This window comes from Scyliorhinus canicula, chromosome 26, assembly GCF_902713615.1.
Source record: "Scyliorhinus canicula chromosome 26, sScyCan1.1, whole genome shotgun sequence".
Lineage (NCBI taxonomy): Eukaryota > Metazoa > Chordata > Chondrichthyes > Carcharhiniformes > Scyliorhinidae > Scyliorhinus > Scyliorhinus canicula.
Window position 1 is genome coordinate 11,585,913 of NC_052171.1, and position 144,179 is coordinate 11,730,091.

Below are 144,179 nucleotides of genomic sequence, written 5' to 3' on the forward strand. Positions count from 1 at the left end.
TGCTCCTCGCTCAGTTTCAGCTTGGCAGCTTGCAAAGACTCAAACATTTTCCTCATGAAAATGAAATGAAAATCGCTTATTGCCACGAGTAGGCTTCAATGAAGTTACTGTGAAAAGCCCCTAGTCGCCACATTCCGGCGCCTGTTCGGGGAGGCTGGTACGAGAATCGAACCGTGCTGCTGGCCTGCCTTGGTCTGCTTTAAAAGCCAGCGATTTAGCCCAGTGAGCTAAACCAGCCCCTACCTTTGCTGGCCTCACCTTTACTGAGAATTTAATACCGGTCTTGGCCAATAGTTGGGCAGCACTGTAGCACAGGGGTTAGCATTGTAGCTTCACAGCGCCAGGGACCCGGGTTCAATTCCCGGCTTGGGTCACTGTCTGTGCGGAGTCTGCACTTTCTCCCCGTGTCTGTGTGGGTTTGCTCCAGTTTCCTCCCACAAGTGTCCCACAGGGGGCAGCACAGTAGCATTGTGGATAGCACAATCGCTTCACAGCTCCAGGGTCCCAGGTTCGATTCCCGGCTTGGGTCACTGTCTGTGCGGAGTCTGCACGTTCCCCCCGTGTGTGCGTGGGTTTGCTCCGGGTGCTCCGGTTTCCTCCCACAGTCCAAAGATGTGCGGGTTAGGTGGATTGGCCGTGATAAATTGCCCTTAGTGTCCAAAATTGCCCTTAGTGTTGGATGGGGTTGCTGGGTTATGGGGATAGGGTGGAGGTGTTGACCTTGGGTAGGATGCTCTTTCCAGGAGCCGGTGCAGACTCGATGGGCCGAATGGCCTCCTTCTGCACTGTAAATTCTATGAAATCTAAGTCCCGAAAGACGTGCTTGTTAGGGACATTCTGAATTCTCCCTCTGTGTACCCGAACAGGCGCCGGAATGTGGCGACGAGGGGCTTTTCACAGTAACTTCATTGCAGTGTTAATGTAAGCCTACTTGTGACAATAAAGATTATATGGGTTATGGGGATAGGGTGGAGGTGTTGACCTTGGGTAGGGTGCTCTTTCCAAGAGCCAGTGCAGACTCGATGGGCCGAATGGCCTCCTTCTGCACTGTAAATTCTATGATTCAAATTCTCTGATTCTTATTTGCAAAATGCTTTGAGGCATTTTGGAGAATCACAATTTTACAAAGAGGTGCAACAGTTGGTTTTGTAATTTCTACAGCAAGCTGAGCCCTTGTGTGTTTTGACATCATTACTTAAATGGGTATCTTGTCCATTAATGACAATGATGTTCACACGAATGACTAAATTCCACCTTCATATAATGAATATGTTCTTGAAAACTTGGGTGTTCGACGACTGCCATACTTCGCAGCTCACAGTAATGATGAGATCTATCTTTGATCTATGATGTCTACCTACAGGCTTTGAAGGAACAGATTGTGACGGGGTAGCTGCATTTCTCTGTTTTCGATCTCTGTGCATGTAGCAAATGTAGGGCAGCACGGTAGCATTGTGGGTAGCACAATGGCTTCACAGCTCCAGGGTCCCAGGTTCGCTTCCCCGCTGGGTCACTGTCTGTGCGGAGCCTGCACATTCTCCCCCGTGTGTGCGTGGGTTTCCTCCGGGTGCTCCGGTTTCCTCCCACAGTCCAAAGATGCGCGGGTTAGGTGGATTGGCCATGATAAATTGCCCTTAGTGTCCAAAATTGCCCTTAGTGTTGGGTGGGGTTACTGGGTTATGGGGATAGGGTGGAGGTGTTGACCTTGGGTGGGGTGCTCTTTCCAAGAGCCGGTGCAGACTCGATGGGCCAAATGGCCTCCTTCTGCACTGTCAATTCTATGATAATTCTATGATAAATAAAGCTTTAAAGCGGTACAGTTTATGCTTGGCAACCTGACGGATCTGGAGTTCCTTCTGCTGTCAGTCCGGGCTGGTTTAGCTCACTGGGCTAAATCGCTGGCTTTTAAAGCAGACCAAGCAGGCCAGCAGCACGGTTCGATTCCCGTACCAGCCCCCCCGGACAGGCGCCGGAATGTGGCGACTAGGGGCTTTTCACAGTAACTTCTTTGAAGCCTACTTGTGGCAATAAGTGATTTTCATTTCATTTCATTAGCAAAAGAAAAAGTCCAGGGAGAGGGTAACGCCAGGTAGACAGCAATGAATTGCTTGCAATGGTTTATCAGGCTGCGAAATTCATTTCTGGGGTTAGCGATTGATGGAACCATCAATTCACTAGACACGTGCTTTAAGAAATGAACAGTGGTTTTAATCTACTTACAACAGAGCCAGCCTGCTCCACGTTGAACTCTCGATGAACTGAACGACTGGCTCTGAGCATTGGTATTTGTACAGCAGTCCAGGGGGAGGAGTCGTGGGCGGAGCCAAGGGTGGAGCCCTGTACAAACTCCTAAGCATTCCCAGCGCTACTCCCCCTAGTGGCCGGACAACGCAACTGCGCTTATCAATGCATGCTCTCATGTATATACAATACAGTGTGAATTACGGAGTTACATTCACCACAGCGATCAAGGATTGAGGCAAAGCTTATGTCAATATTCAAGGTTAGGTGGACAGGGAAAGGTAGGGAAGGGATTAGACTGGTAAATGTGATTAAATGACGAAAGAAAGCCTGGCATTAAAATGGGCCTTTCACAATCTCAGGCGCCACAGTCATTGGAAATGTCGCCCAGGCAGGTCTGGTGGAGACGAGTACCAAACGGCTCGTAGGAATTCTCTGAAGCAAAGAGGAAGAATCCCAGTCTCAGGAACCTCAGGAAGTTAGACAACAACCTCACTTTAATATTCCGACTTGCCAAAAAGTGAGTCCGCCCACGATGAGTGAGATTTGCATCACAACGCGATCGCGTGAGGTGATGCGGGCCGGGTAGATCCGGGGAGCAGGGTTTCCCAGCTTTTAGCGGCCACGCTGCAAACTGCTTTGCCAGCGTAGTGTAGCCATCGGATCGTGCCCTTTGTTCATCAAATAACCCAGCCCTAGTGGGGTTGGCGACACGCCAACCGGGGCCAAAGGGCCTCCGCCAGCCGGTGCGAGTTGGCGCATGCGCGGGAGTGCCAGCGTGTGCCGGCGTCATCCCAGCGCATACCCAGGGGGGTTCTTCTCCACTCCGGCCATAGCGGAGGTCCACAGCAGCCGGTGCGGAGGGAAAGAGTGCCCCACCGCGGCAAAGGCCCGCCTGCAGATCAGTGGGCCCCGATCGCAGGCCAGGCCACCGTGGGGGAACCCCCTGGGGCCAGATCCCCCCTCGGCCCCCACCCCCAAGGACCCCGGAGGCCGCCCACAGAGCCAGGTCCCGCTGGTAAGTACCAGGTCTAATTCTGGGGGGTGGGGGGGGGGGGGGGGGGGGGGTGGGGTGGGGGGACTTGAGAGCGTGGATGCTGAGAGGTTGAAAATAGGAGTCTCCCATTTGGGATGGAGATGAGAATTGCTTCCGCTCAGCGGGCCGTAAGTATGTGGAATTCTATTCCCAAGAAGGAATAGATATTCAAGGCTGTGTTAGATATTCAAGGCTGTGTTAGATAGATATTCAAGGCTGTGTTAGATAGATATTCAAGGCTGTGTTAGATAGATATTCAAGGCTGTGTTAGATATTCAAGGCTGTGTTAGATAGATATTCAAGGCTGTGTTAGATATTCAAGGCTGTGTTAGATAGATATTCAAGGCTGTGTTAGATAGATATTCAAGGCTGTGTTAGATATTCAAGGCTGTGTTAGATAGATATTCAAGGCTGTGTTAGATATTCAAGGCTGTGTTAGATAGATATTCAAGGCTGTGTTAGAGAGATATTTAAGGCTGTGTTAGATATTCAAGGCTGTGTTAGATATTCAAGGCTGAGTTAGATAGATATTCAAGGCTGTGTTAGATAGATATTCAAGGCTGTGTTAGATAGATATTCAAGGCTGTGTTAGTAAGATATTCAAGGCTGTGTTAGATAGATATTCAAGGCTGTGTTAGATAGATATTCGAGGCTGTGTTAGATAGATATTCAAGACTGTGTTGGATAGATATTCAAGGCTGAGTTAGATAGATATTCGAGGCTGTGTTAGATAGATATTCAAGGCTGTGTTAGATAGATATTCAAGGCTGTGTTAGATAGATATTCAAGGCTGTGTTAGATAGATATTCGAGGCTGTGTTAGATAGATATTCAAGGCTGTGTTAGATAGATATTCAAGGCTGTGGTAGATATTCAAGGCTGAGTTAGGTAAGTATTCAAGGCTGAGTTAGATAGATATTCAAGGCTGTGTTAGATAGATATTCAAGGCTGAGTTAGATAGATATTCAAGGCTGTGTTAGATAGATATTCAAGGCTGTGTTAGATAGATATTCAAGGCTGTGTTAGATATTCAAGGCTGAGTTAGGTAAGTATTCAAGGCTGAGTTAGATAGATATTCAAGGCTGTGTTAGATAGATATTCAAGGCTGAGTTAGATAGATATTCAAGGCTGAGTTAGATAGATATTCAAGGCTGAGTTAGATAGATATTCAAGGCTGTGTTAGATATTCAAGGCTGTGTTAGATAGATATTCAAGGCTGTGTTAGATATTCAAGGCTGTGTTAGATAGATATTCAAGGCTGTGTTAGATAGATATTCAAGGCTGAGTTAGATAGATATTCAAGGCTGAGTTAGATAGATATTCAAGGCTGTGTTAGATAGATATTCAAGGCTGTGTTAGATAGATATTCAAGGCTGTGTTAGATATTCAAGGCTGAGTTAGGTAAGTATTCAAGGCTGAGTTAGATAGATATTCAAGGCTGTGTTAGATAGATATTCAAGGCTGAGTTAGATAGATATTCAAGGCTGAGTTAGATAGATATTCAAGGCTGAGTTAGATAGATATTCAAGGCTGTGTTAGATATTCAAGGCTGAGTTAGATAGATATTCAAGGCTGAGTTAGATAGATATTCAAGGCTGTGTTAGATATTCAAGGCTGTGTTAGATAGATATTCAAGGCTGTGTTAGATATTCAAGGCTGTGTTAGATAGATATTCAAGGCTGTGTTAGATAGATATTCAAGGCTGAGTTAGATAGATATTCAAGGCTGAGTTAGATAGATATTCAAGGCTGTGTTAGATATTCAAGGCTGAGTTAGGTAAGTATTCAAGGCTGAGTTAAATAGATATTCAAGGCTGAGTTAGATAGATATTCAAGGCTGTGGTAGATATTCAAGGCTGAGTTAGGTAAGTATTCAAGGCTGAGTTAGATAGATATTCAAGGCTGAGTTAGATAGATATTCAAGGCTGAGTTAGATAGATATTCAAGGCTGAGTTAGATAGATATTCAAGGCTGAGTTAGATAGATATTCAAGGCTGTGTTAGATAGATATTCAAGGCTGTGTTAGATAGATATTCAAGGCTGTGTTAGATAGATATTCAAGGCTGTGTTAGATATTCAAGGCTGAGTTAGGTAAGTATTCAAGGCTGAGTTAGATAGATATTCAAGGCTGTGTTAGATAGATATTCAAGGCTGAGTTAGATAGATATTCAAGGCTGAGTTAGATAGATATTCAAGGCTGAGTTAGATAGATATTCAAGGCTGAGTTAGATAGATAGTCAAGGCTGTGTTAGATAGATAGTCAAGGCTGTGTTAGATATTCAAGGCTGAGTTACATAGATATTCAAGGCTGAGTTAGGTCAGTATTCAAGGCTGAGTTTAGTCAAGGCTGTGTTAGATATTCAAGGCTGAGTTAGATAGATTTTTGATTGGCCAGAGTCACAGGTTATGGGGGCAGTCTGGAAAGTGGAATTGCAGTCACAATCAGATCAGGCATGCGTTATTGGACACCGCAGAAAGCTCAAGGGGCCGAATGGCTTATTCCTGCCCCTAATTCTTATGTACCTCTGATGAATCTCCCAGCCTTGGAGCAAGAGCTTGTCTGAGCTGGAGTCAGCCGTGTACTTGTATAAGTGCTACTTTGTCCATCCGAGTGTTTTCACAGTGCGGCCAGACAGTCGGACATAGAAGCCTGCTGAAAATACTGCTCTGCATTCTCAATGGCTTTTGAGTGAGTGTTCACCAGAGTCACCTCATCATTACGCTGTGCACTGATGAAGAACGTGCTGACGAAACTTTTTAATCCCTTCTTTTTAAGGGTTTCCTGCAGTCTCTTTCTGAGTGTCTTTAAAGCTAATCTTTGAATAAGAGAGAGTGAAGTGGAGCCTGGAGTGGATCTCCTGCCGAGTTAATAGGGTGCTAATGAAGTTCGGGCTCCACTGTTTGTTTACCTAATGCATCTAACTGAGGAACAAAAGTTACAATGAAGCATCCTTTAGAATGCAGTGCTGGAGTAAGGCCCCCCTACAGTGGCTGCATTTTGCACTGCTTTGCTTGATGGTTTTACATCGCTGACTATAAAAGATGTTTTGCTTTCGCATCTTCAGTGAAATGATCTTTAAACTATTTGCTCACTTCCCTATTAAAATGTGTTGTGTGCAAGAGACTTTAATGATGTTTCATTCGAGCAGCCTTTTGAAACGCTAGATTGGCATCTCTAACTCATTACTCCCTGGCGTACTCTAGCTTGCGTTTGCTACAGGGCCCTGTGGCGTCCTGCACTCTATTTTCATTAAAAAGCTCCCTAACCTTTTTTTTTAAAAATGTATTTTATTCCAAATGTATATAAAAGGTTACAAAACATAAGCAATTCAGGGAACAAACTCCCCAACACACAACTCTGCAGTTTGTAAGTATTTTCCTCCCCCCCCCCCACCTCCCGTCGCCCCTGGCAACGAAGGGCTCCTCAAACACGGCCATGAACACCCGCCCCCCCCCTCCCCAAACCTGGCTAGGCCCCAGCATTTGTTGCCCATCCCTAATTGCCCCTCGAGAAGGTGGTGGGTGAGCCGCCTTCTTGAGCCGCTGCGGGCCGTGGGGTGTAGGTACACCCACAGTGCTGTTAGAGAGGGAGTTCCAGGATTTTGACCCAGCGACAGTGAAGGTGTGGCCGATATATTTCCAAGGGCTGGCACAGTGGTTAGCACAGCTGTGTCACATCTCCAGGGTCCCAGGTTCGATTCCCGGCTTGGGTCGCTGTCTGTGCGGAGTCTGCACGTTCTCCCCCCGTGTCTGCGTGGGTTTCCTCCGGGTGCTCCGGTTTCCTCCCACAGTCCAAAGATGTGCGGGTTAGGTGGATTGGCCGTGCTAAATTGCCCAAAACGGTTAAGTGAGGTTATTGGGTTAGGGTGGAGGCGTGGGCTTCAATCGGGTGCTCTTTCCAAGGGCCGGTGCAGACTCGATGAGCCGAATGGCCTCCTTCTGCGCTGTAAATTCTATAAGTCGGGGCGGTGAGTGACTTGGAGGGGAACCTCCAGGTGGTGGGGTTCCCAGGTATCTGCTGCCCTTGTCCTTCTAGATGGTAGAGGCCGTGGGTTTGGAAGGTGCTGTCGAAGGAGCCTTGGTGAGTTGCTGCAGTGCATCTTGTAGATGGTACACACGGCTGCCACTGTGCGTCGGTGGGGGGGGAGTGAATGTTTGTGGATGGGGTGCCGATCAAGCGGGGCTGCTTTGTCCTGGATGGTGTGGAGCTTCTTGAGTGTTGTTGGGAGCTGCACTCATCCAGGCAAGTGGAGAGTATTCCCTCACACTGCTGACTTCTAGATTGGCGACCAGGCCTGCTGGGCCCGAACCTCTAGATTTCCCTCCTGACCCCACTCCTCCCTTCTTTAATTACCCTCTTTATCCATGCTTCTATTCATTGCACCTAATACCCGCTTTTGTGGCCCCGTGCCATACTTTGTCTTATAATGTGTTTATGAATGTGCCTTAGGGACCTTTCATTATTTTAAGAAGCTATACAAATAGAAAATGCTGTCGATGTATGTTCCCTGTTTGGGATTACAATGGAACCTTGCACCACCGGCTGTGCATGTCCATTCCCGAAATTCCATCCTGCCTGCGGATCGTTTCCCCAGAGACAGGATGGGGGCAGACAGAGCTACCTAGCCACAGGCAGTGGATGGCCAATTGAGGTAGAATATAGAACATACAGTGCAGAAGGAGGCCATTCGGCCCATCGAGTCTGCACCGACCCACTTAAGCCCTCACTTCCACCCTATCCCCGTAACCCAATAACCCCTCCTGGCCTCTTGGTCACTAAGGGCAATTTATCGCGGCCAATCCACCTAACCTGCACGTCTTTGGACTGCGGGAGGAAACCGGAGCACCCGGAGGAAACCCACGCAGACACGGGGAGGATGTGCAGACTCCGCACAGACAGTGACACAAGCCGGGAATCGAACCCGGGGCCCTGGCGCCTGTGAAGCCACAGTGCTACCCACTTGGGCTACCGTGCTGCCCTCGAGGGCGGTTCAGGGCCTACTGAAGGAGCCTGACTTGGATTTTCCCGCAGGTGGTGGGGGGGACTGTTTAGCAGTGTGGTCACAGCCTCATGGAGGAAGGCTGAGGGATCCAGGTATAGGCCGCTCTGTGATGTCCACTCCCCCTTGCCAGCAAAGAGCTGTTTCTTCACTTAAAAGTCCAAATAGGCGGGGAACAGGTGCCTCCATTTTGTGTGTGTGTGTGGGGGGGGGGGGGGGGGGGGGGGGGGCGGCGTTGTGGGGATCTGGAGCACCCTCACTTGTTGCCATGGCAACCTGCTGATACCTCAGGCTGAAAGGCCTCCCATTGGCCCTCCAGTTTCGAGAGCACACGTGCTGCCCCTCTGGGCAATAATGGCCCAATTCAGGAAACATCGCAGGGAAGTGAGTGACTCTTTGCCACAGAATACGGGGCTCTAGCTCCAGTTTGAGCCTCACTACAGGGTCCTGGAGCCCACAGGGAAAACCCTGCTTCATTCTGACTCTAGTACGACTATCCGGTACTCACGGCACAGTGGTTAGCACTGTTGCTTCACAGCGCCAGGGTTCCGGGTTCGATTCCCGGCTCGGGTCACTGTCTGCACGTCCTCCTCCGTGTCGGCGTGGGTTTCCTCCGGGTGCTCCGCTTTCCTCCCACAAGTCCCCGAAAGACGTGCTTGTTAGGGTGAATTGGACATTCTGAATTCTCCCTCTGTGTACCCGAACAGGCACCGGAGTGTGGCAACTAGGGGCTTTTCACAGTAACTTCATTGCGGCGTTAATGTAAAGATTATTATTAACACAGGCTTTTCAGAACTCCAAACACACCAATTGAATACCTTTCTGGATCAGTCCTGTCATTTCAACGGAATTCAATAAGGTTTTGTCAGGTATGAAATGAAATGAAATGAAAATTGCTTATTGTCACAAGTAGGCTTCAATTAAGTTACTGTGAAAAGCTCCAAGTATGGCCTCCTTTTTGGATTCTGAGCAGGGTCCTCTTTCCTAAATATTCAGGTTTTAGAACAGCATCATAGCGTCATTTTGATATCACAATGTGATTCAGCAACTAATAATCGCTTATTGTCACGAGTAGGCTTCAATGAAGTTACTGTGAAAAGCCCCTAGTCGCCACATTCCGGCGCCTGTTCGGGGAGGCCGGTACGGGAATTGAACCCGCGCTGCTGGCCTTGTTCTGCATGTCAAGCATGTTTAGCCCACTGCGCTAAGCCAGTGTTAGGGCCGGCGCAGATCTGGACGGAAACCGGAGGGCAAAATTGAGATTTGCGTCAGGCCCGAGCTATTTTGGGATTCATCAAAACGGTTGCACAAATCGGGCGAGTTAACATTAACCCTAGTTTGCATTCATTTCATTCTCATTAACAGCATTGAAGTCGAACGCAGCGCTCTCCCAGGACTCCCCAATCAGGCGTGGGCGTCCTTTTCAACAACGTGTGAAGTTGGCCACTGAGGGGACGTGAGGAGTCGCCATTTCCATTTTTCAGGCAGCGCAAGGGCACCCATGCTCGAGGCGGGGTTGTGGGGGGTGGGGAAGGGTGGGGACCTCAGGGGGCTCGGGCTGGGTCGGAGGGGGGGAGGGTGAAGCGTTCCAGGTTGGGTTCGCTGCGGGGGCTGAGGGGGGGCTTTGCACGCCTTCACATCTTTAACTATTGCGGGGACCCATACCAGGGGCAACCATGACAACAGCCTTGACCTCTCAAACTCTCCCAGGGCACAGTTGCTTCTCTCCGGAAATTCAGATTGACTCCCTTTGACTGTGAGCAGCCTCTAGCTTCACAGCTGAAGGCTATTTCAAATGAGGAATTAGCCTCGTTAGTTGCGCTATCGCTCCACGTTCCTCAACTCTCCGCGAGGGAACAGGTCCTGTGACCCGGAGGTGGTTAGTGCATTGCCTGTCCAGCAAACGTTGATGCCTGAACTCCAGGAGCGGCAGTACCATGGAGGCAGTTGCCATCGCACACCCTGAAGTCCTAGCTGCTCATCAGCCAGGTACCCCGAAGGGGAGGCGAGCCGTGGCCCAAGGTGTCCAGGCATCGTTGTTCATTCAATGAGCTGACAGGCACCATGTGCCGCAGAAGACCCCGTCTCAGCAGGCAGACGGTGGGGCACCTATGCCACGTCCTCACAGATATGGACCCTGTGGAGGAGGAGACATACGCTCCCGGTGGTCCTGAAGGTCACTGCAGCCCTGAACCTTTATGCCGCCTGGTCAGTCCAGCGGGATCTGTGCGGTTTATCACAATCTTCCACCCACAGGTGAATCCGTGAGGATATGGATGCCCTATATGCCCGGGCATCAGACCAGCCCCGCAAAGATGCCCGGACTGCAGGATTTGCTCCCATCGCTGGGCCTAGGGCTGCAATGGATGGCATGCATGCATCAAGGCATCAGAGGGAGCCCTAAATTAACAGGACGAGCTTCAACTTCCTGAATGTTCAGATCGCCTGCCACCACCGACTCCGACTTCCCTGGGAGCGTGCACGACAGCTACATCCCGGGGCACTCTGCTCCCAAGAGGTCAGGTTGACTCGTTGGGGGGGGGGGGGGGGGGGGGGGGAGTCATTCCCGCTGAGGTTATGGCTGATGACCTCGCTGCGGAGGCCTGAGATTGAGTAATAAGGTCCACGCTGTCACCAGTGCTGTCATTGGTCAGCGGAGAACGAGGTCCCGATGCCTTGACTCCTGTCCTGTCTGCCGAAGAGCAACTTCAAATGGAAATAATCCTATCAGGCGTGGCTGCCATAAACGTCATTCAAAGCAGAACTATTTCCAGATCATTCGAACCTTGAAATTAGCGGCATTGCTAACGTCACTCTGCCCCTCGCCTCTCGTCAACCCTGTGACCAATCACCGACCTTGCTGTATTTTTAGATCCCATCAAACAGGAAGAGAGAAATTGTGATCTTCAATGAAACTGGAGGTGAGAAGAATGACGGGGGGGGGGGGGATTTCATAGACTCGTGAACCTCGAACAGGATTGGACAGGGTAGATGTAGGAAGGATGTTCCTGACGTTGGGTGTGTCCAGAACCAAGGGTCACACAGTCTGAGGATACAGGACCGTTTCGGACAGAGATGAGGAGAAATTTCTTCACCCAGAGAATGGTCGGCCTGTGGATTTCATTACCCCAGGAAGCAGAATAAAACATTGTGTGGTGATATGATCTGCATACTCGTCTGCCATTGGGCCAGAACGTCGGCTTACCATTGGCCCTGGTCGGTCATGTGCCTCTCGACTGATTGGCCGAGAGGCTGAGTTAACCACGCCTCTATTAACGAGATATAAATGGTCAGACGCCTGACGATCGTCCCTTTCCACTGTAGACAACCGCAGAGCTGTGTTCTAGTCAATTAAAGCCAGACTTTGGTAAATCACTCGCCTCACGTACAATCGATGGTACATCACATTGCGGACATGTTGCTCGTTATGCTCTCTTGTTAATTGGCTCTGTTTATGGCGGTTAATATGGTCGCCTCCCTTAATTCTAATTACGTTTGCTCAAGATACCGCCACAAGGTTCAGAGCCGAATACTGATCAAAGACTCGATACACCAGTTAGTAAGTTCAAAATCAATGCTCATTTATTTACACACACAGTCAAATATACCCATGCACCAACTATACCAACTAAACTACCACTACTACTAAAGCCTATACTTATCTTCGAGCGCCCACTCAGTCAGAGGAACAATGGCCGTTGTCCGGTTCGGAGGCTGCTGGGGTTGAGCTGGTACGGAATAGCAGATAAGAGCGTCTGTCTCGTAGCGTGCATTGACTTTGGACTTACTTGTTCTGGTGCAGCTGCTGGGCAGGTCTCTCCTCGCTGAGAGCCAAGGCCAAGAGAGCGATTCTCTCTTGGGGGCTTCTTCTTACACCCAAAGGGGGCTTCGCGTGCTCTTGGGCGGTCCTTGAACTTGGTCCCAATTAATTGGACCGTAGCTTGATCATCGGTATTGATTCCCTCCAATACAGGGGTGGCTGCCCTGATTGTTGGCCTGCTTTGTTCCAATCTCCTCTGGCGCCGGGGTGGCTGCTTTGGTATCGTTTACCAAAAGGTTTCTCTTTTGTCCCCGGAGGTGGCTCATTAGTCTGCTAATGGTTTGGCAGTATCCGTCTTGTCTGGGAGCTGCAAACTCCAATCAACAGACATACCTTGCACCTGCTTGCTTTCTCAGCATTGTCCATTTTTCCCTGCATTCTTTGCAAAGTGTCCATTTTGCAATCGGGACGTGGCCACCTCAGGTGGCTACAGACAGGATACCCCATCCTTCCAGCCCCCGTTCCCACCGCCGGCCAATGGGATTTCCCATTGTGGCCACCCCACGCCGTTAGGAAACCCGGCAAAGGGAAGGATCCGGCAGAGAACCCTACTGTGTACGTTTTCAAGAACCGATTTCGCTCTTGGGGGCGAAGGATATGGGGCGGGGTGGAAAGTGGGAACAGGTTACTGGATTGGATGATCAGCAATGATCAGACTGAATGGTGGGCCAGGCTCGAAGGGCTGAGTGGCTTCCTCCTCCTCCTATTTTCTATATTTCTATGGAACATTAATAAGTAACCCACCCTGTCTCAAGCTGCAGAAGGCTAAGACAGAAAGTCAGGCTTCTGTTAACTGAACAATAGGATGCGAAAATGAACGCAAACAGGTTTCTAATCTACCTGCTGTCAGATTTCAGTTATAATGTAGGAAATACAGCAGCCAATCTGCACTCAGTAAATCTCCGCCAACTGCAGCGTGATAGCGATGACCAGGTAACCTGATTTTGTGATGTTAATATTGGTCAGGGCGCCCAGGGATAACTCCTCGCTCTCCTTCAAAATAGGGCCATTGGGCCTTTTCAATCCACCTGGGTCGCTCTATGCCTTGGTTAATGTCCCATCTGAAAGAGGCAACTCTGACCGCGCACCTCTCCTTCAGTACGGCCCTGATGCATCAGCCTTGGCTTTCCTGCTCAAACCTTGGAGGGCGGCATGGCGGCACAGCGGTTAGCACTGCTGCCTCATGGCGCCAAGTTCGACCCCGGCCCCCGGGTCACTGTCCGTGTGGAGTTTGCACACTCATCCTGTGTCTGCGTGGGTCTTGTTGTGTTATGTACTCCGGGATAACACAGGCTGCAACTCGATGTAGCTTTGACCAAAAGATACTCCAGACTTTGAAGTGAGTTCAGTGTGATTTATTGAACCGTTAGCACAGTTCGCTATGAGTTCGACTCTCCTGCTAACCTTACTATAGTAACTCAGTCTAACTAACCAGTCTGCTCTATGCCACGTGGTGGGTGTGATGCTTCTGATCTGCCCCTGTCCTACACTCTAAGTGTCGCCTGTGGAAAGAGACAGAGCATGTCTGCCCTGTCCTTATATATGGGTTGTGCAATACCCCCTTGTGGTAGTGTCACCTCTGGCTGTCTTGACTGCCCATTGGTCGTGTCCTATTCTACATGTTCATTGGCTGTATGTCTGCATGTCATGACGTCTCCAGTGCTCCCTCTAGTGGTTACTTAGTTGTCGTGTATTTACATTAACCCCTTGTGTATTTACAGTGATGCATATCACCACAGGTCTCACCCCCACAACACAAAGCTGTGCAGGGTAGGTGGAGTGGCTGTGCTAAAATGTGCCCTTAACTGGAAAAAGAAATTAATTGGATGCTTTAAACTTATTTTTAAAACACTTAATAAAAATAGGAGCGGGATTTGAACCTAGAATCTTCTGAAGCAGAGGCAAAAGTGCTGAGAGCTTTGAAAGCAGCCAAAACAATGTCTGCCGGTTCAAAGAACAAAGAACGATACAGCACAGGAACGGGCCCTTCGGCCCTCCAAGCCTGTGCCGATCACGTGTCCTATCTAGACCAGCGGCCTGTATCCTTCTACACCCCGTCTGTTCATGTGCCGATCCAGATACGTCTGAAAGGTCGCTAACGAATCTGCCTCAACCGCCTCACTTGGCAGCGCATTCCAGGCCACCACCACCCTCTGTGTAAATAAAACATCCCCCGCACATCTCCACTGAACCTACCCCCCCCTCGACATGAAACTGTGCCCCACCCCAAACACTGGCTGTAGAACGTGTGTGCTGATCGAAAGAGGAATGGGCGTCAGCGGAGAACAAAACGTACGCCAAACTTCTCATGAGAAAGCAGAGAACAAACGTACAAAACATGTCAATTTATTCAACAGCTGTATTCTACAAACAGGAGAAATTCTTGCGTGGAAATGTCGTTCAAGAACTCCTGCTCCCGTAACGTAACACCATACGGTACTAATTTTGCAAACAAGTCCATTTTTACGAAAATAGCAGACTTCATTCAACAGTAAAATAAATCTTTTTAGACTGATTCAACATTTTGGCTACAGTATTGTCTGTTTAATTGCCTATACAATACCATATATTCAGAATCCCAAAACCTGAGGTGTGCACGTGTGCCACTAAAGAGGGAAATGTTGAAAATACACGGCAGGTATTGAGAGAACTAAAAAATAAATTTAGAGGACCCAATTATTTTTTTCCAATCAAGGGGCAATTTAGCGCGGCCAATCCACCTCCCCTGAGCATCTTTGGGTTGTGGGGGCGACACCCACGCAGACACGGGGGGGGGGGGGGGGGGGGGGGAGAATGTGCAAACGCCACGCGGACAGTGACCCTGGGCCGGGATCGAACCCGGGCCCTCGGCGCCGTGAGGCAGCAGTGCTAACCACTGCGCCGCCCAGGTATGGCGAGAATTGACGGGTTAACATTTAAGGTGGACTTTTCCTCATGCCTCCAATTCGGATGAAGGCCCTCACCTATTTTCTGGCTGATTTCCAGCTGATCTGTTCCTATTTCAGATCTCCAGTTTTCCTCTTCTAAAGGTTGCTCGCTTCCCGATCGGGTGCGAAGGCAGAAGCTGCCCCCTGGTGGCTCCTTTCGGTAAGGACCTTTGTTTTCAAAAAAAAATCCCTCAAGTCTGTGGAAACATCTGCATGATCGGCAATTTTTAAAGGAATTTTCCCGCCAGCTGAGAGCTTCGAAAGCAGCCGAAAGTGTCATCAGCGGTTCAAAGAACGACACAGCACAGGAACAGGCCCTTCGGCCCTCCAGGCCTGCGCCGATCACGTGTCCTATCTAGGCCAACCGCCTGTATCCTTCTATACCCCGTCTGTTCACGTGTCTATCCAGATAAAGGTGAAAAATAGACAGGGCCCAGTCCCACAGAAATATAATAAGTGCTAAGCAATATCCGCTCTTTCACAAGCAGTAATTTCTGAGTTCTGAGGAAACATGGGGGTGTTTTGGCCACAGGTTGAACTCAATATAGGACGGCATGGTAGCACAGTGGTTAGCACTGTTGCTTCACAGCTCCAGGGTCCCCGGTTTCGATTCCCCGGCTTGGGTCGCTGCCTGTGCGGAGTCTGCACGTTCTCCCCCGTTGTCTGCGTGGGTTTCCCCCGGGTGCTCCGGTTTCACCCTATGACGTTACTGTGAAAAGCCCCTAGTCGCCACATTCCGGCGCCTGTTCGGGGAGGCTGGTACGGGAATCGAACCGTGCTGCTGGCCTGCTGGGTCTGCTTTAAAAGCCAGCGATTTAGCCCAGTGTGCTAAACAGCCCCTTAATGAAATGAAAATGGCTTATTGTCACGAGTAGCCATCAAATGAAGTTACTGTGAAAAGCCCCTAGTCGCCACATTCCGGCGCCTGTTCGGGGAGGCTGGTACGGGAATGACAGTTATTATTTGCCGACTGTATTTTTCTGTCATATTCACCTCCCTTGCTCTTACATTTTGAGCATTGGTAATTTTGTCACGGGCAACCACTTGTACTTCTACAGCACTTCTAATGGGGTAAAACAATCCCAAGGCGCTTCACGTGAGCGATATGAAATTAAATCTGACACCGAACCACGATCATGGTCGGGGGCTAAAACTGGGACCAGATGAATAGGACAAGAAGTGTTTTAAAGGAGGAAATAGAGGTATCGAAGGCGGAGAGGTGTAGCAGAGAATACCAGAGCTTGTGTGTGTCGGTGGGGGGGGGGAGGCAGCTGAGGGCACGGCTGCCAATGGTGGAGCAATTAAAATGGAGGACGCGCAATGGGCAAGACTTGGAGGACTGCAGAGATCTCGGAGGGTTTGTGGGGGCTGGAGGTAAAATTGAGTAATTACATGGAGCTGGCACCAGGGGGTGTACCAATTGAAACTGAAGCAGGAAATACTGATGCCGGGTTGGGGAATATCTGAGGGTCAACAAAAGGCACATCACTATTTTGGGCAACACCCCTCATCGGAATTGAGCCGATCCATTCTTTTCGGGAGTTTCCGCCACCTGACAGTTTGATGTGGAGATGCCGGCATTGGACTGGGGTGGGCACAGTAAGAAGTCTGACAACACCAGGTTAAAGTCCAACAGGTTTGTTTCAAATCACTAGCTTTCGGAGCACTGCTCCTTCCTCAGGTGAATGAAGAGGTAGGTTCCAAAGATCTCTCTGGATCTGTAAAGACTTAATTACCTGCAAATGCTCGCATTCTAAGTATCGTCTTGCATCTTTGACTCTGTCTATATATTTATTTCTGGAACCCACCTCTCCATTCACCTCAGGAAGGAGCAGTGCTGCGCAAGCTTGTGTTTGAAACAAACCTGTTGGACTTTAATCCGGAGTTGTCAGACTTCTCCCTGACCTGACGTTTTGGTCTGCTTTCTGTCTTCGCTTGCAAAACACCTGCCGTGCATTCCGGCGCTCCCGGGATTTTTCTCTACCCCCCACGGGAAATGCAAATCCCGTTTCTAGACTCTCCTAGAATTGTGTTTGCCGCTGATTTCGAATTCGATCCAGGATTAGTATCCTGCGCGTAAATTGGGTCCGTACCTGAGATTCGATCCCGTTGGAATTTCATCCAAACCGTTCCACCGACAAAATAAAAAGACGCAGGCCTGAAGGCTGAAGAAAAACATCTGGAAAAAGTGCAAACGGAGCAGTAAACTGAGGAAAAGCATATGCCGAGCATCTGTCAGCCCGTCTGGGATCTATATAAAAGCAGCAGTATGAATCATTTGACTCGCAGCATCCTGAACTCAGCAAGCTCCCTCCATTGGCAGCATTTCAGGGAGGGAACCTTTTGTGCCATCTCTGTGTGGGTGGCACGAGTGGCTGGCAGACTCCAGTCCATGGGGCAGGGCAGCCTCAATAAGCAGTTGATCAGACACTGGCAGTTCTGGAGCAATCTGTAGAGGTGTGCGAGGTTGACCTGTCGGTGCCAAAAGTTCCTGTGAGAGCTTTTTTCTTTTTTAACAGTTCTGCAGTGAAAATGACTTATCGCTAATTCGATTTGCTTGGGGCACTAACGCTCTGAGGCACAGATAAGGCTCCAGCTCCAGTCCACGCCTCTCGCTTGATTCGGGCTTTGCCGCGCTGGGGCATGAGGCACTAACCCTCACAGATCCTAGTTAGCCTGGGAGATACCCAGCACCCCAGCTCGAGTGGATCTGGGACGCAAGTCATCTTTGCTAACGCTTGACCTCTTATTCAGGGTAAAAGCAGATTTTGGCTGCAATGCGGAAGGTGCTGAGATCTATTGAGAGAGCGAGGCAATGTCACCATTATCAATCAGCGCAGTAGAATTGAAGTCAGCCGCAGAAAGGTCCCTCAGTCGACTCGTGTGGACGTTGAAACATTGATCCGAATGCTATCACGGGTTGAGAAACTGATCAACCCTCTTTGATACCCACACGCTGTGGAGGTTAATGATTAATGCTCCCCATCGCTTGTTGTCTGTGTGTATTTTACCATTTTAAGAAAGAAACACACACACACACACACACACACATCCCCTGGTTGGTCCAGTCAGTAATGGAGTCATATGGACCACAATGCTCCCTGCCACTGGTCCCTATCGGGAAACCAATGCCTTCAAAAGGGAAGAACAGAGAGGACAGAAATATAGACCATACGACCAGAAGACAGAGGAGCAGAATTAGGCCACTCGGCCCATCGAGTCTGCTCCGTCATTCCATCATGGCTGATATTTTTCTCATCCCCATTCTCCTTCCTTCTCCCCATAACCCCTGACCCCCTTATTAATCAAGAACCTATCTATCTCTGTCTTAAAGACACTCAGTGATTTAGCCTCCACAGCCTTCTGCGGCAAAGAGTTCCACAGATTCACCACCCTCTGGCTGAAGAAATTCCTCCTCATCTCTGTTTTAAAGGATCGTCCCTTCAGTCTGAGGCTGTGTCCTCTGGTTCTAGTTTTTACTACAAGTGGAAACATCCTCTCCACGTCCACTCTACCCAGGCCTCGCAGTATCCTGTAAGTTTCAATAAGATCCCCCCCCCTCATCCTTCTAAACTCCAACGAGTACAGACCCAGAGTCCTCAAATGTTCCTCATACAACAAGCTCTTCAATCCAGGGATCATTCTTGTGAACCTCCTCTGGACCCTTTCCAAGGCCAGCACAGCATTCCTTAGATACAGGGCCCAAAACTGCTCACAATATTCCAAATGGGGTCTGACCAGAGCCTTATACAGCCTCAGAAGTACATCCCCGCTCATGTATTCCAGCCCTCTCGCCATGAATGTTAACATTGCATTTGCCTTCTTAACTGCCGACTGAACCTGCACATTAACCTTCAGAGAATCGTGAACAAGGACTCCCAAGTCCCTTTGTGCTTCTGATTTCCGAAGCATTTCCCCATTTAGAAAATATTCTGTGCCTAGATTCCTCCTTCCAAAGTGCATAACCTCACACTTTTCCACATTGTATTCCATCTGCCATTTCATTGCCCACTCTCCTAGCCTGTCCAAATCCTTCTGCAGCCCCCCGTGCTTCCTCAATACTACCCGTCCCTCTACAGATCTTTGTATCATCTGCAAACTTAGCAACAGTGCCTTCAGTTCCTCCTCCCCGATTGTTAATGTATATTGGGAAAAGTTGTGGTCCCAGACGTACACCATTTACTGGGGGGGGGGGGGGGGGGGGGGGGGCATTTTGACTTTGTGCAAATTAAAGCCATTCCCCCCCCTCTTCTGCCTTCTTATTTCCATCGGAGTCGAAAAAATGGAAAGCAGGCTGCGGATTGACAATTACCTGAGCTGTGATATCTGCATTGCCCAGCTGCTGTCAAAAGGCAAGTGTCTCAAAGCGGAACCAATAAATTACTGAAAGCTGCACCAGGCTCCAAGTTAACAGCCTCTACGCGTTGCTTAGTAACATGCTCACAGCTCGGGGTTCCTTTTCCATTCTACTATTGCTAGAGAGCTGTCAGTTATCTAATTGGGGTGGAGTAACGAACTGGAGTTGTTCAGTTTTTAAAAATAAATATATGTTAATACTTTTGGCTGTATGGCACTCTACAGAATTCCTTGTACTGCAACTTCTGTTCAGCTCTTCTGGGCATTTCTATATTTCGCATCCATTTTTTCTTCCATTTTCTGTCCTTTGTACCTGAAGGCATTGGTTTCTCAGTTGACTACAATACAGCATTAGCTCTCCTTTTTAAAAAAAATATCTTTGGAGTACCCAATTCTTTTTTTCCAATTAAGGGACAATTTAGCGCGGCCAATCCACCTACCCTGGACAGCTTTGCGTTGTGGGGGTGAAACCCACGCAGACACGGGGAGAAGGTGCAAGCTCCACACGGACAGTGACCCGGGGCCGGGATCGAAGCCGGGTCCTTGGCGCCGTGCTAACCACTGTGCCAACGTGCTGCCCACATTACTAATCCTTATGGATACGCCTGGAGCATCTAACTTGGCGAACACCATGCTCAAACCTTAGCCAATGTCTCCAAGTCCAATTAATGGGACTGACAGCCAATATTTACGCTCCACGCCGACCACCACGCACCCTACCCCAACTGGCCTGGCACAGATCGGGAAGCAGTCCTTTGTGCGACAGTTCGCTTGGGAACCTTGGCAGTCCTCCGGCAGGAAAGAACATTTCACACTGACCGGCGACGGAGCTAGGAGACCACATACTTAAAAAAGCTGGAGGGACTTCAATAAACGCTATAAGTTACAAAAAAAAACAAATTCAAAGTTCACGTTGAAAATACAAAAATAAAGGACTTGCCCTCCCAAATTGTTCCCTGATATCTTGACGAATTTCTTTTCCAGAATATTTCCCTTTTTTAGGATTTCCTTCATATTCAGTTGTGAGGCACGTTTTCACAGACCCACTCAGTTTCTTTAACATCAAATATTTGACCTTTCAATGTCGCTTTCCAATTCTTTTCATACTAATTTTCGATGTCTGCTTGGAATGATTTTCCTGTAGGTTCTCCGTTCCGACACATTCCTCTTCACCTTCACCACCGGGGCCTGTTCCAGGTTGAGGGAAGGGCTGGAGTGAGATTTCTTTAAGGTGCAGCTTTCATCTTCGATGATACCGTACAGGTGGGCCTCCAACTTGTCCAGGTCGTCAGTGCCTTCGTTCAGCTTCACTTTCAACAGGTTGACGTACGTTTCAATTCGACACTTCTGCAAAGGGTAAAGAGACAAAAAGTAAAGCTGAGTTGCTTAACTGGGACACCCAGGTGGAAAGGCTCGAGGTGCAGCATGCCCCCTAGGCCGGCGAGAAACTAGGTGTAGCCATCTGGAATGGCCACTTACAATAAGAAACATGGACGGTCGCAAAGCATCGTGGGAAAAGCGGACAATGCGAGGTTCAGACAGGCTCAGGGCCTGAATGGATATTTGCGAGTGAGGAATCCAGACGGTATTGAAACCCCCAACCGATTAGCATCTTGATGGCCCATCTCCGCCAAAGGACTGATACTCGGGTAACCGGTACAGTCCCAGACATTTTGGCGCCACTCCCTGTACCCAGGATGCATCAACAACAGGGTCAATGACCGCTTAGGACACACCCAGCCATCCAGGCCCCTTTATTGGCTCAAATCGAACACAGTGATCAATAATTACCCAATTAGTGGGGCCCAAACTGAAGGACCGCCCAAAAGAGGGTGAGACCCCCCCAAGGATAAAGAGAGAGAGAGACCACCATGTGTTCGGCCTCTCTTGGACCTGGAGCTCCGGCAGCGTCTCCCTCCAATCGCTGCCCCACCAGAAGCAAGGTCAAGTTCAACTCCCGCTACCAGGCGGATGGGCCCAGCTGGGCAGCAGTTACTCCTACAGACCCGATAGATCCAGAACCGAACAGCGGCCACTGTTCCTCTGACCTAAGCCGGGTGCCTGAAGTTAAGTACAGGTTGTCATAGTCGATAGGTGTAGTTTAATTAGTAGTGTTTACGTTGCATGATTAATTGTGTGTGTAAATAAATTCCCCTTGATCTTGAACTAACTAACTGGTGTTTGGCTTTTTGATCGATCGCCGGTTGAACCTTGTGGTGGTATCATTTGATTCCTGGCGACGCTGAGCAATATAATATCGATACCTAAAGAAAGGAGGGCAAACTCATTGGCTGCCATATTTACAGTAGGTAAAAGAGGCAACGTACCCAGTTATTTTTTTCCAATGAAGGGACAATTTAGCGCGGCCAATCCACCTACCCTGCACATCTTTGGGTTGTGGGGGCGAGACCCACGCAGACACGGGGAAGAATGTGCAAACTCCACACGGACAGTGACCCGGGGCTGGGATTCGAACCCGGGTCCTCGGCGCCGTGAAGCAAAAGGTTTACAAGGTTTCCCCCCCCCCTTTCCACACCCCCGTGGAGTATATTTCAGCGGACAGCTATTGACCGGCAGCAGGTCCTGTTGATGCCCGTCTATGATGTTTTGCGTGTCCCGCACCCTTGGAGAACGCACCGGGGGGAGGGGGGTGGGGGGAGCTGGTTTAGCTCACTCGGCTAAATCGCTGGCTTATAAAGCAGACCAAGCAGGCTAGCAGCACGGTTCGATTCCAGTACCAGCCTCCCCGGACAGGCGCCGGATAGTGGCGACTAGGGGCTTTTCGCATTTGAAGCCTACTCGTGACAATAAGCCATTTTCTTTTCGTTTCAAGTGGGGGTTACCATTCGTGGGACCCGACGAACTCCATCGGCAGGATGGGCCGAATCTTTCAGTCACTGTCTCTCTCTCTCTCTCTCTCTCACAATGAGGCCACAGGAATGAAAATGGCGCAGTGGAGGTTGCTTTACTGATGTCAGGTAATATGAAGTGAGCTTTATTCCGTTACCTCTCCAGAAGGTCTGGACACCGGGGCCAAAAGTGGAGCCTGCGGCCTAGCTCGCCTTCTGTCACCTTGACAACCACAGAACCCGGCAAATGAAAAAAAAAAACGAGAAGCCAGATTTGGAAGCCTCACCTCATATTCAAAGTATTCCTGCTTCTGTTTGTACTCCTCAAACTCCTTCGCCTTCCCTTTCTTTTCCGGAAAGGTCATCTGAAGGTCGTCAAGGTCGTCCAATATGGTTTGCAACATCGAGTCGTGTGATTCAAGCTGAACGTCCTGAAACAAAACAAAAAGGTTTAGCTTTAAGGGGCCTTTTTTCTTTCGGTCAATAGGCCTTGGAATACGGGCGCCGGAGATCAGTGCCTTGGCTTTGTTCAAACCCACCCAGAAGCAATCTCACGTAGAATGGCAAAAAAGGAGGCCGTTCTGCCCATCGGGCGTGTGCTGGGATCTGAGGCAAATCCAGGATAAAACATCACTTCCTGCGTCGGGTCAGTGACAATCGAGCACAACCTTGCACTTGAACTTGCCCTGATCAATAGTAGAGGTACCATCGTAGATCATAGAATTTACAGTGCAGAAGGAGGCCATTCGGCCCATCGAGTCTGCACCGGCTCCTGGAAAGAGCACCCAACCCAAGGTCAACAACTCCACCCTATCCCCATAACCCAGTAACCCCACCCAACACTAAGGGCAATTTTGGACGCTAAGGGCAATTGATCACGGCCAATCCACCTCACCTGCACATCTTTGGACTGTGGGAGGAAACCGGAGCACCCGGAGGAAACCCACGCACACACACGAGGAGGATGTGCAGACTCCGCACAGACAGTGACCCAAGCCGGAATCGAACCTGGGACCCTGGAGCTGTGAAGCGATTGTGCTATCCACAATGCTACCGTGCTGCGAACAAATAATTCTTCGAAGACCCCAAAGTCTTTGCCGCTTGACTAACGAATAACTACAGTCACTAGGTTTGTAAATTCACAATTAATTTCTAATGATAAAAAAACTATAATTAACCATGCAGAAAATACAACAGGTTAACTATTATCGAATTACTAACCATTGCTCTCATTAACTTGCCCCCACTCTCTCCACACACACACACACACACACACACACGACAGACAAACAAACACAGAGGGGAAAGAAGGGGTGTAAAAATAACGATGAAAGGAGAAGTATGAGTCCTTGTTTAGATGGTTGTTTTCCATCCACCTTTCCTCAGTCTAAGCTTTCAGTTCGAGGTTTTTGCTTCCAGTCGGTAATGGTTTTCACAGTAGATTCATCCAGGCCTCAAGGACGGCCAGTCAGCGCCAATATAGGTACGGCTGATCATGGCCTTCAACTGCGTTTTCCCGCCCTTGCCCCCCATTATGTCTTGAATCCCTCAGACACCAAATTCACCCATCCTGAAAGCGATAGCATTATTTTTATTGTGACTACTAAAGAAAGATTAATGTGATACAGAACCCACGAAAGCAGCAAAAACTAGTCTGTAAGCCTCACAGATGGGTAGCGTGAAGAGCGATAGAAAAAGAGGGAGGTAAAGATATCGAAGAAAAGGAGACACTTGGTGAAGTGAGGGACGGTCATAGGCAGGGAGCGTCACTTCTTTGTGTCTCTGGGCAGTGTTACTGATGGATCAGTTGTTTATTCATAGAATTCCTCCTGTGCAGAAGGAGGCCATTCGGCCCTTTGAGGCCTGCCCTGGCTCGCTGAAAGAGCATCGCAACCAGGCTCCCACCTAACCCTTTTGGATGCCAAAGGGCCACGGTAGCACGGCCAATCCACCTAACCTGCGCACCTTTGGGCTGTGGGAGGTAACCGGAGCACCCGGAGGAAACCCGCGCGGACACGGGGCGAAGGTGCAAACTTCACGAGGCCGGGAGCAAACACAGATCCCTGACGCCGTGAGGCAGCAGTGCTAACCACTGTGTGGCCTTGGTCACAGGATCTCTGGAGGGGGGGTTGCCTGATTTCGGCCATTTTGGATACGTCAAGCTGCCGATGTGAAGTTCCTGTTGTGGAAGGCGAAAGATGGACAGCAATAATTTCGGCCACACAAATGTCTGTCCAGCAGTTCAGACTGCGCAGCGCTGTTACCTGTGACTGCTTCGAGGTGGCAGAAGGCAGGATGGGGCGGCTAAACTTCCTCTTCGAGCCGACAGCTGCCGGGAAAGGCGGTGACGAAAACATGGCGGCCACGAGATTGATCCGCGTGATCCAGGAGTTCATCTGATCAGCGCTCCTAAAGAAATATCACGAATGAAGAATTATTGAAGAACTTTGTATTGTTGAACTTTGTATGTTTGTTTTTAACATTGTTTTTTTTTTTCTTTTGTGATTGGTTTGGGAGGGGCAGCTTGTCGGGTGGCTTCTGTGAAGAATTGTGGACAATTTGTGTGTGATTTGTTTTTTTTAAATTCCCACTCTAAATTGCCCCTTAGTGTCCGAAAAATCTTAGGTGGGGTTACTAGGTTATGGGGATAGGGTGGAGGTGAAGGCTCAAGTAGGGGGCTCTTTCCAAGGGCCGGTGCAGACTCGATGGGCCAAATGGCCTCCTTCTGCTCTGTAAATTCAATGATATTCCATATCATTGGCCTCCACCGGCCGGCGTGAGTTGGCGCATGTGCGGGAGCGCCAGCGTGTGCTGGCGTCATCCCAGCGCATGCGCAGAGGGCTTCGTTCCTGTACCGTCCATGGCGAACCGGCACAGCCGCCCCGGCGCGGAGGAATAGAGTGCCCCCACGGCACAGGCCCGCCCGCGGATCGGTGGGCCCCGATCGCGGGCCAGGCCACCGTGGGGGGGCACCTCCCGGGGCCAGATACCCCCACGCCACCCCCCCCCCCCCCCCACCGAGAACCCCGGAGGCCGCCCGCGCCGCCAGGTCCCACCGATAAGGGCCTACTCCAATTTACGCCGGAGGGACAGCCAATCGGCCCATCGCGGGCTGGAGTATTGCCCGGGGGGGGGGGGGGGGGGGGGGGGGGAGGGGGGCGCTGCCAGTGGCCGCCAACCGGCGCGGCACGATTCCGGCCCCCGGCGATCCTCCGGCCCGGAGGGGGGGTCGGAGAATCCCGCCCCAATGTGTCGACAGGCAGCCCTTTGCAACGTTTGTAGTATCGCTTGCCTTCGTTCTCCCTTACTGCTGGATTTGCCAACATCTACGGGGCATTGAAGCCAAGATTAGGAGACAACAAGGCTGGGAAAATTGACCGAGTTCTCCAGCATTCTATATTCATCCTCTAGTGTGAGCCCATGTCTTGAATATTCCATCTCTGCCATTCACAATTCACATTGACATGAACGGGGCAATGCAGTCGATCGGAAAATGAGTTCTTCGCCCGGTTCCTCGGAGATTTCAGATCATCAGCTCCCTCTTTGTGGGCCCTCTTAAAGATCAGGCCCCATTTGACCCCGTCGGTGGTGGTGTGGGTGACCTAACCTGAGGGTGGGGCTTTAACCGGGGTTCCTGTTCTACTTACTGTGCCTGGAACAGGAAGATTCGCCAGTCGGCAGTCTTCAGGCGAAAAACATGCGGCCGTTTATTGTACTCAGCGGCCTTGGTCGCCAGGGAGTGGTGAATACTGATTGCTTCCTCCGATGACTGTTTGTTCGGCCTATACTCATCCTGCAGAAAAAAAACATTTCATGTGAGTCACAGAGTCGTACAGCGCAGAAAAGGTCCTTCAGCCCATCCAGTCCGCACTGAAAATAACTACTCCTAATCTCATGCTTGTCCCATTTACCAGAACTTTTCCCGTTTCCTGGAATGTGACGGTGTTTCAAGAACTCAACCACGCGCTTTTTCAAAGGTTGTGAGGTTTCTGGCCTCCACGACTTCCCAGGCTGCGCATTCCAGGGCCGGGATTCTCCCCTACCCGGCGGGGTGTCACCAACGGCCTTTGGCGCCCGCCGTCCGGCGTCGGGGCTGGCCGAAACGCCTTCGCCAGTCCGCGCATGCGCCGGTGCGTCAGCGGCCGCTGACGTCACCACCGGTGCAAGCGCGGGAGGGGGTTCTCTTCCGCCTCTGCCATGGTGGAGGGTCCAATCGTCCCCCCAGGATCCCGGGGGCCCGCTCGCGCCGCCAGTCCCGCCACCACCAGAGGTGGTTGAAACCACGTCGGCGGGATTGGCCTGTACGCGGCTGGACTTAGGCCCGTCGCGGGCCGGAGAATCGCCGCGGGAGGGCCCGCCGATTGACGGGGCGTGATTCCCGCCCCCGCCGATTCTCGGGTGGCGGAGAATTCCGGCCACGGCGGGGGAGGGATTTACACCGGCCCCGGGCGATTCCCCGACCCTGCGGGGGGGTGTCGGAGAATTCCGCCCCAGATTCTCTGAGGAAAACAAAATCCTCAAATCCCCTCGGAATCTCCTTCCCCTCTCCCTAAAGCAATGTGATTGACTCCCCCCCACCCCCCCCAAACCTTCTCTGCTCTGAAGGAAATAATACAATTTTCTCCTTATAGCTCAGATGTTCCAGCACGGTATTGCAGTGTTGCTTCATAGCTCCAGGGTCCCAGGTTCGGTTCCCGGCTGGGTCACTGTCTGTGCGGAGTCTGCACATCCTCCCCGTGTGTGCGTGGGTTTCCTCCGGGTGCTCCGGTTTCCTCCCACAGTCCAAAGATTTTTTTTTTTTAAATTTAGAGTACCCAATTCATTTTTTCCAATTAAGGGGCAATTTAGCCTGGCCAATCCACCTAGCCTGCACATTTTTGGGTTGTGGGGGCGAAACCCACGCAGACATGGGGAGAATGTGCAAACTCCGCACGAACAGTGACCCAGAGCCGGGATCGAACCTGGGACCTCGGCGCCGTGAGGCTGCAGGGCTAACCCACTGCGTCACCGTGCTGTCCCACAGTCCAAAGATGTGCAGGTTAGGTGGATTGGCCATGATCAATTGCCCTTCGTGTGAAGTGGGGTTACTGGGTTACGCCGATAGGGTGGAGGTGTGGCCTGAGGTAGGGTGATCTTTCCATGGGCAGATTTGATGGGCCGAATGGCCTCTCTCTGCACTGTAAATTCTATGTCTATCCAGCGCAACATCCTCCCTCCAGTGCAATCACCTCCTTCCCAGCGTGAGGCGACCAGAACTGCACGCAGTGCTCCAGTTGTGGCCTAACCAACGTTCTGACCAGCTCCAAGATAACCTCAAAGAACAAAGAAAAGTACAGCACAGGAACAGGCCCTTCGGCCCTCCAAGCCTGTGCCGACCATGCTGCCCGTCTAAACTAAAATCTACACTTCCGGGGTCCGTATCCCTCTATTCCCATCCTATTCATGTATTTGTCAAGATGCCCCTGAAACGTCACTATCGTCCCTGCTTCCACCACGTCCTCCGGCAGCGAGTTCCAGGCACCCACTACCCTCTGTGTAAAAAAACTTCCCTCGTACATCTCCTCTAAACCTTGCCCCTCGCACCTTAAACCTCTGTCCCCGAGTAATTGACCCCTCAAGGCTTTGACAAAGAGTCATCGGACTCGAAACGCTGGCTCTTTTCTCTCCCTACAGATGCTGCCAGGCTTGCTGAGATTTTCCAGCATTTTCCCTTTCATTCCAGATTCCAGCCTCCGCAGTAATTTGCTTCTATCGTAATCTTTAATAATCTTTATTAGTGTCACAAGTAGGCTTACATTAACTCTGCAATGAAGTTACTGTGTAAATCCCCTCATCGCCACATTCCGGCCGCTGTTCGGGTGCACAGAGGGAGAATTCAGAATGTCCGATTCACCCTAACAAGCACGTCTTTCGGGGACTTGTGGGAGGAAACCGGAGCACCCGGAGGAAACCCACGCAGACACGGGGGAGAACGTGCAGACTCCGCACAGACAGCGACCCAAGACGGGAATCGAACCCGGGATCCCTGGCGTTGTGAGGCAACAATTCCATCCACCGTTTGTCCGCTCCGTTCCTCCAACCTGTCCATGTCCATTATCAATCTCCTCCTCACGGTTCACAGGACTGAGATCAATAAAACAGGGGGCGGGGGTGGGGGGGGGGGGGGGGGGCGGGGTAAGGGTTAGGGCTGGGTGAAGAGGCGTTACCTTCAAAAGATAGATGACTGTCCCCTTTAAGACGGCATAGAAGGTTTTCCAACTTCTCTTTCCCCAAGGTGCTGTGTGAAGCAAAAGAAAACAATAATGAGGAATGGCCGGTCCAGATTGGACCGTTTCTTCAGCTCTCTCTTTCTGAAGGTTGTCAGCTCCCCATGTTGTCCTGGAGTCTTCAAGAATTAAAGATTAATCTGGAGGTAGCAGAGCCACGTGGATTCATCTGAGCGTACATTTTATTTTCACTAGTTTTTTATAAAAATTTAGAGTCCGCAATTTTTTTTTCCCAATTAAGGGGCAATTTAGAGAGTTCTCCCCCCCCCCCCCCCCCCCCCCCCCCCCCCCGGTGTGTGACCCTCTCCCCTGAAAATGGCGTCACTCCCGGTTCATTCCCATCGATGTCACGTCCAGTCCCTGAAAGAAAGAGGCAGGGGGTTAGTGAGGAATTCCCAGGAGTTGCCCCCCCCCGAGCAGGGGGATAGTGAGGAATTCCCAGGAGTTGCCCCCCCCTCCCCCCGAGCAGGGGGATAGTGAGGAATTCCCAGGAGTTGCCCCCCCCCCCTCGAGCAGGGGGTTAGTGAGGAATTCCCAGGAGTTTCCCCCCCCGAGCAGGGGGATAGTGAGGAATTTCCAGGAGTTGCCCCCCCCCCCCCCCCCCCCCCCCCCCCCCGAGCAGGGGACCCAAGGGGCCCGTTTGCACCCAGTACAATTTAGCACCCCGGACCAGTTCAATTTCTCAAGGGGCGGGGGGACAGCGTCATAGTTTCTTCGCGGGTTATGGTTTGGAAGACCCTCTGTCCTAACCGCTGTCTTCGGGCACCTCTGCCACCATCCTGGGCCTGTTTGGGGAGTTATTTTCGGTGACCAGGCGGCGGGGGGGGAGGGGGCGGAGCAGGCATCTGCACCCCTGCCTCCCGCTGGCCCAGGAGATCCTGCCTGTCGATGATCCCGGTGACAGGCCCTGGGTTGGTTGGTAGGCCCGTGCCGCCCGCCGAACCCAGTGGGGTGGATTTGGGCCCGGAGGGCGACTGTCCGAAGGCTGTCAGCCCGGTATCGGGAGCGGAGGGTGCACGTGAGGCTCTCTGTAACGGGGTGCAGGCCTCACTCGGGCCTAACACTGTGTCGCCCCTCACCCCGGGCCCCCGGAATCTGGCACTTCATAATTTTGTTTTTCCACCTCCGTAGATAGTTGAGGCAGTGCCTGATTCTCCCCACCACCCTCCCCTCCCTCCCCACCACCCTCCCTTCCCATCGCTCCCCACCACCCCCCTTCCTTTGCCTTCTGTTGGTACAGTAGCGAGGGTATCTTTCCAGCGTAACGTTTAGTGCTTGTACCATTTGTTTTTAGTACAAAACCAGAGGTGGTTTTTTTACGCAAAGAGTGGTGAGGCCGTGGAATGCCCTACCTGCAACAGTAGTGAACTCGCCAACATTGAGGGCATTTAAAAGTTTATTGGATAAGCATATGGATGATAAGGGCATAGTGTAGGTTAGATGGCCTTTAGTTTTTTTCCATGTCGGTGCAACATCGAGGGCCGAAGGGCCTGTACTGCGCTGTATCGTTCTATGTTCTATGTTCTAACTGTGTTGTGAACAGTTTTAATAATCAGAGTATGCACCCCCCCTCATCGTACATTGGTACTGAGGGCAGGATATCCTGTTTCTCCAACACAAAATTAGTGTTTGTACCGTTTGGCCTTCTATATATATTTTACTGTTTTAATAAAAAGATATGGCCAATCCACCTAACTGGCACATCTTTGGGTTGTGGGGGGTGGAACCTGATGTGTTATGTACTCTGGGATAACACAGGCTGCAACTCGATGCAGCTTTGACCAAAAGATACTCCAGGCTTTGAAGTAAGTTCAATGTGATTTATTGAACCATTAGCACAGTTCTCTATGAGTTTGACTCTCCTGCTAATCTTGCTGTAGTAACGCAGTCTAACTAACCAGTCGGCTCTAAGCCACGTGGTGGGTGTGATGCTTCTGATCTGCCCCTGTCCGACTCTCTAAGTGTCGCCTGTGGAAAGAGACAGAGCATGTGTGTCCTTGGGTTGTGTAATGCCCCCTTGTGGTCGTGTCACCTCTGGGTCTCTTGACTGCCCATTGGTCGTGTCCTATTCTATGTGTTCATTAGCTGTATGTCTGCATGTCATGGCGTCTCTGGTGCTCCCTCTAGTGGTTACTTAGTCGTAGTGTATTTACATTGACCCCTTGTGTATTTACAGTGATGCATATCACCACAAAACCCACACAGACACGGGGAGAATGTGCAAACTCCACACGGACAGAGATCGAACCCGGGCCCTCGGCGCCATTTTCACGATCTTTGACCACTTGTGTTTGTAAATTTGTCAGCGATGGAAGAAAAAAACAGTTGGTTGACTGGGCCGGCAGGGTCAGAGGTCATGTGACAACAACTCCCGGAGTCCGTCCAGCCAGAGTTGGCGACTGTACTCCAACCCCTTTGTACGCCGCAAATCTGCATACCACACACCAATGCAGCGACCTGATTCAATTGCGTTCCTCCCGCTCCCCTTGAGAGTTGGACAGAATGCCAGAAGCATTCAGGCAGAAAGTTGTTTGTGAAGCCTTCCCGACACATTCTTTCTTCTCCTGGCCTCCTCCCCGAGCTGTGTCGAGCGCAGTTTCTTGCCAACACTGCCCAAGGGGAATCTTTCTCGAATCGCTAGCTCACCAACAGCTGATGTAAAACGGTGTGTGCAACCACCCATGTCAACCCACATCCTCCCAATGCAAGGTGTAACACATCGATACGTGCCGGTGGGCTCAACAACCTTCACAACAAGGAGGATTCTGAGGTAAATTAGCTTGGCCGCCTGCAACATGTAGATATCAAATTGGCGCGAATCGTCATTGGCGATTTGCTGAGGAAAGGCGGGGGTGGGGGGGGGGGTGAATGAATTATTGAGGAAGTGGTCGATACAACAGGGATTGTCTCTTTATGTATCGGTTGCGACGAGTAACAAAACACATCAGCGCTGTCTCATAACCAACCTACAGAATGAAGCTGAAGGCTGGAATTTGGTCACAGTTATGGGAAAGCACCTACTGTTCGTATGGCCCCCATCCATTGTCCCGCTTTGGGCGCTGTCGGCTTTCGAAAACCTTCCCTGCCTCCCCCCGCCAGGTGTCAGCTGCGGCACCCGAAGCCTCTGAGTCAGGAGGCCGTGGTTTCGAGAGCCGATTCAGAGACGTAGCCAGCCTAATGCTTCAGGGTAGTAGGTGTAGTGTCGGTGTCATCTTTCCATTGGGGGGTGAAACCAAAGTCTTCTCAGCTGAATGTACAATGTACCGTGGTACTATTCGAAGAGGAAGCAGAGAAGCTACAGTGCAGAAGGAGGCCATTCAGCCCATCGAGGCTGCACCGACCCGCTCAAGCACAAACCTCCTCCACCCATATCCCAGTAACCCCAATTAACCTTTTTTTTTGGACACTAAGGACAATTGATCATGGCCAATCCAACTAACCCGCACATCTTTGTACTGTGAGAGGAAACTGGAGCGCCCGGTGGGCAGAACGGTAGCATTGTGGATAGCACAATCGCTTCACAGCTCCAGGGTCCCAGGTTCGATTCCAGCTTGGGTCACTGTCTGTGTGGAGTCTGCACATCCTCCCCGCGTGTGTGCGTGGGTTTCCTCCGGGTGCTCCGGTTTCCTCCCACAGTCCAAAGATGTGCAGGTTAGGTGGATTGGCCATGATAAATTGCCCTTAGTGTCAAAATTGCCCTTAGTGTTGGGTGGGGTTACTGGGTTGTGGGGATAGGGTGGAGCTGTTGACCTTGGGTAGGGTGCTCTTTCCAAGATTCGGTGCAGACTCGATGGGCCGAATGGCCTCCTTCTGCACTGTAAATTCTATGAGGACACGGGGGAGAACGTGCAGACTCCGCACAGACAGTGACCCGAGGCCAGGAATCGAACCTGGGACCCTGGAGCTGTGAAGCAATTGTGCTAACCACCGTGCTACCGTGCCGCCCCGCAGAGTTCCCACTGGTGTGCTGGCTAATCTTCGCCAATGAGGCTAAAAAATAAGATGACCTCATGCTACTTTTTGGAAACTTGCTATGAGCCAGTTGTCTGCATTCCTTGATTAGAAAACACTTCAAAAATACTGCATTGTCTATGAAGTGCTTTGGGATGTACTGAGATTCCCCTGAAGGAGCGAAGCAGCTAGCTATACTGTTCTGGGATCCTGTCCACTGGAAATATAAATGGGGGGGGGGGAAAAAATACCACCAACTTTTTTTGCCATCAATGTCTGCGTGGACTTTGCGACTGAGGAAGCCTTGCTTGTAGGTGGGAGCTTTGTTATCCTGTGGGACCTCCAGGAAGGGGCTGCCTTTATCTGTCACCCGTGTCGTGTTCGCAGACTCGTCCCCCTTTGGCATGATCGCTTTCTGCAGCTCATCTTCGTCTCTGGAAAAGCAAAAGTAGATAAGGGTGAATGGAAAGCCATCCGCCTCTCTGAGAATTGGCCGAATTCTCTACCGTTGACGAAAAGGTTTTTTTTCCCCGACTTTTTATCGCTTCAGGGATTTGCCATGCAAAATTATAATTTTTAAGCACACGCAAGGGTAGGAACCTGCCAGACGTGTCATGCCGGCTGTACGCTTTGCCTATTAATGATGCGTCGATGTTTCCAGCCTTAACATTGTCCAACAGTGTTGCCATGGCAATGTAACAGGCGCAAGCATATCCATTTGTTAAACTTAACCAGTTCAGGACCATTTAATAGGTGCATCTGGAAGTTTCAAAAATGTAGCCTGCACCACATAGCTTGGGTTTGATTCAAATATAGTGGTAGACACTGTGCTCTGTATATATCTGGGATGTCACTGGGCTCTGTATATATCTGGGGTGTCACTGGGCCCTGTATATATCTGGGATGTCACTGGGCTCTGTATATATCTGGGGTGTCACTGGGCCCTGTATATATCTGGGATGTCACTGGGCTCTGTATATATCTGGGATGTCCCTCACTGGGCTCTGTATATATCTGGGATGTCACTGGGCTCTGTATATATCTGGGATGTCACTGGGCTCTGTATATATCTCGGATGTCCCTCACTGGGCTCTGTATATATCTGGGATGTCACTGGGCTCTGTATATATCTGGGATGTCACTGGGCCCTGTATATATCTGGGATGTCCCACACTGGGCCCTGTATATATCTGGGATGTCACTGGGCTCTGTATATATCTGGGATGTCACTGGGCCCTGTATATATCTGGGATGTCACTGGGCTCTGTATATATCTGGGATGTCACTGGGCTCTGTATATATCTGGGATGTCACTGGGCCCTGTATATATCTGGGATGTCCCACACTGGGCCCTGTATATATCTGGGATGTCACTGGGCTCTGTATATATCTGGGATGTCACTGGGCCCTGTATATATCTGGGATGTCACTGGGCTCTGTATATATCTGGGATGTCACTGGGCTCTGTATATATCTGGGATGTCCCTCACTGGGCTCTGTATATATCTGGGATGTCCCACACTGGGCTCTGTATATATCTGGGATGTCACTGGGCCCTGTATATATCTGGGATGTCACTGGGCTCTGTATATATCTGGGATGTCACTGGGCCCTGTATATATCTGGGATGTCACTGGGCCCTGTATATATCTGGGATGTCACTGGGCTCTGTATATATCTGGGATGTCCCTCACTGGGCTCTGTATATATCTGGGATGTCACTGGGCCCTGTATATATCTGGGATGTCACTGGGCTCTGTATATATCTGGGATGTCCCACACTGGGCCCTGTATATATCTGGGATGTCACTGGGCTCTGTATATATCTGGGATGTCACTGGGCCCTGTATATATCTGGGATGTCACTGGGCTCTGTATATATCTGGGATGTCACTGGGCTCTGTATATATCTGGGATGTCACTGGGCCCTGTATATATCTGGGATGTCCCACACTGGGCCCTGTATATATCTGGGATGTCACTGGGCTCTGTATATATCTGGGATGTCACTGGGCCCTGTATATATCTGGGATGTCACTGGGCTCTGTATATATCTGGGATGTCACTGGGCTCTGTATATATCTGGGATGTCACTGGGTTCTGTATATATCTGGGATGTCACTGGGCTCTGTATATATCTGGGATGTCACTGGGCCCTGTATATATCTGGGATGTCACTGGGCTCTGTATATATCTGGGATGTCACTGGGCCCTGTATATATCTGGGATGTCACTGGGTTCTGTATATATCTGGGATGTCACTGGGTTCTGTATATATCTGGGATGTCACTGGGCTCTGTATATATCTGGGATGTCACTGGGCTCTGTATATATCTGGGATGTCACTGGGTTCTGTATATATCTGGGATGTCACTGGGCTCTGTATATATCTGGGATGTCACTGGGCTCTGTATATATCTGGGATGTCACTGGGCTCTGTATATATCTGGAAAATTTATAAAAATCTACTTACATTGCCCACTCCATCTTTTTGCTTTTGATTGCATGGTATAGTGCCTAAAACCAGAAGCAGAGAAAGATGCTGAACAGGAAATTCATTTTGGAGCAAACATGTAATTGTCAAATATCAGCAAGTTACTGCGGAAGCTGGAATCTCAATCTAAATCGGAAAACACTGCACAATCTTCGCAGCATCTGAGGAGAGAGAAGGGAGCTGACGTTCGAGACTGGATGTCTCTTTTGCAGAGCTAGGGAGGGCTGGGAATATCACCGGCCCTCTCTCCGACCTTGCCCCGCCCCACAACTGTCTGAATCTGACCCTGTTTCCTGTGCACTGAGGTTGACCAGGCTGATTCCTGGGATGGCGGGACTGTCATATGTGGAGAGACTCAGTCGGTGCCGATTCTGTTCATTGGAGTTTAGAAGAGTGAGAGGGGATCTTATAGAAACTTACTAAATTCTAAACAGAATTGGACAGGGTAGATTCAGAAAGAATGTTCCCGATGGTGGGGGGAGTCCAGAACGAGGGGTCAGAGTTTGAGGATAAGGGGTAAACCTTTTAGGACTGAGGTGAGGAGAAATTCCTTCACCCAGAGAGCGGGGAATCTGTGGACTGTGGACTGCGACTGTACTCGTTGGAATTTAGAAGGATGCGGGGTGGATCTTATAGAAACATATAGGGCAGCACGGTATTATGGTGGTTAGCATAAATGCTTCACAGCTCCAGGGTCCCAGGTTCGATTCCCGGCTGGGTCACTGTCTGTGCGGAGTCTGCACGTCCTCCCCGTGTGTGCGTGGGTTTCCTCCGGGTGCTCCGGTTTCCTCCCACAGTCCAAAGATGTGCGGGTTAGGTGGATTGGCCATGCTAAATTGCCCGTAGTGTCCTAATAAAAGTAAGGTTAAGGGGGGGGTTGTTGGGTTACGGGTATAGGGTGGATACGTGGTTTGAGTAGGGTGATCATGGCTCGGCACAACATCGAGGGCTGAAGGGCCTGTTCTGGGCTGTACTGTTCTATATCTATATCTATATAAAATTATTATTATTTTTTTTTTTTAAATTTAGATTACCCAATTATTTTTTCTATTAGGGGGCAATTTAGCGTGGCCAATCCACCTACTCTGCAAATTTTTGGGTTGTGGGGGCGAAACCCACGCAGACACGGGGAGAATGTGCAAACTCCACACGGACAGTGACCCAGAGCCGGGATCGAACCTGGGACCTCAGCGCCGTGAGGCGGTTGTGCTAACCACTAGGCCACCGTGCTGCCCTCTATATAAAATTATGAAGGGAATAGATAGGATAGATGCGGGCAGGTTGTTTCCACTGGCGGGTGAAAGCAGGACTAGGGGGCATAGCCTCAAAATAAGGGGAAGTAGATTTAGGACTGAGTTTAGGAGGAACTTATTCACCCAAAGGGTTGTGAATCTATGGAATTCCTTGCCCAGTGAAGCAGTTGAGACTCCTTCATTAAATGTTTTTAAGGTAACGATAGATAGTTTTTTGAAGATTAAAGGGATTAAGGTGTTCGGGCGGGAAAGTGGAGCTGAGTCCACAAAAGATCAGCCATGATCTCATTGGATGGCGGAGCAGGATCGAGGGGCCAGATGGCCGACTCCTGCTCCTGGTTCTTATGAATTCGCTATGACAGGAAGTAGTTGAGGCCAAAACGTTGTGTGATTTCAAGAAGGGATTAGATGTTGCTCTTGGATGTTGCTAAAGGAATCAATGGATATGGGGGGGAAGGGGGGATCAGGGTATTGAACTTGATGATCAGCTGTGATCATAATGAATGGGGGAGCAGGCTCGGAGGGCCGAATGGCCTCCTCCTGCTTCTATTCTTTGCGCATGTTTCTATGAGGGAGAAGGGAGGGTTACGATGGGAGTTTAGAAGAGGAAATAGGGGAAGAGACTCAAGTGGAACAAGATTACCAGCATGGACTTGAATGGTCAAATGGCCTGTTCCTGCATTATATTGCCTATATAATCAGATATAGCCAAATCTCTGCTCCTTTGAGTTCACGCATGAAGGGGCCAGTTGACACCAGGAGGTAACTGGTATTCCTGAAGAATCGCGGTCATGAAGTGAGAGTGGAGCGAATTATCTGAGAGAGAATCTAAATTGTCACCTTCAACATTTCTTTTGGAAAGTCCCTCCCATCATTCAACCCTTCCAAGTTAGCGACGAAGTCGTGGCTCGACATGCTTTTCCCGAGATTCTGAAACGGCGATGGAAAACAGGAAGAAAGTACAAGAATAAGTGACGACATACCAGAGAGAGTTTTCTCTCTCCACCCCTCCCTCCCCCCCCCCCCCCCACCCCCCCCGGGGACTCAGGGTGAACCAGGCAAGGGGGGGGGGCGAGAACGAGCTGAGTCTGGAGCTGAGGCAACGGGAGCAGCCATTTCAAAGGGGAAGGCATCCCAAAACATCGTGGGCCGGATCTCGAATAACGACGAGTCCGAGTACAGGAGGGAGATAGAGAACCTGGTGGAGTGGTGTAACGACAACAATCTCTCCCTCAATGCCAGCAAAACTAAAGAGCTGGTCATCGACTTCAGGAAGCAAAGTACTGTACACACCCCTGTCAGCATCAACGGGGCCGAGGTGGAGATGGTTAGCAGTTTCAAATTCCTAGGGGTGCACATCTCCAAAAATCTGTCCTGGTCCACTCACGTCGACGCTATCACCAAGAAAGCACAACAGCGCCTGTACTTCCTCAGGAAACTAAGAAAATTCGGCATGTCCACATTAACCCTTACCAACTTTTACGGATGCACTATAGAAAGCATCCTATCTGGCTGCATCACAGCCTGGTATGGCAACTGCTCGGCCCAGGACCGCAAGGAACTTCAGAGAGTCGTGAACACCGCCCAGTCCATCACACGAACCTGCCTCCCATCCATGGACTCCATCTACACCTCCCGCTGCCGGGGGAAAGCGGGCAGCATAATCAAGGATCCCTCCCACCCGGCTTACTCACTCTTCCAACTTCTTCCATCGGGCAGGAGATACAGAAGTCTGAGAACACGCACGAACAGTCTCAAAAACAGCTTCTTCCCTGCTGTCACCAGACTCCTAAATGACCCTCTTATGGACTGACCTCATTAACACTACACCCTGTATGCTTCATCCGATGCCAATGCTTATGTAGTTACATAAGAGATGGGTGTAGGCACTGTTCCAGCCCTTTGGGCTGTAAAATGTGGCCAATGGGGCTGGTTTAGCTCACCAGGCTAAATCGCTGGCTTTTAAAGCAGACCAAGCAGGCCAGCAGCACGGTTCGATTCCCGTACCAGCCTCCCCGGACAGGCGCCGGAATGTGGCGACTAGGGGCTTTTCACAGTAACTTCATTGAAGCCTACTCGTGACAATAAGCGATTTTCATTTCATTTCATTGTATATCTTGTGTTGCCCAATTATGTATTCTCATGTATTTTTTTGAATTTTGTTTAATTCCCTTTTCTTCCCATGGACTGAATGATCTGTTGAGCTGCTCGCAGAAAAATACTTTTCACTGTACCTCGGTACACGTGACAATAAACAAATCCAATCCAACATTGGTGTACAGGGTTTGGCCACGCGGTATCTGGGTGAGTGAGAGGTACTGTGTGGAGGATGTTGTATTCATGTTGGGTGAGTGGTCAACACTTACACAACGTTAAGAGTATTATAATAGAGTCTGTTTTGTGACCAGTGATCTCCTTTCCATAAACAAGGAGCTGCCTCAACTCGGGAACGATTATACTCCGTTGTTACCAGAACAAAGATGGCTGGGCATTACAAAGTTTGTTTCAGACGGCTGACTGTTGAGTGGAGGTTTCTCACGGAATGTCATGGCCACATTTTACAGCCCAAAGGGCTGGAACAGTGCCTACACCCATCTCTTAAAATGGGCGGGTGACCTGGCGACCATAGCCCACAAGCAGTAAATAAGACTCAGCACTTCCCACAAGGAACAGGAAGAGACATGCCCACCTTTATCAATGGGGAAGATGAGAAAGACCCTGCAAGGTTCTCTAATGTTTGTACCATCTCCAAGGACTCTGTTACATTCGGAGTTTGGGTGATGCTGTGGTGTTTTGTGCATCGTGTTCAAAGAATGGCCCTCATCGAATTCACCCTGAGGTACAACCTTAACCCAGACTGTGGAAAGCTTACCTGTCCATGAAGATCCGTATTTAGAAGCATAAGTGCGCAAATTATGGTGTGGACAGCATCTACAAAGGATAAGGGATAGATGAGGTCAGACGGATGTTTTGTTATACTGTCATTGTTATCCATAGTGAGTCGGACGCCCTGCCAATCGGTCAATCGATTGTTTAACCTGCTGGCACTGCCTCTGGGATATGGGCATAGCGTAGGATGGGACAATGGGCGAGACTTTTGCCCACTGGAATAATTTGAGGCGTGGAAATTGGTCTCTAACCCCAAGACCAGTCGGAGCTAGGAGTGCGGAACAATCCCTCCACGGGAAGAGATAAGCACGAGGCCTGGTTGCTTTGAGGCCTCAAGCCTTCCAACCGTAAGGCCGCAGACTCGTGCAAATGTACAAAATGGAAGCGACAGGAGACCGTTCGGGCCTTCAAGCTTGTTCTGTCCTTCAATAAGCTCTTGGAAGAGCTGTTTGTGTTCCGAATACCACATCCCCCACCCCCACCCCGTTGCCCAACAAGAATTGATGAACCTCCGCCTTAAAAATAGTCAGTGACCTCGTTTCCACCGCCTTCGGAGGCCGAGTTCCAAAATCGCACAGCGCTCTGAGAAAACACGTCTTCCCTGTTCTCTGCCCTTTGAAGGCGACTCTAATTTTCTAACAGTCCCCTCGGTCCTGGACTCACCCACCAGTTTTTGTTTTGTTCGTTCAGGGGATGTGGGCATGAGAGGCTGTGCCCGCATTTATTGCCCATTATCGAGGGGCAGTTAAGAGTCGACCACATTGCTGTGGGGGTCTGGAGTCACATGTAGGCCAGGCTGGGTAAGGACGGCAGATTTCCTTCCCTCAAAGACATTCGTGAATCAGATGGGTTTTTACGACAATCGGCAATGGTCATCATTAGACTTTTAATTCCACATTTTATTTATTAAATTCAAATTTCACCATGTGCGGGATTTGAACTAGTTTACTAGTCCACTGCGTCACAGTCTCCCCTAAGTGGAGACATCATTCCCACGTCCACCTTGACTCAGACAGCACAGCAGGGTGAGGATAGATCCTGAGTTGAAAAGCCAAAAGCAAAAGATGTTCTTGGGGCAAGTCGATCTGGAGGGGTCCCATGTGGACAGAAGTTGCACATTTTGCACCCTCCCCCCCACGTCAGCCTGCCCTCAATTTTGTGGAGTTCATAGAATCCCGAAGGAGAATCAGACTATTCAAAGAACAAAGAACAAAGAAAAGCACAGCACAGGAACAGGCCCTTCGGCCCTCCAAGCCCGTGCCGACCATGCTGCTCGTCTAAACTAAAATCTTCTACACTTCCTGGGTCCGTATCCCTCTATTCCCATCCTATTCATGTATTTGCCAAGATGCCCCTTAAATGTCACTATCGTCCCTGCTTCCACCACCCCCTCCGGCAGCGAGTTCCAGGCACCCAATACACTCTGTGTAAAAAAACTTGCCTCGTACATCTCCTCTAAACCTTGCCCCTCGCACCTTAATCCTATGCCCCCTAGTAATTGACCGCTCTACCCTGGGGAAAAGCCTCTGACTATCCACTCTATCTATGCCCCTCAATTTTGTAGACCTCTATCAGGTTGCCCCTCAACCTCCGTCGTTCCAGTGAGAACAAACCGAGTTTATTCAACCTCTCCTCATAGCTAACACCCTCCATACCAGGCAACATCCTGGTAAATCTCTTCTGCACCCTCTCTAAAGCCTCCACATCCTTCTGGTAGTGTGGCGACCAGAATTGAACACTATACTCCAAGTGTGGCCTAACTAAAGTTCTATACAGCTGCAACATGACTTGCCAATTTCTATACTCAATGCCCCGGCCAATGAAGGCAAGCATGCCGTATGCCTTCTTGACTACCTTCTCCACCTGTGTTGCCCCTTTCAGTGACGTTTAGCCCATAGAGTCTGCACGACTCTCTGAGAAAGCACCCGATCTCGGCTCACTCCCTCATCCCAGCCCCGTAACCCCACGTAGGCTACACATCTTTGCACTAAGACTAGGAGGCAAACTTATCTTGGCCAATCCACCTAACCTGCACAGCTTTGGATACTAAGGGGCAATTTAGTGCGCCCAATCCACCTAACCTGCACAGCTTTGGACACTAAGGGGCAATTTAGTGCGCCCAATCCACCTAACCTGTACATCTTTGGACAGTGGGAGGAAACCGGAGCACTCGGAGGAGACAGGGAGAATGTGCAAACTCCGCACAGACAGTCATCCGAGGCTGGAATTGAACCCGCGACCCTGGCGCTGTGAGTCAGCAGTGCCGGCCCCTGAAGTTTAAAAAGGGGGCTGCGATTTTTGCCAGGTGCAAGATAGCAGACCAGAATCTACTGTTCATGAATGTAGCTAAACACGAATTTCCTTCGCTGACTGGCAATCTATTGAAAATATCAACGGAAGGGACGTTTATTGGACAGATTTCTCATTTGTACTTGCGGATGATGCTAAAAGAGAAGCGACGACACTGAAGGGACTCTGGTTCAGAGCGAGAATCCCGCTTCTCTTGCCATACCTCTGCTGTGAAGGGTATCAGGATTGCACTGTTGATATCGAGTGGAGAAGTTGAACAACACTCGTTCCCTTTCCTGAGTCTCTCCAGTCAGCACAAAAGCCTTCAGGAACTTCCTACGGTCATAAAAGTCAGAATTTCAGCATCAACATCTCGTTTTATTCCCCACAAAGTGCTGCATCAACAGTAAAAAGCTCGGAATCAGACCCTCCCTACCTGAGAGCCTGGTCCAATGCCATCTCGCTGAAGTCAAATAATTGCAGGTACTCCTCAGCCACCATCTGACTGAATTCGTTACTGAAATAGGAACAACGAAGAAATAAAAGTCAGATTTATCCAGCTTCTTTCGGGCAACATGGTCGCCTTGAGATATTAAAAATAATTTGGCCAAGTTATTGCCAGGGAAATTGCAGTTTGCAATATTGGCGCAACATGATGTACGCCCTTGCTAATTCCTCCGTCTGATATGTTAATGGAGGGCGGCACGGTAGCGCAGTGGTTAGCACTGCTGCCTCACGGCACCGAGGATCCGGGTTCGATCCCGGCTCCGGGTCGCTGTCCGTGTGGAGTTTGCACATTCTCCCCGTGTTTATGTGGGTCTCACCCCCCACACAACCCAAAGATGTGCAGGGTAGGTGGATTGGCCATGCTAAATTGCCCCTTAGTGTCCAGGGATGCGCAGATAGGGTGACGGGGAAAGGGCGGGGTGGATGGGGGAGTGGACCCGGGTAGAGTACTCTTTCGGAGGGTCGATTGAGGTTTGTTGGGTCGAATGGCCTCCTTCTGCACTGTAGGGATTCTATGGGATGCCATTACCATCCCAGAATCCCCCACTATCAGCATCCTGGGGGTTACCATTGATCAGAAACTGAACTGGACCCAGTCATATAAATACTGTGGCTACCAGAGCAGGTCAGAGGCTGGGAATCCTGCGGAGAGTAACTCGCCTCCTGACTCCCCCCAAAGCCTGTCCACCATCTACAAGGCACAAGTCAGGAGTGTGAGGGAATACTCTCCACTTGCCTGGATGAGTGCAGCTCCCAAGAACTCTCAAGAAGCTCCACACCATCCAGGACAAAGCAGCCCCGCTTGATCGGCACCCCATCCACAAACATTCACTCCCTCCACCACCGACGCACAGTGGCAGCCGTGTGTACCATCTACAAGATGCACTGCAGCAACTCACCAAGGCTCCTTAGGCAGCACCTTCCAAACCGACTACCGCCCAGCATAAGGGCAGAAAAAACATGGGAACGCAAGTTACTTTTTAAGCTGCACACACCATCCTAACTCGAACTGTATCATCACTTCCTTTGGATGAAGATAGTATAACCTCCTCCCTAACAGCACTGTGGGTGTACCTACACCCCATGGACTGCAGCGGCTCGAGAATGTCGCTCACCGCCACCCTCTTCAAGGTGACTAAGGCTCAGTAATAAATGTTCATCTTTTAACAAGGATATGGGAATTCATTCACATTGTACACCATTTAAGATTAGTTCCAAAATGCAATGGAAACCCTTGTCATTTTTTATCATAGAATTTACAGTACAGAAGGAGGCCATTCGGCCCATCGAGTCTGCACCGGCTCCTGGAAAGAGCACCCTACCCAAGCCTACACCCCCACACTATCCCCATAACCCAGTAACCCCACCCAACACTAAGGGCAATTTTGGACGCTAAGGGCAATTTATCATGGCCAATCCACCTAACCTGCACATCTTTGGACTGTGGGAGGAAACCGGAGCACCCGGAGGAAACCCACGCACACACGGGGAGGACATGGACACTCCACACAGACAGTCCCACCGAGGCCGGACTTTAACCCGGACCCCTGGTGCTGTGAGGCAGCAGTGCTAACCACTGATGGATCACTTATGATGGATGTGTATTTTGTAATATTTTAAGTGACATAGGCAGGAGCGTTATCGTCATTATACATTTGACTCCCTGTGACTTATTCATGCAACAGTGCCCTGACCACATTACTGAACACAAGAATGTACAGAATTTCATAGAATTTACAGTGCAGAAGGAGGCCATTCGGCCCATCGAGTCTGCACCGGCTCCTGGAAAGAGCACCCTACCCAAGGTCAACACCTCCACCCTATCCCCATAACCCAGTAACCCCACCCAGCACTAAGGGCAATTTTGGACACTAAGGGCAATTTAGCATGGCCAATCCACCTAACCTGCACATCTTTGGACTGTGGGAGGAAACCGGAGCACCCGGAAGAAACCCACGCAGACACGGGGAGGATGTGCAGACTCCGCACAGACAGTGACCCAAGCCGGAATCGAACCGGGCACCCTGGAGCTGTGAAGCCATTGTGCTATCCACAATGCTACCGTGCTGCCCAAAACCAGAAGCTGCTGAGAAAGGCAGCACGTTGGCTGTAAGGTTAATTACCCGTGATGAGGAGGCTCAGTCAGTTCTATACCTGCACCAGAATATTTGACGAATGAGCCTGAATATCTGGCAGTCTGTCCATTTATCAGTCCTTCCATTGGCTGAATGACGCCGCATTCCTGACCAGACAGGATAACAATATATTCTGCGGAATTCCCCGTCGATGCGATCCTCCGCTCCGTAGCCAGCACACCCATTCCCGCAGGATTCCCGATAGCGTGTGGTGGCCACAATTGGAAACCCCATTGTCAGGCCCCAGGAACGGAGGATCACGCTGCCGGCTGGGGCAAATAGGGCTGATGGGACAGAAAATATTTAAATAGCACCTTTAACAGAATAAAACATTCCAAGATGCTTCACAGAATCAATTAGGGAACAAACCAGATGACAGCTGAGGGGCGCGATTCTCCGGCCTGGTTATGGTGATCGGGCCGGAAAGTGGAGCTGAGTCCACAAAAGATCAGCCATGATCTCACTGAATGGTGGAGCAGGATCGAGGGGCCAGATGGCCGACTCCTGTTCCTAGTTCTTATGTTCTTATAACCCCTGATCCCCTTATTAATCAAGAACCTATCTATCTCTGTCTTAAAGACACTCAGTGATTTGGCCCCCACAGCCTCCTGCGGCAAAGAGTTCCACAGATTCACCACCCTCTGGCTGAAGAAATTCCTCCTCTTCTCTGTTTTAAAGGATCGTCCCTTCAGTCTGAGATGGTGTCCTCTGATTCTAGTTTTTACTACAAGTGGAAACATCCTCTCCTCGTCCACTCTATCCAGGCCTCGCAGTATCCTGTAAGTTTCAATAAGATCCCCCCTCATCCTTCTAAACTCCATCGAGTACAGACCCGGAGTCCTCAACTGTTCCTCATATGACAAGCTCTTCATTCCAGGGATCATTCTTGTGAACCTCCTCTGGACCCTTTCCAAGGCCAGCACATCCTTCCATAGATCCTTCCTTCCTTGGGCAGCACAGTGGTTAGCACTGGGGCTTCACAGCTCCAGGGTCCCAGGTTCGATTCCCGGCTCGGGTCACTGTCTGTCTGCACGTTCTCCCCGTGTCTGCGTGGGTTTCCTCCGGGTGCTCCGGTTTCCTCCCACAGTCCAAAGATGTGCAGGTTAGGTGGATTGGCCATGATAAATTGCCCTGAGTGTTCAAAAAGGTTAGGAGGGGTTACTGGGTTATGGGGATGGGGTCGAAGTGAAGGCTTAAGTGGGTCGGTGCAGACTCAATGGGCTAAATGGCCTCCTTCTGTACTGTATATTCTATGTTCTTAGATACGGGGCCCAAAAGTCATGATCTTATTAAATGATGGAAGTGGCTCAACTACGTCCTGTGGTAATGAATTCCACTGGCTCACCACTCTTTGTGTGAAGAAATGTCTCCTTATCTCTGTCCGAAATGGTTTACCCTGAATCCTCAGGCTGTGACCCCTGGTTCTGGACACACCCATCATTGGTAACATCTTCCCTGCATCTACCCTGTCTAGTCCTGTTAGAATTTTATAAGTTTCTATGAGATCCCTCCCTCATTCTACTGAACTCCAGCGAGAACAATCCTAACCTCGGCAATCTGTCCTCATATGACAGTCCCACCATCCCTGGAATCAGTCTGGTAAACCTTCGCTGCCTTCCCTCGAGAGCAAGAACATCCTTCCTCAGAGAAGGAGACCGAAACTGCACCCAGTACTCCAGGTGTGGCCTCACCAAGGCCCTGTACAATTGCAGCAACACATCCCTGCTTCTGTACTCGAAACCTCTCACAATGAAGGCCAACATCCCATTAGCCTTCTTTACCGCCTGCTGCGCCTGCATGCTGACCTTCAGCGACTGGTGCACAAGGACACCCAGGTCCCGCTGCACACTCCCCTCTCCCAATTTACAACCATTCAGGTAGTAATCTGCCTTCCTGTTTCTGCTTCCAAAGCGAATAACCTCACACTTATCCAAATTATACTGCATCCGCCATTGGTTTGCCCAACCTGTCCAGATCTTGCTGTAGGATCCCTGCATCCTCGTCACAATTTACCCTCCCACCTAATTCGGTATCATCTGCAAACTTTGAGATGTTACATTTTGACTCGTGTCGGTACAGACTCGATGGGCCGAAGGGGTTCTTCTGCACTGGATTTTTCTGAGATTCTGTCATTTCTGGGTGATTCACCCAGACTAATCCCAGAGGAGAGAGATGGAGTTGGTCGCTAGGGAACGGAGTCTGGATTGGGGGACAACAACTTCAATGTTCTCAAAGTTCAAGGGACATAAATCAAATGAGGAACGAACAGGCCTTCATCAGAATTGATGCCACATCTGATCCTGCGTCAGTCAGACATCACCCCCACGGTGAGAGCCAACAGACTGTTCGACTACACAGTGCGTCACAGCTAGCTAACCCCCACCCCCAAAAGTATGGCCCGTTCGACAAAAATAGAAATGCTCATGATACTGAGGACAATTGTTGCATCTCTAGTGGTCACCTGGGTGAGACCAGACACTTCATTACCAACGGGGGCTGGAAACATTCAGCTATTGACTGAGAGTTGAGCAGAGAAATGGTAGATGGAGTTCAATCCAGGCAAAGGCCAGGTGATGCATTTTGGAAGATCTAGTTCAAGAGCAGACTATATGGTCAATGGAAGAGTCCTGGGGAAAATTGATGTACAGAGAGATCTGGGAGTTCAGGTCTATTGTACCCTGAAGGTGGCAACGCAGGTCGATAGAGTGGTCAAGAAGGCATACAGCATGCTTGCCTTCATCGGACAGAGTATTGAGTACAAGAGTCGGCAGGTCATGTTATAGTTGTATAGGACTTTGGTTAGGCCACATTTGGAATACTGAGTGCAGTTCTGGTCGCCACATTACCAAAAGGATGTGGATGCTTTAGAGAGGGTGCAGAGGAGGTTCACCAGGATGTTGCCTGGTATGGAGGGCGCTAGCTATGAAGAAAGGTTGAGTAGATTAGCTTTAGTTGGAAAGACGGAGGTTGAGGGGGGACCTGCTTGAGGTATACAAAATTATGAGAGGTATGGACAGGGTAGATAGCAACAAGCTTTTTCCAAGAGTGGGGGTGTCAATTACAAGGGGTCACGATTTCAAGGTGAGAGGGGGAAAGTTTTTTTTTTTTAAATTTAGATTACCCAATTATTTTTTCCAATTAAGGGGCAATTTAGCGTGGCCAATCCACCTACTCTGCACATTTTTGGGTTGTGGGGGCGAAACCCACGCAGACACGGGGAGAATGTGCGAACTCCACACGGACAGTGACCCAGAGCCGGGATCGAACCTGGGACCTCTGCGCCGTGAGGCGGTTGTGCTAACCACTAGGCCACTAGAGGGGGAAAGTTTAAGGGAGATGTGCGTGGAAAGTTTTTTACGCAGAGGGTGGTGGGTGCCTGGAACGCTTTGCCAGCGGAGGTGGTAGAGGCGGGCACGAAAGCATCATTTAAGAGGCATCTGGACAGATATATGAACGGGAGGGGGAACAGAGGGAAGTAGACCTTGGAAAATAGGGGACAGGTTTAGATAAAGGATCTGGATCGGCGCAGGCTGGGAGGGCCGAAGGGCCTGTTCCTGTGCTGTAATTTTTCTTTGTTCTTTGTTTCAATCACATTTCACAGTTCACCAACCCTGGCCACAGACCTTCGAATGAGAGGAGAATGCTTCAAGGTTTGGGACATGAGTTTGATCGCTCAGACGAACAGCGTAGAATGGGTAATCAATCCCCTGACCATGATCTCATCATTTAACTGTTCCTCTAAACTGACCATGCATTGTTTTTTTAATAAGACTCAATTACATGGGGATTAATGCTACGTGTTTGAGTATTTCTTTCTGTCTGTTTCTTAGTTTACTGATCTTGTGTGTCCTCTTTTCCTCTAACTTTATCGGTAACAAAATACAGAGAGGAACATTACTGTTCAATAGGCATACTTCTTCTCCAGGTAGGGCGCAACATCTGTCCTCTTAAACCCATCCAGATCGAAAAGTTTGGAAGCCAAACTCTTGGCGATGTCTCGCTCAGGTTTGTTGCCGTTGGCCAGGAGGACCTTAAGGTCGGCCATCTCCTCAGCGTTGCCTGTTTCTTCACAAGTTCCAGGTTGGGCTCCCATCTGAAGACCGACACTATATAAGGCAAACGGAACAGCAATTTTGTTAAGAAAAAGTTAAGGACAGTTCTTCATAGAACTCAGTGGGATCTCTTCCCAGTGTCAGCACATAATTCTAGCGGGGGGGGGGGGGGGGGGGGGGGGATGAGGAATTCCGGAGGCTTGGGAATGCTTCAGCCCCAGTTGACCACCATTTCTCCAGCCTCTGACTCTTTTCTCCCCAGTAACACATCAATTCGGAGCCACGAGGTCATGCTGCAGCTGAACATAACTCTGGTGCGGCCGCACCTGGAGTACTGCGTGCAGTTCTGGTCACCACATTATGGGAAGGATGCGGAAGCTTTGGAAAGGGTTCAGAGGAGATTTACTAGGATGTTGCCTGGGATGGAGGGAAGGTCTTACGAGGAAAGGCTCAGGGACTTGAGGTTGTTTTCGTTAGAGAGGAGAAGGCTGAGAGGTGACTTAACGGAGACATATAAGATAGTCAGAGGGTTAGATAGGGTGGACAGTGAGAGTCTCTTTCCTCGGATGGTGATGACCAACACGAGGGGACATAGCTTTAAATTGAGGGGTGGTAGATATAGGACAAATATCAGAGGCAGTTTCTTTACTCAGAGAGTAGTAGGGGTGTGGAACGCCCTGCCTGCAACAGTAGTAGACTCGCCAACTTTAAGGGCATTTAAGTGGTCACTGGATAGACATATGGATGAAAATGGAATAGTGTAGGTCAGATAGGCTTCAGATGGTTTCACAGATCGGCGTAACATCGAGGGCCGAAGGGCCCGTACTCCGCTGTAATGTTCTATGTAGTGGATTGGCCACGCTAAATTGCCCCTTAATTGGAAAAAACAGAATTGGGTACTCTAAATTTATTTTAAGGCTGAATTATAAAGATAATAAATGATGGGCTTTCTGCCCATAAGTTAAATGAACTCAGTCATTATCGTTAATCAAAGGTTTAAGAAGGAAGGAGACACCCTCGAGGCATGGGACCGGATTAGTTAAGGTCACTGTGGGAATAGAATGGCAATATCAATGCCTGACATTTTAGCTCGTCGCCAAGTCGAGTTTCACTTTCAGTGGAGTTGCCACCCCCAGTGATGAAAGAAAGTTGTGCCGGTGGGCGGGAGGGATCTGAAACCAGTGACGGGCGGCACGGTGGCATAGTGGTTAGCACTGCTGACTCACAGCGCCAGGGTCCCAGGTTCAATTCCAGCCTCGGGTGACTGTGCGGAGTCTGCACGTTCTCCCCGTGTCTGCGTGGGTTGCCTCCGGGTGCTCCGGTTTCCTCCCACAGTCCAAAGGTGTGCAGGTTAGGTGGATTGGCCGTGCTACATTTCCCCTTAGGGTTATAGGAATAGCGAGGGTGATTGGGCCTAGGTAGGGTGGTCTTTCGAAGGGTCAGTGCAGACCTGAAGGGCCGAATGGCCTTATTCTGCACTGCAGGGATTGTATGATCTGAAAATGGGATGCAACAATATACAAATAAGAACACATGTAAAGCAGCCAGTGTACGTAGATCCAAGATATAATTAGAACATAGAACACTACAGCGCAGTACGGGCCCTTCGGCCCTCGATGTTGCGCCGACCTGTGAAACCATCTGAAGCCTATCTGACCTACACTATTCCATTTTCATCCATATGTCTATCCAGTGACCACTTAAATGCCCTTAAAGTTGGCGAGTCTACTACTGTTGCAGGCAGGGCGTTCCACACCCCTACTACTCTCTGAGTAAAGAAACTGCCTCTGACATCTGTCCTATATCTACCACCCCTCAATGTAAAGCTATGTCCCCTCGTGTTGGTCATCACCATCCGAGGAAAAAGACTCTCACTGTCCACCCTATCTAACCCTCTGACTATCTTATATGTCTCTATTAAGTCACCTCTCAGCCTTCTCCTCTCTAACGAAAATAACCTCAAGTCCCTGAGCCTTTCCTCGTAAGACCTTCCCTCCATACCAGGCAACATCCTAGTAAATCTCCTCTGAACCCTTTCCGAAGTTTCCACATCCTTCCTATAATGTGGTGACCAGAACTGCACGCAGAACTCCAGGTGCAGCCGCACCAGAGTTATGTACAGCTGCAGCATGACCTCGTGGCTCCGAAACTCAATCCCCCTACTGATAAAGGCTAGCACACCATATGCCTTCTTAACAACCCTATTAACCCTGCACATCTTTGGGTTGTGGGGCAAAACCCACGCAAACATGGGGAGAATGACAGTGACCCAGAGCCGGGATCGAACCTGGGACCTCTGCGCCTTGAGGCAGCAGCGCTAACCCACTGCGCCACCGTGCTGCCCACCCTTAAACATTTTAAGGGCAGCGCCCCTGTTGTATACGAGCAGAGTAACCGCCCCAGAGGGGTAAACAAAGATTTTCTGAACACGCAATTACTCCACTCCACTCCCCGAGCAGTTTTCCCGCCCCCGCCTTTGGTCCAGACGGGGTTTTTATACTGGATAAGCTCTCCATGTTCAGGGGAAATCCTGCTCCATTAAAAGGGACGTTCATCTTTTGCTGAAGTTCCGGGGAACCAGATTGCCCATACCCCGTGACCACCCCAGGGGTTGTAACAGTACCCTTCCACGGACAAATCACCCAGAGCACAGACTTAACACAAGATACAGTCATTCCCTGTGTTGCACTGTCACATGCAAATACTGCTACTTAGGTTCTCGGACTATTAGCTGAGCTGATATTTATGGAGGATATATGTTTTGTTTGTGCCCTGCTGTTCCACATCAGCAGCTTTTTACTGGTGGAGTTTGCACTCGAACATTGTTTCAAGAGGAAGTGGTTCTGTTTCAGCAGAGGTTGTTCATACATGGTAACGCACCCTGTCTATCCCTGCGCTGAATGAGCAAGCTGCAGTTGTGAAGGGTAGACTGTCTAAGTGCCTTGGTTTCATTTTTAGTGGCCTGTCGATCACAGAAGCCTTCAAGTCAAACATTCGATTCATTTTGGAAGGTCTAACGCAGGTAGGGAATATACAGTGAATCGTAGAGCCCTCAAGAGTTTTGGCAGTCAGAGAGATCTAGGTGTACAGGTCCACAGGTCACTGAAAGGGGCAACACAGGTGGAGAAGGTGGTCAAGAAGGCATACGGCATGCTTGTCTTCATTGGCCGGGGCATTGAGTATAAGAATTGGCAAGTCAGGTTGCAGCTGTATAGAACCTTAGTTAGGCCACACTTGGAGTATAGTGTTCAATTCTGGTCGCCACACTACCAGAAGGATGTGGAGGCTTTAGAGAGGGTGCAGAAGAGATTTACCAGGATGTTTCCTGGTATGGAGGGCATTAGCTATGAGGAGAGGTTGAATAAACACGGTTTGTTCTCACTGGAACGACGGAGGTTGAGGGGCGACCTGATAGAGGTCTACAAAATTATGAGGGGCATAGACAGAGTGGATAGTCAGAGGCTTTTCCCAGGGTAGAGGGGTCAATTACTAGGGGGCATAGATTTAAGGTGCGAGGGGCAAGGTTGAGAGGAGATGTACGAGGCAAGTTTTTTACACAGAGGGTAGTGGGTGCCTGGAACTCGCTGCCGGAGGAGGTGGTGGAAGCAGGGACGATAGTGACGTTTAAGGGGCATCTTGACAAATACAGGAATAGGATGGGAATAGAGGGAATAGAGGGATAAGGTTCTTATCCAGGGAACCTTATTGCTGGCCTGTGCTCACAGATTCAGCATCCAAGCCATTGACAGCAAGACAAATGGAACGGAGGTAAAAAGGAAAAGGCTTCGGAAATCAGAAGCACAAAGGGACTTGGGAGTCCTTGTTCACGATTCTCTTAAAGTTAACGTGCAAGTTCAGTCGGCAGTTAGGAAGGCAAATGCAATGTTAGCATTCATGTCAAGAGGGCTAGAATACAAGAGCAGGGATGTACTTCTGAGGCTGTATAAGGCTCTGGTCAGACCCCATTTGGAGTATTGTGAGCAGTTTTGGGCCCCGTATCTAAGGAAGGATGTGCTGGCCTTGGAAAGGGTCCAGAGGAGGTTCACAAGAATGATCCCTGGAATGAAGCGCTTGTCGTATGAGGAGCGGTTGTGGAGTCTGGGTCTGTACTCGTTGGAGTTTAGATGGATAAGAGGGGGTCTTATTGAAACTTACAGTATACTGCGAGGGCTGGGTAGAGTGGACATGGAGAGGATGTTTCCACTTGTTGGAAAAACTAGAACCAGAGGACACCATCTCAGACTAAAGGGACGATCCTTTAAAACAGAGAAGAGCAGGAATTTCTTCAGCCAGAGGGTGGTGAATCTGTGGAACTCTTTGCCGCAGAAGGCTGTGGAGGCCAAATCACTGAGTGTCTTTAAGACAGAGATGGATAGGTTCTTGATTAATAAGGGGATCAGAGGTTACAGAGAGAAGGCAGGAGAATGGGGATAAGAAAAATATCACTCCAGATTCAGTGCAGTGGTATTTTCTTAGTAATACAGAAACCCAGAGTCATGCTCCAGATGGTGAAATTTGAATTTTTATTTTCAAACTCAGGAATTAAAAATCTAATTATGGTCATGAAACCATTGTCGATCGTTGCAAAAAACCCATCTGGTTCATTAATGCCCTTCAGGGAAGGAAATCTGCCGTCCTTACCCGGTCTGGTCCGACATGTGACTCCAGACCCACACAGCCGTATGATTGGCTCTTAACTTGCTCTCTGAAATGGCCTCGCAAGCCACTCAGTTCAAGGGCAATTAGGAGTGGGTAATAAATGCTGGCCCAGCCCAGCGACGCCCACGTCCATGAATGAATAAGAAAAAAAATATACTGCTTGTGGATATACAGCAACGGAACAAGCCACTAGGCCCAACCCGGTCTCCCATCTTTCCTCTCCCCCCTAAATCTACCGTCGAAAACCGCTTTTCCCTTCTCCCTCAACTCGCTGTCGAGCAGGAGTTCAAGAAGGTCACCTCCTCTTGGGCAATGAGGAAACAAAATGGTGGCCGTTGCCGTGACGTTCAAATCCCTGAAAAGGATTTCCTTTTAAAATGAAACGTGTAATTTTCCTAAAGGTTTGACCTGTACGTAAGTCTCGGAAAGCACTTTAGGGAGATCGAACGGAACGGATAGAAGTACCCAGGGTCTCCATCAGATCCATAAACAGGAGGGATGGGTTAATGTGCAGACTCGTGTCAGATTGCTCTTCGGTTCTCATACGGTGTGTTAGCTTTTATTGGTAGAGGAATTAAGTTTCGGAGCCATGAGGTCATGTTTTAGTTGTACAAAGCTCTGGTGCGGCCGCATTTGGAGTATTGCGTGCAGTTCTGGTTGCCGCATTATAGGAAGGATGTGGAAGCATTGGAAAGGGTACAGAGGAGATTTACCAGGATGTTGCCTGGTATGGAGGGAAGATCTTATGAGGAAAGGCTGAAGGACTTGAGGCTGTTTTCGTTAGAGAGAAGAAGGTTAAGAGGGGACATAATTGAGGCATACAAGATGATCAGAGGATTAGATAGGGTGGACAGTGAGAGCCTTTTTCCTCGGATGGTGACGTCCAGCACGAGGGGACGTAGCTTTAGGGGAGATAAATATAGGACAGATGTCAGAGGTAGGTTCTTTACTCAGAGAGTAGTAAGGGCGTGGAATGCCCTGCCTGCAACAGTAGTGGACTCGCCAACACTAAACGCATTCAAATGGTCATTGGATAGACATATGGACGATAAGGGAATAGTGTAGATGGGCTTTAGAGGGGTTTCACAGGTCGGCACAACATCGAGGGCCGAAGGGCCTGTACTGCGCTGTAATGTTCTATGTTCTATATGGAGAACTGCCACCCCATAAAATATTTACACCCGAACCATTAGCTTGTGGTCTCTTTTAACAGGTTGTCATCGACCTATATTTCCTGCTTTCTCTACATTAGGGAGAAGGCAAAAATAAATCATTGCTGCTTCATTGGGAAGGTATGACGGGCTGGACTGTCCTCTGGGACAACTTCATTGGGGTGAATTCTCCTCCTCCCTGTCTGCCTCTTTCTCCATGGCGCACCATCGCAGGCAGTGGGGCTCTCTGTTTCCCTCACTGCTCAATGGGATTCCCATCGGAATCACCCCACACCGCCAGGAAATCCGTGGGCCCCACCGCTGGCAGGCCGGAGAATCCTGCCGGCGGGGAATTCACCCGGTTGTTGCAAAGTCGGAAACGCCAATTTGTCCACAGCAAGCTCCAGCAAACAGGGATGTGATGATGACCGGATTAACTTGTTTTAACGATGCTGGCTATAAACCAGGGGCGCAATTCTCCGACGCCCACGCCGGGTGGGAGAATCGCGGGAGTGCCGGGCGATTGCCGCGTGCCGCGTTTCACGACAGGCCGCTCGGAGAATCGCCGTTTCTAACAGGCAAGCGGCGATACTCCAGCCCGGATGGGCCGAGCGGCCAGCCCAATCCGACCGGTTCACGCCGGCGCCAACCACACCTGGTCGCTGCCGGTGTGAACATCGCGCGACCGCTGCGTGTGCGGCCTGTGGGGGGGAGGGAGAGGGAGGATCAAGCACCAGGGGGGCGCTCAGTAGGGGTCTGGCCCGCGATCGGTGCCCACCGATCGGCAAGCAGGCGTCTCTAAAGGACGCACTCTTTTCCCTCTGCAAGATCAATCCGCCATGTCTTGCGGGGCGCCCGCGGGGAGGACGGCAACCGCACATGCGCGGGTGAAATCATTTACACGGCTCCGGCCGTGTAATTTACGTGGCGCCAAGGCCCGGCGTGCATAATTGACGCGGCGCCGCTGCTAGCCCCTCCCCGGGGGGGGGGGAATAGGGGGCGAGGAGCGGCCTCCGATGCCGGAGTGACACACTTCGGTTTTCACTCCGGCGTCGGCACTTAGTCTCCCGTCGGGAGAATTTCGCCCCCGGTCCCCAGGCAGAACCGGCGGCTCCCGCTATTATCGATGCGGGAGATAGATTTGGCATTTTCTCCGGTTACAAGATTAACTGAAGCAATTCTGAGGGTGGGTGGACTGAGAGTCGGACCACCCTGCTCCCCACTCTTGCTAACTTACCATTCAGGTGGTCCCCTTTAGGGTCTATCCATCTAGGGTTGTAATTACCCCTTTCCTTCAGGAACTGCAAGGGGCCAATTCTCCTTAGTTGAGTGCGTCACCAGGTGAAACTCGATCATTGATCTTTGCTACCGATAGCTGGGTAGGATTGCATTGATTAAGATGCACGTGTTGCCTAGATTGCTTGTCCCTCACAGATGTTGCAAATCTTATTGTCTGCTGAAGTCTTAAAGGAGCGATCAGCTCGATCTAATGGAAAAAACGCACTTTGCTTGGTTGGCCAAGTTCTCAGGTTGGAAGGGAATCTACCAATTATCTTCTCGCCTTCAGTTCAGAAGGGACTGGGTTAGAGAGGGCCCCCACCTCCAATTGGCTCGATATTAAAGATGTCCAGTGGGTGGATCGTTTATAGGTCCCATTATTTTATGGGGACTTTAGATCAAACTCTGCCCGCTGTGAGAATCATACAATCTTCGAGCATGGCAGACGGTGGGTCAATTAGAAGGCAGATCTAAACTGACTTCCGCTCTCTCTCTCCCATTCAGGGCTTCCCAGCCGATCCCAGGGCCCATGGCTTTTCTATTTAGAGAGATAGAGGCATTTGGAGGCTGGGATGTACGTTCAGCTTGTTGTCCTTTGAGCAGCCCTGCCAACAATTCCGAGACACTCCTTTTTTTAAGTATCTCTGAAGACAACTATGCATCGTGACACCTCTATTTCCCCTGTGGAAGAATCCCTGATGTCTGCGGAGTCTAAACAATTAATTGACAAGTTTTATGTACCTTGGGCGAAATTCTCCGACCCCCAGGAGGGTCGGAGAATCGCCTGGGGGCGGCCGAAAATCCCGCCCCGGCCGTGGCAGAGATTCTCCGCCACCCGGGAAGTGGCGGGGGCGGGAATCTCGCCACTCCGATCGGAGAGGCCCCTGCGGCGATTCTCCGGCCCGGATGGGCCGAAGTCCCGCCGCTGGGAGGCCTCTCCCGCCGCCGAGATTTGAACCACCTCTGGAACGGCGGGATCAGTGGCGCGAGCGGGCCCCCGGGGTCCTGGGGGGGGCGGGGGGCGATCGAACCCAGGGGGGTGCCCCCCACGGTGGCCTGGCCCGCGATCGGGGCCCCACGCTCAGACTCCGGGCCAGTGCCCTGTGTGCACTATTTTCCTCTGCGTCTGCCACGGCCTCCGCCATGGCGGAAGTGGAAGAGAACCCCACATCGCGCATGCTGCCGCTGACGTCACTGGCGGCGCATGCGCCGACCGGCGAAAGCCTTTCGGCCAGCCCCGTTGCCGGGGGCGCCGGTTTTTTGCGCCAGTCTTCTGGTGCCAACCGCTCTGGCGCGGGGCTGGACCCCAAAGGTGGGGAGAATTCTCCACCTTTGGGGAGGCACGACCCCTGAGTGGTTGGCGCCACTCCCCTACTCCGGAACCCTCCGTCACGCCGGGTAGGGGAGAATGCCGCCCCTTGTGTTCAATAGTCTATACGAATATATTGGGTACCTTGCAATCTTGGGAAAGAGACTTTGCAACCAACATTGATGAGGAGACATGGGGCAGTATATGGGATTAAGCCAAAATAATTTTGGTACGTAACAGACTGTTCAAGATGCGGCAACGTTGTCACACTACGTTGAGTGTGAGACTTCGGTTTGACTCCCCGACGTGCCTAAAGTGCCTGGTAGTTGAGGGTGATGACATACACTGCATTTAGACCCGTGTCAATATTCAATCTTGTGGGGCGAAGTGGCAGCGCAGTTGTTAGCACTGCTGCCTCACCGCGCCGAGGACCCGGGGTCGGTCCCGGCCTTGGGTCACTGTCCGTGTGGAGTTTGCACGTTCTCCCCCGTGTCTGCGTGGGTTTTGCCCCCACAACCCAAAGATGTGCAGGGTAGGTGGATTGGCCACGCTAAATTGCCCCTTAATTGGATTTTTTTAAAAAAGATTCAATCCTATTGGTCTGTTGGAATTAAGGAGTTTAAGAGGATATTTGGCACAGCTTTGGAATTTGATCCTTTATCCCTATTTCTTGTTAGAGAATTATGTACAACATTGTGTAAATCGTGGGTTTTTACGTAGAATTTACATAGAATTTACAGTGAAGAAGGAGGCCACTCGGCCCATCGAGTCCGCACCGGCTCTTGGAAAGAGCACCCTACCCAAGGTCAACACCTCCACCCTATCCCCATAACCCAGTAACCCCACTCAACACTAAGGGCAATTTTGGACACTAAGGGCAATTCATCATGGCCAATCCACCTAACCCGCACATCCTTGTGACTGTGGGAGGAAACCGGAGCACCCGGAGGAAACTCACGCGCACATGGGGAGGACGTGCAGACTCCACACAGACAGTGACCCAAGCCGGGAATCGAACCTGGAACCCTGGAGCTGTGAAGCCATTGTGCTATCCACAATGCTAGGAGGAGAGGGTATTTTTTCAAGCTGCAAACGGTAAGCACGGTAGCATTGTGTCACTGTCCGTGTGGAGTTTGCACATTCTCCCCGTGTCTGCGTGGGTTTCACCCCCACAACCCAAAGATTTGCAGGTTAGGTGGATTGGCCGTGCTAAATTGCCCCTTAATTGGAAAAAAAGAATTGGGTACTCTAAATTTATTAAAAAAAGAGTTGAAAGCAGTGTTATTCGAATTTTAAAGAATAAAAAGAACAGATATTCTACACATTTAGTCACATAGGAGCAAATTTGCAGTGGATTTTATAATTGCAACAGACTCCAGTCATCCAATGTTCTCCTGTGAGTCCCTACTGTTTGTTGAAGAAACTCGGCCAACCTAATAACTGAGGCTGATGGGATATATGCTAAACGGGGAGCAATTTCCTTCCATGTTGTGACGCCCCTATCCAGTATTGCTGAGTGACATCACGGGCAGAACGGTCTAATAAAGTTTAAATCAATACCGGCAAACACGTCAGCTATGTTCAAAGTTTCCTTACTTTTCATCAAGTATTTCTGTGGCTTCTTCATTTCCTTCCTCTTCCTGAGACGACTCGCTCACTTCCTGTTCTATGATTTTGACGTCGTTGCCCCAGGTATAGTCAGCGGCCATTTTGTTTCCTGTCAGGACGCATTCTGCTGAATCGTGTCCCTCAGCCGATTGTGGGGTCGTTTCTCCGCTCCACGTTTCCGGGTTGGGCGCAGTAGAGGTGTGGTGTGTTTGGGAGTCGCATCGCGGAGGTCCTCCTGAACGTTCGGAGTCCCGTATCTGCTGCTGTGTCTCGACAGAGCCGCTTTGGGCACAATCGCCAAGAATCTCCCTCGCCGACGGATGCTGATTGCCGGAGGCCAGAATGGCTTCAGGTGTTGCTTCGTCGAGACCGCTCTCGGCGGTGGCTTCTGTACGGGGAGAGGAAAAGAGAAAATGAGGCAGCGTGTTGTGTGTGGGAGGCGGGGGGGGGGGGGGGGGGGGGGGGGGGCGTAGATAACGGGCCACAAAGAGAGAGATAGACACTTACCTGCTGCTAATGCACGACCCGGACTGCAAAACCCGGAGGCGGATTCCTCGCTGCTCGAGACTTCCGGTTCACTGGAAGGCTGACTTCCGAAGGAAAAAGACGGACCGTCCTGCGGGAGGGGAAGAGGGTCATCAGTCACATGTAAACAGCTTTCATTTGCGACTTTACTGCAGCTTGAGATCCGCTCGTTCAGTGCAGCCTGATCCTTTGGTGCACGGTTTCCGAGTGAAAGTACTATTTCTGGTACCGATCTACGCAGAGAGGATGTACAATTACGCTCCCGGATATGTGGTACGGCAGCACAGTGGTTAGCACAGTTGTTTCCACGGCTCCGCCGACCGGAGGATCGGAGGGCTGCGCCGGCGATTCTCCCTGCCCGATGGGCCGCGTGCCGAGCTCGGCTGAGTCACGCCGGCGTCGCTCTCGCGTGCTCCTACCTGGTAGGACCTCGGAGTTCATGCTGCAGGCGGCGGCCTGGTGGGGGGGGGGGCATCCGACTCCGGGGGGGGGGGGGGCATCCGACTCCGGGGGGGGGGGGGGTATCCGACTCCGGGGGGGGCGGTGTGGTGAATGTAACTTAGTAATTCACACTGTATTTACCAATACCATTGTAAGCGCAGTAGCGTTATCCCGCCACTAGGGGGAGTAGCTCTGGGAATGCTCAGGAGTTTGTACAGGGCTCCACCCTTGGCTCCGCCCACGACTCCTCCCCCTGCACTTGCTGTATAAATAACCGTGTCCAGAGCCAGCCTGCAGTTCATCGAGAGTTCAACGGGTAACAGGCTGGCTCTGTAGTAAGTAAATTAAAACCACTGTTCATATCTTAAAGCACGTGTCTCGTGAATTGATGGTTCCATCAGGGGGGCCTCTCCACGGTGGCCTGGCCCAGGATCGGGGCCTACCGATCGGCGGGCGTGCTTATCCCGGTGGGGGGCTTATGTTCATCCACGCCGGGACCCTGTAGGTCTCCGCCATGTTGTGTCGGGGCCGGCGCGGAGACGGCAACCCATGCGCGTGCGCGAACTCGCGCCGGCCGTGGCGCGCATGCGCGGACCCGAGCTGCCCGTGCTGGCGCCCGTGTCGGCAGCTGGAGCAGCGTGAGGCTCTCCGGAGCCGTGCTGGCTCCCCTGTGCGACGCAGGATCTCTGATCCTCGGGGCCAGCTGACGCCGTCGGAAAACGCTCCGACCTTTACGAACGCGTCAACACTTAGCCCCAGGATCAGAGAATCCCGCCCAGGGTTATTGCACTCCCACCAAATCTCCGTTCCCCTCCGCTCACCACGATTCCCATTGCCGGCAGGAGCAGAATATTGGCCCATGAGGTCATGTCCCGCAGCAGCTTTTAAGGTGCGTCCGAAGGGAGGAAAACGAGCGGCAGGCGTAGGGACGGAATTAGACCCCATTTGGAGTATTGTGAGCAGGTTTGGGCCCTGTATCTAAGGAAGGATGTGCTGGGGCCTTGGAAAGGGTCCAGAGGTGGTTCACAAGAATGATCCCTGGAATGAAGAACCTGTCGTATGAGGAACGGTTGAGGACTCTGGGTCTGTACTCGTTGGAGTTTAGAAAGATGAGGGGGGATCTTATTGAAGCTTACAGGATACTGCGAGGCCTGGATAGAGTGGACGTGGAGAGAATGTTTCCACTTGTAGGAAAAACTAGAACCAGAGGGCACCATCTCAGACTGAAGGGAACAGAGATGAGGAGGAATATCTTCAGCCAGAGGGTGGTGAATCTGTGGAACTCTTTGCCGCAGAAGGCTGTGGAGGCCAAATCACTGAGTGTCTTTAAGACCGAGATAGATAGGTTCTTGGTTAATAAGGGGATTAGGGGTTATGGGTAGAAGGCAGGAGAATGGGGATGAGAAACAGATCAGCCGGTGGTGGTAGCCGTGATTGGGAATGCACAAGAGGTGAAAAATAGAGAGGGGCAGGTACCTCTGAGGGCCGCAGGGTTGGAGGAGAATACAGTGATAGTGAGGGGGTGAGGGATTGGAAAGCGAGGATGGCAGTTTCAAACTCAATACGCTTTCTTGCGTTCGCCGTTCCCATTAAAGCACGATGGGAATTAAAAATATAACACTGCGGGTCCTGGAAGTTTGAAATGAAACCTGAAAGTGGTGGATAAACCCAGCTGGTCTGACAGCACCTGTGGAGAGCGAAGCAGAGTCTCTGGGCGGGATACTCCGTCCCCCTGCCGGGTCGGAGAATCGGCAGCGGGCCGGCCTGAATCCCGCCCCTCCGCTCCGAATGCCGGCTGCCGAATTCTCCCGCGCGGTTTTCGGACGGGGGCAGGGTTCACGCCGCGCCGGTCGGGGGCCGTTGGCAGCCGCCCCCCCACCCACCCACCCACCGGCAATTCCCCGGGCCCCAATGGGCCGTGCGGCCGCCCGTTTCCGGACAGGAGTAGACTCGTGGGACAGAAGCACTGGCAATGGGCCGAAGGGCCAGATTCTGTGTTGTGAATTCTACCCAAACGTCCAGCAGTACCTACGCTACCCCCAACAATGTCTTTCAGCATCAGAAATTCCCGGATGGATGACAGTGACCTATTACCCCAGCCCTTACTGCCACACCACAGCCATCCTCGGATCTCTCTGTGACTGGAATTTTACTAACAGTTTTAGTTGAAATATTGTCCGTTGAACCCTTAATCGGACCTGAACAGACATTGTCCAAGTTTATCATAGAATTTACAGTGCAGAAGGAGGCCATTCGGCCCATCGAGTCTGCACTGGCCCTTGGAAAGAGCACCCTACTTAAGCCCAAACCTGCGCCCTATCCCGGTAACCCCACCTAACCTTTTTGGACACTAAGGGCAATTTATCACGCCAATCCACCTCACCTGCACATCTTTGGACTGTGGGAGGAAACCGGAGCACCCGGAGGAAACCCACGCAGACACGGGGAGAACGTGCAGACTCCGCACAGGCAGTGACCCAAGCCGGGAACCGAACCTGGGACCCTGGAGCTGTGAAGCAACAGTGCTATCCACAATGCTACCGTGCTGCCCTTGTGCATCTACAGCTTAGCCACCTATCTTCAATCCGGACTTTTAAAGATTATTTTGTAAGAATGTGAAAACTGCAAGCTTGAACTAATGCACATTGCAAAGCCTATTTACGTGTAATAGGCTTGATCCATGCTGTGTCCAATCCTTACGCACAGCTCTGAATGAGCCATGGTGCATGTTGTCCTTTAACAGCGTGCTGTTTAAACTAGACAAGCAACACTGACTTACATTGATGTACTCTGCTGGATACTCCGGTTCTGAGACTGTGTTAACGCCGGGACAGGATTCGTGGCATTCCATCCCAGTAAAACTGGCGCTGATCCTGGATCGATTCAGCGACTGTGGAGGGGCTAGAACCGGGGCCACATGGAACACACTCGATTCCGACGGGAAACGGTGCAGGATTCGGCGGGCCCGTGATTGACACTCGGGAGGCTGACAAGCTGCAGCCGCACAAACACATTACCCTCCCCCACCCACACTCATCCCAGCCCCACACACACATTACACTCCCCACACACACTCATCCCAGCCGCACACACACATTACACTCCCCACCCACACTCATCCCAGCCACACACACACATTACCCTCCCCACACACACTCATCCCAGCCCCACACACACATTACACTCCCCGCACACACTCATCCCAGCCACACACACACATTACCCTCCCCACCCACTCATCCCAGCCGCACACACACATTACACTCCCCACACACACTCATCCCAGCCCCACACACACACATTACACTCCCCACACACACTCATCCCAGCCGCACACACACATTACACTCCCCACACACACTCATCCCAGCCGCACACACACATTACACTCCCCACACACACTCATCCCAGCCGCACACACACATTACACTCCCCACACACACTCATCCCAGCCACACACACATTACACTCCCCACACACACTCATCCCAGCCGCACACACACATTACACTCCCCCCACACACTCATCCCAGCCACACACACACATTACACTCCCCACACACACTCATCCCAGCCGCACAAACACATTACACTCCCCACACACACTCATCCCAGCCCCACACACACATTACACTCCCCACACACACGCATCCCAGCCGCACACACACATTACACTCCCCACCCACACTCATCCCAGACCCACACACACACATTACACTCCCCACACACACTCATCCCAGCCTCTCACACACATTACACTCCCCATACACACTCATCCCAGCCGCACACACACATTACACTCCCCCACACACACTCATCCCAGCCAACAAGATGGCACTGGTTATGCTGGAGCGCGCCCATACAGCTGATAGGCCTGCTGGGGTCAGAGGGCACCAAAGTGGGGGGATGGGGTGATACCTACACGACTGGTGTCCCTCGGTTCACAGTGGGCTGTCAGCGGCGTGCGCAGCTGCACGGCTGCCTTGCCGGCTGCGGCAATGGTGTTCCGTGCCCGTCCACCCCAACCCCACAGCCCACCTCCTGGCCAACACTCCCCCCCCCCCCCCCCCGCTACTCCCCCCGGTGCTAGCAGAAGCCCCCCCCCCCGGACAGCGGCACAACCGGCAGCAGACCATGGTGACATTGGACACTTTCCGTTCCCCCCCCCCCCCCCCCCCCCCCCCCAGCAGCCACGGAGCCGGATTCACCATTTTTAAAAGCACAGGTGAACCTCGCCGTCGGGAATTTTGACCGGAGGCCCCGGAGGCTACACGGTCAGGCCCGCGAATGATTTGCCGGTGACATTTACCATACGGGCCTGGAATGCACCGACGCTGTCGTCGTGGCGATGGAGAATTGCGATTCACCGTGAAATCGGTGCCCGCCATGATTTTGGCATCGGAACCGATTCTCCGCCCAATCTCCTTCCCCGATCCGGCGTTGGCCAACGGAAAATCCTGCCCAATGTCTTTAATGTAAAGAAATATTGCCGGGCACTTCACAGGAGCATTGGTACGTCATCGAACCATAATATTAGCTCAGATGGTCAAAAAGCTTAGTCCATAGAATCCGATCGTGCAGAAGGCGGCTATTTGGCCCACTGAGTCTGCTCCGTAGGAGCACTCGATCTAGGCCCATTCACCCAACCTATTCCCCTAACCCCGCACACTGACCATGGACAATCCACCTAACCTGCACATCTTTGAACACCAAGGACAATTTAGCATGGCCAATCCACCCAACCTGCACATCTTTGGACACTAAGGGGCAATTTAGCACGGCCAATCCACCTAACCTGCACATCTTTGGACACTAAGGGACAATTTAGCACGGCCAATCCACCTAACCTGCACATCTTTGGACACTAAGGGACAATTTAGCATGGCCAATCCACCTAACCTGCACATCTTTGGACACTAAGGGGCAATTTAGCACGGCCAATCCACCTAACCTGCACATCTTTGGACACTAAGGGACAATTTAGCATGGCCAATCCACCTAACCTGCACATCTTTGGACACTAAGGGGCAATTGATCATGGCCAATCCACCTAACGTGCACATGTTTGGACTGTGGGAGGAAACCGGAGCACCCGGAGGAAACCCACGCACACACACGGGGAGAAAGTACAAACTCCGCAGAGACGGTCAGTATCGAACCCGGGTCCCTGGAACCGTGAGGCAGCAGTGCTAACCACTGTGCCACCGCTGGCAACGAGCTAGGGGCGGGATTCTCCCGCAATTGGCGAAAGGGCCCGACGCCAGCGGCAAGAACGGCGCCACCCACTCCGGCCATGGCGCGGAAGGAAGGAGTGGCCCCCACGGCACAGGCCCGCCCGCAGCTCGGAGGGCCCCGATCTCGAGCCAGGTCACCGTGGGAAACCCCCCCCACCCCCCCCCCCCCCCCCACCCACCGGCGGGGGGGTCGGAGAATCCCGCCCTAGATCTTTACAAAGTATCTTTGTAAAGATAGGGGCAGCACGGTAGCATGGTGGTTAGCATCAATGCTTCACAGCTCCAGGGTCCCAGGTTCGATTCCCGGCTGGGTCACTGTCTGTGCGGAGTCTGCACGTCCTCCCCATGTGTGCGTGGGTTTCCTCCGGGTGCTCCGGTTTCCTCCCACAGTCCAAAGATGTGCGGGTTAGGTGGATTGGCCGTGATAAATTGCCCGTAGTGTCCTAATAAAAGTAAGGTTAAAGGGGGGGGGGTTGTTGGGTTACGGGTATAGGGTGGATACGTGGGTTTGAGTAGGGTGATCATTGCTCGGCACAACATCGAGGGCCGAAGGGCCTGTTCTGTGCTGTACTGTTCTATGTTCTATCTGAAAGGAGGGAAAAATGAGGTTAAGAGACATGGAGGTGACGGGATAGGAATTTGCAGGTAATTGAAGGCCGAACTCGGAGCAACATTAGCGGCATACTGATATCTGGGGGCTGTTGTGAGACCGGGAGGAGATTACAGAGACAGGGATGGGGACAAAGCCATGGACAAAGCAGCCCTGACGACCGAGAGCCGAGAGGTCAGTGAGCACAGTGGGACTTAGAGAGTTAAGACATGGACAGCGAACACGCTTTGCCGTTAAGCATCAGATTTACTTACTTTCTACATATTAGTAATCTAACTAAAGAACAAGGATTGTTTCAGACGGCTGAAAAGTGGGGTCAAGAACCACAACAAAGCTGAAAATTCACTCCAACCTGTCTACGAGTTTGTTTGTCGAACCTCGCAGTTGCAAAACCAGATTAACAGGAATCTTGGCCAAACCTCCTCTTAACTTGTTGACAGTGCTGCCCACTGCTTTGTGCCTCACAGACTGTGACCCATTCACTCGTGCCTCTCACTGTGGTAGCATTGGGTGCATAAATCTTTTGACAATCTTGCACTTCAATGCTGCGACTATTCTCATGTGCTGACCAACCACAATGCCCTGTACAAAGAATTCTTTGTCTTTGCCAACTCCCCGGATTCAAACTGTGCAACATGATCACGTGTCCCGTTCAGAATAAGGTTTATATTTCCACTCAACCATTGACGACGGGTACAACTTGTATTAATATTGCACCTTAACAAAGCTAAGCCCCCTCCCCCACAAGAAGCCTCACAGGAGTGTTCTTAAAGAAACATTGACACCAACCCCCGACCCCCCCTCCAAGAAAAAATGCAAAACACCGAAAGCATATGGTTAAAGGGAAAGGTTCGAAGGAGCATTGGGAGAGGGGGAGAGGGAGGGAATCCCAGAGTTTGAGGCGCAGTCGCCAAAGGAAAATCGGGAATGCCCAAAATGTCCACGGTGGCCTGGCTGGCCCGCGATCGGGGTCCACCGATCTGCGGGCGGGCCTGTGCCGTGGGGGCATTCCTTCCTTCCCGTGCCGGCCCCTGTAGGGCTCTGCCATGGCCGACGCGGAGAAGACAACCCCCGGCGCATGCGGCAGAATTTGCCGACGGTCTGCGCATGCGCGAGATCACGCCGGCCCTTCGCCGCGTGCGCTAACTCGTGCAGCCTCTTCGGCGCTGGCTGGCGTGGTGCCAACCCCTCCAGCGTCCAGCTAGCCCCCCGGAAGTGCGGCGAATTCCGTGACGCCGGAGTGGTTCGCGCCGTTTTTCCCGACCGTTGGTCCATGCACAGGAGAATCCCGCCAACGACCTCTGCCATCTAGAAGGACAAGATCAGCAGATCCCTGGGAATCACACCACCTGGAGGTTCCCTCCAAGTCACCAGAGGAGGCAGTGGCATAATGGTAATGTCATAGAATCACAGAAATTACAGTGCGGAAGGAGGCCATTCGGCCCATCGAGCCTGCACCGGCCCTTGGAAAGAGAACCCTACTTTAGCCCAGTCATGCAGTAACCCCACCTAACATTTGCTTTTGGACACTAAGGGGCAATTTATCACGGCCAATGCACCTAACCCGCACATCTTTGGACTGTGGGAGGAAACCGGAGCACCCGGAGGAAACCCACGCAGAAACGGGGAGAACGTGCCGACTCCACACCGACAGTGACCCAAGCCGGGAATCGAACCTGGGACCCCGGAGCTGTGAGGCAACAGTGCTAACCACTGTGCTACCGTGCTGTCGCCAGACTAGCAATCCAGAAACCCAGGATCTGGGGACTCGGGTTCGAATCCCACCACCGCAAGTGATGGAATTTAAACTCAATGCAACATCTGGATTTAAAAGTCTAAAGATGACCATGAAACCATTGCCGATTGTCGTAAAAACCCATCTGGTTCACTAATGTCCTTGAGGAAAGGAAATCGACCGTCCTTACCCGTTGTGGCCGACATGTGACTCGCTAAATTTCCCCTTAATTGGGAAAAACAATTGGGTAGTCTAAATTTTAAAACAATTTCAAAAGCTGAGCCGACTGTGGAGGTCTGTACGGGTAAGTGGACAGAACTTGCCGTATATTCAGAAGCCGACTTTGGGATTGAGTGTCACTTTAGGGTGGAGCAGATAGGAAGAGGTGGAGCAGATAGGGATTTGGCCGCGGGGGGGGCGGGGTGCCCCCGTGGTGGCCTGGCCCGCGATCGGGGCCTGTGCCGTGGGGGCACTCTATTCCTCCTCGTCAGCCGCTGTAACAGTCCGCCAGGACCGACGCGGAGATAAACCCCCCCCGCGCATGCGCGGGGATGACGCCAACACACGCTGGCGCTTCTGCGCCAACCCGCGCCGGCCGGCGGAGGCCCTTTGCGCCAGTTGGCGTGGTGCCAAGCCACTTCCGCGCTGGCCGGCGGGGCGCAAACCACTCCAGCATCGGCCTAGCCCCTGAAAGTGCGGAGGATTCCGCACCTTCTGGCCGGCCTGTCCCGCCGGAGTTGCCCGCCCCGCCGGTTGGCGGAGAATTCCTCCCCCTGCAAGATGATAATGATTGGTTCCTGACTATTAAGGTGTGTGTGGCTTTCAAGAAGCTAGGCAAAGGTGAAGGGGTAAAGGTGAAGGGGTAAAGGTGAAGGGGTAAAGGTGAAGGGGTAAAGGTGAAGGGGTAAAGGTGAAGGGGTAAAGGTGAAGGGATAAAGATGAAGGGTTAAAGGTGAAGGGGTAAAGGTGAAGGTGTAAAGGTGAAGGGGTAAAGGTGAAGGGGTAAAGATGAAGGGGTAAAGGTGAAGGGGTAAAGGTGAAGGGGTAAAGATGAAGGGGTAAAGGTGAAGGGGTAAAGGTGAAGGGGTAAAGGTGAAGGTGTAAAGGTGAAGGGGTAAAGGTGAAGGGGTAAAGTTGAAGGGATAAAGGTGAGGGGGTAAAGGTGAAGGGGTAAAGATGTAGGGGTAAAGGTGAGGGGTAAAGGTGAAGGGGTAAAGGTGAGGGGGTAAAGGTGAAGGGGTAAAGGTGAGGGGGTAAAGGTGAAGGGGTAAAGGTGAGGGGGTAGTGCTGTTAATCAAGGATGGCATTTGCAATATTTAGAGATGATCTTGGTCCAGGATATCAGGATGCAGAATTGGTTTGGGTGGAGATGAGGAACAGTCATGGATGGACGTCAAATGTAGGAGTGGTCGGGCAGCAGGGCGGCGCAGTGGCTAGCACTGCGGCCTCACAGTGCAGCGGTCCCAGGTTCGATCCCGGCTCTGGGTCACTGTCCGTGTGGAGTTTGCCCATTATCCCCATGTCTGTGTGGGTCTCGCCCCCACAACCCCAAAAAGATGTGCAGGGTAGGTGGATTGGCCACACTAAATTGTCCCTGAATTGGAAAAAAATGAATTGGGTACTCCAAATTTATTTTAAAAAACATAGGAGTGGTCTACTGGTCCGCTAACAGTAACCGCAACATTGGACAAAGTATGCAGGAAGAAATATTGGGTCCTTGTGGTGAAGAAACAGCAATAATTATGGGTGACTTAAATCTACATATAAACTGGTATAAACACGTAGCCTGTTGGAATGGAGTTTATGGAATGCTTTCGAGTGAGTTTCTTCGAGAGAGATATTCTGGAACCAGCCAAAGAACAGGTTGTATTTGCATAATGTGACAGGCATGATTAATGACCTGGGAGCAAAGGCACTTCTCAATAGCAGTGAGCAGATGATTGAATTTTGCATCCAGATTGTAAGGGAGAAGAGTGGGTCTAAGGCTAGTATTTTAGACTTAAATAAGGGCAACCATGCAGGGATGAAGGCTGAGCTAGCTGAACTGAACTGGGAAACCCGGCTAGGGAATAGATCAATAGAGAAGCAACGGGAAACATGTAAGGGGATATTTCAGAATAGTCCGAATTGCCGGAATTTTCCAGTCACTGGCATAGGCGGGATCTTCCGGTTCTGCCGACGGCGCACTACCGCCTTGGCTTTACCGGCGGCGAGCGTTAACATCAACGGGAAATTCCATCGACAACTGGTCCAACCGCCAGCCAATAGCTTCCGCGGCAGGTTGCACGGAACATCCCACCCAACAAAATATACTCCCACTATAAAGAAAGATTCTCACGGGAGGACTACCATCCATGGTTAGCTGCAGACTTTAGCGAGCGCGTCAAACTTAAAGAATGGCGTCAAGATAAATTGTCGATCAAAGGATTGGTCGGAGTTTAAATAATGACGGTTAATCAGGAGAATGAAATTAGAGTATGAGAGGAAGCTAGCAAGGAAAGTAAAAATGGATCGCAAGAGTCTCCACAGGAAAGGAAGAGATTAAATAAGATGACCCCTCTTTTCAAGACAGGAGGTAGGCATAAAATAGAAAAACATAGGTCAGTTACCGACTTCTATCGAGAGGACGACACTATAATCGATCATTAAAAACTCACAGCTCAGCACTCAAGGCAATTCGGAAGAGTCAACATAGTTGTGTGACACTGGACGAACTGACAGAGAAATTTCAGCTAGCTGGGGGGAACGAGCTACGGTACCTGCAGCTCAAAAACTTCCTACGAAAGGAGACAAGGACGTACCCACAACCGCCACGACAGACACTATTGGAAGACCTACTGGACGCAAGTATCCTAGAGAAAGGGAACTGTAGTGACATGTATGACCGACTGGTAGACAGGGACGACACCGTACTGGACGCAACAAGAAGGAAATGGGAGGACGACCTGGGGATGGAGATAGGGTGGGGACTCTGGAGCGAAGCACTGCATAGGGTCAACTCCACCTCCACGTGCGCAAGGCTCAGCCTGACGCAACTAAAAGTGGTACATAGAGCCCACTTAACGAGAAACCGTATGAGTAGGTTCTTCCCGGAGGTGGAGGACAAATGTGAGCGGTGCCAGAGAGGCCCGGCCAACCACGCCCACATGTTCTGGTCTTGCCCCAGACTTGTGGAGTACTGGACAGCCTTCTTCGAGGCTATGTCCAAAGTGGTGGGGGTGAGGGTGGAGCCATGCCCGATAGTGGCGGTCTTCGGGGTTTCAGACCAGCCAGATCTATTCCTGGGGAGGAGGGGCGGACGCCCTTGCCTTTGCCTCCCTGATTGCCCGCCGTAGAATCCTGTTTGGCTGGCGGTCAGCAGCACCACCCAGAGCTGCAGACTGGCTGTCCGACCTCTCGGAATCTCTCCAAATGGAGAAAATCAAATTCGCCATCCGAGGGTCGGACGACGGCTTCCACAGAACGTGGGAGCCATTCATGCAACTGTTCCGGGACCTGTTTGTGGCCAACGTACATGAGGAAGAATAGTCGGGTGGCCAAGAACCAGGGGAAAATGGGCGGGAATCGGGGGAAGGTAGCCGGGGGGAGGGGGGGGGGGGGGGGGGCTACGGGCTCGGTATGGGGGTTTGATGGCAAGCCAAGGCCCAAAACCAAACTATAAATAAATACCTATAAACATGTGCCTCGGCCATATTGGGGAATGTAAAATATGTAAGCTGGCTAAAGGGGGCGGCCACAATTATTGTTATGAAGATGCTTACCTGTAAATACTCATGTAAAAAATTTTTGTGTTTTCTTTTTTTTTCTCTCTCTAATAACTTGTAATTTGTCATATATAAAATATGAAAACTCAATAAAAAAACATTTATAAAAAAATATATAGTTGTGTGAAAGGGAAATCGCGTTTAACCTATTCATTGGACTTCTTTGAAGGAGTAACGTGCTGTAGATAAAGGGGACTCTGTAGATGTACTGTACTTGAATTTGAAGAAGGCATTTGATAAAGGCACAGGCTTGGCGGGCCGAAGGGCCTGTTCCTGTGCTGTACTGTACTTTGCTCTTTTTTCTTTGAAAGGTTATTGTGTAAAATAAAGGTTTATGGTAGATGGTGAAAATAGGTTTGTTTGGCAGGATGTGACGGTTGGAGTCCCACAGGGGCCTGTGGGCTAGGGCCTCGATTTTTTACAATTTACAGCAATGATGATATGAGAGAAGCGAAGTCAGGGTAGATCAACTTTCATACCACGCAAAGATAGATAGGAAAGTATGCTGCGAAGATATCACGCATTCCCTCAGCTTCAAACACGAGCTCTACTACATTCAACAGCCTCGCAATCCTCCGTGAAAGATTTCAAATGCTCTCGGTCCTGAATCTATTTTTCATATCTACATTTCCAAATTCTATACATCCCCCCCCCCCCCCCCCCCCCCCCCCTCCCCCCCACCTCCCCAGATTTCGGAAACAATCTGAGTCTGCCTATCCTCTCATCTCCCATCACTGACTGCGTGGAGTCTGCATGTTCTCCCCGTGTCTGCGTGGGTTTCTGCCGGTTTCCTCCCACGAGTCCCGAAAGACGTGCCTGTTGAGGTGAATTGGACATTCTGAATTCTCCCTCTGTGTACCCGAACAGGCGACTGGGGGATTTTCACAGTAACTTCATCGCAGTCTTAATGTCAGCCTATTTCTGACACTAACGAAGGTTATTATTCTAAAGTCTTTCCAAATTACTCTATTAGCTCTGTTCGAATGGAAGACCTATTTTTGAGGTCTCGTTTTGAATTTAGTTTACCATATATCAGGTAGCATTGCATCTGCACTGTGAATTCTTGGTATCACCTCAACATCCTTCCGATGATGTGAAGACCAGAACTGTGCAGAGTGCTGTGGTTTTGCTCTGATGCAGATTACCATTATATCTTAATTTTCGATCACTTTATTTCCTGTAACTCTTTCCCCATTTACCTCTGACTGATTCACAGCGAAACAGCAGCGGATAAGAGCTGAAGACGTAAGAGGTGAAAAATTAGGAAAGTGGAGGGCATTTTGCAAAAGAGAAATTATAAATTTAGAGTACCCAATTCATTTTTTTCCAATTAAGGGGCAGTTTGGCGTGGCCAATCCACCTACCCTGCACATTTTTGGGTATGTGAGGGTGAAACCCACGCAGACACGGGGAGAATGTGCAAACTCCACACGGACAGTGACCCAGAGCCGGGATCGAATCTGGGACCTGGGCGCCGTGAGGCAGCAGTGCTAACCACTGCCCCACCGTGCTGCCCACATTTATGAAAACAACTAACGTGATTCGAGCGAGCCTATAAATATATGGTTCAAAATACATGTTTTAAAAGCCAAGACAATCAAATCACTTAAAATGCTTTGTTAAAAAAAAAGTGTTCCTTTTTTTTGAGTTGTAATCAAATCAATAAATAGACATAGAATCCCAACAGAAGAGAAGGAGGCCATTCGGCCCACTGAGTCTCTGCCAGCCCTCTGAAGGAGCAGCCTACCTAGGCCCAATCCACACCCTATCCCCGTGACCCCACTAGGAGCAATTTAGCAGAGCCAGTCTTCGGACTGTGGGAGGAAACCGGAGCACCCGGAGGAAACCCACGCACACACGGAGAGAACGTGCAGACTCCGCCCAAGACTGGCGTTGACCTGGGTTCCTGGCGGTGTGAGGCAGCAGTGCTGACCTCACACTTTAAAATCTGCTAATGAAACTTGGGGCGGGATTTTCCGAACCCCCCCCCCCCCCCCCCCGACCCCCCCCCCCCCCCCCCCCCCCCCCCGCCCCCCACCGCCGGGTCGGAGAATCGCCAGGGGTCGGCGTGAATCCCACCTCCGCCGTCCTCCAAATTCTCCGGGCCCCCACCTCAGAGAATGGCGGGGTCCGGCGCGACTCAATGGGCTGCCCGAATTCTCCGGCCTGCGATGGGCCGAACTCCCACCCGTCTTTTGCCGGACCCGCCGGCGGGACCTGGCGGCGCGGGCGGCCTCCGGGGTTCTCGAAGGGGGGGGCGCGGCGGGGATCTGGCCCCGGGGGGTGCCCCCTCGGTGGCCTGGCCCGCGATCGGGGCCCACCGATCCGCGGGCGGGCCTGTGCCGTTGGGGCACTCTATCCTTCCGCACCGGAGGCTGTACCGGTCTGCCATTCCCGGTGCGGAAGCGAAGCCCTCTGCGCATGTGCGGGGTTGACGCCAGCATGCGCTGGCGCTCCCGCGCATGCGCCAACTCGCGCCGGCCGGCCGAGGCCCTTCAGTGCCGGTTGGCGTGGCGTCAAGCCTCTTTCCCGCCGGCCGGTGGGGCGCCACCACTCCGGGGCTGGCCTAGCCCCTGAAGGTGCGGAGGATTCTGCACCTTTGGGGCGGCCCGACACCGAAGTGGTTCACGCCACTCCATCCCGCCGGAGTTGCCCGCCCCGCTGATTATGGAAGAATCCCGCCCCTGATGTCAAACAGGCTCAGTTGTCAAAAAAGTGCCACCCTAATGGCATTATTGTTGCCACAGAACACCATCAATGTGCTGGAGGTCACCATTGATCAGGAATTTAACTGGACCTGCATATACATACTGCGGCTACAAGAGCAGGTCAGAGGCTGGGAATCCTCCAGTGAAAAGCTCAAAGAACAAAGGACAATACAGCGCAGGAACAGGCCCTTCGGCCCTCCAAGCCTGTACCGGCCATGATACCAACCTTGGCCCAAACCCTCAGCCCTTCCTTGTGCCGTATCCCTCTATACCCATCCTATCCATGTGTTTGTCAAGATGCCTTTTGAATGCCGTTAATGTATCTGTTTCCACAACCTCCCCTGGCAACGCGTTCCAGGCACTCACCACCCTCTGTGTAAACAAACCTGCCTCGCACATCTCCTCTAAACTTTGCCCCACGGACCTTAAACCTATGCCCCCTGGTGACTGACCCCTCCACCCTGGGAAAGAGTGCCTGCCCATCCACTCTATCCATGTCCCTCATAATCTTGTAGACCTCTATCAGGGCACCCCTCAACCTCCGTCTTTCTAATGAAAACAGTCCGAGTCTATTCAACCTCTCCACATAGCTAACACCCTCCAGACCAGGCAACATCCTGGTAAACCTCCTCTGCACCCTCTCCAAAGCCTCCACATCCTTCTGGTAGTGTGGCGACCAGAATTGTGCGCAATATTCCAAGTGCGGCCTTACCAAGGTTCTATACAACTGCAGCGCGACTTGCCAGTTAACCAGTTCCCTGACACCCGTTCACCACCTGCAAGGCACAAGTCAGGAGTGTGATGGAATGCTCCCCACTTGCCTGGACAAGTAGAGCTCCAACAACACGAAAGAATCTCAACACCATCCAGGACAAAGCCGCCCCACTTGATCGGCACCCCATCTACCACCTGAGCCTTCGTTTCCCGCCACCCCCTTCATCCGTGGCAGCCGTGCGTACCACCTGCAGGGCGCACTGCAGCACCTTTCCAGGGCGTCTTCAACAGCACCTCCCAAACCCACGACATCTACCGCCAGACATTTAGGGCCACCATCACATGCCAGCTCCACCAAACAACACACCATCCTGTCTTTGCTGTCACTGGGTCAGAAACATGGGACATTTTCCCCCAGTGGTTCTGTGGGTGTACCCACACCACATAGAACTTATCGTAGAATTTACAGTGCAGAAGGAGGCCATTCGGCCCATCGAGTCTGCACCGGCTCTTGGAAAGAGCACCCTACCTTCTTTGCTAGAGGGATGGAGTTTAAGACTAGGGAGGTTATGTTGCAATTGTATAAGGTGTTAGTGCGGCCACACCTGGAGTATTATGTTCAGTTTTGGTCTCCTTACTTGAGAAAGGACGTACTGGTGCTGGAGGGTGTGCAGAGGAGATTCACTAGGTTAATCCCAGAGCTGAAGGGGTTGGATTACGAGGAGAGGTTGAGTAGACTGGGACTGTACTCGTTGGAATTTAGAAGGATGAGGGGGGATCTTATCGAAACATATAAAATTATGAAGGGAGTAGATAGGATAGATGCGGGCAAGTTGTTTCCACTGGCGGGTGAAAGCAGAACTAGGGGACATAGCCTCAAAATAAGGGGAAGTAGATTTAGGACTGAGTTTAGGAGGAACTTCTTCACCCAAAGGGTTGTGAATCTATGGAATTTCTTGCCCAGTGAAGCAGTTGAGGCTCCTTCATTAAATGTTTTTAAGATAAAGATAGATAGTTTTTTGAAGAAAAAAGGGATTAAGGGTTATGGTGTTCGGGCCGGAAAGTGGAGTTGAGTCCATAAAAGATCAGCCATGATCTCATTGAATGGCGGAGCAGGCTCGAGGGGCCAGATGGCCTACTCCTGCTCTTACCCAAAGAGCATGTTCTTACCCAAGGTCAACACCTCCACCCTATCCCCATAACCCCACCCAACACTCAGGGCAATTTTGGACACTGAGGGCAATTTATCACGGCCAATCCACCTAACACGCACATCTTTGGACTGTGGGAGGAAACCGGAGTACCCGGAGGAAACCCACGCAGACACGGGGAGGATGTGCAGACTCCGCACAGACAGTGACCCAAGCCGGAATCGAACCTGGGACCCTGGATCTGTGAAGCGATTGTGCTATCCACAATGCTACCGTGCTGAAGAAAGGTGGAGTAGATTAGGATTGTTTTCGTTGGAAAGACGGAGGTTGAGGGGGGACCTGATTGAGGTCTACAAAATTATGAGAGGTATGGACAGGGTGGATAGCAACAAGCTTTTTCCAAGAGTGGGGGTGTCAGTTACAAGGGGTCACGATTTCAAGGTGAGAGGGGGAAAGTTTAAGGGAGATGTGCGTGGAAAGTTTTTTACGCAGAGGGTGGTGGGTGCCTGGAAAGCTTTACCAGCGGAGGTGGTAGAGGCAGGCACGATGGCATCATTTAAGATGCATCTAGACAGATATATGAACGGGAGGGGGAACAGAGGGAAGTAGACCTTGGAAAATAGGAGACAGGTTTAGATAAAGGATCTGGATCGGCGCAGGCTGGGAGGGCCGAAGGGCCTGTTTCTGGGCTGTAATTTTCTTTGTTCTTTGTCCTAAAACCCTACACCATCATTGTGATGCTGCCAAACTCCAATGTCCTCACCACACTGTTGCCAAACTGAACCATTCCTGCAGCTCTGACACAACCTTGGCCTGTACCCAACACAGATAGGGCCTTGCTGCTCCCACTCAGCTCGATTGCTCAATTTCAGGCACCTTTCTCCAGTTTGACTCTCTTCCTGTCTCAATATGTATTCTCCGCTTGACAAAACAGGGGCAGGAAATGATCGTTCAAAATATAGGTTAAAGGAAGTTAGAATAAAGCTGATCATTTCCCGTTATCAGAGAACTTGCACCTCAAAGCACACGTGGAGTTCCAAAATAACCACTTCCCAAAAACTGGTGACAGCAAATCTCTAGCTATACTTCGTTAAGTTTTCTTTTTCCTTTATTCGTGCGGGGGTCGCTGGATGGGCCGGCCTTCAATGTCCATCCCGGAGGACATAGAGTCAAACACATTTCTGTGGATCTGGAGTCACTTTTCGGCCAGGTCAGGTACGGCTAACAGATCTCCTTCCCTGAAGGACATTCCGAATCAGATGGGTTATTATGAGAATCGGTAATGGCTTTATGGGCCGGGATTCTCCCCTACCCGGCGGGGTGGGGGGGTCCCGGCGTGTCGGAGTGGCGTGAACCACTCCGGCGTCGGGCCGCCCCAAAGGTGCGGAATTCTCCGTACCTCTAGGGGCCAAGCCCTCACATTGAGGGGCTAGGCCCGCGCCGGAGTGGTTCCCGCTCCGCCGGCTGGCGGGAACGGCCTTTGGCGCCACGCCAGCCGGGGCCGAAAGGACTTCGCCGGCCGGCGGAAGTCCGCGCATGCGCCGGAGCGTCAGCGGCTGCTGACATCATCGCCGCACATGCGCAGGGGAGGGGGTCTCTTCCGCCTCCGCCGTGGTGAAGACCGTGGCGAAGGCGGAAGAAAAAGAGTGCCCCCACGGCACAGGCCCGCCTGCCGATCGGTGGGCCCCGATCGCGGGCCAGGCCACCATGGGGGCACCCCCCCCAGGGTCAGATCGGCCCACGCCCCCCCCGCAGGACCCCGACGCCCGCCCAAGCTGCCAATCCTGCCGGTCAGGTAGGTGTTTTGATTCCCGCCGGCAGGAGAGGCCTGTCAGCGGCGGGACTTCGGCCCATCGCGGGCCGGAGAATCGCCGTGGGCGGGCCTGCCCCTGGTCTTTTTGTAAAATATTGATTGCGCAATTCATTTTTTCCAATTAAGGGGCAATTTAGCGTGGCCAATCCACCTAACCTGCACATCTTTTGGTTTGTGTGGGGGCGAAACCCACGCAGACACGGGGAGAACGTGCAAACTCCACACGGACAGTGACCCAGGGCCGGGATTCGAACCTGTGACCTCGGCACCGTGAGGTACCAGTGCTAAGCAGTGCGCCACCGTGCCGCCCATGGTTTCACGGTCACCATTCGACTTCCAATTCGAGATTTGTATTGAATTCAAATTCCACCATCGGCCCTGGTGGGATTCGAACCCGGGTCCCCAGCCCTGGACCTCTAGATTACGAGTGACAACACCACAACGCCACTGCCTGCCCATGTGCCATCAGGGAAGATCAGCTGTATTTTACGGCAAACCTTTGAGAATTTGTGTCATGCACCTGACCTCCCATGCAGCGTTGGAAAGAACGCAAAGGCACCAAGCTAAGTTGGTCATGCTTGCTCTTTCTGACTCGTAGCCCTGGGAAGGCCTTGCATACAGAACATTCAACGCCCACGTCAACAGAGGTACAAAGCGGAATCGAAGCTTCGCACCGCGAGAGCTGAGCGAACGCAGCTCAAAAATTGCAAAGCTCTCACTCGAGACTGTAAAAGATCCCATTACCTCCGGGCCTGTTGGTTCATTGTCCCACATCACCAGCTCTTTGTGGGCTGAAGCAACATATGACGGCAGCGTAGATGCTGCGTCGGGCACGCTCCGTCCACAGCAAGTTTCAGCGACAGTCTCTCCAATCCCCTGATCTCCCCTTCCCTTGCTCGATGGCTCGCAGTCCATGGGCACCGCCTCAGCTTCCGGGTTCTTCCCGTCGCCCAACACCTGGTGCTCCGTTTCGGGAACGTCGGCGGCGGGAATCGGGACAAATGCCTGGTTCCGGTGCCACACATCGTTTTGCAAGAAAGCGACGTCCGAGGGGTCCATGATAACTTCATCGGGGCTGGTGGCCGCCAGACCTGCAGCTTTTTCCTTCGCGGGCTCGTCATCGGTTTCTTCGCCGAAGGAGGGTGTTAAGGGCTCGGAGCTGCTCGGGCTCGCAGTTAGCAGCCAGTCTGAATTACTAAGTGGCTTGTCAGTACTTTCCGCCACAGAGTTTTGTGTATCCTTGCTCCCCTTTGTCAACAGTACAGCTTGTACCCACGGAATGCACCCATCGCTCTCCAATGAGCTTGAGCTTCCTGAGCGAGCTGACGATTCTAATTTGTTTCCGGCTTCCTCAAGAAGCTGACTGTTCGTGAGTACGCCGGCACAGGCTTCAGCTGGGCCTGCGTCGCATCTCTCACTCCGACAGGATCCGCTCGTGTTTTCTGAACCAAAAGTCTCCGCAGTGACGCCGCGTTCACTCTTATCGCCAGCGGGGCCCTCCGCGTAGGTGAAATCGCCCGTCTGGTTAACACAGGGGTCGCCTGGGGCCCCTAACGGGTTCAGTTCAAAGAGGGGGCGGCCATCTTGTGTTTCCAGCTCAGCAAATTCTAACAGCTCGGAGAGGTCGATACTGAAAGGGGTCACCCCTTGCGCACGGCCGCCAGTGCCTTCTTCGCTGTGGCCATGTCCTTCTGTACTGCCCGCCGCTCCCTCATCCACGCTTCCCAGGAAGTCAAAATACTCCATCACCGAACCTTAAAGGGAATACCACCCACCGAGTCAGGAAGGCCGGGTCTCGGAGGGTTTCAGAAGATTCTGGAAGGTGTCGGTGGGCCGCGAGCCATGGCGATCTGTGAAAATACAATCAGAGTGACTGAAACCTTTGCGCGAAAAATTCAAATTTTTAAAATGTGGTTTTGCAAAGCTTCCAGAATTTAAAATGCTTTCTTTTGTTCCAATTAAGGGGCAATTTAGCGCGGCCAATCCACCTACCCTGCACATCTTTGGGTTGTGGGGGGTGAGACCCACGCAAACACGGGGGAGAGAATGTGCAAACTCCACACGGGCAGTGACCCAGGGCCGGGATCGAACCCGAGTCCTCGACGCCGTGAGGCAGCAGTGCTAACCACTGCGCCGCCGTGCCGCCCGAGAACTTTCGGAATTAAGACTTCCAGGGCGGGACGGTGACGCAGCGGTTAGCACTGCTGCCTCACGGCGCCGAGGACCCGGGGTTCGATCCCGGCCCCGGGTCGCAGCCCGTGTGGAGTTTGCACATTCTCCCCCGTGTCTGCGTGGGTCTCGCCCCCACAACCCACAAAGATGTGCAGGGTAGGTGGATTGGCCGCGCTAAAGTTGCGAAATTGGAAAAAAATAACTGGGCACTCTAAATTTATTAAATAAAAAAATTATGCGTTGCTGAAGAAGAGGAACTACTGAATGGGGGCTGGATGAGTGCAGCCTGAGCATAAACCATGCTATTCGGAATAGATTGAGCTTTAAATTTTTCATGACGTAACTGGGGTAATATGATTCCCTACTTTAGGCAGTAAACTCTTCTTTATATCGTTATTTAATCTGAAATAAAAACCTTCAGGAAGCTAGACTGATATCATTTCCTTTTGCTTTTTACTGAATGTCGAACATCCCATGTGACGGGCCTACTAGCGTCAAGAAGGCCTGTCCTGACCTGACCACCTTCACATCATCCCGGGCACCATGGCCTCCTCTCAAACACTGTTCGATCAAAAGACGCCGGCTGAGGTAATAAAGGTCCGTCCATTCATAGTACATCACCACAAACCACAGATAAACAGTATGGGGGCTCCAGCATGTGGCAAGGGAGCCCTGAAAGGGTGTCACAAACAACCTGACGCCCAAGGGTGCGCCTGGGGCAGCAAGTCGTTCCTTGAAAAGGGACACTTGCGTTTGCGTACGCCTCGCACGACCTCGGGGCCCTCCCGAAGTGTCAGGGTGTGAGCCAATGAAGTAGGCCCAAAGTGTTGCGATGTTAAAAAAAACAAGTGTGAGTTTGAGCCAATGAAGTAGGCCCAAAGTGTTGTGATGTTAAAAAAAACAAGTGTGAGTTTGAGCCAATGAACTAGGCCCAAATTGTTGTGATGTAAAAAAACAAGTGTGAGTTTGAGCCAATGAAGTAGGCCCAAAATGTTGTGATGTTAAAAAAACAAGTGTGAGTTTGAGCCAATGAAGTAGGCCCAAAGTGTTGTGATGTTAAAAAAAACAAGTGTGAGTTTGAGTCAATGAAGTAGGCCCAAAGTGTTGTGATGTCAAAAAAACAAGTGTGAGTTTGAGCCAATGAACTAGGCCCAAATTGTTGTGATGTCAAAAAAAAACAATCTGGCATTTGTGGAATGCAGGATTTAGCTGCTTATATTTCGGAACTGAACGATGGGTTTTCCCGGCTGGACAAAAATGAATGGCATCTTTCAATGCTCAGTGAAGAAATACCAGCTCACGCCACAGACAGGAGGAGGCAGGGTCTAATTATTCCATTTAAACCGCTCTGAGTTGGCTGAGCGATTATGTGACCCAGTTGAGCTGGTTCATTTTCTATTGAGCAACACTTCAGTCAATGGGGCCTCTCCGCGCTTGGCTGTGCTGGAATACCTGTGACCAGCGCAACTGCAGAAAGAAAGTGAAAATAAGCTGCACGGATAAAACATCCTCAAATTTCCACAGTTTCAAAATGACCTGCATTCAAGACAATGCGCAATGGCCTGATCTTCCCTAGGGCTTTTCTCACTGGAGCGAAGAAGGCAGAGAGGTGACTTGATAGAGGTGTACAAGGTGATGAGAGGCATGGATAGAGTGGATAGCCAGAGACTTTTCCCCAGGGGGGAAATAGCTGTTACGAGGGGACATAGTTTTAAGGTGATTGGAGGAAGGTATAGGGGAGATGTCAGAGGTCGGTTCTTCACACAGAGAGTGGTGGGTGTGTGGAATGCACTGCCAGCAGAGGTGGTGGAGTCATTCGGGACATTTAAGCGACTCTTGGACAGGCACGTGGACAGCAGTAAATTGAAGGGGTGGAGGTTAGGTTGATCTTAGATTAGGATAAATGGTCGGCACAACATCGTGGGCCGAAGGGCCTGTACTGTGCTGTACCGTTCGATGTTCTAATTCTCTAGCCTTATCCCCCCTCATTATCTTTTATATTCTTCTCTATTGAATATTTATTTAATATTTGTTTACACATTGTTACAGTCCCGGCTTCAATAGCCCCAGCAATGAAACATTGTGTTCTTTTGGAAGAAATTCCCTAAAATATCCTCCTCTCGCTTATTCCCGGGTAACTCAGAGTCACCTTGTGATTTATCCATCCACACTCGGAAACTGCAGATCCTGTCAGTCTTTCATCGTTCTCAGTAACCGTGGACCTATCCAAAACTCTGTCGCCTGTGTCTTATATCCCACGTGTGCCTCACAGCGCCAGGGACCCGGGTTCAATTCCGGCCTTGGGTCACTGTCTACGCGGAGTCTGCACTTTCTCCCCCCGTGTCTGTGTGGGTTTCCTCCGGGGTGCTCCGGTTTCCTCCCACAGTCCAAAGATGTGCAGGTTAGGTGGATTGGCCGTGATAAATCGTCCCTTAGTGTCCAGGACTGTGCAGGTTAGGCTACGGGTTCATGGGGAGAGGGCGGAGTGGTTTTGGGTCGAGGGCTCTTTCGAATGTCGGTGCAGACTCGATGGGCCGAATGGCCTCCTTCTGCACTGTAGGGATTCTATGATCCTATGATTTTGCTTTCCACTTTTAAGACTCCTTAAAACTGACCTTCTGGCCAAAATTACGTTCATTAGGCTAAATAACTCCTTTTGTAGCTACCTTGTCATTGTTATTTATGGAGTAGGATGTTTTGTTACATTGCAGGTGCTGGATCAAATATGTTGTTGTAATTTTCAAAACCTCTATTTAGTCCCCCCCTTAATCTTCTCCATTTGGGTGTAACTTTTTTAATGCCTTTTGTCTCAATTTCATATTGACATCTGTAATTGAAATGGAAATGGCTTATTGTCACGAGTAGGCTTCAATGAAGTTACTGTGAAAAGCCCCTAGTCGCCACATTCCGGCGCCTGTCCGGGGAGGCTGGTACGGGAATTATATTCCGAATGTACATTTTATCGCAACAACAGTTTAATCTTAACTAACTCCACTGGGTTTCGACACACTGGAAATTGTAAATTTGAGAACAAAGAACAATACAGTGCAGGAACAGGCCCTTCGGCCCTCCAAGCCTGTACTGGCCGTGATCCCACCCTTTGCCAAAACCCCTCAGCCCTTCCTTGTGCCGTATCCCTCTATCCCCATCCTATCCATGTGTTTGTCGAGATGCCTTTTGAACGCCGTTAATGTATCGGCTTCCACAACCTCCCCTGGCAACGCGTTCCAGTCACTCACCACCCTCTGTGTAAAAAACCTGCCTCGCACATCTCCTCTAAACTTTGCCCCACGGACCTTAAACCTATGCCCCCTGGTGACTGACCCCTCCACCCTGGGAAAGAGTGCCTGCCCATCCACTCTATCCATGTCCCTCATAATCTTGTAGACCTCTATCAGGTCGCCCCTCATCCTCCGTCTTTCTAATGAAAACAGTCCGAGTCTATTCAGCCTCTCCGCATAGCTAACACCCTCCAGACCAGGCAACATCCTGGTAAACCTCCTCTGCCCCCTCTCCAAGGCCTCCACATCCTTCTGGGAGTGTGGCGACCAGAATTGTGCGCAATATTCCAAGTGCGGCCTTCCCAAGGTTCTATCCAACCGCAGCATGACTTGCCAGTTTTTATACTCGATGCCCCGTCCAATGAAGGCAAGCATTCCGTCTGCTTTCTTGGCTACCTTGTCCACTTGTGCTGCCACCTTCAAAGATCTGTGGACCTGCACGCCCAGATCTCTCTGACTTTCTATATTCCTCAGAGTTTTGCCATTTACGATATGTTTCCCCTCTATGTTAGACCTGCCAAAATGCATTACCTCACATTTGTCTGGATTAAACTCCATTTGCCATTTCTCTGCCCAAGTCTCCAGCCTATCTATGTCCTGCTGTATCCTCTGACAATCCTCAACACTATCTGCCGCTCCACCAACCTTGGTGTCATTCACAAACTTACTAGTCAGACCGGCAAAACATTTCTCCAAATCGTTTATGAAAACAGGTCGCAAATTACAATGTCCAAAATTTTAATATCGGACGCACTTTTGTGCCGTTTATGTAAAATGGCAGGGGTTGCAGCCTCTCTTCAGTCTGGCTTCGAACATGATGAGGCCTATTCACGGGCAGCACGGTGGCGCAGTGGGTTAGCCCTGCTGCCTCACGGCGCCAAGGTCCCGGGTTCAAGGCCGGCTCTTGGTCACTGTCCGTGTGGAGTTTGCACATTCTCCCCGTGTCTGCATGGGTCTCACCCCCCACAACCCAAAGATGTACAGGGTAGGTGGATTGGCCGCGCTAAATTGCCACTTAATCGGAATTTGTTTTTTAAAAGGCCTATTCACGTCACATGTTTGGTTTTGAGCGTTCGATTGTTTTAGCAGCAGGAGCTAATAACAGTTTATGTTGTCCAGGTAATGTGACTTCCACTACATAGAAACAAAGAGACCCCGGTTCAATTCCGGCCTCGGGCGACTATCTGTGTGGAGTCTGCACTTTCTCCCCGTGTCTGCGTGGGTTTCCTCCGGGTGCTCCGGTTTCCTCCCACAGTCCAAAGATGTGCAGGTTAGGTGGATTGGCCGTGATCAATTGTCCCTTTGTGTCCAAAGGTTGGGTGGGGTTAGTGGGTTATGGGGATAGGGTGGAGGTGTGGGCTGAAGTAGGGTTCTCTTTCCAAGAGCCAGTGCAGACTCGATGGGCTGAATGGCCTCCTTCTGCACTGTAAATTCTATGAAGGTGGCACAGCAGTTGGCACTGCTGCCTCACAGCTCCAGGGTCCCAGGTTCGATTCCCGGCTCGGGTCACTGTCTGTGCGGAGTCTGCACGTTCTCCCCGTGTCGGCGTGGGTTTCCTCCGGGTGCTCCGGTTTCCGGGGCTGCGGGGCTAGTTTAGCTCACTGGGCTAAATCGCTGGCTTTGAAAGCAGACCAAGCAAGCCAGCAGCACGGTTCAATTCCCGTACCGGCCTCCCCGGACAGGCGCCGGAATGTGGCGACTAGGGGCTTTTCACAGTAACTTCATTGAAGCCTACTCGTGACAATAAGCCATTTCCATTTCATTTTCATTTTTCTCCTCCCACAGTCACAACGATGTGCAGGTTAGGTGGATTGGCCGTGTTAAATTGCCCCTTAGTGTCCAAAAGGTTAGGTGGGGTTACGGGGGTGGGTGTGGGCCTAGATAGACTGCTCTTTCCGAGGGTAGGTGTGGTCTCGATGGGCCGAATGGCCTCCTTCGGGATTCTATGAAAGCATTGGCATAATCAACAAAATCATTTTCCCAGACGCTTAAAAACAAGTTTCCGAAACCACGCCCCGAGGTCCAAACTGACACAGGACATGTTGTAAAAAAAATATAGATTATTGTGCAGCTTGAGAGTTTGCAGAGATCGGGCAGGCCTGTGGCCTGACCTAACTTCACCCGACAACTGTGCACACAGTCCATGGCGTTGACAATCTGTTACTCCACTTCCTGCTGCTAGTGACCTCCATTTCTCCTCGCTGTTTTGACTAACGGTGGAACAAGTTGACATTGGGCGTGGGCACTGGCAGCTTGAATTCAGCCCAGCGACAAATTACGGGGTCGTTTTTCTTGTGAACTAGCGAGCTTAACGGTTTACTCATTTGGCCGTGGTGTAAAACTATGAGGAGCCGGTTCTTTAGGAAGCCTGCTACATGTGCTACTGATGTGTCAGCCTCTTTCGGAGCGAAGAAACATATGTTTCATTGAGCCGAACAAGAGCCTGCATACTTTGGAATTTAAGCCTAGCTGCCAACAAGTAAACTCACCTGTGAAATGAAAATCGCTTATTATCACAAGTACGCTTCAAAAGCGGACGTACGCTTATTGTCAGTCGGCAAAACTGATGATTGTCTTATATTGGTGAAGATATCTTATATCGTTGAAGATATCTTATATCGTTGAAGATATCTTATACCGTTGAAGGACTCACCTTCCGCTTCAATAGGGATACGCAGGGAGTTAATACGGGCTGCAGGATATATTCAGGTAGTCCATTGATAGGGCACCTTTCCACCTGTCTCACAGATCAGACCCACTGCTTCCAAAAGGACCTGGGGGGGCAAGTGTGACCTGTGGCAATAGGATGCAACCTTAACCCAATCGAACACCTTTTTTTTAATCCATCAAACCTCCCCTGAGCTCAATCCAGGAGCAACTGGATCATAGAATTGTTTTTTAGATCATAGAATTTACAGTGCAGAAGGAGGCCATTCAGCCCATCGAGTCTGCACCGGCTCTTGGAAAGAGCATCCTACCCAAGGTCAACATCTCCACTCTATCCCCATAACCCCATAACCCAGTAACCCCACCCAACACTAAGGGCAATTTTGGACACTAAGGGCAATTTATCATGGCCAAATCCACCTAACCTGCCCATCTTTGGACTGTGGGACGAAACCGGAGCACCCGGAGGAAACCCACGCACACACACGGGGAGGATGTGCAGACTCCGACACAGGCAGTGACCCAAGCCGGGAATCGAACCTGGGACCCTGGAGCTGTGAAGCGATTGTGCTATCCACGATGCGACCACAATGTGTTCAGACTTATCTCAAATAAAGACTGCATTACTTCGACTTTGCTGAAACGTTTCAGCGACCAATTAACGATCTGATACAGAGCAGGCCTTGTATTTGTGTGTGTGTGTGTGTGTTGCTCAATTAAGTTTCGTGCTTGAAAGTAAAGTTGGCAAACTTACCCATCAGGCTGTCAATGTGTCAGCTCACTCTAAACGAAGAGCGCCTTAAGGCGTTGACCTCTGTTGCTGTTCACTGGGTGGGGGTAGTGGGGGTGGGGGGGGTGGGGGGGGTAACCAGCGAAGCCAACCAGCTTTCCCCTTATCTCTCCTAATTTTCGAAAGCAGCAGCTCTGGGTTTTCAAAAGCCTGCGTTCGAGTTGACACACGCTCACTTCCTTCCTCAATGTTTGACAGCACAGGACTGAGGTGGGAGGGTCCACAGCGAGGGGGCAGAGCCGCAGGAGTGTCAAAGCCACCCCTTCGTGTCACTGGGCAAGGGGGGGGGGGGGGGAATTCGCAGCGAGGCGCGCTGAGCTCCTGATTGATGCGCTGCGCATTCCCCCCTCCCACCCCGGGGGCACGCGCAATCTCGAGAATCGTCCTGCTGCCCCCCCCCTATTTTTCAGTGGTTGTTTCCACGGCTGACAAGTCAAGGGCTTCTGTTGTCTTTGACACAATCAAACCCGGCAAACGAGACAGAGGGGGGGGGGGGGGGGGAAATAATGAATCTCCTGATCACCCACCACCAGCAGAGAACCACAGCACTTCGAAGCCTAATGAGGGGCAATTCACTCGAACAAATCTGCACCCAGATCGGTGGACGGACCCGGAATGTTTCCCAGCTTTTTTAACTCTTTCAAAGCCACTGTCAAACGCAGTGCAGACTTAGTCACAACCAGGTCGATGCTTTCGAAACCTTTCCCCCTATGTAAAGAAAGTTATTTCGCGATGCCGCCTGAGCATCATGTCCAATGAGATTTTGCTATTTAAATTGGCTTGCTGGAAATCATAGAATGTACATAGAATGTCATAGAGGGTAGCACGGTAGCATAGTGGTTAGCATCAATGCTTCACAGCTCCAGGGTCCCAGGTTCGGTTCCCGGCTGGGTCACTGTCTGTGCGGAGTCTGCACGTCCTCCCCCTGTGTGCGTGGGTTTCCTCCGGGTGCTCCGGTTTCCTCCCACAGTCCAAAGATGTGCGGGTTAGGTGGATTGGCCATGCTAAATTGCCCGTAGTGTCCTAAAAAGTAAGGTTAAGGGGGAAGTTGTTGGGTTGCGGGTATAGGGTGGATATGTGAGTTTGAGTAGGGTGATCATTGCTCGGCACAACATCGAGGGCCGAAGGGCCTGTTCTGTGCTGTTCTAAATTCTAAATACAGTGCAGAAGGAGGCCATTCGGCCCATCGAGTCTGCACCGGCTCTTGGAAAGAGCACCCTACTTAAGCCCACACCTCCACCCTATCCCCATAACCCTACCTAACATAGGGGCAACTAAGGGGCTCGTTGGTCTAAGGGTGAGATTCTCGCTTCGGGATTTGTGCTGCAGGAATATGTGAGAGGTCGCGGGTTCAAACCCCGGACGAGCCCTTTGATCTTGTTCCTTATTAGGGGCAGCACGGTAGCATTGTGGATAGCACAATCGCTTCACAGCTCCTGGTCCCAGGTTCAATTCCCCGCTGGGTCACTGTCTGTGCGGAGTCTGCACGTTCTCCCCGTGTGTGCGTGGGTTTCCTCCGGGTGCTCCGGTTTCCTCCCACAGTCACAAAGATGTGCACGTTAGGTGGATTGGCCATGATAAATTTCCCTTAGTGTTGGGTGGGGTTACTGGGTTGTGGGGTTATGGGGATGGGGTGGAGGTGTTAACCTTGGATAGGGTGCTCTTTCCAAGAGCCAGTGCAGACTCGATGGGCCGAATGGCCTCCTCCTGCACTGTAAAATTTATGAAATCTATGAAATTTATCACGGCCAATCCACCTAACCCGCACATCTTTGGACTGTGGGAGGAAACCGGAGCACCCGGAGGAAACCCACGCACACACGGGGTGAGAACGTGCAGACTCCGCACAGTGGCCCAAGCCGGGAATCGAACCCTGGACCCTGGAGCTGTGAAGCAACAGTGCTCGCCGCTGCGCTACCGTGCTGCTGGGAATGTGAGGAATACCACCGTACGTCCATCGGAATCTGAGGAAATAAAGTCAATGGACGGGATTCTGCGTTTCTGATTTAATGGCCGCTTAAGCCAGGGCGCGATTGGGTCCTGGGAGAGGCTAAAATCGAGAATGGCGATCTGTTTGCGTTCCTGTTGGCAAAATCAGGGTCTCGCATGGCGTGAAACCAATAATGACCACTTAAGCCCAATCGTCATACAATTGACGGGAGCGGCCCCCTATCTAATCCCCCCCCCCCCCCCCCCCCCCCGACCACCCGTAACTCCCACCGACCGCGGAGGCCTCTGGCCGCGCGGCTGAAGGCGATTGTTCATTGCTCATTGGCGATCGTGGTTGAGTCAGCGCTTCACACGTGGATTCCCGTTGATGGGCGCACCATGAAGCACGATGGGTTTATTCCCTGGCATCTCAATCAGACCTTGATATCTGCACAATGTGGGAGGCAACACCTGGGACCCAGCGGCCAACATTCGACCCCCCCCCCCAGGGGTTTGCCCAGCAGCAGGGGCATTACCCATCAGCAGAGGGAGTGTCGTCCACAGGGACGGGACAAGTGCCCTGTCCAGATAAGGTCACGTTCAGGCGTCTGGGGTACAGGTGGGAGAATAGCGGGAGAGCCGGGCGAATCACGCCACGCCACCCTGGCACCCCTCCGCGATTCATCCAACCCCTGCTCGGAGAATCGCCGCTCGCCGTTTTTTACGGCGACCCGCGATACTCCGGCCCGGATGGGCCGAGCGGCCTGACGTTCCCGACCTGTTCACGCCGGCGGCAACCACACCTGGTCGCTGCCGGCGTGAACATCGTGCCAAAGGTAAGTGTGGGGCCTGTGGGGGGCGGAGAGGGGATCGAGCACCACGGCCGTGCTCGGGAGGGGACTGGCCCGCGATCGGTGCCCACCGATCGTCGGGCCGGCGTCTCCAAGGGACGCACTCTTTCCCCTCTGCCGCGCCGCAAGATCAAGCAGCCACGTCTTGCGGGGACAGCAGAGGGGAAGACGGCAAACTGCGCATGCGTGGCTGACGTCACTTAGGCGCCGCCGTCACATAATTCTCGGCGCGCCGCTTTGACGCAAGCGTCAAGGCCCGGCGGCCGAGTTTCTCACAACGCCGCTCCTAGCCCCCTAGGGTGAATAGGGTGCGAGGAGCGGCCTCCGACGCCGTCGTGACACGGCTGAATTCACAACGGCCTACCCGATGTCGCGCGGGTGTGGAGAATTGCGCCCAGAGCCTGAGGTCCGGTGAGCAGTGGGCGCCCCCTTGTGGCAGAGGGTGGGTGGGCAGGCGGGCCGGCTGCGAGGGGTGCAATGGGGAGACTGGAGGGTCCCGGGGAGTGGAAAACACGGCTGGTTGCGAATCTCACCCCCTCTCCCAGTTCCTAACAGATATTGAATGGGACTGGTGCGGGTCGGGGTACAGAAGGGAGCTGGGCGGAGGGGCTGTGCCACGTGCATTCCCATTGGGGGTGGTGGTCAGGGCTCTGGTGAGGCCCAGTACAGGTCATTCACCTACTTACAGCACTCAGTGCCAGTCCGCCTGGTCACACTCCCCGAGCTGACAACGGAAGACACTTCTTCCCAGGATGACCCTCCGAGACCCTCGGGGAACAGGGCAACCTGTCTGGCCTCGACCACGTCCAATAGACTGCCCAGGTCAACATCTCTGTCTCAGTCACATCTCTGTCTCAGTCACATCTCTGTCTCAGTCACATCTCTGTCTCAGTCACATCTCTGTCTCAGTCACATCTCTGTCACATCTCTGACTCAGTCACATCTCTGTCTCAGTCACATCTCAGTCACATCTCTGTCTCAGTCACATCTCAGTCACATCTCTGTCTCAGTCACATCTCAGTCACATCCCAGTCACATCTCTGTCTCAGTCACATCTCAGTCACATCTCTGTCTCAGTCACATCTCAGTCTTAGTCACATCTCAGTCACATCTCTGTCTCAGTCACATCTCTGTCTCAGTCACATCTCTGTCTCAGTCACATCCCTGTCTCAGTGACATCTCTGTCTCAGTCACATCTCTGTCTCAGTCACATCTCAGTCACATCTCTGTCTCAGTCACATCTCTGTCTCAGTCACATCTCAGTCACATCTCTGTCTCAGTCACATCTCTGTCTCAGTCGCATCTCTGTCTCAGTCACATCTCTGTCTCAGTCGCATCTCTGTCTCAGTCACATCTATGTCTCAATCACTTCCCTGTCTCAGTCACATCTCTGTCTCAGTCACATCTCTGTCTCAGTTACATCTCTGTCCCAGTCACATCTCTGTCTCAGTCACAGTCACATCTCAGTCACATCTCAGTCTCAGTCACATCTCAGTCACATCTCTGTCTCAGTCACATCTCAGTCTCAGTCACATCTCTGTCTCAGTCACATCTCTGTCTCAGTCACATCTCTGTCTCAGTCACATCTCAGTCACATCTCTGTCTCAGTCGCATCTCTGTCTCAGTCACATCTCTGTCTCAGTCACATCTCTGTCTCAGTCACATCTCTGTCTCAGTCACATCTCAGTCACAGTCACATCTCAGTCACATCTCTGTCTCAGTCACATCTCAGTCACAGTCACATCTCTGTCTCAGTCACATCTCAGTCACAGTCACATCTCAGTCACATCTCTGCCTCAGTCACATCTGTCTCAGTCATCCCTGTCTCAGTCACATCTCTGTCTCAGTCACATCTCTGTCTCAGTCACATCTCAGTCACATCTCTGTCTCAGTCACATCTCAGTCACATCTCTGTCTCAGTCACATCTCAGTCACATCCCAGTCACATCTCTGTCTCAGTCACATCTCAGTCACATCTCTGTCTCAGTCACATCTCAGTCTCAGTCACATCTCAGTCACATCTCTGTCTCAGTCACATCTCTGTCTCAGTCACATCTCTGTCTCAGTCACATCCCTGTCTCAGTGACATCTCTGTCTCAGTCACATCTCTGTCTCAGTCACATCTCAGTCACATCTCTGTCTCAGTCACATCTCTGTCTCAGTCACATCTCAGTCACATCTGTCACATCTCAGTCACATCTCTGTCTCAGTCATATCTCAGTCTCAGTCACATCTCTGTCTCAGTCACATCTCAGTCACATCTCTGTCTCAGTCACATCTCTGTCTCAGTCACATCTCAGCCTCAGTTACATCTCTGTCTCAGTCACATCCCTGTCTCAGTGACATCTCTGTCTCAGTGACATCTCTGTCTCAGTCACATCTCTGTCTCAGTCACATCTCAGCCTCAGTTACATCTCTGTCTCAGTCACATCCCTGTCTCAGTGACATCTCTGTCTCAGTGACATCTCTGTCTCAGTCACATCTCTGTCTCAGTCACATCTCAGTCACATCTCTGTCTCAGTCGCATCTCTGTCTCAGTCACATCTCAGTCACATCTCTGTCTCAGTCATATCTCAGTCTCAGTCACATCTCTGTCTCAGTCACATCTCTGTCTCAGTCACATCTCTGTCTCAGTCGCATCTCTGTCTCAGTCACATCTCTGTCTCAGTCACATCTCTGTCTCAGTCGCATCTCTGTCTCAGTCACATCTATGTCTCAATCACTTCCCTGTCTCAGTCACATCTCTGTCTCAGTCACATCTCTGTCTCAGTCACATCTCTGTCTCAGTTACATCTCTGTCTCAGTCACATCTCTGTCTCAGTCACAGTCACATCTCAGTCTCAGTCACATCTCAGTCACATCTCTGTCTCAGTCACATCTCAGTCACATCTCTGTCTCAGTCGCATCTCTGTCTCAGTCACATCTCTGTCTCAGTCACATCTCTGTCTCAGTCACATCTCAGTCACAGTCACATCTCAGTCACATCTCTGTCTCAGTCACATCTCAGTCACAGTCACATCTCTGTCTCAGTCACATCTCAGTCACAGTCACATCTCAGTCACATCTCTGCCTCAGTCACATCTGTCTCAGTCATCCCTGTCTCAGTCACATCTCTGTCTCAGTCACATCTCTGTCTCAGTCACATCTCAGTCACATCTCTGTCTCAGTCACATCTCTGTCTCAGTCACATCTCAGTCACAGTCACATCTCAGTCACATCTCTGTCTCAGTCACATCTCAGTCACAGTCACATCTCAGTCACATCTCTGTCTCAGTCACATCTCAGTCACAGTCACATCTCTGTCTCAGTCACATCTCAGTCACAGTCACATCTCAGTCACAGTCACATCTCAGTCACAGTCACATCTCTGTCACATCTCAATCACATCTCTGTCTCAGTCACAGTCACATCTCAGTCACATCTCAATCACATCTCTGTCTCAGTCACAGAGCCCCTGGCACCAATCTCCGCCCACACAATGCACAACCAATCAACACCCCCCCTCAGCCCCATGTGGCCACCGCTGGCCGCACTGGGTGAGGATGTGCAACCCCCCCCCCCCCCAGGCCTACCAGGGTGTGTCACCACTGCCACCATGCCCCTGCCACACTCACCCATAGCCAACCCCCCCCCCCAGAGGGCGATCGAACCCCACCGGCTGCTCGGACTCCACCCCGTATCACATGCCAACACCGCACGGGTGGCATCAGCGGTGTGAGGCCTTGCGGGAAAAGGTATTTCAGCCATGCGTCAGGATGTCCAAGGCCTGGGCACTCTGTGTATGGGGGGGGGGGGTGGGGTGGCACAGGACACGGCAGCCATGTCAGGGATAGCCGTGTACCAGGGCCACATGGCAGTGGCGCCCCAGAGCTTGGCTCAGCCCCAATGGGAGTCAAGGGCATCGGCCGGGCACTGGCTGGCCTGCGCTGATCACAGAGTGACGTGGCGCAGACCCAGGGAGAGATGGCCCCGTTCCTGTGCTCCATAGTCTCGGGCAGAGACACCCAGAGAGCGGGGACTGGCAGTGCCAGGTGGCGGAGGGGGGGGGTGCGTGGAGCTGGCCCCCGTCATGCCCCTCCCCATCCCGTAGCCCAGGGGCCATCGGGCCCATGTCGCTCCAGAAGACAGGCGCCAAGGGGGACCCAGGTCAGAGGTCAGGGAACCCAGCAGGCCACCCCTACCAATGATGTGCCGCCTGGGAGACCGTCTTGGCAGAGCGCTAGGTCACGGAAGATTAGAAATCTAACACCAGTTAGGTTGGCGTGGGCAAGGCACATCGGTTCGCGAGCGGAGATGGGGCACAATCCGCGTGCATTAAACACCTGTTCACTAACGTTCCAAACTGACTGTCTGAAGTGTATGAGGGATGGGCGGCACGGTAGCACAGTGGTTAGCACTGTAGCTTCACAGCTCCAGGGTCCCAGGTTCGATTCCCGGCTTGGGTCACTGTCTGTGTGGAGTCTGCCTGTAGTGATGCTGGTGAGAAGCACGGGGGGGGGGGGGGGGGGGGGGGGGGGGGGTCCAGGTTGGGGGGGGGGGGGAGTGCAGAGATGGGGGACAGCAGGGAGTTGCTGGCCGGGGGGGGGGGTGGGGGGGGGTATGTGGGGTATGTGGGCATGAGCGTCGTTATAGCGGGTCTCCACGTCGATCTGGGGCCTACGGGCAGGGATCATTAGCCACAACCACAGCGCATGACCACTGCCTGGTGGGTTTGGTCCATATTAACGTTGATGCATTCCGCCGCCCGGGCATACGGACTTACATGACGGCGTGGGTGCACCTGTACGGTGGTCTGGGAGATTCCGGACGGGCCCACAGTCGCCGCTCAGAAGGACTCCGTGCCGTCGCCGTTCAGGGCATCTTGACGGCCGTCGGGAGCGGGTGTCCGCCATAACCCCACAGTTCCTGGTGCACCATAATCCTGCAGAATGCCGCACGGCCTCCCTGGTTAGGGAGTCTTTAGCGGCAAGCCCAGTTCAGATGGGTTTTTTTATTTGTTGGTTGGATGTGTGAGTCGCTGGTTGGCTGGGTCAGCATTGGTCGCCATCCCTGGGGGTATTTAAGAGTGAAGCCCATTGCTGGGGGTCACACGGAGGCCAGGCCGGAAAAGGACGGCAGATTTCCTTCCCTCAAGGACACTATTCAACCAGATGGGTTTTAATGACAATAGACAATGGTTTCGTGGCCATCTTTCAATTCCAGATTAAACGTCCCCCCATCGTCCCTGGTGGGATTCGAACAGGGGTCCCCGGAACATTACCCTGGGTAAGAGGCTCGCGCCGACAGAGAATCCAGCCCAGGTTAGTTTGTTCACAGACCTTACCCCCGTTAGTTCAGGACAGCTCAAACGTTGAGCCGTGGCATTGACTCCTCTGTTCCCGCCTGGAGCTGCAGTTCACTTCAGCACCATTTACAGTGGGTGGCGCTGCTGAGCAATGCTGCTCCGAAGTCTTCTTCACCCTTGCTATGGGTTAGTGTTTCGGCACCGTCACTAATTGAAAGAGTGTGGCCGTTTTCAGGTGTTGTTGACAGGAACAGATGTGTAAATACCTGGCATCACAACTAAAACTTGACCTTGCGGGAGCTGAAATACGTCACCACATTGAAATTGTTCCCCATGAATCTCTTCATAAAGAACCTTTGCTCCAGTTTGCAGTATATTAACAAATTACTTGGACGAAAGGGCAAAAGGCACGGCTGCTAACTTTGCTAATGACACCAAGATAGGTAGGATAGTAAGCTGTGAAGAGGACGTAAGAAGGGATTGGCATAGTTTAAGTAAGTGGGCACAGATCGGGCAAATGGGCGAGGACAGTGATTTTCAAACGGGGGGTCACGACCTTGCGATGTATCACATGACCAAGGTCGCGGTTGGGTCGGCGGATGGTGTCGCACGGGTCGCCGAAAGGTCACCAAAATGACCCCAAATACCGCCTGACCATGCTTACCGTTTTCTCGTTGGGTAAACTCTCGCTGCGTCACAGTGCATGACAGTAATGGAGAAGCCGGATGCTGTGGACTTCCTTGTCTCTCTGGGCCAGCGTGTAGTCAGAGAGACCTGTAAAAATTCTCTCTGTAAAATACCCTGTGTTCAACGTGAGGATCTGTAATATTTCTTGAGTTCAGTGCGTCACGAACAAACCCTGTTGTCTTTTCTTTTTCTCTGCCTTTTCCTATGGCTCTGTTCCAATTCTGGCAATTAGTGAGTTTACCCTTTCTTTTGATATCTATGTTCTATTGCTCAGAGTCGCCAGGAATCAAATACCACCACAAGGTCAACCGGCAATCGATCAAAGAGCCAAACACCAGTTAGTTAGTTCAAGATCAAGGGTACTTTATTTACGCACACAATTAATCATGCAACACAAACACTGGTAGTTGAACTACACCTATCGACTATGACAACCTGTACTTAACTTCACGCACCCGGCTTAGGTCAGAGGAACAGTGGCCGCTGTTCGGTTCTGGATCTATCGGGTCTGTAGGAGTAACTGCTGCCCAGCTGGGCTCATCCGTCTGGTAGCGGGAGTTGAACTTGACCTTGCTTCTGGTGGGGCTGCGATTGGAGATGGTCACAGATGCCAGGTCCAAGAGAGGACGAACACATGGCGAACTCTTCTACTTATACTTGGGGCCTTTCGCTCTCTTTGGGCGGTCCTTCAGTTTGGACCCCACTAATTGGGTAATTCCTGATCACTGTGTTCGATTCCTAACCAATTGGTGGGCGGGGCCTGGGTGGCTGGGCGTGTCCTAAGCGGTCATTGACCCTGTTGTTTACACTTCCCCTGAACAGGGAGTGGCGCTGAAATGTCTGGGACTGTACCGTCGCTCGAGTACCAGTCATAGGATTTACCGTGCAGAAGGAGGCCACTCGGCCCATCGAGTCTGCACCAGCTCTTGGAAAGAGCACCCTACCCGAGGTCAACACCTCCACCCTACCCCCATAACCCAGTAACCCCATCCAACACTGACGGCAATTTTGGACACTAAGTGCAATTTATCATGGCCTAATCCACCCAACCTGCACATCTCTGGACTGTGGGAGGAAACCGGAGCACCCGGAGGAAACCCACGCACACACGGGGAGGATGTGCAGACTCCGCACAGACAGTGACCCAGCCGGGAATCGAACCCGGGACCTTGGAGCTGTGAAGCAATTGTGCTAACCACTATGCTACCGTACTGCACTTTATCTTATCTTAGTGAAGATGGCCATCAAAATGCTAATCGGCCCATCGAAGTCGGAGTTTCAATACCGTCTGGACTTCTTGTTTGCTAATATACATTTCAGTCTCTGAGCCTGCCTGAGTCTTGGCTTGTCCGTTTTACCCACTATGCTTTGCAAGTCTCTGTCCCTCGTTGTCAGTAGCCATCCCGGTTGGCTACAACCCCGTGTGTCTTCTCTCAGTTAAGCTGGATATACAGTCCCCTCCACCCCTACAAAGCCCCTATGTCCACTCCCTCCACTTCCAAATTGTCTCTCCACACCGGGGTTCGTGCCCTTGAAGGAACCACCTTTTTTTCATCGGGTTTTGAGTGTAATTACCCATCCGAGGTCGTGTTAGGTTTTGAAGGGCAGCACACGACGTTGTTAAAACTGTGCAATACTGAGCCTATTAACCTTCCAGCGCTTGAATGCAATATTCCAAATGCGAGAAATGGGCGTGAAGAAATAAAATAGTCAAATAATCCTGAGTTATCCCCCTTCAGCAACGTGTCAGGGTGGAGCTCTCGCTTGAGGTGAAACAGGAGCTCAATTTGCAAATTTACACTCAACGATACAGAAGTGCTAACAATGCTTTCAACAGTAATTATGGAAAACCTTTTTGAGAATGTGTTGCGGGCCGCGATAGTCGGCTATTATGTAAAAGCCCGGTCACTCGACAAAAAAGTTGGAAAAACACAAGAATTGAATGTGGGAAAATGTGAAATTGGCTAATGTGGAGGAAAAAGTCAAAACAAGCATATTACCTAAATGGTGAGAGATTGCAGAGCTCCGAGATGCAGAGGGATCTGGGTGCTCTAGTGCATCAATCACAAAAGGTCAGTATACAGGTACAGCAAGTCGTTAGGAAAGTTAATAGTGTGTTCAGTTTTGGTCTCCTTACCTGAGAAAGGACGTACTGGCGCTGGAGGGTGTGCAGAGGAGATTCACGAGGTTAATCCCAGAGCTGAAGGGGTTGGAGGAGAGAGACCTGGGTGTGCTAGTGCATGAGTCACAGAAAGTTGGTTTACAGGTGCAACAGGTGATTAAGAAGGCAAATGGAATTTTGTCCTTCATTGCTAGAGGGATGGAGTTTAAGACTAGGGAGGTTATGTTGCAATTGTATAAGGTGTTAGTGCGGCCACACCTGGAGTATTGTGTTCAGTTTTGGTCTCCTTACTTGAGAAAGGACGTACTGGCGCTGGAGGGTGTGCAGAGGAGATTCACTAGGTTAATCCCAGAGCTGAAGGGGTTGGATTACGAAGAGAGGTTGAGTAGACTGGGACTGTACTCGTTGGAATTTAGAAGGATGAGGAGGGCATCTTATCGAAACATTTAAAATTATGAAGGGAATAGATAGGATAGATGCGGGCAGGTTGTTTCCACTGGCGGGTGCAGAACTAGGGGGCATAGCCTCAAAATAAGGGGAAGTAGATTTAGGACTGAGTTTAGGAGGAACTTCTTCACCCAAAGGGTTGTGAATCTATGGAATTCCTTGCCCAGTGAAGCAGTTGAGGCTCCTTCATTAAATGTTTATAAGATAAAGCTAGATAGTTTTTTTGAAGAATAAAGGGATTAAGGGTTATGGTGTTCGGGCCGGAAAGTGGAGCTGAGTCCACAAAAGATCAGCCATGATCTCATTGAATGGCGGGGCAGGCTCGAGGGGCCAAATGGCCGACTCCTGCTCCTAGTTCTTATGTTCTTATGTTAATAGAACGTTGTTGTTTATTGTGAGGGGAATTGAATACAAAAGTAGGGACGTTATGCTTCAGTCATATAGGACATTGGTGAGACTACATCTGGAGTATTGCGGTCTCCTTATTTAAGGAAGGTTAGAAATACATTGGTAGCAATTCAGTCTAATGACTGGAATGGATGGGTTGTCTCCTGAGGAATGTTTAGAGAGGCTAGGCTTGTGTCCGCTGGAGTTTGATTGAGACGTGTAAGATCCTGAGGGGTCTTGACAGGGTGAATGTGAAGAGGATGTTTCCTGTTGTGGGAGAACTAGGTGGGGGGGGGGGGGCGGGGGAAGTGTCACTGCCGCGTTCTCCAGCCCTGTCGCCGTCCGGTGAGCCATTCAAACGTCTGTTGAGTTCGACAGGAGTGGAAATCCCTGCAGTGGGTGAACAGGAGTATTCCTCACAAGGGGTCACCCTTTTCTTTTTTTTTATAAATTTAGATTACCCAATTATTTTTTCCAATTAAGGGGCAATTTAGCGTGGCCAATCCACCTACTCTGCACATTTTTGGGTTGTGGGGGCGAAACCCACGCAGACACGGGGAGAATATGCAAACTCCACACGGACAGTGACCCAGAGCCGGGATCGAACCTGGGACCTCAGCGCCGTGAGGCGGTTGTGCTAACAACTAGGCCACCGTGCTGCCCTGGGGTCACCCTTTTCAACAGGTTGAGGAGAAATCTTTCTCAGGGGGCGGCGATTCTCCAACTCGCTTCCTCAAAAGGCGGTGGAAGCAGACGGCACGATTCAGTGGCCGAGTTGCCCGATGTCACGATGATTCAGTGGCTGTGTTGCCCGATGGCACGATGATTCAGTGGCCGTGTTGCCCGATGGCACGATGATTCAGTGGCCGTGTTGCCCGATGTCACGATGATTCAGTGGCCGTGTTGCCCGATGTCACGATGATTCAGTGGCCGTGTTGCCCGATGTCACGATGATTCAGTGGCCGTGTTGCCCGATGTCACGATGATTCAGTGGCCGTGTTGCCCGATGTCACGATGATTCAGTGGCCGTGTTGCCCGATGTCACGATGATTCAGTGGCCGTGTTGGCCGATGTCACGATGATTCAGTTGTCGTGTTGGCCGATGTCACGATGATTCAGTTGTCGTGTTGCCCGATGTCACGATGATTCAGTTGTCGTGTTGCCCGATGTCACGATGATTCAGTTGTCGTGTTGCCCGATGTCACGATGATTCAGTGGCCGTGTTGCCCGATGTCACGATGATTCAGTGGTCGTGTTGCCCGATGTCACGATGATTCAGTGACCGTGTTGCCCGATGTCACGATGATTCAGTGGCCGTGTTGCCCGATGGCACGATGATTCAGTGGCCGAGTTGCCCGATGTCACGATGATTCAGTGGCCGTGTTGCCCGGTGTCACGATGATTCAGTGGCCGTGTTGCCCGATGTCACGATGATTCAGTGGCCGTGTTGCCCGATGTCACGATGATTCAGTGGACTTGTTGCCCGATGTCGCGATGATTCAGTGGCCGTGTTGCCCGATGTCACGATGATTCAGTGGCCGTGTTGCCCGATGTCACGATGATTCAGTGGCCGTGTTGCCCGATGTCACGATGATTCAGTGGACTTGTTGCCCGATGTCGCGATGATTCAGTGGCCGTGTTCCCCGATGTCACGATGATTCAGTGGCCGTGTTGCCCGATGTCACGATGATTCAGTGGCCATGATGCCCGATGTCACGATGATTCACTGGCCGTGTTGCCCGATGTCACGATGATTCAGTGGCCGAGTTGCCCGATGTCACGATGATTCAGTTGCCGTGTTGCCCGATGTCACGATGATTCAGTAGCCGTGTTGCCCGATGTCACGATGATTCAGTGGCCGTGTTGCCCGATGTCACGATGATTCAGTGGCCGTGTTTCCCGATGTCACGATGATTCAGTGGCCGTGTTGCCCGATGTCACGATGATTCAGTGGCCGTGTTTCCCGATGTCACGATGATTCAGTGGCCGAGTTGCCCGATGTCACGATGATTCAGTGGCCGAGTTGCCCGATGTCACGATGATTCAGTGGCCGTGTTTCCCGATGTCACGATGATTCAGTGGCCGTGTTGCCCGATGTCACGATGATTCAGTGGCCGTGTTGCCCGATGTCACGATGATTCAGTGGCCGTGTTTCCCGATGTCACGATGATTCAGTGGCCGTGTTGCCCGATGTCACGACGATTCAGTGGACTTGTTGCCCGATGTCACGATGATTCAGTGGCCGTGTTGCCCGATGTCACGATGATTCAGTGGCCGTGTTGCCCGATGTCACGATGATTCAGTGGCCGTGTTGCCCGATGGCACGATGATTCAGTGGCCGTGTTGCCCGATGTCACGATGATTCAGTGGCCGTGTTGCCCGATGTCACGATGATTCAGTGGCCGTGTTGCCCGATGTCACGATGATACAGTGGCCGTGTTGCCCGATGTCACGATGATTCAGTGGCCGTGTTGCCCGATGTCACGACGATTCAGTGGACTTGTTGCCCGATGTCACGATGATTCAGTGGCCGTGTTGCCCGATGTCACGATGATTCAGTGGCCGTGTTGCCCGATGTCACGATGATTCAGTGGCCGTGTTGGCCGATGTCACGATGATTCAGTGGCCGTGTTGCCCGATGTCACGATGATTCAGTGACCGTGTTGCCCGATGTCACGATGATTCAGTGGCCGTGTTCCCCGACGTCACGATGATTCAGTTGCCGTGTTCCCCGACGTCACGATGATTCAGTTGTCGTGTTGCCCGATGTCACGATGATTCAGTGGCCGTGTTGCCCGATGTCACGATGATTCAGTGGCCGTGTTGCCCGACGTCACGATGATTCAGTGGCCGTGTTGCCCGATGTCACGATGATTCAGTGGCCGTGTTGCCCGATGTCACGATGATTCAGTGGCCGTGTTGCCCGATGTCACGATGATTCAGTGGCCGTGTTGCCCGATGTCACGATGATTCAGTGGCTGTGTTGCCCGATGTCACGATGATTCAGTGGCCGTGTTGCCCGATGTCACGATGATTCAGTGACCGTGTTGCCCGATGTCACGATGATTCAGTGGCCGTGTTCCCCGACGTCACGATGATTCAGTTGCCGTGTTCCCCGACGTCACGATGATTCAGTTGTCGTGTTGCCCGATGTCACGATGATTCAGTGGCCGTGTTGCCCGATGTCACGATGATTCAGTGGCCGTGTTGCCCGACGTCACGATGATTCAGTGGCCGTGTTGCCCGATGTCACGATGATTCAGTGGCCGTGTTGCCCGATGTCACGATGATTCAGTGGCCGTGTTGCCCGATGTCACGATGATTCAGTGGCCGTGTTGCCCGATGTCACGATGATTCAGTGGCCGTGTTGCCCGATGTCACGATGATTCTGTGACCGTGTTGCCCGATGTCACGATGATTCAGTGGCCGTGTTGCCCGATGTCACAATGATTCAGTAGCCGTGTTGCCCGATGTCACGATGATTCAGTGGCCGTGTTCCCCGATGTCACGATGATTCAGTGGCCGTGTTGCCCGATGTCACGATGATTCAGTGGCCGTGTTGCCCGATGTCACGATGATTCAGTGGCCGTGTTGCCCGATGTCACGATGATTCAGTGGCCGTGTTGCCCGATGTCACGATGATTCAGTGGCCGTGTTGCCCGATGTCACGATGATTCAGTGGCCGTGTTGCCCGATGTCACGATGATTCAGTGGCCGTGTTGCCCGATGTCACGATGATTCAGTGGCCGTGTTGCCCGATGTCATGACATTTGGAATACTGCGTGCAGTTCTGGTCGCCACATTACCAGAAGGATTGGATTTGTTCATTGTCACGTGTACTGAGGTACAGTGAAAAGTATTTTTCTGCGAGCAGCTCAACAGATCATTCAGTACATGGGAAGAAAAGGGAATTAAACAAAATTCAAGAAAATACATAATAGGGCAACACAAGGTATACAATGTAACTACATAAGCACTGGCATCGGATGAAGCATACAGGGTGTAGTGTTAATGAGGACAGTCCATAAGAGGGTCATTTAGGAGCCTGGTAACAGCGGGGAAGAAACTGTTTTTGAGTCTGTTCGTGCGTGTTCTCAGACTTCTGTATCTCCTGCCTGATAGAAGAAGTTGGAAGAGTGAGTAAGCCGGGTGGGAGGGGTCTTTGATTATGCTGCCCGCTTTCCCCAGGCAGCGGGAGGTGTAGATGGAGTCAATGGATGGGAGGCAGGTTTGTGTGATGGACTGGGCTGTGTTCACGACTCTCTGAAGTTCCTTGAGGTCCTGGGGCGAGCAGTTGCCATACCAGGCTGTGATGCAGCCCGATAGGATGCTCTCTATAGTGCATCTGTAAAAGTTGGCAAGGGTTAATGTGGACATGGCGAATTTCCTTAATTTCCTGAGGAAGTATAGACGCTGTTGTGCTTTCTTGGTGATAGCGTCGATGTGGGTGGACCAGGACAGATTTTTGAATCTAGGAATTTGAAGCTGCTAACCATCTCCACCTCGGCCCTGTTGATGCTGACAGGGGTGTGTACTGTACTTTGCTTCCAGTTGGTGTTGGATGTTGGTGCTTTAGAGAGGGAGCAGAGGAGGTTCACCAGGATGTTTCCTGGTATGGAGGGTGCTAGCTAGGAAGAAAGAGGTCTACAAAATTATGAGAGGTATGGACAGGGTGGATAGCAACAAACTTTTTCCAAGAGTGGGGGAGTCAACTACAAGGGGTCACGATTTCAAGGTGAGAAGTGGAAAGTTTAAGGGAGATGTGTGTGGAAAGTTTTTTACGCAGAGGGTGGTGGGTGCCTGGAACGCTTTGCCAGCGGAGGGGGTAGAGGTGGGCACGATAGCATCATTTAAGATACATCTGTACAGATATATGAACGGGCGGGGAACAGAGGGAAGTAGACCTTGGAAAATAGGCGACAGGTTTAGATAAAGGATCTGGATCAGCGCAGGCTGGGAGGGCCGAAGGGCCTGTTCCTGTGCTGTAATTTTCTTTGTTCCTTTGATTCGGTGGCACAGCACGAGACTTGAAACGCCGCACAAGATTTACCGGGATCTCGCGGGACGTCTCGATCTGGCTCTCGCCCTCGCTGGGAATTGACGGTCTCGTCTTGGGACACCTCGCCAATCGTGGGCCAGGCGGGGATTCTCCTCGTGGTGGGGGGGTCTCCGAGGCCATTCGAGACCCCTATCGGGCTCTGCCGGGGTGGTATCCCAGCACTCCCGCTGGCAATGCCAGGTTGCCCGGTGGAGCTACCAGGCTGGCATGGGCAGGGTGCCAGGCTGGGAGAGGCAGCAAAACAAGACTGTACCAGCAAGGTCAGGTGGCTGTCGAGCTACAAGTGATGCCAGCACTGGTAAGCAGGGTGGGTACAAATGCCACAGCTGGTCTGATAACCACACTCTCCTGACAAGACTTTCCCTTCTTGTTTTATAACGCGGTTTGGTTCTATTCCTTGCAGATTTCAGTGACCTCTGCACCCTGCCGCACCGACTGTTTTACAGCCTGTTTATCGATCTGTGCAGTCCACCTCCCACTCAGCCAGACTGAGCACAGCTTAATGCTGCTCCGCCCCCTCCTGGTGACAACTTGCATTGCTCCCTTGAGGAGGCCGCGCTGCGCGGGCAAGCACAGAGCTCCCTCCAACCGCTTAAAAATGATTATGGGCACAATCCCTCCCCCGCGCCGTGTCCCGAATTCTCCGGGGGGGGGGCCGGATTCGGCGGGGGGCAGGAATCGCTCCGCGGCTTGGCCCCTAAAGGTGCGGAGGCTTCAGCACCTTTGGGGAGGCCCGACGCCGGAGTGGTTCACGCCGCTCCGACACGCCGGGACCCTCCGCCCCGCCGGGTAGGGGGGAATCCCGGCCCATGTCTCTACACTCTGAATTACCTCAACATTTTAAACCTGCCCCGGTCTAATGCACTCTCTTGTTAAGCCCTTCCCCCCCACCCCCCCCATCGCCAGGAGTAATAGTCACCAGCCCCAAGACTCATGGGTAGGGTCCTGTTGATGACCTGTTGCCCCCACGTTTCCTCCCCCCCCACCTCTGTTTGGGACACCCCCTTGGCTGAACGAGCAGCTTTTTCTCTTCTCCATCAGTAGATGATGGGGGCGCACACTGGGGGAACACGGGACATTGCCCAAGTCCAGTTCCTCTTTAAACCTTTGGCCTTGTGTTTCTGGCAGTCCTCCTATTTGTTTTACATAGAACATAGAACAGTACAGCACAGAACAGGCCCTTCGGCCGTCGATGTTGTGCCGAACAATGATCACCCTACTCAAACCCACGTATCCACCCTATACCCGTAACCCAACAACCCCCCCTTAACCTTACTTTTTAGGACACTATGTGCAATTTAGCATGGCCAATCCACCTAACCCGCACATCTTTGGACTGTGGGAGGAAACCGGAGCACCCGGAGGAAACCCACGCACACACGGGGAGGACGTGCAGACTCCGCACAGACAGTGACCCAGCCGGGAATCGAACCTGGGACCCTGGAGCTGTGAAGCATTTATGCTAACCATCATGCTACCGTGCTGCCCAAATCCTCTCTCGAGTCATTGGGAGGCGCTGATGCCCTGACCATAATCCTCTCTGTATAAATTAAACTGTTAAAAATAGATTTAAAGTACCCAGTTCTTTTTTTTCCCAATTAAAGGGCAATTTAGCGTGGCCAATTCACCTACCCTTCACATCTCATGCTGCATTTGCTTGCTGGGGTGTGTGGTGATATGCATCACTGTAAATACACAAGGGGTTAATGTAAGTACACGTAGACTAGCTAGACACTAGAGGGAGCACCAGAGACATGACACACAGACATTCAACCAATAGGTCAGTAAGATAGGACACGACCAATGGGCATTCACGATACACACAGAGGTGACACTACCACAGGAGGGCATTACACCGACCCATGTAAAAGGACACAGAACACATGATCTTCCTCTTTCCAGTGGAGACACTCAGTGAGTACACAGGGTTGATTTGAAACACATCACACCCACCACGTGGATTGTAGCAGACTGGTTCATCAGTCTGAGTAGCTATAGGAGGATTAACAGGAGAGTCGAATCCAAGTAGGAGAATCGTTAACAGTTTAATAAACGTGTTGAAGCTATCTCCAAGTCTGAACCTTCCTTTGTCAGAGTGCACATCAAGGAAGCAGCTTATGCTACGTCAAGAGCGTAACAAAAGAGGGTGGGTTTAGCTCAGTGGGCTAGACAGCTGGTTCGTGATACAGAGCAAGGCCAAGAATGTGGCTTCAATCCCTGCACCGGCTGAGGTTATTCATGAAGGCCCCGGCCTTCTCAACCTCGCTCCTCGCCCGAGGAGTGGTGACCCTCAGGTTTAATCACCACCCGTCAGCTCTTTCCCCTCCCCCACCCCCTCAAAATGGGGAGAGCATGCCACGGTCCTCAGGCACTACCGTGACTTTTACTGAGGAAAAACATCGACTGTTGTTGGAGGACCATCGCCCGGTGAGAAACACTCTTTGCTGACTCAAACCGTCGTAGAATTGAAACCACAGAGAGTTTTGCCGAACGAAAAGAGGCCATTTGGCCCATCGGGTCAGCACCTGCCCAACCTCATCCCATTTTCCAGCATTTTCCGTGGCCCGGCAGGTTTTTAAAAAGTAAATTTAGAGTACCCAACTCATTTTTTTTCCAATTAAGAGGGCAATTTAGCGTGGCCAATCCACCTAACCCTGCACATCTTTGGGTTGTGGGGGTGAGACCCACGCAGACACGGGGAGAACGTGCAAACTCCACACGGACAGTGACCCAGAGCCGGGATCGAACCCTCTCTGTATAAACATGTGAAATGATGATTCTGCCTGAGGTTGGGGCTATGTTGCGTTGTGCTGTACATGTAAAAAAATCCTTTTAGAACTAGGGTTAATATCATACAATGTGGAAATGTGTGAGGTTATGCACTTTGTTAGGAGGATTGGAGGCAAAGACAATTTTCTAAATGGGAAAAGGCTTCGGAAATCAGAAGCACAAAGGGACTTGGGAGTCCTTGTTCAAAATTCTCTTAAGGTTAACGTGCAGGTTCAGTCGGCAGTTAGGAAGGCAAATGCAATGTTAGCATTCATGTCGAGAGGGCTAGAATACAAGAACAGGGATGTATTTCTGAGGCTGTATAAGGCTCTGGTCAGACCCCATTTGGAGTATTGTGAGCAGTTTTGGGCCCTGTATCTAAGGAAGGACGTGCTGGCCTTGGAAAGGGTCCAGAGGAGGTTCACAAGAACAATCCCTGGAATGAAGAGCTTGTCGTATGAGGAGTCATAGAGTCATTCAACTTACAGTGCAGAAGGAGGCCATTTGGGCCATCGAGTCGGCACCGCCTTTGGAAAGAGCACCCCATCTAAGCCCACACCTCCACCCCATGCCCGTAACCCAGCAACCCCACCCAACCTTTTTTGGACACTAAGGGCAATTTATCATGGCCAACCCACCTAACCTGCATATCTTTGGACTGTGGGAGGAAACCGGAGCACCCGGAGGAAACCCACGCAGACACGGGGAGAACGTGCAGACTCCGCACAGACAGTGACCCAGCCGGGAACCGAACCTGGGACCCTGGAGCTGTGAAGCAATTGTGCTATCCACTATGCCCCCGTAGTTGAGGCTCTGGGTCTGTACTCGTTGGAGTTTAGAAGGATGAGGGGGGGGGGAATCTTATTGAAACTTACAGGATACTGCGAGGCCTTGATAGAGTGGACGTGGAAAGGATGTTTCCACTTGTAGGAGAAACTAGAACCAGAGGGCACAGCCTCAGACTAAAGGGACGATCCTTTAAAACAGAGATGAGGAGGAATTTCTTCATCCAGAGGGTGGTGAATCTGTGGAACTCTTTGCCGCAGAAGGCTGTGGGGGCCAAATCACTGAGTGTCTTTAAGACAGAGATAGATAGATTCTTGATTAATAAGGGGATCAGGGGTTATGGGGAGAAGGAGGAGAATGAGGATGAGAAAAATATCAACCATGGTCGAATGGCGGAGCTGACCCGATGGGCCAAATGGCCTCATTCTGCTCCTAAGTTTTATGGTCTGATAGAGTCTTGAGCATTTTCTTTCATTTGTTCCGTTTTTGGGGTTGTGGGGGTCAAACAATCAAGGTCAAGCTGCCTAAATTACATCTCAAGCAATGCTTGGCAGTTATCTGTCAGTCATCATCAACTCATGCATTTTCAATGGCAACATCCGTGATCGGCTCCTGCAGGGGTACAGGTGGGTCTGTTGTCCGAGGGGAGGGTTACATTAATGTCTCCAAAGTTGCTGGAGTTGAGGATATTGCTGATGCACATCCGAACATGGGGCGAAATTCTCTGCAGACCGTCGTAACGCCGATTTCCGGCGAGCAAAATTGGTGTAGATGTCTCCGGCGTGGGGCCTTCTTTTAGGCCGCTTTTCTCTGTTCCCGGAGGGGCCAGCAGCGGACTGACGCGGCATCGGGGGGGGGGTTGCGGCATCGGGGGGGGGTTGCGGCATCGGGGGGGGGTTGCGGCATCGGGGGGGGGTTGCGGCATCGGGGGGGGGGTTGCGGCATCGGGGGGGGGTTGCGGCATCGGGGGGGGGTTGCGGCATCGGGGGGGGTTGCGGCATCGGGGGGGGGTTGCGGCATCGGGGGGGGGTTGCAGCATCGGGGGGGGGGTGCGGCATCGGGGGGGGTTGCGGCATCGGGGATTTTTGGCCGGTCAGAGAATTAAAAACCCTGCGGGAGCGGGATTAACGCCGCCGCCGGCCGATTCTCCGACCCTGCGTGGGGTCAGAGAATTTCGCCCATGATGTGAAATAATTACCCAGAATTCTCCACAGACAAATCACCATGTGGAACAGGGCACACCATGTTTCCAAGGCCTTGTTCTCCAATGGTGAATATAGACACCAAATTGACTCTAATAATTGTGACGAGCCACCTGTATTCCTGTTCTCCTAATCCCCTCTGTATCCATGTGTGTTGAGGCTTGTTTTAACTCACTGAGCTGTCCCCTTCCCGTGGTTCGGTTGCATCATTTGTTAGATTAAAAACAACTTCAATAAAAATACTTCTCAAAAGAAACCTCAGCTTTTTCACTGTCTCCGAAAACATCCTAAAAGGCCCAAATCTTTGATTTTAAAAATCCGCTCGCTGAAATTGCTGCCTTTGAAGTTGGGCGCAACATCGCTGTGAGAGGACAAGAAGGGTATTGAGAAAAGCAGTACCGGCTTTCAAAGCGAAACGACATTTGAAGCTCTTAACAGGAAAGGAACCGAGGATCGTAAATCGGCTGCCCTCTTCGTGAGGCCTATTGAGCAAACACGTACAACAGAGCCCTCTGGTGGATCAGTGTTTGTGCTGTAGCTCAAAGCACTCCAGTCACTTTTATGAGAGATTCTTCTTTGAATGGGTGTAAATTGAGAGAGGCGGATACACAGCCTGACCTTGGTGTCCTCGTGCATCAGTCGCTGAAAGTAAGCGTGCAGGTACAGCAGGCAGTAAAGCACAATTGCTTCACAGCTCCAGGGTCCCAGGTTCGATTCCCGGCTTGGGTCACTGTCCGTGCGGAGTCTGCACGTCCTCCCCGTGTGTGCGTGGGTTTCCTCCGGGTGCTCCGGTTTCCTCCCACAGTCCAAAGATGGGCAGGTTAGGTGGATTGGCCATGCTAAATTGCCCCTTAGTGTCCAAAATTGCCCTTCGTGTTGGGTGGGGTTACTGGGTTAAGGGGATAGGGTGGAGGTGTTGACCTTGGGTAGGGTGCTCTTTCCAAGGGCCGGTGCAGACTCAATGGGCTGAATGGCCTCTTTCTGCACTGTAAATTCTATGATAATCTATGATAAAGAAAGCATCGGTATGTTGGCCTTCATAGCGAGAGGATTTGAGTCCAGGAATAGGGATGTTTTACTGCAATTGTATCAGGCATTGGTGAGGCCACACCTGGAGTATTGTGTGCAGTTTTGGGGTCCTTATCTGAGGAAGGATGTTCTTGCGATGGAGGGAGGGCAACGAAGGTTTACCAGGCTGATTCCTGGGATGGCGGGACTGTCATATGAGGAGAGACTAAGTCTGTTAGGATTATATTCGTTGGGGTTTAGAAGAGTATGGGGGATCTCATAGAAACGTATAAAATTCTAACAGGATTGGACAGGGTAGATTCAGAGAGAATGTTCCCGATAATCTAATAATAATCTTTATTAGTGTCACAAGTCAGCTTACATTAACACTGCAATGAAGTTACTGTGAAAATCCCCTAGTCGCCACATTCCGGCGCCTGTTCGGGTACACAGAGGGAGAATTCAGAATGTCCAATTCACCCAACAAGCACGTCTTTCGGGGACTTGTGGGAGGAAACCGGAGCACCCGGAGGAAACCTACGCAGACACAGGGGGAGAACGTGCAGACCCCGCACAGACAGTGAGCCAAGCGGATGGTGGGGGAGTCCAGAACGAGGGGTCAGAGTTTGAGGATAAGGGGTTAACCTTTTAGGATTGAGGTTGGGAGAAATTTCTTCACCCAGAGAGTGGTGAATCTGTGGAATTCGCTCCCACAGAGAGTAGTTGAGGCAAAAATATTGTGTAATTTAAAAGAATTAGATTCAGCTCTTTGGGATCGAGGGATAGGGGGGGAAGGCGGGATCAGGGTATTGAACTTGATGATCAGCCATGATCATAATGAATGACGGAGCAGGCTCGGAGGGCCGAATGGCCTCCTCCAGCTTCTATTTTCTCTGTGTCTATGTAATGAGAGCTCCTGTGAATTAGATTGCAACAGGAAGTGTTGGATTGCTGCATTACTGAGGAAGGTGATGCAACGTTCAGCCCGAACATTAGATGCAATTAGAATTCTTTAACAGAGGGAGGTGCTCGTACAATTGCAGACATGGCCTCCATGCTTTCGAGAAAGTGGCAGCCCAATTGAAGGAACGCCCCCTCCAACCCAAACAACCCCCCCCCCCCCATCAACCCCCTAAGTAGCACGGTGGCGCAGTGGTTAGCAATGCCGCCTCACGGCATCAAGGACCCTGGTCACTGCCCGTGTGTGGAGTTTGCACATTCTCCTTGAGAATGTTTTTTTGACGAACAAGGTGGGGGGGGGGGGGTAGGGGTGAAAGGTTATCCGGGGTGAAAGGTAATCGGGGGCGAGCTGGAATGTGGGGTTGAGGTTTACATTGAGGTCAGGCGCGATCGTATTGGATGGCGGAGCAGGCCCAAGGCTCTTACTCCTGCTCGGAGCGGCACGGAGTATAGTGGGGGTAGCCCGGTAGCACAGTGGTTAGCACAGTTGCTTCACAGGGCCAGGGTCCCGGGTTCGATTCCCTGCTGGCTCACTGTCTGTGCAGAGTCTGCACGTTCTCCCCGTGTCTGCGTGGGTTTCCTCTGGGTGCTCCTGTTTCCTCCCACAAGTCCCGAAAGACGTGCTTGCTGGGTGAATTGGACATTCTGAATTCTCCCTCTGTGAACCCGAACAGGCGCCGGAATGTGGCGAGTGGGAGATTTTCACAGTAACTTCATTGCAGCATTAACGTCAGCCGACTTGTGACAACAATCAAGATTATTATCCTCATAGGGCAGACAGTGGCGCAGTGGGTTAGCCTGGCTGCCTCACGCCGCCGAGGTCCCAGGTTCGATCCCGGCTCTGGGTCACTGTCCGCGTGGGAGTTTGCACATTCTCCCCCGTGTCTGCGTGGGATTCGCAACCCAAAGATGTGCAGGGTAGGTGGATTGGCCACGCTAAATTGCCCCTTAATTGGAAAAAATGAATTGGGTACTCTAAATTTTATTTTTTAAAAATTATTATCCTCCTTCGTACATTGGTACAGTCAGATATGCCTTCAGCAGCGTTCTCTCGTGTTCGAACAGTGACTGTGTGTGTGTAGCTCGGTATCTCTGGAATGATGAAATCGCTGAGATCATGTGAGCTGTCGCCGGTGACAGATTCATGGCCACGTCCTGTCACTCTCTGAGCTGACACGTCAGGCGGGGAACCAGCCTTCTGCCGGAAATAACCACATGAGTCAGCCATGGGGAGAATCAGAAGGGAGCCCAGGATATTGTAATAAAGTTAATTCCTCGTTGAGCTGGACCCAGATTTATTCATAAGCACCATCCAGCTTTTTTGAAACAGTTTGCGATTCCGCACGTGAATCTGAGCACGTATTTAGGAGTCTATTTTAAACGTTTGGGGCTAAATGCTCTGGCACCTCAGCCGCGTGCTTCTTGGCGGCCGCGCCACGTTCTGGCGACGGCAGTCTGTACTCCTGCCGCTTATCAATGGGTCGGAGAATCGCCCGGGGCCGGCGTCAATCCCGCCCCCGCCGTGTCCCGAAATCCACCCCCCCAGAGATTCGGCAGGGGGTGGGAATCGCGCCGGTCGACGGGCCTCTGCCGTGGGGCCACTCTTTATCTTCCGCCTTAGCCACGGTCTCCACCATGGCGGGGGCGGAAGAGACCCCCTCCCCTGCGCACGCGCGGGGATGACATCAGCAGCCGCTGACGCTCCGGCGCATGCGCGGACTTACGCCGGCCGGCGAAGTCCTTTCGGCCCCGGCTGGCGGGGCGCCAAAGGCCGTTCACGCCAGCCGGCGGAGTGGGAACCACTCCGGCGCGGGCCTAGCCCCTCAATGTGAGGGCTTGGCCCCTAAAGGTGCCGGGACACCCCCCTGCCCCGCCGGGTAGGGGAGAATCCCGGCCCATGTGTGCAGGGGTGGACTGTCAGCTTTGATCTTCTCGTTTTGTTTGATTATCATATTGTGTATTATATTGTTATTAATATTGCATATTAAGCATCCTTGGTGCTCAATACAGCACAGGAACAGGCCCTTCGGCCCTTCAGGCCTGTACCAGTCATGATACCACCCATGGCCAAACCCTCAGCGCTTCTTTGTGCCCGTATCCCTCTATACCCATCTGATAGAAATCTAACTTTTAATATGTAATAAGGTCAAAGGAAGAAGTGGTTTATTAAAATGGTTTATTAAAGTCACACCTTTCAAACATGACAGTGAAAATTGCAGAATAGCCGGGGAATGAACAGGTTAAAATAGGAAATAGGCCAGGCAGCAACAAGGACACATTGGGCAAAATTCTACCAACGGGAGACAATGGGCGCGATTCTCCGCTCCCGCGCGGCATCGGGAAGGCCGTCGCGAACTCGGCCGAGTTTCACGACGGCCTCGGAGGCCGCTCCTCGCCCCCTATTCTCCCACCCCCCAGGGGGCTAGGAGCGGAGCCGCGTCAATTACGCATGCGCCCTCCCCGTGGGGACATGGCGGCTTGATCTTGCGGGGCGGCAGAGGAAAAGAGTGCGTCCTTTAGCGACGCCGACCCGGCGATCGGCGGGCACCGATCGCGCGCTGTTCACGCCGGCAGCGACCAGGTGTGAACCGGTCGGATTGGGCAGGCCGCTCGGCCCATCCGGGCCAGAGAATTGCCGCTCGCCTGTTATAAACGGCGAGCGGCGATTCTCCGAGCGGCCTGTCGTGAAACGCGGCACGCCGTTTTGGGGGGGTGGGAGAATCGCGTGCGGGTGCCAGGGCGGCATGGCGGGAATCGCCCGGCACTCCCGCGATTCTCCCACCCGGCGTGGGGGTCGGAGAATCGCGCCCATTTTGTCAGGTTGAAAATCTGGGTGGTCAGAGGCAGCGGTCAGAGGGGAATTAATCTCGATACGGGCCCACAGAGAGAAGGCGGAACCGGCTGAGAGGGATAGGGTAGTGGAGGACATACTCCAGGTGGACAGGAGATACTTGGAGGCCCCGGACACGGGCTACTGAGGGGGCGGCGGAGGTTACAGGCGGAGTTTGGGCTGTTGACCACAGGGAAAGCGGTGGAACAGTTGAGGAAGGAAAGGGGGGCGATTTATGATGATGGGGAAGAGGCAAGCAGAATGTTAGCACACCAGCTCAGGAAAAGAGGGAGATAGGTAAAGTAAAGAGTAGAGGCGGGAATATTGTCCAGGACCCAGCGAGGGTGAACGAGGTGTTTAAGGACTTCTCTAGTGAATGATATGAGTCGGAACCCCCGGCTGGGGTGGAGGGGATGTGGGAGTTTTGGATCAGTTGAGGTTCCCGATGGTGGAGGAGGACCTGGTGGAGGGGCTGGGAGCCCCAATTGAGATGGAGGAAATAATTGAGGGGCTGGAGGACATGCCGTTGGGCAAGGCCCCAGGGCCTGACGGCTACCCGGTGCAATTCTATAAGAAGTTTTCAGAGATATTGAGCCCACTGTTGGTGAGGACATTTTTTAAAAAATATTTTTATTCTCCATTTTCACATTTCCTTCAGAGTTTACACCCCACCAACAAACAGTAAACGTTAACAAATACAATGTCAATCCCCTTATCAACAACAACGATCCCATTCTCCCACCACCCCAAACAACGGCCCACCTGACAATATAAACATCTAATAAAACAAACCCTCCCAAGGTGGGAAAAAAAAGGAAATAAGAAAAAGGAATCAGGAATCGCCGATGGTCACCATTGACATACAGTCCACCCCAACTCCCCCCTAATATTCAATGCCATCCAATCCCCGAAAGAGTACCCTGAATGACACCCCCCCCACCCCCTCCTCCCAGATTCCTCCTCTCCACTTCCTCTTGTAAACTCCTCCCCCCCAACTTCGGTTCCTTCCCCCAACCTTTCACCCCGGCGAGACTCACCGGAACCTGTTCTGCCAGGCTCCGATGGCCGCAGCCCCTCCCCCCACCTCACTCCCGTTCACTGGCCGGCTTCAACCGGCCAACGTGGAGGCCCCCGCCCGGGTCTCCTTCCCCCTTTCCCGGTCCCAGGAAAACCAAGAAATCCCCTTTAGCGCCAACCCCCGCAGACACACCCAAGCCCCAAAGAACCATCATTGCAAAGGGAAGTCCCAACTCTTCCCTTGTCCAAATATATACAGCGTCGACTCATTTAGGACACACACCAACACGCAGTGAAAAAATACAGTTACATGAGGCTACATCGGTACACGACCAATTCTCAATTCTGCCACAGTCCTTCTGCCTTTGCAAACTCCTCCACTGCTTCTGCTGTCCCAAAATAAAAGTCCTTGGATTTGTAGTCACCCTCAGCTTCGCTGGATATACAATGCCGCACTGCACCTTGCTAATGTACAGTGCCCTCTTCACCCGGCTGAAGGCAGCCCGCCTCCTCGCCAGCTCCACCGTAAAGTCCTGGTATACACGTATACCAGCTCCAGCCCACTGCACCACCTGCTTCTGCTTAGCCCAGCACAGGACCTTCTCCTTCACGCTGTACCTACGGAAGCACAGTCACTACCCTTGGCGGCTCACTCGCCTTTGGTACAGGCCTCCACGACCGATGAGCCCAATCCAGTTCATATCGAGAGGGATCACCCCCCTCCCCCAATAGCTCCGCCAACATTGTGGCAAAATACTCCGTCAGCCTCGGGCCTTCCACCCCTTCGGGCAGACCCACAATCCTCAGATTCTGTCGCCTGGATCTGTTTTCTAAGTCGTCCATTTTGGCTCGCAGACCCTTGTTGATCTCTATCACCCTCCGTAGCCCCTTCCCCATCGTGGTGAGTTGATCACTGTGCTGCGATAATGTCTATTCCACTTCCTTCAGCGCCTCGCCTCGCTCCCGTACCTCCGCCGCTGCGCTCGATACCGCCCCCCTCACCGGGGCAATCACCTCCTCCACCAGCCCTTTCAATACCACCCCCATCTCCTTCCTCATTGCCTCCGTTTGCTTTGTGAACTGCCTTTCGAGTTCCGCGGTCATTACCTTCGTTATTTCTTCTGCTGTGAGCGATGTGGCCTCCCCTGGTGCCCCAGCCTCCATTTTCCTTACAATTCCTGCACTGATTTTCTCACACCCCGGCGGACTTTCCCCCTTTGTCACGGCCGTTCTTCTCCCAAACTTGGGCATTTCTCCTCCCTGTGCCTTCTTCCAGCCTTTTCAGCCTCCGTTGCCCACGGGACCGGGCGTTAAAACTCCGAAATTCCTATTCCCGAGCGGGAGTCCCCCAGCGTGCGGCTGCCTCCCGTCCGCCGTCACCGGGAGTCTCCACTGGTGAGGACATTTAATGAAGCAAGAGAGAGAAGGGAGTCCTTCCCCCAACAATGTCGCAGGCCTCGATTTCATTGACCCCGAAACAGGAGGATCCGGAGCAATGCGGGTCATACAGGCCGATTTCTCTACTGAATGTGGATGCCAAACTGCTGGCCAAGATACTGGCCACAAGGATAGAGGACTGTGTCCCGGGGGTGATAGGGGAAGACCAGACGGGATTTATTAAGAGCCAATTTTGACGGCTTTGTAATGTCACGCCCTCAGAAGGAGAGGAGGAGGAGGTAGCGACGGATGCGGAGACGGCTTTTGATCGGGTGGAGTGGGATTACCTGTGGGAGGCGCTGGGAAGGTTTGGGTTTGGTGAGGGCTTCATTGACTGGGTGCGGTTGCTCTATCAGGCACCAGTAGCGAGTGTGTAAACGAACTGGCTGAGGTCGGGGTACTTTAAACTACACCGAGGGACGAGGCAAGGGTGCCCCCTCTCCCCATTACTGTCTGCTATGGCCATAGAGCCATTGGCCATGGTGTTGAGCCTCTAGGAACTGGAAAGGGCTGGTTCGGTGGGGGGTGGAGCACTGGGTCTCGCTCTCCGCAGATGACCTGCTCTTGTACATTTCAGACCCGTTGGCAGGGGATGGGGAAAGTAATGCGAATCCTGGGGGAATTTGGCAGTTTTTCGGGGTATAGATTGAACTTGGGGAAAAGCGAGATGTTCGTGATCCAGGCAAGAGGACAGGAGAAGAGACTGGGAGAGCTGCCGCTTAGGATGGTAGGGAAGAGCTTTCGATATCTGGGAATCCAGGTGGCCCGGGAATGGGAGGCACTGCACAAGTTAAACCTATCCCGGTTGGTCGATCAAACGGAAGGGTACTTTAAGAGATGGGACATGCTCCCGCTATCACTGGCGGGGAGGGTACAGACCGTGAAAATGACTGTCCGTCCCAGATTTCTGTTTGTCTTTCAGTGCCTCCCCATCTTCACCCCTAAGGCCATTTTCAAGCGGGTGAATAAGGTTATTTTGGGCTTTGTGTGGGTGGGTAAAACACCGCGAGTGAAGGAAGTGTTGCTGTAGCGTAGTCGGGGGGAGGGTGGGTTGGCGCTGCTGAACATCTGCAATCACTACTGGGCGGCTAATATAGCCATGATTAGGAAGTGGGTAGTGGGGGAGGGCATGGGAGCGGATTGAGGCGGCGTCATGTAGACAACAGTCTGGGAGCATTGGTAACGGCACCTCTCCCATTCTCGCCGGCCCGATACTCCACAAGTCCGGTGGTAGTGGCAGCTTTGAGAATCTGGGGGCAATGGAGGAGATATAAGAGAGTGGAGGGAGCATCGATTTGGACCCCGATTTATAACAACCACATTTTTGTACCGGGTAGGCTGGATGGCGGGTTCCGGAGTTGGCAAAGAGCAGGTATTAGAAGGATGGGGGATCTATTTATAGATGGGAACATTCCCAGCTTGAAAGCTTTGGAGGATAAATTTGAATTGCCAGCAGGGAACGGGTTTAGGTATTTGCAGGTGCGAGACTTCCTGAGAAAGCAGGTTCCGGCCTTTCTGCTGCTGCCGCCATGGGGGATACAGGATGGAGTAGTTTCCAGTACCTGGGTGGGAGAGGGGAAGGTATCGGATATTTACCAGGAGGCGGAGGAAACTCCTGTGGAGGAGCTCAAGGGCAAGTGGGAGGACGAGCTAGGAGGAGAGATAAAGGCAGGGCTATGGGCGGATGCCCTAAGCAGGGTTAATACCTCCTCATCATGAGCCAGGCTTAGCCTGATACAATTTAAGGTAGTTCACAGGGCACACATGACAGCGGCTAGGATGAGCTCGTTTTCGGGGTAGAGGATAGGTGTGCGAGGTGCGCAGGAAGCCCAGAAAACCATGTCCACATGTTTTGGGCATGCCCGAAGCTTAGAGGGTTTTGGCAGGGTTTCACTAAGGCAATGTCCACAGTGGTAAAAACACGGGTGGTGCCGAGTCCAGAGGTAGCGATCTTTGGAGTGTCGGAAGACCCGGGAGTTCAGGGGGCGAAAGAGGCCGACGTCCTGGCCTTTGCCTCCCAGGTAGCCCCGGAAACGGATCCTTCTCATGTGGAGGGGCTCGAAGCCCCCGAGCGTAGAGACCTGGGTTAGTGACATGGCTGGCTTTCTCAGCCTCAAGAAAATAAAGTTCTCCTTGAGAGGGTCAATGGTCGGGTTCACCCGGAGGTGGCAGCCGTCCGTCGACTTTCTCGGGGAAAATTAAAATGTCAGGTGATGCAGTATTCCGGGGAGGGGGGGGGAGAGAGGGCCGGATTGTTGTTTTCTGTTTGGGGTGTGTGAAGATTGGGATGGGTGGGAAAATGTTTATTATGCCATGTTTATGTCATTATTATAATAATTTTCAAATACCTCAATAAAAATATTTTTTAAAAAAGAGAAAAGAAAATCTGGGCAGCGTTCCTCATCCAGTTTCCATGGCAACGGATAAAGCTTGGTGGCAGAGCAATATCTCAGTCACACCATGTCAAGATTTGATGGACAGACATTTCAATCGAATTGATTGAAATATGATTATGTCCCAAGGGGGCAGAACGTTGACGATAGCAATGACCTTAATACGAGGTGCCGGTTTTGGACAAGTCATCCCGGGACCATCTTACTTCATTTCTGAAGCCATTTCCTGTGCGTTGCTTTGAAAGCCGCCATTTTGTTTATTTCCAACTTCTCTGTGTCGTGTATTTTGATTTGAAGAAATTATCCAAGAACCGTATTGAATTCAACTCAGTCACCTCCATTGGCCTGGACAAAGCAAACTTTCTAAAACTCTGTATTTGCAAGCAAACTGACCTGATCAAGAGACATTTGAAAACTGACTCAATAAAGCTACAAATTATGTTCAGTCGGGCGATATATGAGTGGGGCCAAACACAGTGTTATGGGCCAGGGTTTAGAGAACCCCAAAGTGTATCATGGAGTTCACCTGACCCACAACCTTTACTAGATTGTGGTAGGGGGAGCACACGGCCCACTCTACAGGTGTGGTACAGCAGAAATGGAAAAGTATTTTTTAAAGCAAAACAATGTTTATTCTATGAACACAAATTAACCTTTTTAAAACATACAGCGAACATCTTAGCAACCATCAATTAAAATACAACCCCCAAAGAATACAACACTAAGTAATCCCGAATAACTTCCCAAACAACATCCAGAAGACAGAAGAAACACCTTTTAACAGAAGCACATCAGGTTTACATTCACTGCTGAGAACATTTATAATTCTGAATTCACTAAATGATCAAGAGATAGTCTTTTGATGGCAGAGAGATCAGCAGTACACCTGCTCTGTCTGGCTTCAGCTCCAACACTGAAAACAAAACTAAAACACACCCTGCAGCAAACAGCCTAAAACGAAAGTAAAAAGCTGACAGGCAGCCCAGCTCCACCCACTCTCTGACATCACTGCAGCAGTAAACACCTATTTCTTAAAGGTACTCTCACTACAGATATTTATATACACACCCATTTATAAGCACCCATTTCTTAAAGGTACACTCACTACAGATATTTATATACACACCCATTTATAAACACCCATTTCTTAAAGGTACACTCACTACAGATATTTATATACACACCCATTTAAAACACCCATTTCTTAAAGGTACACTCACATGACAATAGATATATTAACCAAATACATCTCTATAAATTGCCGTAGTCGGAATGCCAGTACGAGGGAGAATTAACGGAGTCGGATGGACGGAAGAACGGAGCGGCCCAAAGGGGGACCTTGCCTGAGAGCCCCCCAGAAAACCACAGATCGGACAACCGGAAGACTTCAATCCGAAAATCGGCTGGACTGAGGTAAATCAAAGACTTTGACTTTTCCTCATTTCAAGCCGCGACGGCCCACCCTATTTCGCCTAACGGCAAAAGAATCTTGGAAGAAAAGACCGAGATAGTGCGTGTTGAAATTACTTTATTCAATTATGAATCGGAAGAGTTAAAAGGGATGCCAGTACGACATCCCTCGTGCTTCAAAGTGTTGCTGAAGGGTTAAAAGGGGGTGAGGAAAAGTAAAGTTTCTACTCCTTCAAATTTATGAGGGGACGCTCCTTTTTAAAAGCCCCTATTACTTCAAAAAATGCAGCAGACCTCCCCCCAACCATGAGTGGGTGGTGCCGAGCTGCACCACTGGCATGGATGGCTGGATGGAACCAAACAGTAGCCGGGGGTTCTGCAAAGGGTCAAGGCAGGGTTGCCTCCCCCTCCGCACACCCCCTCCCCCAACTCACACAAAGCTTTCGGATCTATCGTCACCTTCCCCAAGCAGCCGCTTGCCCCCCCCCCTCGCATTAAGTCCAACACCGTGTGCGTGTTACCAATTCCAAGAGCTGCCATTTATCCAATAGTATCGATTTGGCGTGAGCTCGTGGAGGCATTTATTTTGTAATTTATAAAATACAAAATAGAAAAAATAAACAAAGTTACATACCTCACTCGTGGAAAACAAATAAATTGAACAATCCCTCACAAAACCTAAATCCCCCCTCCCGCCCCCGAACAACTTAATGGTGACCAATTTTTAAAAATATTTATACGAGATATGTGCGTCGCTGGTAAGCCCAACATTTATTCCCTAGTTGCCCCTTGAGAAGGTCGTGGTGAGCCACCTTCTTGAGCCACTGCAGTCCCTGAGGTGTAGGTACACCCACAGTGCTGTTAGGGAGTTCCAGGATTTTGATCCAGCGACAGTGAAGGAACGGCCGATATATTTCCAAGTCAGGGCGGTGAATGACTTGGAGGGGAACCTCCAGGTGGTGGGTTTCCCAGGCACCAGCTGCCCTTGTCCTTCTAGATGGTAGAGGTCATGGGTTTGGAAGGTGCTGCCTAAGGAGCCTTGGTGAGTTGCTGCAGTGCATCTTGTAGATGGTACACACGGCTGCCACTGTGCGTCGGTGGTGGAGGGAGTGAATGTTTGTGGGTGGGGTGCCGATCAAGGTTGCTTTGTCCTGGGTGGTGTGGAGCTTCTTGAGTGTTGTTGGGAGCCGCACTCATCCAATTCCTTGAAATACACAATAAGCGGCTGCAATCTTCGATCGAACCCCTCAATGGCTGCCCTCACGGTGTACTTATCTTTCCTGAGGTTTAAGAACCCGTCAGGTCTCTCAGCCACACCGAGGTGGAGATGCAGACCCCCACCCTCGGAGTATTCTCCTCTGGGCTATCAGCAAGTCAAAGGCCAGAGCATCGGCCTCCAAGCCCATCTGCAGCTCCAGTCCGACGCCCTGACTATGGCCACTGAAGGCCAGGGCTTCAGCTCAATCTTCAAAATGGCCGCCATGGTGTTGAAGAAGGGGACTGGGACAAGACCAGAACATGTGTGTGTGTGTGTGTGTGTGTGTGCGTGTGCGTGTGTGTATGTGTCCTGCACGACGATGTGGAGTTCACACTGTATAGGGCCTCACTCCACACCTCTTCAGCCCCACCTCCTCCTCCCATCTGGACTTAACCCCCTCCACTTACACCGGATCCTAAATACAGCAAGTGCCCTCTTCCTCCAATCTCGTGAGCGACAGGACCCTTTCCATTAGAGATGCTGATGGCGCCACGGGAACATCGGGAAAATCCATCTCCCAAAGCTGCGAACATGGAGATATCTAAATGAATTTGAACCCGGGAGCCCACACGTTTCTATCGAATCCTCTCGACTGGCAAACTGCCCCTCGAGGAACAAGGCGCCAGCCCTCTCCCATCCCCCGAACGTGGCATCCAATCTCCCCGGCTCAAGCAGATTGTTGGCACAGCTGGGAGCCAGCTTCGACACTGACCCCAGTTTATAATGCCGTCGGAATTGTCTACATGTTCCCAAAGTGGAAACACCCGCTGGATTTGACAAAAACTTTGTTGGCAGTGGGAACACTCGTCACTAGTACCCCCACATCAGATCCTCGATATGACCTGGATTCTATCTGCGCCCACGTAGCTCCTGTACCTTCTCCGCATAAAAGCAAATTACTGCGGATGCTGGAATCTGAAACCAAAGAGAAAATGCTGGAAAATCTCAGCAGGTCTGGCAGCATCTGTAGGGAGAGAAATTGTTTCAAGTCCAGGTGACCCTTTGTATTCTCCGCATTAGCTACCCAGTAATAAAATACCAGGTTCGGCTACGCCAGGCCCCCCCGACTGTCTATGTGTCCCTGTGACGGACTGCTCTACGAATCCTCGAGGTCTTGCCCGCCCATATAAAAGACATAATCGACTTTTCGACTCGGCTAAAAAGAGTTGAGGAAGATACGGAGGACACTGGAACATCAACAAAACTTGTGGCAAAATTTTCACCTTGATCGCCTGGACCCTGCACGCCAAGGACAGGAGACGGTTATCCCAACTTTACAGGTATAACCCATGGTGGGACTGGGTCCGTGACGTAAAGTAAAAGGTCATTAGCATACAGGCACACCCCAATTCCCCACCCCTCCCCTCATTATCCGCTCCCATTTACCCGAAGCACTCACAAGACTCAATCACCAATGCAAACAAGAGGGGGGAGGGGAACGTTGCATTCCCCAATTTTAATTGAAAGTACCCTGAGCTCGTGGAGTTGGTGCAGACATTATCCGGGGAAGGGGGGGGGGGGGGGGCTTAAACAACAGGTGGATCCCATGACACACATTTTGGCCCCAACACGAACCTTTCCAAAACCGCACAAAGGTACCATCATTCTACCCGGCCTTTTTGACGTCTAACGAGACCATGACCTGTGGATCGGGCCTGTGACATGGGGAAAGACCCCATTTAACAAGACCGCATTTAACAATCGCCGCACATTAGACGACCATTGACGGCCCTTAACAAATCCCGTCTGATCTTCCCCAGTCACTTAGGTTCCAATCACAGCACTCGCACCCTCGCCAATACCTTGGCGTCCACGTTAAGGACGGTTCAGCCCCCCGGCGGATCCGACCGATAAAGATTCTTATAAAAAGTATCAAAAGTTCCATTAACTTTATCCGGAGCGGACACCAGCTTGCCGACCTGGATAGTTTCCTGGGAGGCTAGCCTCAATGGGCTAGCCAGATGACGAGGCTCCTCCCCATATTCATGTTACCCCCCACCTCGAACCCCTCGGCTGCCACACCGGCTCATCCATGGTTAATAGGTCAAAGTGCATCTGCAGCTACTTCCTGCTTGCCAGGGCCTCTGGGATTGGATCATTCGAGTATCTGCGGTCCACTTCCAGGCTGTCATCCACCAACGTCCGCCGCTCCCCTCTCCACGTGCACTAAGTCAGAGATGAACCCCCCCTCTAATCCCTGCTTTCAAGATCTCCCGTAGAACGGAGTGTGAGACCGACCCCCACATTAGGCCCCACATACTCATCTATCGTCTTCAATACCCGTCCACAGAACTTCGACGGCTAATAACCCTACATCCAGCCTCCATACCGGCAGCTGAGCCCGGCCTACCTCTGATACCAAACCCACCAGATCGGCATCAACGTCTTCGCTACCCCCAAAGTGGACAACGCTTTCAGCCCAGGCCGGTCAAGTTTCGTGCTCAAAGCACAATTTAAATCTGCCTCAGAAACAGCATGTCCAAATCCGACATTGCGGCCAACAATCTCCTCGTAAATATCACATCATCCCAATTCGGGGCATAAACGTTCACCAGCGCCATCGACTGACCTTCCAGTGACCCAGTGAGTATCACATGCTGCAACCCTTCCTGGTGGAAAACAGGCCCCCCTTGTTAATTAAAATGGCTCCCCCCTCCCCCCCCCCCCCCCACACACAAAACAACATGTACACTGGACACTACCCAACCCTTCCCACACAGTACACGAAACCCCAAATAACCGGAAGTACAGAATACTGAAACATTCCGAAGCTGACCCTTCCCATCCACACCCACTAAAGTCCCATCCAAACCTTTTCAATTAAGGCCAAGTCCTTGTGTTGATTGACAGGATGCTGTGAGGCCTGGATAGAGTGGGCGTGGAGAGGATGTTTCCACTTGTAGGAGAAACTAGAACCCGAGGGCACAGCCTCAGACTGAAGGGACGATCCTTTAAAACAGAGATGAGGAGGAATTTCTTCAGCCAGAGGGTGGTGAATCTGTGGAACTCTTTGCCGTAGAAGGCTGCGGAGGCCAAATCACTGAGTGTCTTTAAGACAGAGATAGATAGGTTCTTGATCAATAAGGGGATCAGGGGTTATGGGGAGAAGGCAGGAGAATGGGGATGAGATATCAGCCACGATTGAATGGCGGAGCAGACTCGATGGGCCGAGTGGCCTCATTCTGCTCCTATGCTTTATGAACTTTAACCTCCTCCGATGTCTCAAAAAAATTATCTTCAAGTACCTCACCAGGTACCCCTCTCCAAAGCGCACTGATACCGTGCTGACTTGTTAAAGGCTGCACACCCCACTTCGCTAGCTCTTCCCCGGCCTCCTGGTAAATCTGTATATTGCTTCCTACCCGCCTCACGTCCTCGTTCTCTTCGGCCTATTTCAGGGCCCGCTCATTTCTGCTGAAAGCTATGAAAATGAACCGTCACCGTGTGTGACGGCTCAGTCACCCGAGGCCTCTGCCAAAGTGTTTGGTGGGCCCTACCCAGCTCAGGAGGAGATGTCTGTTCATCCCTCCCCGCCCCCCGCCAGCTTCGCAAACATCTGTGAGAAATACGCAGTCGGCTTCAGCCCCCCCCTCCCCCCCCCCCCAACCCCTCTGGTAGCCCCCCACGATCCTGAAGTTCTGTTCCCTCAACCTGTTCTCCAGATCCTCGGCCTTCCGCCGGCAACCATCTCAGCTTCCGGCGATTAAAGGGGAAACGCGCACTGTTACCGGGGGACGTTTGTATTCTGTGGAGGTCATGGGGAACCGGGTGGTCCTCACCCCGTGACCTCCTTGGGGCTTTGTCAGGGAGGCTCTCCACCACCTCCCTTCCATGCCTTTCAAAATGGTCATCAAATTGTTTCTCGAATGTGTGCGCCATTACCCCAGTCCACATCGCCTCCCCTACCTTTCCTCTCAACGATCGTCGCACTCTCTCAGCCTCGGTCGAAGAGCCACCACTCGCACCCTCCTTCCCAGCAGCGTATTTATGTAACGTTCATAGTTTCATAGAATCATAGAATTTACAGTGCAGAAGGAGGCCATTCGGCCCATCGAGTCTGCACCGGCTCTTGGAAAGAGCACCCTACCCAAGGTCAACACCTCCACCCTATCCCCATAACCCAGTAACCCCACCCAACACTAAGGGTAATTTTGGACACTAAGGGCAATTTATCATGGCCAATCCACCTAACCCGCACATCTTTGGACTGTGGGAGGAAACCGGAGCACCCGGAGGAAACCCACGCACACACGGGGAGGATGGCAGACTCCACACAGACAGTGACCCAAGCCGGAATCGAACCTGGGACCCTGGAGCTGTGAAGCGATTGTGCTATCCACAATGCTACCGTTCAACACCCTTTCGTTGACCAGCGCCTTATACGATTAGATGGGTCGGGTTTGTCCACTAAATCCCCCCCCTGGGAACCGGGCAAAAAAAAACAAGGCTCCCTGGCAGGGGGCTACTGATGCGACCATCAATTCATTCAGAGACACGAGAAGCAAACTGTGACTTTAATCGGCTTACAACTGAGCCTGCCTGCGACGATGCTGAACTGAAGGCGGACTCACAGGACCGCAGCACTTATACTTCCAGAAGGGGGCGGAGTCGAGGGCGGAGCCCTGTACAAGCTCCTCATCGCCCCCTGTGGGCAGAGCCGCGCAACGGCTCGCAGTCGGAGCCCACAGGGACACAGTGATGTACAGTGTGAATTTATAGTGGTTACACATTCACCACAGCTACCTCATGCGATCTTCGCCTATCCGCCGGACGTTGGAGGCATCAATTCTGAAAAGGTTTTGCCGCAGCGCAGCAAGGACGTTTCCACTTCTGAATCGAAGGGATGCTTGTGAAGGGAAGTTAGATAAATGGAAGAGGGAGAAGGGAAGGACACATCGATAGAGGAAGATAGAGACGGGAGGGAAGAAGGTTCATGTGCTGCTTGAGGATTTTACCTTTTGCACACAAGGGAAAGGATGTAAAATAACTGAAGATGGTGGATGTACAAAGAGTTATATTCTGTCCGCCTTTGCTTGGAGGCCTCCTGTGTCATCGGTCCAAAGTGAAAGAATGAGTTTAACCGCAGAGCACAGAGTGTTACCCCCCCCCCCATTGCTCAGGGACATCCCTCGCTTTCCGAAATTCGCCAATCCTCCATTTGCATCTTTTGCACCCTCTTCAAGGGGATTATAATGGGACAACTGGGGCTGGATTCTGCGCACGGGGTGGAAAATCTGTTTTCCCCGCACGAAATCGGGACCGATTCCGCTATTCTCCGCCTCCCGAAAAAGCAGCGGACTCGGGGAACACGCGGCGCCGAGCGTCAACCGCCTCATGCCATTGCCAGGGGCCCGCCCCGCTATTCTCCGTCCCCGATCGGCCGTATTCCCAACGGCGCAGATCTAACATGGTCCTGCCGTTCGGGAACGTCGCGCGTCAGCTGCGGACTCAGTCCGACGCCCCCACAGTCAGCCGATTCGTCAGCGGGTTCGTCATTCGGAACTGGGAGCTACGTGTGCGCAGGGCGAGCGACTGTTGCAGGGTGCTATTGCGGCGGTCCAGATCCGCCATGGAGCCTCTGACCCGGAAGTGCGGGGGGGGGGGGGGGGAGGGGGGGGGGGTATCGGCAGCTGCATCTGCGAGCTCCACGACGAACCCTTAGCAAGACGGTGAATCTGTGGCCTTTTGACCCCAGTTTTCCTGGAGCAAAAGATCAGTTTTCCCGACGGCGTGGGGACGCAGTCTCGAAAACGGAGAATCCAGCCCCTGATATTTACGTGATCGTTCCAACAGACTCCCTAAAGATAGATAGATAGAGAAATACAGCACAGAACAGGCCCTTCGGCCCACAATGTTGCGCCGAACTTTTGTCCTAGGTTAATCATAGAAGTTTGGACAATTTATCATGGCCAATCCACCCAACCTGCACATCTTTGGACTGTGGGAGGAAACCGGAGCACCCGGAGGAAACCCACACAGACACGGGAAGGATGTGCAGACTCCACACAGACAGCGACCCAAGTCGAAATCGAACCTGGGACCCTGGAGCTGTGAAGCAATTGTGCTATCCACAATGCTACCGTGCTGCCCTTAAGAAGTTAACCTGCACTCCATTATTCTACCCTAATCCATGTACCTATCCAATAGCCGCTTGAAGGTCCCTAACGTTTCCGACTCAACTACTTCCACAGGCAGTGCATTCCATGCCCCCACTACTCTCTGGGTAAAGAACCTACCTCTGACATCCCCCCTATATCTTCCACCATTTATCTTAAATTTATGTCCCCTTGTAATGGTGTGTTCCACCCGGGGAAAAAGTCTCTGACTGTCTAATCTATCTATTCCCCTGATCATCTTATAAACCTCTATCAAGTCTTCCCTCATCCTTCTCCGTTCTAATGAGAAAAGGCCTAGCACCCTCAACCTTTCCTCGTATGACCTACTCTCCATTCCAGGCAACATCCTGGTAAATCTCCTTTGCACCTTTTCCAAAGCTTCCACATCCTTCCTAAAATGAGGCGGCCAGAACTGCACACAGTAAAGAGGAGGACCAAGTTACCGTGACCTTGAGAGACACGCTGACATTGTCGCACCTGTTTCCTGTTGGGCCTTCCACACGGCCTACTGTTTCCAGGACCAACTCACAGGAATCTCAACTCAGCCGTCTGAATGGACTGGCAACTCTCTCAAGGTCAAAACGTACCAGCAGGCAACAGAGAAAAAAACAGGTGTGTTTGTCTTTCTAGACAGAGGCTTAAGATCGAGTTTCTCTGCACGATTCCGAATGTGGGAAGTGACAGAAAGGGAGCACTTTGAGTACCCACTCCCTCATGAAGTACTTTGCCGTGAGCTTTGATGTAAAGGGCCAGTCAAGTGGAAAATGGTCTAAATCTGCTTTTATTTCCAAACCTGTTTAATAAATATATTCATTAACTGGAAGGCCTAGGGGCTGTGATTTCTCTGCACGCTATTTTTAGTGCAGTGGACAATGAATTTATTTTAAATATTTCCCAACACTAATACGGTAAGCCACCCATTTCTTCAAATGTATAAATAGCGATGGTAAGGCAGCCAGCTCAGAGTTTAACCCATACCACCTTGCTGTTTAAAGATTCCTGATTCTACAACGTATGAAACAAGCCAGATATCCAGGCAGAAGTTTAATCTTTTGCTGTGTTACACACTTCCCTGATGATGAGGTTCCCTAATTATAGATTGGCTACACAATTCGGGTTGATTAAAGAATCCTTGAGAACGCAGGTACCATGTTGTGTTATGTACTCCGGGATAACACAGCCTGCAACTCGATGCAGCTTTGACCAAAAGATACTCCAGATTTTGAAGTAAGTTCAAGATGATTTATTGAACCATTAGCACAGTTCGCTACGAGTTCGACTCTCCTGCTAACCTTGCTATAGTAACTCAGTCTAACGAACCAGTCGGCTCTAAGCCACGTGGTGGGTGTGATGCTTCTGATCTGCCCCTGTCCGACTCTCTAAGTGTCGCCTGTGGAAAGAGACAGAGCATGTGTGTCCTGTCCTTATATATGGGCTGTGCAATGCCCCTTGTGGTAGTGTCACCTCTGGCTGTCTTGACTGGCCATTGGCCGTGTCCTATTCTATGTGTTCATTTGCTGTATGTCTGCATGTCTCTGGTGCTCCCTCTAGTGGTTACTTAGTTGTAGTGTATTTACATTAACCCCTTGTGTATTTACAGTGATGCATATCACCACATGTACCACCTTTAGCTGCATCAGCTCCAGCCACACGCACGAGGTTGAGGTATTCGCCCTTGGCAGCACGTCACACCACAGCCCCTCCTCCAGCACCACCCCCAGCTCCTCCCACTTGACCTTGGCCCCTCCAACGACACCCTTTCCTCCTCCATCAACCTGCCGTAAGCCGCCCCCCCCCCCTCCCCCACCCGCATCCAGCCCCATCACTGACGGCACCTCCTCCAACAACGGGGCGTCACGGGAAAAGTCGGGGAAACCTTCTCCTACAAAGTCCCGCACTTCCTAAAGGCTTCTCCCCCCCCCCCCCCCCCCCATCATCCTGCGGAATCCTAAACTTCTCCGTCAATTCCTTCAAACCCACGCCAAATATGTCCTTCATTTTGACCACCCCTTCGCGCCTCCCAGCCCCAAAACCTGTCAGCCATCCTCGCTATCTCAAACCCATGATTCCCTTGGATTGCCGTCAACCTCGACCCCGCTTCTAACCTGAGGTTCTGCCGAAATTGCCTCCATCCATGGCCACCACCACCGGACCCCTGAATATTTCCCTGGGGCGAACGGAAGCGGCGTCGTCGCTGGCGTCCGCAACCCCGACCCCCGACAGGATCCTGCCTCCATCTTCGCCCACAAAGCCTCCGGTTCCTTACCCCAAACCCTCACCGCCTCGCCGTTGGCTGCCCAATAATAATACAACCGGTTTGGGAAGGTCTGACCCCATGACTGCCGCCCTCTCTGAAGCACCGTCTTCTTAATCCTTACCACCTTACCTGCACAACTAAACAACGGCCGGGATTCTCCCCTACCCTGCGGGGCGGGGGGTCCCGGCGTGTCGGAGTGGCGTGAACCACTCCGGCATCGGGCCGCCCCAAAGATGTGGAGGTCTCCGCACCTTTAGGGGCCAAGTTCGCACATTGAGGGGCTAGGCCCGCGTCGGAGTGGTTGGCGCTCTGCCGGCTGGTGTGAACGGCCTTTGGCGACACGCCAGCCGGAGCCGAAAGGACTTCGCCGGCCGGCGTAAGTCCGCGCATGCGCCGGAGCGTCAGCGACTCATGCCGGCGCATGCGCAGGGAAGGGGGTCACTTCCGCCTCCGCCATGGTGAAGACCTAGGCAAAGGCGGGAGAAAAAGAGTCCCCCCACGGCACAGGCCCGCCCGCCGATCAGTGGGCCCCAATCGCGGGCCAGGCCACCGTGGGGGCATCCCACCCGGGGTCAGATCGCCCCGCGCCCCCCCCCCTCCCCCCCCCAGCACCCCGGCTCCCGCCCGCGCCGCCAATCCCGCCGGTAAGCTAGGCCCAGTCTTGAGCCACCTGCACTCCCAGATACCTAAAGTGGGTGGTCGCCACCGGAAACAACAACCCCCCACCCCCCCCCCCCCCCCCCCCCCCCCCCCCGCCAAAACTGGCTCCTGCTCCCGAAGAAGACACCAGAAAACATTCACTCTTTTCTGGATTCAACGTGTCACCTGAAAAGGCCCCAAATCTCCCGAGCAGCCCTAATCTATCCCCCAACGTGGGTTGGAGATGTGCAGCAACAGATCGTCGGCAACCCCTCCACAACCCCACCCCCCCCCCCTCACTATCTCCTTCCACTTATCCAATCACCTCAGCGCAATGGCCAAGGGCTCTATCACCAGCGTAACCAGAAGGGGGGACATGGGACATCCGTACCCCAGTGGAATCGAAAATATCCCAAATTCACCTCGCTTGTGCGCATGTTTGCCTTTATATAACAATTTGATCGACGCCACAAACTTAGGCCCGATCCAAAACCTCTCCAACACCGCAAACAGACAGCTCCACTCCTCACGGTCAAATACCTTCTCCTCCCCCAATGACACCATCACCTCCAGCTCCCTCCCCTCTGACAGGTAGAGCGCCACATTTAACGAACGCCTCACATTGGAAGACAACTGCGTACGCTTTATGAATCCCGCCTGATCTTCCCCGATCACCTGCGGGAGGCAAGCCATCCGGCCTTGTTTCCTTACCCGTTTGCAATCGTCACAAAACCTCAAAGAACAAAGAAAATTACAGCACAGGAACAGGCCCTTCGGCCCTCCCAGCCTGCGCCGATCCTTTATCTAAACCTGTCGCCTATTTTCCAAGGATCTACTTCCCTCTGTTCCCCCTCCCGTTCATATATCTGTCCAGATGCATCTTAAATGATGCTATCGTGCCCGCCTCTACCACCTCCGCTGGCAAAGCGTTCCAGGCACCCACCACCCTCTGCGTAAAAAACTTTCTACGCACATCTCCCTTAAACTTTCCCCCTCTCACCTTGAAATCGTGACCCCTTGTAACTGACACCCCATCTCTTGGGAAAAGCTTGTTGCTATCCACCCTGTCCATACCTCTCAGGTTCCCCCTCAACCTCCATCTTTCCAACGAAAACAATTCTAATCTACTCAACCTTTCTTCATAGCTAGCACCCTCCATACCAGGCAACTTCCTCACACCCCACTGGCTCCTCCAACCCTGCCTTCTCCTCCTCTCGTGCCGTAAGACCCTCCAACCCCTGCCCCCCACCAAAAAATCCCTCATAACCGACTCGTCCCCTGAGGGCTCCGACCTATACAAGCTTTTATAAAACGCCTCGAAAAGGGTGGCATGTGGCGCAGTGGTTAGCACTGGGACTGCGGCGCTGAGGACCTGGGTTCGAATCCCGGCCCTGGGTCACAAACCTTGTGGAGTTTGCATACTACATAGAACATACAGTGCAGAAGGAGGCCATTCGGCCCATCGAGTCTGCACCGACCCACTTAAGCCCTCACTTCCACCCTATCCCCGTAACCCAATAACCCAAACTGTGCCTGCAATTTGATTCAATTTTGATTTGATTTATTGTCACATGTATCGAAGTACAATGAAAAGTATTTTTCTGCGGCCGGGGGAACGTACACAGTACGTACGTAGTACACAAAGAGAATAATCGACAGAGTACATTCACTAATCGATAAACAGTGATTGGTTACAGTGCGGAGCAAGGGGCCAAACAAAGCAAATACATGAGCAAGAGCAGCATAGGGCGTCGTGAATAGTGTTCTTACAGGGAACAGATCAGTCCGAGGGGGAGTCATTGAGGAGTCTTGTAGCTGTGGGGAAGAAGCTGTTCCTATGTTTGGATGTGCGGTCTTCAGACTTCTGTACCTTCTGCCTGATGGAAGGGTCTGGAAGAAGGCAATGTCTGTGTGGGAGGGGTCTCTGACAATGCTGTCTGCCTTCCTGAGGCAGCGGGAGGTGTAGACAGAATCAATGTGGGGGTGACAAGCTTGTGTGATGCATTGGGCTGAGTTCACCACACTCTGCAGTTTCTTGCGATCTTGGACTGAGCAGTTGCCATACCCAAGCTATGATGCAGCCGGGTAGGATGCTCTCTATCGCACATTAGAATTAGAATTAGAACAGTACAGCACAGAACAGGCCCTTCGGCCCTCGATGTTGTGCCGAGCAATGATCACCCTACTCAAGCCCACATATACCTATACCAGTAACCCAACAACCCCCATTAACCTTATTTTGTAGGACACTAAGGGCAATTTAGCCTGGCCAATCCACCTAACCCGCACATCTTTGGACTGTGGGAGGAAACCGGAGCACCCGGAGGAAACCCACGCACACACAGGGAGGATGTGCAGACTCCGCACAGACAGTGACCCAGCCGGGAATCGAACCTGGGGCCCTGGAGCTGTGAAGCATTTATGCTAACCACCATGCTACCGTGCTGCCCTACATCTGTAGACGTTTGTGAGAGTCGATGCAGACATGCCAAATTTCTTTAGATTCCGTAGGAAGTAGAGACGTTGTTGGGCTTTCTTGACTGTTGCATCAACGTGAGTGACCAGGACAGACTGTTGGTGATGGGTGTGTATATAAATATCTGTAGTGAGAGTACCTTTAAGAAATGGGTGTTTATAAATGGGTGTGTATATAAATATCTGTAGTGAGAGTACCTTTAAGAAATGGGGGTTTATAAATGGGTGTGTATATAAATATCTGTAGTGAGAGAACCTTTAAGAAATGGGTGTTTACTACTGCAGTGATGTCAGAGAGTGGGTGGAGCTGGGCTGTCTGTCAGCTTTTTACTTTCATTTTAGGTTGTTTGCTGCAGGGTGTGTTTTAGTTTTGTTTTCAGTGTTGGAGCTGAAGCCAGACAGAGCAGGTGTACTGCTGTTCTCTCTGCCATCAAAAGACTATCTCTTGATCATTTGGTGAATTCAGAATTATAAATGTTCTCAGTAGTGAATGTAAACCTGATGTGCTTCTGTTAAAAGGTGTTTTAAGTCTTATGGATGTTAAAAGGAAAGCTTAAAGGATTACTTAGTGTTGTATTCTTTGGGGGTTGTATATGAATTGATGGTTGCTAAGATGTTCACTGTGTTTTAAAAAGGTTAACTTGAGTTCAGAGAATAAACATTGTTTTGCTTTAAAAAATACTTTTCCATTTCTGCTGTACCACACCTGTAGAGTGGGCCGTGTGCTCCCCATACCACAATCTAGTAAAAGTTGTGGGTCAGGTGAACTCCATGATACACTTTGGGGTTCTCTAAACCCTGGCCCATAACAAATTATTGATATTTTTGAAGTAACCACTGTTTCAGCTTACGGTTCATTTTAAAATTACTTTATTTTACTTCATAAGGTAACACGACTGCCTTTACAACAAGTGAAAAAGATCTTGCTCCTGGATTTCCCGTTCCGGTTGTTCGGACCTTCATGGCCTCCTTGACAATCTCTCTTCCTATCTGTGGGTGTTCTCAGTAACTTCAATTCCTGTTCAGCTCCTGCATTCAGTCATTCCCATCTACCGAAACAGCTCGGAGGGCTGGGAATGCTGGGAATGTCTGTAGGCGACTCAGGATATTTATTACGCTTCTCACAGCCGTGCTGGTTACATTTTTTGATCTTCAAGTAATATCTTCTGCTCATTTATTTAATTTCGTTTGTCCGTTGTATTCACCTAGTTTCCATCATGCCTAACAAGAGGATGTTTCAATATTAAGCATTGTTAAAAATGATGCTTGCCAAATCTCGGAGGAGTGATAGATTTGGTTTTCGTCATGTTTAAACTGATTCCTGCTTGGTGTTAATTTACATCAGAGAAGGCTCAACCGTTGTCTCCAGACTTCCACTTCTAACTGATGTCGTGAAATTTCTATTCACAAATGCACATTATTTCACGTAATTCACTTAAGGTTCTGGCAATTCTTATTTAACTGCTTGCTAAAATAATTAACTTCCATGAAAATGTGAACTATTGTCATATCTGTTAGGTGTTGGGTGGATAGGTGGATTGGCCATGCTAAATTGCCCGTAGTGTAAGGTTAATGGGGGGATTGTTGGGTTACGGGTATACTGGTTACGTGGGTTTAAGTAGGGTGATCATTGCTCGGCACAACATCGAGGGCCGAAGGGCCTGTTCTGTGCTGTACTGTTCTATGTTCTATTCCTTGAACTCGAAAGGACAGCATCAGATTAATCAGCATCGGATTAGCCGCTGTTCCCACACGGCGCTGAGGTCCCAGGTTCGATCCCGGCTCTGGGTCACTGTCCGTGTGGAGTTTGCACATTCTCCCCGTGTCTGCGTGGGTTTCGCCCTCCACAACCCAAAGATGTGCAGGTTAGGTGGATTGGCCATGCTAAATTGCCCCTTAATTGGAAAAAAATGAATTGGGTACTCTGGGTGCGATTCTCTGACCCCCACGCCGGGTGGGAGAATCGCGGGAGTGCCGGGCGATTGCCGCCATGCCGCCCTGGCACCCGCACGCGATTCTCCCACCCCCCCAAAACGGTGTGCCGCGTTTCACATAGGCCGCTCGGAGAATTGCCGCTCGCCGTTTCTAACAGGTGAGCGGCGATTATCCGGCCCGGATGGGCCGAGCGGCCCAGCCCAATACGACGGGTTCACGCCGGCGCCAACCACACCTGGTCGCTGCCGGCGTGAACAGCGCGTGAACGCTGCGTGTGGGGCCTGTGGGGGGGGGGGGGGGGGGAGGATCGAGCACCAGGGGGGCGCTCAGTCGGGGTCTGGCCCGCGATCGGTGCCCACCGATTGTCGGGCCAGCGTCTCTAAAAGACGCACTCTTTTCCCTCCGCCGCCCCGCAAGATCAATCCGCCATGTCTTGCGGGGCGCCCGCGGGGAGGACGGCAACCGCGCATGCGCGGGTGATGTCATTTAAGCGCCGCCGGCCGCGTCATTTACACGGCGCCAAGGCCCGGCGCGCGTAATTGATTGTGCGCCGCTCCTAGCCCGCCGGGGGGTGGGAGAATAGGGGGCGAGGAGCGGCCTTCGACACCGGAGTGAAACACCCCGGGTTTCACTCCGGCGTCGGCACTTTGTCTCCCTTTGGGAGAATTTCGCCCCCTAAATTTATTTTAAAAGATTACAGGATTAGCTGCCTAGAGCTGGTTTTCAAGCTGGTGAAGGCTATTTGCCGTTCAAACCCTCGTCTCAATGCTGTTAACCCTTTGTGGGATTTTTGCTTCATTTTTCTCATATTCCTTCAGGTTTTGTCAGACCTTCACATTTCCCATTTTACTTCCCATTTTACTTTGCACTGTTAAACCTCACATCATCATCAATCACCTTCCCAATCTTAACAGAAGAATTCCCAGCCGCCAGCAGCCCTACATCTGAGTTGTCTCCGGCATAGAGAACAGAATTCTATCCAACAGGTTTACACATGTCCTTACCCTTACCTGGTCCAGCCTACAGGTGGCTCCAGAGCTGCATGCCAACACTTTCTCTCATTGGCTGCAGGTGGCCATAAAGGGACGTGGTTAAAATTTGCCTTCCCGTGACGCAGAATCTACCGCAACCTCACAAAATCCCAAACTGCTTCGCAGCCACAGAAGTACTTTGGAATTTGAGTTACTCTTGAAACGGAGGGGGACACGGAGAGAACAGAGAAAAATACAGCACAGAACAGGCCCTTCGGCCCACGATGTTGTGCCGAACCTCGATTAATCAGGAACAGCTTAATGCCGAGGAAACTCTTACAAACACCACTGTCACGGTGGGCCGTAATAATAATCTTTATTGTTGCAACTAGGCTGACATTAACACTGTAATGAAGTTACTGTGAAAATCCTCTCGTCGCCACATTCCGGCGCCTGTTCGGGTCACAGAGGGAGAATTCAGAATGTTCAATTCACCCAACAAGCATGGGCGCGATTCTCCACTCCCCATGCGGCCTGGGAGAATCGCGGGAGGGCCCCCCGACGTTTTTTACGCCCCCCCGCGATTCTCCCCCACCCCCGCTCGGAAGAATCGCCGCTCGCCGTTTTTTACGGCGATTCTCCAAGCCCGATGGGCCGAGCGGCCAGCCCTTCACGCCCGTTTCACGACGGCGGCAAACACACCTGCTCACTGTATTCGTGAAACGGGCGCCAGATGCCCGTTTGGGGAATCTAGGGGCCCGATTGGGACGGGAGCACCACGACTGTGCTCGGGAGGGGACAGGCCCGCGATCGCCCACCGATCGTCGGGCCAGCGTCCAAAACAGACGCACTCTTTCCCCTCCACCGCCCGGCAAGATCAAGCCACCACGTCTTGCCGGCGGCTGAGGAGAAAGACGGCCACCGCGCATGCACGGGTTCGCGCCGTCTACGCATGCATGCGCGGATGACTTCACATTCTCGGCATGACGAGGTCGCGGCCGGGAAAGACAGACGCCCGCTCCTAGCCCCCCAGGTGGGGGTGAATTAGGTGCGGGGAGCGGGCTCCGAGGCCTTTGTGAACCTCGGCCGCGTTCACGACGGCCTTCACGAATTCGGCCCCCTGCGGAGAATTCCGCCCCATGTCTTTCGGCACTTGTGGGAGGAAACCGGGGCACCTGGAGGAAACACGCAGACACGGGGAGAACGTGCAAACTCCACACAGACAGTGATCCAAGGCCAGAATTGAACCCGGGTCCCTGGCGCTGTGAGGCAGCCGTGCTAACCACTGTGCCGGCGCACCGCCCCATCGAGTCTTATCGAGCAGGACTCATACCCGCTGGTCAGACGCTCCATCCCATCCTCACATACTTAGCGCTGCTGCAAACCTCTAAGCTGCACCTCAGAGCTCTCATGCGCTGCCAGCTATTCAGCCATGACAGCCATATCAGCCTCTTACTGACGAGGATAGCATGGAGACATGATGGGCCTACAGTGAGCCACTGGGAAAAAGAGGCTGCGGCCAGGACAGGGAACAAGGATGGTGCAGGTGCCAACTCAACACAGGTCAAGCGTACACGACGTTTGATGCATTGGAAAGCCCACCAGAAAGGATTGGGTCAAACTCAAGACGCAGGGAGGAAGCTGGCACCAAAATGGCATTGGGCTTTGTGCAGGGGGCTGTCCTTTTCCTCCTCCCTCTTCCAGCAGCTCGCCCTGCTTGACTTGCCCTTCATTAATTCTCCACCTCATGTTGTATTCTGAAGGGAACAGCAACCCATGTCTGAAAGCAAAGGTCAACACTGATGGGGGTGCCAAGATGATGAGGGGCGTGGGCAGGGTGGATAGGGAGCAGCTGGGGCCCTGAGTTGAAGGGTCAGTTGCGAGGGGTCACAAGTTCAAGGTGAGGGGCGGGAGGTTTAGGGGGGATTTGAGGTAAAACCTTTTTACCCAGAGGGCGGTGAGGGTCTGGAACGCACGGCCTGGGAGGGTGGTAGAGGCGGGTTGCCTCACATCCTTGAAAAAGTACCTGGATGAGCACTTGGCACGTCACAACATTCAAGGCTATGGGCCAAGTGCTGGCAAATGGGATTCGGTCGGCAGGTCAGGTCTGTGCAGACTCGATGGGCCGAATGGCCTCCTTGTAGGAATTCTCTAAAAACCTAGCCAGAGATCTCCGCCAATGTTCCACCTCACCGTGTCTTCCTTCAGCACCAATTGAAAAACTGGACAGAGGGGGGGCGGCACGGTGACGCAATGGTTAGCACTGCTGACTCACGATGCCGAGGACCCGGGTTCGATCCCGGCTCTGGGTCACTGTCCGTGTGGAGGTTGCACATTCTCCCCATGTCTGCGTGGGTCTCGCCCCCACAACCCAAAGATGTGCAGGGTACGTGAATTGGCCATGCTAAATTGCCCCTTAATTGGAAAAAAAAGAATTGGGTACACTAAAATTTAGAAACGCAAAACTGGACCTACTCTGGGCGACCTTTTCTAATCTAATAATAAATAATATAATAATCTTTATTATTGTCACAAGTCGGTTTACATTAACGCTGCAATGAAGTTACTGTGAAAATTTCCTCGTCGCCACATTCTGGCGCCTGTTCGGGTACACAGAGGGAGAAGTCAGAATGTCCAATTCACCCAACAGCACGTCTTTCGGGACTTGTGGGAGGAAACCGGAGCACCCGGAGGAAACCCACGTAGACACGGGGAGAACGTGCAGACTCCGCACAGACAGTGACCCAAGCTGGGAATCGAACCCGGGACCCTGGAGCTGTGTGACTAAGCGACTATAATCATGATGCCACCGTGCCGCCCATTCAAGGCTATGGTCCAGCGATATGGGAGGCAGTTCAGGTGTTTATCATGGGTTGGGGAGGATTTGATGGGTTCCGATTCTGTGAACTCAGGGGATGGGTGCTATACCACATCCTGCGAATGTGCGCAATGGCAGAGAACTGTGGAAAGTACCAAACACGTGGGGAATCAAAGGAACAACCAGAGGAAATCAGCCGACAATGAAACTGTCAGTAGCTGGCAGAGGAGTCCCCCCCCCCCCCCCCCCCGCTCAACATGTGTCCGGTTCGGCAAGCTTAATCTGGGCTGAGCTGAGGCGTGGAGCTCTGGAATGACTGCTCCCATCAAATCAGCATCACACACTAATTGACTCAGGATGTGACTGTTTGGGACACTTTCGATGCCAATCGTTGTGCAAGCTCACTCCCTCACCAATACAGTGTGTCACAACTTGCCCCAGAAAGGGCAGCCCGGTAGCATTGTGGATAGCACAATGGCTTCACAGCTCCAGGGTCCCAGGTTCGATTCCGGCTTGGGTCACTGTCTGTGCGGAGTCTGCACACCCTCCCCGTGTGTGCGTGGGTTTCCTCCGGGTGCTCCGGTTTCCTCCCACAGTCCAAAGATGTGCAGGTTAGGTGGATTGGCCGTGATAAATTGCCCTTAGTGTTGGGTGGAGTTACTGGGTTATGGGGATAGGGTGGAGGTGTTGACCTTGGGTAGGGTGCACTTTCCAAGTGCCGGTGCAGACTCGATGGGCTGAATGGCCTCCTTCTGCACTGTAAATTCTATGAATCTAATTATGTGCACACATTGAGAATGCCATTTCCGTGCTCTGGTGTATTCAAAGTTCCCAGACACAGGTTTGATTCATTCTAACTGCTGTCCAGTCGTTAAATGAGCACAAACTGCCCAGTCCAGGTGGAGTTTCGGTCAACTCAAGATTAAGGTTTATCGTTAGCAGGGGCTCCTGGGTGCTTCAGAGGCAAGACCTCAAAACGTCCGCGTGGAGCTGCCATCGCAAGGTCCAGCACATGGCGTCCGCTGCGTTACTCAAACTCGGCCTGGCGGCAAAAGCGAGGACGAGAGGGGAAGCACTTTAGCGATGTGAACGGGTTCCACGTCCACAACCGATTCACGGGAGTCCCGGGCTGGAGATGAACCACAATGGAGAAGATGCATCCTGGGAAGGCACTGAACGCATCACAAGGTTTCTTCAGGAATGGGCCGAGGCGTTGGAGGGAGCTCACCAATCTACAAACAACCCACCTGATGAGCCATCAATTGCACGAGAGACGAGTTGCTGTACAAAAGTTAGGCTTTAATAAACTAAAACTTAGCCCTGCGGTTGTCTACAATAAAATGGACGACCGCCGGGCGTTTGACTATTTATACCTCGGTATGGAGGCGTGGTTAACTCAGCCTCTCGACCAATCGGAGAGCTGTCACATGACTGGCCTCAACCAATCGGTCGAGAGGCACATGACCGACCAGGGCCATTGGTAAGCCGGTGTTCTGCCCCAATGGCAGACAGCTATGCAAATCATATCACCACACCACCTATCTGACACTCGAACCTGTCCAACCTATGACAGAATCTGAGGAAGGGCAGCACCGTGGCACAGTGGTTAGCACTGCTGCCTCATCTCGCCATGGACGCGGGTTCAAATTCCGGCCTTGGGGTCACTGTCTGCGTGCAGTCTGTACGTTCTCCCCGTGTCTGCGTGGGTTTCCTCCGGGTGCTCCGGTTTCCTCCCACAGTCCAAAGATGTGCAGGTTAGGTGGGGATAGGGCAGGAGAGTGGGCCGAGGTAGGGGGCTCTTTTGCAGTTTTAGTGCTGGCTCCATGTGCCGAATCCTCCTTCTGCTCTGTAGGGATTCCACGATTCTATCACAGATTGGACTTATCAGCTATCTCAGAACCGACCGGAATGGAGTTGAAGCAAATCATCATCAATCCTGAGGGACCGCCACAGAAAGAGAGCGCAGAAAACCACCATTAATATCAACTATTTCATCTGTGAATCACAGTTTGAAAATCTACACTGTCCCCATCAAACACTCCCAGGACAGGTACAGCACGGGGTTAGATACAGCGTAAAGTTCCCTCCACACTGTCCCCATCAAACACTCCCAGGACAGGTACAGCACGGGGTTAGATACAGAGTAAAGCTGCCTCTACACTGTCCCCATCAAACACTCCCAGGACAGGTACAGCACGGGGTTAGATACAGAGTAAAGCTCCCTCTGCACTGTCCCCATCAAACACTCCCAGGACAGGTACAGCACGGGGTTAGATACAGAGTAAAGCTGCCTCTACACTGTCCCCATCAAACACTCCCAGGACAGGTACAGCACGGGGTTAGATACAGAGTGAAGCTCCCTCCACACTGTCCCCATCAAACACTCCCAGGACAGGTACAGCACGGGGTTAGATACAGAGTAAAGCTCCCTCTACACTGTCCCTATCAAACACTCCCAGGACAGGTACAGCACGGGGTTAGATACAGAGTAAAGCTCCCTCTGTCCCCATCAAACACTCCCAGGACAGGTACAGCATGGGGTTAGATACAGAGTAAAGCTCCCTCTACACTGTCCCCATCAAACACTCCCAGGACAGGTACAGCACAGAGTTAGATACAGAGTAAAACTCCCTCTACACTGTCCCCATCAAACACTCCCAGGACAGGTACAGCACGGGGTTAGATACAGAGTAAAGCTCCCTCCACACTGTCCCCATCAAACACTCCCAGGACAGGTACAGTACGGGGTTAGATACAGAGTGAAATGAAAATGAAAATCGCTTATTGTCACGAGTAGGCTTCAAATGAAATTACTGTGAAAAGCCCCTAGTCGCCACATTCCGGCACCTGTTCGAGGAGGCTTTTACAGGAATCGAACCGTGCTGCTGGCTTGCCTTGGTCTGCTTTCAAAGCCAGCGATTAGCCCTGTGAGCTAAACAGCCCCTCTACAGCACGGGGTTAGATACAGAGTAAAGCTCCCTCTACACTGTCCCCATCAAACACTCCCAGGACAGGTACAGCACGGGGTTAGATACAGAGTAAAGCTCCCTCTACACTGTCCCCATCAAACACTCCCAGGACAGGGACAGCACGGGGTTAGATACAGAGTAAAGCTCCCTCTACACTGTCCCCATCAAACACTCCCAGGACAGGTACAGCACGGGGTTAGATAGAGTAAAGCTCCCTCTACACTGTCCCCATCAAACATCCCAGGACAGGTACAGCACGGGGTTAGATACAGAGTAAAGCTCCCTCTACACTGTCCCCATCAAACACTCCCAGGACAGGTACAGCACGGGGTCAGATACACAGTAAAGCTCCCTCTACACTGTCCCCATCAAACACTCCCAGGACAGGTACAGCACGAGGTTATGTTCATGTGTCCCTTTCCCGACCCAAAGGCGGAGGAGCTCTCACAGCTGCTGTTGGAATTCCGAGGGAAACAAACGGATTTCGGTCGGAATCCTGTGTTCCGGCTGGAGGACACAATCGAGGCGATTGTCGGACGAGGAAACTGAACTGTTTCAGCGATGAGAAATAAAACCGAGCTCTTCACTAGAGAATAGGTTTCCAAATCATTGTCAGGCGGCCATTTGTGTTTCTGGGGCAGTATCTGGCATCAAAATACCCAAACGCGATCGGCCGGAAAATCGTTTCCGGCGCTGAAATCGCAATTCTCCGTCGCCTTGACTGGCGGCGTCAATGTGGTTCCGGAAGGCGCGGACAGTAAACGGCGTTTGTACACGATCAGGGGCCCTGACCCCGGTAGTCTCAGGGGGTCTCTGCGATGCTGCGGCGCCGATGGGCCGAGTTCCTGACGGCGAGGTTGACGTGTGTTTGTAGAGATTGTGACACCGACGCCGTGGCCGCTGAGGGAGGGGGGGGGGGGGGGGGGACAGAATGTAATGGCACATGGGGCAGGGGAGTGGGGGGGGGGGGGGGCGCGGTGGGAGCGGGGGGGAGGTCTCCCAGGCCATCGGAGGCCCCAGGTGGTCAGGCTCCGGGACAGGCTCGTACCCTGGCACTCCCACTGCCACCCAGACACCTTGGCACTATTAGCCTGGCACCTTGACACCTCAACTGGGCACCTTGGCAGAGGCACCAGGTAACACTGCCAGATTGGTAAGGGCACTGCCAGGCTACCAGGCTGGCAGTGACAATGTGCCTGTGCCAGGGATCGGGCCCTGGCAAACCCACTCGGGAGATTTCAGCGCAGGCAATTTCGTGTTTCAAGACCGCGCTTTCAGTGCAGTGCGGAGGGAGTGACGCGTTGCCGGGAGTGCCCCATCTCGAACGAAACATCAAACTGCATCTCGTATTAAACGCAATGCATCCTGTGGAATAACAGGGCAATCCACCCCTGTGTCCTGGATCAATGTAAATCCCTCAACCAACATCACTGGCAGCACAGTAGCATAGCGGTTAGCACTATTGCTTCTCAGCGCCAGGGTCCCCGGTTCGATTTGCTGCTGGGTCACTGTCTGTGCGGAGGCTGCACGTTCTCCCCCGTGTCTGCGTGGGTTTCCTCCGGGCGCTCCGGTTTCCTCCCACAAGTCCCGAAAGATGTGCAGGTTAGGGTGGATTGGGTATTCTGAATTCTCCCTCCGTGTACCTGAACAGGCGCCGGAATGTCCAAAGATGTGCAGGATAGGTGTGCTTACGGGGATAGGGTGGGAGAGTGGGTCTAAGGAATGTGCTCTTTCAGAGGGTCGGTGCAGACTAGATGCTTTTTTGTTGTATTTTTGTTCTTTTGTGTTTGTAGCTCTGACCTGTGTTTGTTGCTCAGTATGTGTTGCTCTCTGTTTGCTGCTGTGTTTGTTGCTCTGTGTTTATTGTTCTGTATTTGTTGCTCTGTGTTTTTTGCTCTATGTTTGTTGATCTGTAGTTGTTGCTCTGTGTTTGTTACTCTGTGTTGGTTGCTCTACATTTGCTGCTCTGTAATTGTTGCTATGTATTTGTTGCTCTGTATTTGTTGCTCAGTGTTTGTGGCTCTGGTTTTTTTTTTGTTGTTAAGAGGAAGAAGAATATTGTTAAGAGGAAGAAGGATACTTATGTAAGGCTGAAGAAACAAGGTTCAGACAGGGTGCTGGAGGGATACAAGATAGCCAGGAGGGAACTGAAGAAAGGGATTAGGAGAGCTAAGAGAGGGCATGAAAAATCTTTGGCGGGTAGGATCAAGGAAAACCCCAAGGCCTTTTACACATATGTGAGAAATATGAGAATGACTAGAGCGAGGGTAGGTCCGATTAAGGACAGTAGCGGGAGATTGTGTATTGAGTCTGAAGAGATAGGAGAGGTCTTGAACAAGTATTTTTCTTCAGCATTTACAAACGAGAGGGGCCATATTGTTGGAGAGGACAGCGTGAAGCAGACTGATAAGCTTGAGGAGATACTTGTCAGGAAGGAAGATGTGTTGCGCGTTTTGAAAAACTTGAGGATAGACAAGTCCCCCGGGCCTGACGGGATATATCCAAGGATTCTATGGGAAGCAAGAAATGAAATTGCAGAGCCGTTGGCAATGATCTTTTCGTCCTCGCTGTCAACAGGGGTAGTACCAGAGGATTGGAGAGTGGCGAATGTCGTGCCCCTGTTCAAAAAAGGGAATAGGGATAACCCTGGGAATTACAGGCCAGTTAGTCTTACTTCGGTGGTAGGCAAAGTAATGGAAAGGGTACTGAGGGATAGGATTTCTGAGCATCTGGAAAAACACTGCTTGATTAGGGATAGTCAGCACGGATTTGTGAGGGGTAGGTCTTGCCTTACAAGTCTTATTGACTTCTTTGAGGAGGCGACCAAGCATGTGGATGAAGGTAAACCAGTGGATGTAGTGTACATGGATTTTAGTAAGGCATTTGATAAGGTTCCCCATGGTAGGCTTATGCAGAAAGTAAGGAGGCATGGGATAGTGGGAAATTTGTCCAGTTGGATAACAAACTGGCTAACCCGATAGAAGACAGAGAGTGGTGGTGGATGGCAAATATTCAGCCTGGAGCCCAGTTACCAGTGGTGTACCGCAGGGATCAGTTCTGGGTCCTCTGCTGTTTGTGATTTTCATTAACGACTTGGATGAGGGAGTTGAAGGGTGGGTCAGTAAATTTGCAGATGATACGAAGATTGGTGGAGTTGTGGATAGTGAGGAGGGCTGTTGTCGGCTTCAAAGAGACATAGATAGAATGCAGAGCTGGGCTGAGAAGTGGCAGATGGAGTTTAACCCTGACAAGTGTGAGGTTATCCATTTTGGAAGGACAAATATGAATGCGGAATGTTCATAGATCTTTGAAAGTTGCCACTCAAGTGGATAGAGCTGTGAAGAAGGCCTATGGTGTTCTAGCGTTCATTAGCAGAGGGATTGAATTTAAGAGTCGTGAGGTGATGATGCAGCTGTACAAAACCTTGGTCAGGCCACATTTGGAGTACTGTGTGCAGTTCTGGTCACCTAATTTTAGGAAGAATGTGGAAGCTTTGGAAAAGGTGCAAAGGAGATTTATCAGGATGTTGCCTGGAATGGAGAGTAGGTCATACGAGGAAAGATTGAGGGTGCTAGGCCTTTTCTCATTAGAACGGAGAAGGATGAGGGGCGACTTGATAGAGGTTTATAAGATGATTAGGGGAATAGATAGAGTAGACAGTCAGAGACTTTTTCCCCGGGTGGAACAAACCATTACAAGGGGACACAAATTTAAGATAAATGGTGGAAGATATAGAGGGGATGTCAGAGGTAGGTTCTTTACCCAGAGAGGAGTGGGGGCATGGAATGCACTGCCTGTGGAAGTAGTTGAGTCGGAAAAGTTAGGGACCTTCAAGCGGCTATTGGATAGGTACATGGATTAGGGTAGAATAATGGAGTGTAGGTTAACTTCTTAAGGGCAGCACGGTAGCATTGTGGATAGCACAATTGCTTCACAGCTCCAGGGTCCCAAGTTCGATTTCGACTTGGGTCGCTGTCTGTGTGGAGTCTGCACATCCTCCCCGTGACTGCGTGGGTTTCCTCCGGGTGCTCCGGTTTCCTCCCACAGTCCAAAGATGTGCAGGTTGGGTGGATTGGCCATGAAAAATTGTCCAAAATTCTATGATTAACCTAGGACAAAAGTTTGGCGCAACATCGCGGGCCGAAGGGCCTGTTCTGTGCTGTATTTCTCTATCTATCTATTTGTTGCTCTGTGTTTGTTGCTCTGTGTTTGTTGTTCTGTATTTCTTACTCTGTGTTTGTTGCTGTGTATTTGTTCCTCTGTTTGTTGCTCTGTATTTGTTGCTCTGTATTTGTTGCACTGTATTTATTGCTTTGTATTTGTTGCTCTGTGTGTGTTGCTCTGTGTTTGTTGCTCTGTATTTATTGCTCTGTATTTGTTGCTCTGTGTTTGTTGCTCTGTATTTGTTGCTCTGTATTGGTTGCTCTGTATTTGTTGCTCTGCATTTATTGCTGTGTGTTTGTTGCTCTGTGTTTGTTGCTCTGTATTTGT

At 51.6% G+C, this 144,179-nt stretch overlaps 2 protein-coding genes across 3 annotated transcripts in view; one reads left to right on the forward strand and one right to left on the reverse strand.

Moving 5' to 3' along the window:
• Positions 1-20,229: 20,229 nt before the first annotated feature.
• LOC119957388 (PH and SEC7 domain-containing protein 3-like) lies at positions 20,230-85,726 on the reverse strand. 2 transcript variants are annotated; one of them, XM_038785344.1, is made up of 16 exons: positions 85,637-85,726; positions 77,507-78,612; positions 58,576-58,684; positions 58,057-58,456; positions 47,926-48,117; positions 41,806-41,886; positions 41,593-41,705; positions 39,064-39,122; positions 37,032-37,121; positions 34,918-34,961; positions 32,703-32,878; positions 28,434-28,504; positions 25,875-26,020; positions 24,492-24,636; positions 22,515-22,658; positions 20,230-20,725 (listed from the first exon to the last, which is right to left on the reverse strand). In XM_038785344.1, the coding sequence occupies exons 2-16, from the start codon at positions 78,506-78,508 to the stop codon at positions 20,480-20,482; spliced, it is 3,018 nt and encodes a 1,005-aa protein (XP_038641272.1). In that variant the 5' UTR covers positions 78,509-78,612; positions 85,637-85,726; the 3' UTR covers positions 20,230-20,479. The 2 variants fall into 2 exon arrangements, with proteins under 2 accessions (XP_038641272.1, XP_038641275.1); XM_038785347.1 differs by lacking the exons at positions 77,507-78,612; positions 85,637-85,726 and adding an exon at positions 65,230-65,255.
• A 40,436-nt stretch (positions 85,727-126,162) lies between these two features.
• il1b (interleukin 1, beta) overlaps positions 126,163-144,179 on the forward strand; it is an 84,999-nt gene continuing 66,982 nt past the window's right edge. Inside the window, exon 1 of the mRNA XM_038785664.1 lies at positions 126,163-126,236. Coding sequence (XP_038641592.1) covers positions 126,178-126,236 — 59 coding nt within the window. The 5' untranslated portion in view covers positions 126,163-126,177. The remainder of the gene's footprint in view (positions 126,237-144,179) is intronic.

Excerpts from the sequence above, each read along its gene's own strand:
- LOC119957388 (XM_038785344.1), bottom strand. The coding sequence starts at position 78,508 with ATGGAGTATTTTGACTTCCTGGGAAGCGTGGATGAGGGAGCGGCGGGC. Across the intron at positions 41,887-47,925 it reads GCGCCCTACCTGGAGAAGAA|TAACGAATTCAGTCAGATGG; the intron begins GTATGCCTATTG and ends TTCCTATTTCAG. Across the intron at positions 32,879-34,917 it reads AAAAAGATGGAGTGGGCAAT|AGACGAAGATGAGCTGCAGA; the intron begins GTAAGTAGATTT and ends TTGCTTTTCCAG.